Source organism: Buteo buteo, chromosome 1 (assembly GCF_964188355.1).
Source record: "Buteo buteo chromosome 1, bButBut1.hap1.1, whole genome shotgun sequence".
In the NCBI taxonomy this organism is placed as follows: Eukaryota; Metazoa; Chordata; class Aves; order Accipitriformes; family Accipitridae; genus Buteo; species Buteo buteo.
Genome location: NC_134171.1, coordinates 57,513,409 through 57,640,214, shown reverse-complemented (window position 1 = coordinate 57,640,214; position 126,806 = coordinate 57,513,409). Strand labels below are relative to the sequence as shown.

At 44.6% G+C, this 126,806-nt stretch overlaps 1 protein-coding gene and 1 long non-coding RNA gene across 2 annotated transcripts; one reads left to right on the top strand and one right to left on the bottom strand.

Annotated features, from left to right (window-relative positions):
• Window positions 1-5,540: 5,540 nt before the first annotated feature.
• Window positions 5,541-80,760, bottom strand: TET2 (tet methylcytosine dioxygenase 2). The gene is made up of 10 exons (XM_075032306.1): window positions 80,664-80,760; window positions 27,345-30,735; window positions 25,020-25,110; window positions 21,329-21,422; window positions 19,979-20,187; window positions 18,423-18,573; window positions 16,124-16,213; window positions 13,409-13,546; window positions 11,575-11,935; window positions 5,541-10,274 (listed from the first exon to the last, which is right to left on the bottom strand). Exons 1-10 carry the CDS (start codon window positions 80,691-80,693, stop codon window positions 8,866-8,868), a joined length of 5,964 nt encoding a protein of 1,987 aa, XP_074888407.1. The 5' UTR covers window positions 80,694-80,760; the 3' UTR covers window positions 5,541-8,865.
• LOC142032929 (uncharacterized) lies at window positions 68,882-75,308 on the top strand. The gene is made up of 3 exons (XR_012651037.1): window positions 68,882-68,990; window positions 69,138-69,217; window positions 73,564-75,308. It is a non-coding gene; the product is annotated as an uncharacterized LOC142032929 (long non-coding RNA).
• Window positions 80,761-126,806: the final 46,046 nt, after the last annotated feature.

Here is a 126,806-nt window from a genome sequence, read left to right as displayed (position 1 = left end):
CACATCTGGTTTTCAATTTGATGTAACCTGGAAACCATGCTCTGCCTGCACCGGGGCTAGGAATCTTAAGTTGGAAATCCTTCTGTAAAATGCCAGTGTATTGCTGCTGGGAAAATTACCAAGATAGCTACCTAAAACATTCTCCATGTCCTCTTGGTAGTCCTGTGAGAGAGGCTCACCTTTGTCTTGTCACCTTAACGTGTCTGGGATTTGCACCTGGCTATTTGAATGCTGCAGGAACTGTCAGATGCCCTTTTCCTCCCTGTACTGCTTCAGTTTGGCTGGTATTGCCTGGCATCTCCTCACAGTGTCATTGTCTTGCTACAGATGAGTTTCCTCTGTGCTATGGTTAGATCAGCTGATACTGGTTGCCTGGGGTTTTGGACAGGAGGAGCCCAGGGTGTCCTGGCAAGGAGTGTGTGTCGTGCCATGGCTTTGGTCCCCATCTTCCCTGGAGCAGCTGAACTGAAGGCTAAGGGTGCCGCAGGAACCTGGGTCAAGATGGAAATAGGCTGCTCTTGTTTGCAGCGTGTGCCAGAGACATTGGAGTGCTTTGGTGCAAATGAGCCGTCGTTTTCATCTTAAGAGCTGGAAGAATAAATGCCTGCAAACTGCAGCGCTCTGACAAAATGCATGCTTGCTTGTGGTATGGAGAGTGTTAACAGCAGAGAGACAAACAGAGGGGATATTTGCCAGGGTTACTGATTACAAGATTGTATAAATTCTTGAAGAGCAGGCAAGCCTGAGGTTTTAAAATTCTGCCTTATACAGTCCCTTCCGGTATCCTGTACTGCCTTAGGAAGGCTGTGCAGATGCTGCAAAGGTTCAAATACAGATCCAATATGTGGAGTCTGGATGTTTTAATCCAGGGCCTGAACTGAAGGCCTGTCATGTAAAACAAACGTGCTGGGGGTGGTGGTGGAGGAGGGAATGGCTAATAGATGTTTTCCCCTAGCTTGACATCTGTCATCTACCCCCACGCCAACCCTTCCTCTGTTTATAGCAAACCATTTGCTCCCATTAATTACAACTGGATTCCTGCCATCTGACCAGCTTTATGCCTGTACAAATGTCAACAGAGCCAGGACTACACAGGTGGGGAGAAGGGCTAGTCAGAGGAGATCTGTTGCATCTGTTTGGGGAGGGATAGATGGGGGAAAATGCCCCCCCCCCCCTTCTAAATCAAGGGCACATTAGCTACAACAATAACTGAAATGCAGACTGGGAGCCCCAGGATGCCACTTTCCCTATCCGTTTTCAGAGCAGGCTGCACTTTAAGCCGTCCCCTCCAGTTAAATCTCTTTACCAAAGTGGTCTGTATGAAGGCTTACATACAAGAAGATAATGGTGCTGTCATTTCTACAAATAATCACAACAGGAGCAGAAAAATAAGAGGAAGATGATTACGCCTGAAAATCCAATGAGGTTCCAGTTGCTAATGCAGTAGAAGCTGAAAGGAAGCTGAACCACAATCCCAAGCTGTTCCTGCCAGGCACCGGGCTGGCTTTTCTGCCATGATTTAGGAGTGTACAGCTGTGTTGCCATGACATTAGAAGGAAACGTGCTTACCCTCGGATGGTTTTCCTTGTGTAAAATACTATGAAGATGAAGTATTTAATGTGCTAGTTGAAGCAAATCCTGAGTGGGAGAAATGGGTTAACCTTGATTAGCTTGGCTGGATTGTAAAAGAAAAAAACGTGCAAACCCTCTCGTGGCCTCCTCCAGCAGCGAGTGCTGTGTTTCTGCTGGGATTATGAGTCAAGATAGTCGCACTGTTTTTAGACTGAGGATTAAACCCCATCTTAAAAGAAAGTGGAACAGCAGGCTCCGTCCCCCCACTCCTTCATACAATGATTTGAAATATTTTTTTATTGTGACATGGGAAGGAGGGGTATGATATGATGTGCCTGTGTGTACCTCAGAGTATTTTAAGCCTTTTATATCCTGTAAGATAGTGCTCTGAATCTGTTTAGGCAAGGAGGACCTGACTGTCAAGGTTGTGAGTACTCAAACCACTGGACTAATGGCAAAATGGTGTGGGGGAGAAGGAGTGGTGCCTTGTTCCTGCATCTGAAAGAAACAGGTGCAGGCTCCAAACCTGGAAGGAAGGCAACCCTTTGAAGTCAAGAATGAGGAGATTTCTAAGCTGAAAGGTCTTGGGTATGTTTTTATACCATGTTGTAGGAAGTATGTAATTCCCTTCCCCATGACCTGGCATCTCGGGATACCTCCCTTGTGTTTGCATCTGTGGACAGGGGCCACTGGCACCCTGCTCTGCTGCAGGGTGGCTACAGTGAGTGTGGTGTTCATCTGGGGCTCAAGTGCCTCATGTTGCAACGTGCAAGTCAAGTACACAGCCTCAAGCCCCAGTTTTCTCTGTTGATCGGAAAGAGTAGAAGGGACAGCAGTAGATCTTTAACAGACCTTTTCCTTCTTCTTTCTCACTTTCTTACCCCAGTGCAAGGTTTTTCTTCCCTCTAAACAGCAGGATTTTTTTTTTCTTTAAATCAGCAACACTTTCTGTGCCAACTTTGTGCGTATCAGTGATTCCTTTTGCTGGTTGGAGGCGAGGCAAGTAAAACATGGAACTGACTGACTTATTTGTAAGTTCTGCAAGAATCTCTCCTAGTACAGTATTTGCCCTAGTTAAACTAACCTAGGGAATCATTTACAGGTCAAAGTAAAGGGACCCACTTAATAAGTAAACTTAGGTGAAAACCAAAATGTCTCACACAGAGTGATAGAGGGAGTGCTGTCATTGTAGCTCATGGGGTGGTGGGGTAAAATTGTCAGTCCTCTGAGACAAAATGGTAATTTACTGAGTGCCTCAAAATTATTAGTTGTGTCTGCATTAGGTAGACATAGTTGAGTGTAACAGAAACTTGACAGATGCATGTTTTTCAGAATGAAAAAATGTTACTGTGTCAGTTAAATAGCAGAGTATTAATTTATTGCTGAGATGGTGATATCTACCAATTCTAATCTCAGTGCTGCTGGACTATCAGCAAGCTTCAGTGAGTTCTGCGTGATGCTTGTCAAGCAGATGTAGAAGTAACAGAGAGCCCTGCCTTGCAGCTCTGCTAGTAGGCACGGTGCTTTGCTCTTCTGAACAGCCTATGGGCAAGAGAATGTGCATTTCTATAAGCTCTGTTTTGCAGGTAGGTGTAAACCACAGCGTTCACATTTAAATCCAAGGTCTTGTTCCCCTGCTTAGTCTTTTACTTGAGTGAAGAGATTTGAGGTTTTTAAAATACTTCCTAATTTGTATTTGAAAGTAGTGGTGAAAATGCACATATGGAGAAACCACCATTACCCGCCACTTCTTAATCCCTGCCTTCTTCTGTCAGGTGCTTTACTTCACCAAAAGAAGTCCTTTGAAGTATTTTTCCTTTTCCCCACTCTTCCATGCTCCATACTTTTCTGTATCTTTGAGCATATCACCTGTTGCTCTTAAACTTTTCCTGAGATTTGTTCACCCTGGCTTGGCTTGTCATTACAGGCTTTTCAGTCATTCCCATTAAAAAAGCTGTATTGTCCTCTGTGTGAGATGCCAAAAGGCAGAAAATGACAGAACAGATGGGTAAGAGAAGAGGAAAGGCAAGACAGAAGCTACCTCGGGGAGCTGGATGCTCAGCAGGGCCCCCCCCAGTTGTAACTAATTTATCAGGGCGAGCAGCCTGCGGTTTGGGTGGTGATGGTGAGTGGTGCCTTGGTCACAGCCACCTGAGGCACATGAGCAAACTGCCCTTGTCTCGGGGAGAGCCCGTGTTTGTGGGAGAAGTGCTGTTGGCAGGTATGGTTTGACTTCCCAGTGGCCTCGGCTGGGAGCACCTTGTGCCAATGTTACCAGTGCCTCTGAAGTGAGATCTGTCGAAGTGCACTGAAGAGAAAGCAGCTTATGTTAAAAGGTGGCTGGTGGGAATGTTCATTCATGGCAGGATTTTTTTCTGGGAAAGGCTAAAGGGGTGATAGACCTTTGTTAAAGTGAGTGCATCTGTCAGTTCCAGCTGTCTAATGCATTAAAGTGCACCTGTGCACAGAAAAGAGCAACGCTTGGCTGCTGCAGTGTGCTAGCCTGCCTTAAGACATTCCCATCTGGGAATATGCTGAGAGCCAGGGGTGAACATTACAGATTTTTCGAGTTTTAAATCACTGCTTCCCCAAGACACTTAGCTATATGAATGTTCAGAGTAGGGGGGCTTTCCCAAGGTGCATGGCATTGATGGATGGGGTAACCAGGGCTGACAACAAACTCTGGGTCTTAAAAAAGAAACCTTGAAAAGCTTTCATGTACAATTGTTGCGGAAACATTTTGCAGCTGCGGAGAGAGAACAATTTCTGTCTCTTCCCAAAGAAGAGAATATTTCAGGATTCAGTCCTGATATCCCTTGAAGGCAAAAGCAGGGACCATGAAAACAAGCTTTTTTTCTGGTGTCTGCAAGAATGTATGTCCTGGTATTGATTCAGACACTTTCTTAGTGCTTCTGCTTTTCTCTAGATTACATGTGATTTAGATTATACATGAGGTTTTAGGCTTTTATAATCTTGTTTTTTCTTAATCATAGAATAATTTAGGTTGGAAAAGACTTTTAAGGTCATCAAGTCCAACCGTAAACATAACACTGTCAAGTCCACCACTAAACCATGTCACTAAGTGCCACATCTACACATCTTCAAAATAGCTCCAGGGATGGTGACTCGACCACTTCCCTGGGCAGCCTGTTCCACTGCTTGACAACCCTTTCAGTGAAGAAATTTTTCCTGATATCCAATCTAAGCCTCCCCTGGCGCAATAATACTATCTGTTGGAGCATCCCACGATTTGGGAGTAATTTGAAATCAACTGAAAAATGGATAAACAGGTAGAGATAAATACCCCAAACAAACCAATGAATCCTAGAGTGCCCCTTGTCCTGCCTCTGCCAGGTGTGGATTTGTGGCTGTTACTCGAGCAGTGAGGAAATTCCAACACTGAATATGCCATGTTTATCTGTGTCCATAAACACCAGTAGGAAACCAGCCATGATGCTCTACACTCTCTTCCTGCCCATAAAATGCCTCCCTCCTTCACTGTAAACATGGATTTTATTGAGCAGTAGCCTGGGCTAGGTACCTAGTGTCCCAACCCATTAGAGGCAAGACTCAAAGCAGAGCTAGGAATATATGTGATGTCTAGATCTCCTGTTTTGAAGTCCCTAGTGATGCACTTCATTTGAGCGTGATGCTTGAGTCACAGAAGATGGAGGTGGGCTAAACCTGTGTGGGTGTGTGGGCCTGCTTCATTGAAAAGTTTGGGTTCTCCTGGTATGTCAGTCCATGCGTATTTCAGCAGCTTAGAAATTCAATGCAACTTCCTCTGTTTCTCATAACACAGTTTTAGATTTAAGTTCCTCAGGCTAGCAGTTTCCCTAGCCCTGTAACGGTTGTCTGGTTCCCCTGAGGCTCTTGACCTGTGGCTAGTGCCACGGGACACGTTTCACTGTGCTGGCTTTGTTGTTAGTGACAGGGAAAGACAAGTTTCTGCCAAGACAGACTTAGAGTGCATTAAATAAATATAAATTTTATTAAAAACACCCACATCTCAGCGTTATCAGGAATGATATAATAATAAACAGCTTTCAAATAACCTGCATTACATTACAATACTTACAGTATTTATAACCATCCTCAGATTCTTTTTATAGACATACCAAACATTTCATGAAAATGAATGAAACTAAAGTTAAAAAAAAAAAAATGTAGAACATAAGCATAGAAAATGCACACAGAAGTTCATTATCTTAGTGTCAAACTGCTAAAGTTTCCTACACAAGTTAACCACTAGCTTTAGAAGTGAACTTTATACCACTGTGCGTCAATCAAGATGAAAAATTCATTCAAGTAAAGTTGACACCACTCAGAAGCATCTTCAAGTATGGCTATAGTCAACCTGATAATCCTATACAAGCAATTTTATGTCTGCTTTGTCATTCGTTCCAACTGAGGCAGGGTTCTGTACACCAAAAATTACAGTTTGGGTATTTACAATACAAAACTGATTCACCAACTAAGCTTCCTGCTCCTGCTGCCAGCAGTTTGGCAAATGACGGTGCACGGCATTTTAACCAAACATCTACTATGGATTACATGAATAATATAGGACTTAAAAAAAAAAATCACCAAAAGATGAAGATTTATAATGATTTAATTAATCTGACATATAACCATATTTTATTTTTTTTTTAAAAGGCGAAACTTTTGTTTCAATGCAGTGGGTAAAGTCACAGACTGAGAATTAAAAAACAAAATTGCCATAATAAATATTTGACCATTAAACCCAAAGGCCTCCTTTGATTTTCTCAAGTTAGGTTGTGATTCTGTTAGATAAAATTTCTTCCGACCAAACTTAATCTTACAGTATATTGCACAAGATATATCTGGGACATGGAGGTTTGCATGTTTAGGGAAGCCCTTGTACAGACTGTACCTTTCTATATTTTATTTTATTCATTACAGTATCCAAGAAGCCTTGTTTAGAGAGTGACTTGAACAACTCTAGCAAACAGTCACTTGCCAAACCCCTGCCTTACATTTTTCCCTTTAATCAGCTCAGTGCATTCTACTTTCTTTTTGTTTATTCGTTTGAAACAGGCAAAACATTCTAAATCTCTTAAACACTTTCATTACAATAAAAAGAGCTAACAAATTTACAAAATTAGTTTTAGTTACATCAATACATGTACAAGAAAAATTAGAGAAGGGATTCAAAAGAAAAGCATTAAATCCCTGAAAAAAAAACCAAAACAAAACAAAAAACCCAAGAATAATATATTTAACCTACAACAGCTTTACATACACACAGGTGACACGTTGGCATAGGAGAACATGAGCTGAAATATCCCTGAATTTTTAGAACCAAAAAAAAAAAAAAAGTTGAAGTTCAAGTTATACTTGCTAAAATGTCAAGTATTGAGAGTTTTTTTTTTGTTTTGTTTTTTTTTTTTTGTTTGTTTTTTTCAAAGGCTATTGGGGGAAAAAGATGGTATACAATATATAAACTTTCACACTCAGTTCAATATCCTATTGCCAAACTAGTGTTGAGGTATATGACAAGTAGGAACATCACTCAAACCTTTTAATGTATTTTTAGCTCACATTATGATATATTTGTAGCAGGCTGAGTAGCACCATGATGTGAATTCAGCTCAAAACCCAAATATATATAGATTTAATATTTTTACAGTACTAAAATACTAAAGCATTGCGTTTAAAAAAAGTTTTGTTTACAATTTAATTTACTATACAACTCTCCTGCTTTTTTTTTAATAGAAATTAATGATTTAAAACCACCACAGCAAGCCAGCTGCCTATTTTTTTTTTTCTATTTAATCAACGGAATCACACAGAACTAACCCTGTTTCATTCATCTTGTGTAGGCATCGGTCTGCTCAATCTTCCTGGAAAAGAGGACACTTGCACCGAGAAATGACTTACACCACAATGTACATAATTATCAACACAAAAGCAATCTGCCATTCAATGTTTGAAGAGCATACAGATCTTTAAAAACAGCAGAAGCCCAAGCTAACTAGTTGTAGTCTGTCGCATGCTGCTAATTATTACCTGTGGTTAATATAAAATTCTTTCCTTAAAACTGTACATATTTGAGCAATGAACTTGTCATAATAATTGTAGAAAACAGTTTACAGTATAGCTGTGTGAGATGAGCACCAGAAAAACATGTGTTTTGTGTACTAAATTATTCCCTTATATCCAGTAAGTCCCATTATTACCATAACTGACTGTATTAAAAATGGATATGTAGCCCACTAGCAGATGCATGGCTAAAACAAAAGTATTTAAAAGCTTTTTTAGTTTAAAAAAATTATCTTTGCATTTTAAAATCAAAGTAAACTCTTTTTTTTTTTTTAATGTCTTAGTACCTTAGCATTGTTCAAGTTGCCAAGCTTAGGTAGACAAAGTGCTTTTGAAACACTATTTAAAAAAAAATATCTCTATATATATTTTATTGTCCTTTTCTAGGACTTGACTGGATGAGCAAAATCCAGAGGTCTTTGTAATTCCCATATGTTAAAAAGTAAGCTTATTTTAACACCAGGTAAATTCAATACATACATGAATGAAAAGGTCCTCCCTGTTGTTGAAGAACACTTGACTACATCATTGACATTTTGTTATAAAGGCATTAACTGTTCGACTGTTAAAATAAAGACACCATTCTCTTAGATAGCACCATGGTTTTAGAATATCCAAACAAATTCAGTGTTTTGCTGTCTATTCATTATGTTTTATACTTATCTACTTTGTTAAATAAAATCAATAGACTAATAAGATTACAGTAAAAACTGCATGTTAAAAAGCCATAATTCCAGTATTTCAGTACATCATAGATTCAGCACCAGATGTTATTTTAAGATTCCTGCAGTTGTAATACTACAGTATTATTTTTTAGGGTTTTTTTTTTGCTCCTGTTCCATGACTATGCAAACTTGATGACATTAAAAGTGGCCACAGATGTGCAAAACTGTAAGAAAAAAAAAAATCCATTTGCAGATTATCTCTTTCAGTAATGGAGCCAGTGTTTTCAAATGTAAATTGTGAAACGCTTCTTTGTTTTGTTTTTGTTTTTGCATAGGATGCTTTGGTCTTGTTTCCTACGTGCCATCTGTGACCACTTAAAAATCAGTGGAAAATAAGTGCGCTAGTGAGATTACCTCTTTTTGCTGGTGTGCTGAGGTTTTTTCCACTGATGAATTTCCTAAAAACACTGTTTCTTCTCCACCCTTGCCTTCCCCAAAACCTAAAGAAGAACTACCCTACTGACAAGGTGTTTTTTCAAATGAGGTAACCAACAAAGATGTGAAGTTAGATATATCGGTTGTAAGGCCCTGTAACCCGTGTAAAGGCATATGGAGATGTAGTTACTGTGGAGTCTGTGGTGACCGACAGTGTCCTTTGTGCAAGAGACTTGATGAAGCGCACGTACGTTGGCTCAGAGGGTTCGTGTGGCTCAGCAGGCTCCCGCTTTGCTTTTTTGCCGTAAGATTTCTGAGGCACATAGTCTGGACCGTACTTTTCACATTCCTCTTCTTTCTCTCTTGCCTTCTCAGCCATCTTTGCCTCCCACAGAGCCAGACCATGTTTTGGCTCATTCATACTCTTGTGCTGGTAAAAGACAAGGGATATTCTGGTGGGATGGTTCCTGTTGGGATTTTTTAAGGGAGTCGTTGCGTGGAGCTCACGTTTTGCGCACTCTATGAGAATTGACCCATGAGATGGAGCAACTGCCACTCCTCCAATTTCTGGATCCAGAAAGCTCTGCTCACTATCTGACCAGACTTCATCGGGATCCTCTGCTTTTTCTGGATTCAGCACATCAGTTTTATCTAAACCACCCTGGGGAGTAGTCCTATCATGGTTTTGACCTGGAAGCATGTTAGACAAACCATTAACTGCATGTGAAATAATTTCACTATCCTTATTTTGGAGATGCAATGAATTAGAAGGACCACTAAACATACTCGGAGCAGAATGGTAGTCATGTGCTAAATGTGGAGGAGGTTGCATGTGATGATGTTCACTGTTTTTACTTATGGAGGCATAATCCATGCTTGGATTACTCAGATTAGATTTTAACCTTGAGGCAACCTCCATAAAATGGCCATCAGCCTCATGGGTGGAGTAAGAGGAAAAAGACCCTACGTGGTGTACATTTGGTCTAATGGTGCAATTACTGAAGGAGTCTACCTGCATATTTTGGTTTCCATAATTCAAGTACTTGGGACCAAAACTCTGGCTATTCCCAAACCTATGCTGGTATAATGTTTGAATGGGTGGTAGACTTAGTTTAGACATATGGTCTTGGCTCTGGCAACTATACAAGTCCATGTGCTGATGCTGGGAAGGGTAAGAGCCCAAGTAAGAGGAGCAGTTGTCCATAGGTATGTTTCCATTGCATTGGTAGGGTGGATACTGGTTATTTTGACTTAATGATCCTGAATAAGGGTTCATGGGACTGGAAGAATTCAAATAAGACCCCACAGGCTGTGATGAGGTTGTATAGAGGTTCATGGGACTGGACCCTCCATAGGGATCTGAAGTGTATGAAGAGCTTGGATAAGCATTGGCTGGATTAGGCAACCTTACATAGAGATTTGCAGAACCTGAACCCGAGTAAGAGTTAATAGGATTTGACTGAGCGTTGTTAGGGAGAGTGCGCTGTGGATGTTGCTGCTGATGTTGTTGTGTGGCTGGTCCTGAAAGACGTAAAAGATCTGTAGATGTGAAAATAAAAAAAAACATACAACAAACAAGCTTTTTTTTTTAAAGAAAAAACCAACAAACTACATACTTTATAGACTTTTCATGATACACTTTTCTTAGAAATTTCATAGATATTTATCATATGATATGTTAACAGAGGCTCCCTTTCTCATATCTCAAATACCATCCTTTAAGAAGCTGAATAAATACTAAGGCTACTCATCCTTTTTGGCGTGTAGCCAGTGAGATCAGATGCTAGTGGCAATGGGGAAAAAGAGGACAGTGCAATCTGTTCAGAGTCACATGCACAAAATCCAAAGAGTTGAATCATCATTTAAGTAGCCCATGAAATGGAGCATCAAAGTGCTCCCAAACAGCCGTGCACAAGGTGACCTTCTTCTCCCCAAGAATAAATAATTCTTTTCATCTATATTAATATGACTGTCTCAAAAAAATATCCCTAGCTTTATGTAAAAAACTAACAGTGACATTCACTGAGAGAACAGTTCAGTAACAAGTGAGATTAACTGAAGACATAAGAGCAAAAATATTATTCATTAAAGTGAAATAGCATCATTTAATGGTTACAACCCTAGCCTGGGTCATGGGATAGCTGACTTCTATTCATAGGTATTTCAGTGACCTTCTGAGTGGCCTTGGACATATTGCTTTTTTTCCTCTCTGAGAAAGTTGCTGTAACAATAAAATAGTCATGATGAACTGCTTTGCTCAGGACTCTCAAATCTACTGATGAAGACTGCCAGGGATCGTTAAGTGGATTTTTAAACTCATACTCCACCATGGAAAAACCTGCTCTGCTTTTGGTCTTGAAGCAGAGAGTATAAATAGTGGTAAAGAGGTTAGGCTTGAATCCCCTCAAATTAGGAGGTTCTCTGTAACAGTGGCAGACAGTGAGTGATGTGTAGGTCATTCTTTCTTTGGCAGCAGCATCGCACACTTCTCTTCAAGGCTTCTGGCATTACTAGTCTTTTAAAGGTACTTTACAATACACTAGATGGCAAGCAGAGTTTGCAAAAGTACCAGATTTCTACAGGTGTTAACTATCCAACAATAAAGGATTTCTCATACACCTTTTTTTTTTTTGGCTTCTCCACAGTTGACCACAATTTGGAACTCTAGTATTTATAAATACACAATATTGATATTTACTTTCAACAGTTCTCTTTCCTTTTTACTTTAAATGTTCTTGGGCTGAGAATAATGGTTTTCTTGAGACTCATTATAAATAGCCCTGATTTCTAGGAAGCTTACCACTGTTGATAAAGATCCCTATCAGATTCATGTGTTTACCTGCTAGCTGCTTTGCATGACCTGCCGCCTCAGCGTTGCCTTGCTTGTTGCGTGCTGCAGCAGACTTATCTCTTTCAGCTTTGCTAGACCCATTCTCCAAGGAGGAAAGCTTTTCTGCAGCTGCCTTCTTTGCTTCTAGCTTCCTTTGCCGACACGTCTTAACGGGCTCTGCTAACATCCTTACTTTTCGGCGAAAGGAGGTAAGGACCTGGATGCTGCCATTCCTCTTCTTCTCCTCCTGGCCTTCAGTGCTTCCGAACTCATCCACATCAGAGACTTTGTATAACGGGAGCACGTGGAGCTGCTCATCTTCTGGTGTTTGGCCAATTTCACGATTGTCTTCTCTAGTTAGTGTGCAAACCTGTCGGAAAGGTGTGTTAGAGTAACTCTCTCAAACCAGTCTGAGAAGAGGAGATCTGGAATACTAGCCTCTGCATTTTACCTTGCCCTGCCACTGTTGGCTTTGGCATCTGGCAAGCTATTTGTAAGTTTCTGTGCGATTTATGCATATCACAACAAGTCTGCAATTTCATTTCTTCCACTGCTCTGTTGGACAGTGTTAATAGAAACAGAAGGTATATATATCTATTTCTTGTACTTGTGCTGAAATGAACAGCATAGTTAGGGATTACCCTAATGTGAAATAAACTGTGTGATCCATTGTACCGTGGCCAGAGAGCTAAAACAGTAGAACCTGGGACTTTGTACTCACCTGAAGATTTTTTCAGTGTAATACATTAGCCAGCTACCTATTAGAAATAGTGTGCAATATAACATACTGCCATTGTATTTCACACCCCCTTACAATGGCAACTTCCAGGACTTTGCAAAGGAGCAAGTCACTGTAACGTTAATAACAAGATTTAAGGAAGTTACTGTTGTGTCACGCAGCATGCTCATTGTGTTAGCTCCAGCTAAAACAGGTATTGCAAGCATCTCAGTGGAAAAAAGATGCTGATACAGACATAGTCTGTAGCAAAATCATTGCATCAGCCAGTTTTAGGAAGAAAGCTGAGCTAGAAATATATATTGTACTGGTGGTGGTTGACTCGTCAATTAAGTCAGACCCTGGGAACAGGAAAAATTTAGTTGGTATTAAAAAAGTAGATACTGTCTTTAGTCATACTAAGAGAGGCACTGTGAATCCAGGTAGTTGCTTCAAATTACAACCATGATGATTATTCAAGACGGAAGATTATTCTTTCTCATGTTTACCCCAACTGTATTGTCACAGAGAGAGTAGGCAGGAGACAGAAATAATCCAATACACATTGAAAACCAGCTTGCTTTTCTGGTATCTTCTACAGAACCTTCGCTGTACATGCTAGAGATCAGAACTGAAGAGAGTAAAGGGTGCATATACAATACAAAGGATGTCAAGGATTGCAGACTTTCTGCTCATCCCACGCAGGAATGAAATCCACAACTTCCAAAACTCTATCCCAGAAAGAAGTGCTTTGTTTCCATTTTTACTTTATTAGAAGATATAATCCAAAATTGTTAGAAAAAAAAGTGTTTCAAGAGGAATATATAAACCATTTTGTTCCAGGAACACTGAAACAGGCATTTCAGCCCTGCTGGGACCTTCCTTCCTTTGCCTCCATGCTTTCTCTTTTACCAGTTCTATACTAAACCTTTCTTTAATACACCATAAGTCTCATTCATTTGAATGAAAAATTGTGTAGGGGGTAATAAGTTAGCTCAATTACTGCTTAATGTTTCTTTTTTTAGCAATGTGCATTATGCAAGTACAAATTTAAACAGTCAGGAGATAATGAGTTAAATATATGAAATTAGTGCTGGAGTAAGGCGGCTAGATGGATCACAGACTTACCAGTGTACTCCCATTCTGCATATTGTGCAAGTCTCTGTGAGCATGAGCGCAAAAATCCAGGCAGGCAGTGACCCCTGAGAATGGGCGACCTTCTTTTAAACCCAGACGACACTCAGGTGCTCTGTGTTCATACTCGATCTGGAAAGAGATGACAGGTATCACTGCAACTGAGCTGGATGCTCCAGTACACAGGATTAGCACTGAATGCTCCACTGTGACAACATGCAAGCCTCCTAACATCTTGGAGGTGGCAACATACAGATCTTGAAGGCAAATAAAATCAAGCAATTTGATGGCAATTTCATACCCATACTTTGTTCCTTGCTGCTTTGTTCCCTGTTACTTTCTGTCTCTGGCATGATTGTGAAATTGGCCAATAATACTTTTCCTTGCGTATTACTTTTGATTCTCTGCCAGTGGTTGGTGTTTTTATGTGACAAATGCAGTGCATGGTTTCAACATCTGGCACTGTAAGAGTGATATGTTTGTGTAGACTGGAAATACACCAAGCTATTGAGGGAAAATGGCTTTAGAAAACTGACTTCAGAATGACTTTATGAAAAATAATAATTTGCTTTTTGATTTGTAATATTTTGGCACTCTCAATGTGTATTTCATTAGTTTAAGTACAACTCTGACCCCTGACCAAAAAGAGAGATAATTCAGTCAAGACACTACTTTCTACCTGTGCACTCATTATTAACGAGCTTTACAAAGAGTTGATAATGCAACAATAAACCTTACACAAGAAGAAAGGATTTTGCAGTGGAAGATCAAGCCTTAGACAAATGACAGTTTCATATTTTATTTAGAAAATTAAAAATGAAACCATGTTTGTAAAATACTTTGCTGAAATTCCTGAACCTTTCAAGTGAATGCAAAAAAAATCTACACTTAATGGAACTTAGTGGATTCCATTTTAAGTTGAGCTGAAATTAGAAGTTTTGCTAAGTCTTGATCCAAGGTCACTAAAAAGATGTCTAGTTTGCTCGCAGACCTTTATTTTTAAAATTTGGAATATTTACTTCCCTGGAATCTGAAAATAAAAGCAGAACAAAACTTGAAACATGTAAACTTCTTTGGAATTAAATGAGAGTGGTCTGAAACGTTAGCCAGACTATAATCGTCTGTTTAAAGTACACTGGTGCAACTGTTCTCCGAGATGATCTGTTGGGTCCAGTTAGAAAAACAGACCATTTCCAATTCTAGATTTTAATCCAGTAGCAATCCAGACTTGGATTAGAATAAATCTGGGAATTTGGAATTTCTTTTCAGGATTCAAAGGTGGATTGATTTTAGGGCTTTTTGCTTTTAGAAGCTTTTACAATACCATACAAATTAGGCCTCGATCATGTCTCTTTAAAGCCACTGACAGTAACTTGATCAGGGTTTCCCCACAAATACAAGGATTGCATGAAACTCCTGAAACCGGCCAAGCTATACACACGCCTTATTACGCAAGGTAAAAAATGAAACTTGTAAAAGCATGTATTTTCAACAAGTGTCAGGCAGGACCACGGCTTACATGGAGAAAAGTTCTTTTGTGAATTTTTGTGGGAAAAGAAAAGCAGCCCAAGCAAAGAACAATTTTATTGTTCGCCACCCTCTCACTTTTTCTTCCTCCTCTTCCTTTCTTCTCTTGCAGAATGTCTCTCAGATATTTGGACAGATAACCACAGCTAGTGGGCACACGGCCACAGTTTCTTCCATAATAAGCCTCCAAACATTATCTGATCAGGTAAGTGAAATTGGGTAAGTCTGTACTGAATCTGCTTACCCTGTCTGGTTTTTACTAAATATGCAGTAAAGGAGCGAGTGTTACAGCAAATAAAAATGGACAGTTTTGTGTTTGTTTACTGTTTCCATTACAGTTGAAAATCTGCTTTGCGCTGGTTGCTACAGCATAATGCTGTCAACAGGAAAGAAAGAAGATGTCATAGTTTGCACTGATGCTGATAGTTTGGAGACTGTAAGTTCTGTGAATGTTTGTAATGGTAGCGAACCTGAGCAACAAAAATGAAGGCCAACAGTTACGCATTTGCAAGGGGTATGTTGTCAAATTTTGATGCAAATATCTGAAAGACGTTTGGTAAAGGAATGCAGGTGAGAGACAGCCACACTGGTAACCCCATAAAAGCTTCAAATGTGCTAGTATCTGTGAACACTGCTTCATAGAAAATGCGTGCACATGATCCCCTCATGCAAGAGGGCTGGTGCAGGCATTTGTGTGCATATTTTGCTTTAAAAGCATGTTTGTAATGGCTACTTTGGTGAAAACTAAATTCATCTGCCACTTGAGAGAGCAGAACTGAAACTGTGGCTTCAGGACTCGAGTGCAATATGATACACTGCCTTCTAGCACTGTTGCCAATCTCACACCATCTTCATGGCTGTTCTGCTAGTTGGGCTGGTGAATCATGCTAAATCTAGAAATTTGTGTGTAGAGCTGAAGAGTTCTGCTCAAGTGTGAAGTAATTTTACTGCGTTGATGTAAGAGAAAAGATCAGTTCTATTTAGTGGACCAAATTCTGCTAGCTTTAATTTTCAAAGCATTTTAAGTGGAATTGTTCATTTCCATTCATCTTTACCGTGATGTAAAAGGAATGCTGGCACAAAATGTACATAATGGTTTGGTGCAAGGTTGAAGCATTGGGAAGTGTGGTAAAAATCAGGTTATTTGGATGACTGCTCCAGTTCCTTTTTTCTCCAGCATACCTGGTTGTTATATGCATCAGGTGCAAGCTTCTTGTAGGTAGGTGCCATCAGGGTTGACAGATTCTGCAAATTGGATTCTAGTTTTTCTTCCTGTTAGGAGATGAAATAGAGTTCAATGACATTTCCATACTGTATGTATGGGATCTAAGAAGTTAGGGTCTTTACACAGTTACGTTTACACTGATAGTTGTGTAAAGGCCTAGACCGTTATCATTCTTGTTTAGACAGTAACTGTTGTGAATCTCCTTTTAATTTTATTGTTTCACAGACTTTAAAGTAATGAAGTAGTAAAGTAATGTAGTGTGAGGCTTGCAAGAGGACATCACATACTAGAATCTTAATTTGGTTTATATTAAGAAGAGTCACATTCTTCAACATGGAGATGTTTTAGATCCAAGTGTGGTGATCCTCATTATTTTCCCCATTAGAGTTTTGGGAAAATAACACTCTTCAGAAAGCATGAGAGCAGTATTATCAGAATGGTCCATCAAGTAAATCTGGCTAATTCAAGGGTTTTGCACATTGCAATGGCAGCACTTCAACACACTGAAATATCTTTTCATGCAGCAATTTAAAATTATTTAAATACTTCAGACTTCAAAAAGTTCCCAGTTCTTAAGCAATGAAGAATTGTGGATGTGTCTAGTAGTTGGTGATACAGAGGTAGGAATGACCACGCTTCTTTTTTTCTATAAGAAGAGGTACATACTCTCAAAATGAAGGGCGCTCTAAAAACGAAGTACTCTAATAACATACTCCTAAGTTGTTCCCCCATCCTCTCAGGATGAGAATCCCAAATTCAAAACCTTCTTTATATGAGGCCCTTATTTTTAATTTGAAGTGCATAAGAACAGTGGCATACTGGAGTGGTATACTTGTTTTGAGGAGTTTGTATATTTTAGGAATGTGTGAAATGCTGTGAAAAACCTGTTTGAGACAGACACGTGTTTGGTGCATTAAGGATTTGTATCCTCTGCTATGGGACTATATCCTAATTTGGGACTCCAAAATGATATTATGAAATTGTCAAAAATACTTTGCTGTGATGTTGTGGCTGCTGCCAGAACTTGGAGCTTTTGTATGGCCCATAGGTTACCATTTGTAAGTGTTACTTCTAGTTTTTATTGGTGAGGATCCTATTTGTGTTGTCTATAAACTATCTATGCTATGGGACCCAGCCCCTGCTCTGCACGTATGATTTGGCTGCCTCCGACTTTGTGTGGGAACAAGACTGGACGGTAACACCATCTTCCCTGCCTAGCTCTGGCTTCCATGGGAAGTAAACCCAAAAATGCAAGTTGGAAGAGTGCCCTGGTGGGCTCTGGCCAGGTATCCATCTTAGAAAATTAAAGGGGTTTAGGATTGCAGGCTATGATAAAGAAGACTTGGTGCCACAGAATGATCGAAGGAGAGCTATTCTGTAATTCTTGGGGCTGTAGAAGAGCAGTGGGAAGGAAAAACTGTGTGTTAATTATGATGATATTCTAAATAGTGTGCTATTCTCAGCACAGGCCATAGGATGCAGAAGTACCTGGCTCTCTGATCATGTGAAAGAAATGCTTGGATTTGTTGCAAGATACCAGAATACAGTGAAAGCTGTGGACCTATGCGTCAGCATGCAAGCAAGGGACTAAATTTGCATGTGCTTGCCACAAAACAGACTGGGCCATTGGAGCCTCCCAGACACATGACTAGCTGGAGGTGTCCAGCAGTCACTGCAGTCATAACTTCAGAGGTATCTTGTGCCCAGGCTAAGGTCAATGGGTTTTTTATTACTCTGACTTGTTTTAAACAGTTGCCAGTTTGCTGTAACACAGAGCCCAGTCTGGAAACATTCAGTGGGGCAGGACTGTATATAGAATGAGTCTTCCTATCCTCGTCTTCCTATTGTCATCTCAGAGTTTCATCAAGTTTGTCTCCATGCAGTCTGCTCTGGTTTCCAGTTACAATGTTACGTGCCTTCAGTTGGTAAACCTTCCACTCTGCCACTGGGGAATGCCCACTTGCAGGCCTAATACAGCAACAATTATTCAGGCCATGCCCTCTCCTCTAATTGTGAAAGCCTGCAAATGTGGCTTCAAGTCTCAAGGCTTTTACCAGCTGTCAGAATTTGGATAGTCAATTCAGCTGGCTCAGTGACTGGAATCAATCAGTTTTGACTGGCAGTTATTTAATTACCCTACATGTATGCCATTCAGGCAGGGCTTTTGTCCCTGGTCTCTTGTACTGTATCTCTATTTGCAGAGTGACAGAAAACACTTCCTTGCAAATAAGGCTCATTTTATAAATGGACACCAACCTCTTTTGGGTCATCCCCCATCAGCTTAAACTTTCTTGGAATCTTGCTTCTGGCAAACTTACAACCATTGTAGTACATGCTCCAGGAGCAACCAAAGGAAAATGAAGCACCACAAGTTTCAGGGTCCAGCCCTTGACACGCGCAAGTCCGTCTGAAAAATAAGAGAATATGGCTGTTAGCAGCAGGTGGGTCACCTCGGGGCACTCCCACAGTAGGCATCGGCATTCTGCCACCGCTCTGGGGAATCACTGGTCTTGGATCGTCTTCCATCAGTAAATAATAAAGAAATGAAAGAGGGAGGCATACACGTTATAACAGAAGAATTTATCGGACTGAATGATTTCATGGTTGCAAAACAAGGACTGTGGGGTTTCTACGCTTCTGTAAGAAACCTGGCTTTGCTTGAAAGAGGGTATGTTTGCGTGGTGCCTTATTAAGTAGTGATATTCATGGTGCCTGGAAGGGGCATATGCTGACGGCACTGCAAGAATGTGGGAGCCCTCTGACAGGGGCTAAGCAATAATTCCTGAAATATGACTCTACTCATGAAGCCAAAGTAACATACAGTGATAGCTATGTTAATTTTGGTCTAAATGTTCTTTGCTATGAGAAAGACATGGGAAAACGGTGTAGTGCAATTTCTTTAGATTCAGGCTAGCTTCTGTAGGCTTACAGTATGATTTAGTGCATCTAGTTTTTATTTCAAGGTTGAGGTATCTGCTGTCCCAGGCCCTACCGAGATCCCTTCCTTTAAATATACTGAGATGCTTCACAACTCTGGGAAGATGTTTTTCCCTGATTTATCATTTACTTTGCTTTTCTCATGAGGTTTGTTGGTTTTCACATGGCCTGAAATAGCTGGAAAGGTGTCCTGGTTTCAGCTGGGATAGAGTTAATTGTCTTCCTAGTAGCTGGTATAGTGCTGTGTTTTTGAGTTAGGTATGAGAAGAATGTTGATAACACACTGATGTTTTCAGTTGTTGCTAAGTAATGTTTAATCTAAAGTCAAAGATTTTTCAGCTTCTGGTGCCCAGCCAACAAGAAGGCTGGAGGGGCACAAGAAGTTGGGAGGGGACACAGTCAGGGCACCTGATCCAAACTGGCCAAAGGGATATTCCATACCATGTGATGTCATGCCTAGTATATAAACTGGGGGGAGTGGGAGTGGGGGGCTCGCCACTCAGGGACTAACTGGGCATCAGTCAGCAGGTGGCGAGCAATTGCATTGTGCATCACTTGTATATTCCAATCCTTTTATTATTACTGTTGTCATTTTATTAGTGTTATCATTATCATTATTAGTTTCTTCTTTTCTGTTCTATTAAACCGTTCTTATCTCAACCCAGGAGTTTTACTTCTTTTCCCGATTCTCTCCCCCATCCCACTGGATGGGGGGGGAAGTGAGTGAGCGGCTGCGTGGTGCTTAGTTGCTGGCTTGGGTTAAACCACGACAAAAGGTTACGCATATTTCAGGGTAATAGCACAAGTGGAGGTGCCAGCTCCAAGGCTGAAGGTGGGGTTGCAAGTTTGGCAAGCATATCCTTTGTTCCACTTACTCTTCGTTCAGGGCGCACCGCCGGTTCGTGAGCGTGCCGTACTTCCTTAGGGTGTCGGTGAGTTCGGAGTAGAGCTTGTCGGCTAGGCTTGTTGGGATTCCCTCCCAGACCAGGATGAGAATCACAATCACGGCCGTCTCACATGTGTGGCCTGCTCGCTCGCGCACCAAGCAGAGTAGCTTTTCCTCCTGACTGCTTCTGCGGACTACCTGCATCCACAGCAACACACACCCCCGGAGCCCCAACACAAACAATGCGTTTCTTAATGTAAAGAGCAAGAGAAGAGGAAACCTCAGCATTTGTGCATGTGTGTGTATGTTACATCTACTTCTGTCTCTTCCTCTCTGTTTGTGGCAACTCAGTCCATTTTTCTCATTTAGTGACAAGGGCCAGGGCTAACCTTTCTGTTTAATGAAGCTGACTCTAAGAGGCTAAGCTTGACTGATGTCATGGAAAGCAATGGTGGTGGAAACCAGCTTTGTAAAGGTATCCCCCATGCTCTGATTCAGCAGGAATCTTCTGAATTCGCGCTATGGTACAAGTGGCCCAGTTTTATTAGTGGGCAAAAGGAAGTGAGCAGTGAGATGCCTCCCTGCACAGAGCTGGATGGTGGACACGTGTGCTTAGGGCAGGAGCCACGTGGGGAAAGGCAGCAGCTAAGGGACCAAATAACTGGACATGGGAGCTCTCTCCCTTTCCCTCCCAAACTTAAGCAGCTAAACTTTTTATCAGCCTCTCAGTTTTGTGACCTGCCTTTACTACATACAGACATTACAGTGATGAGAGGAAAGCAATAGATGTTCTTGCTTCTCAGTGCTTGTGCTCCTGTGGGTATTTCTGAAAGAAAGGTGCAGTCTGGCATGCATAAGGACTATAATCATATATCAGTTTTTCCTCATCCTGTCTTTCCCCAGCCTACCCAAACCACTCAGTAATTTGTGCCCAAGTATGACAGTGTTTGCTAAGAGGGTGTCCTAATGCCTCTCTTGAACTGGGAGTGCAATTTAAAAGCATCACAGTGGTGTACTTACTGGACTTACTTGTAAGCTAAAATTAAACAGTAGTGAGAATGTCTGGTGGTGTGAATCTTAAATGCAAGTGAAACTGCCTTCTTTCTCAGGTTTTCATACCTTCAAAACAAATTTTATCCTTGCTAGTCTCTGTGCAACAAGTAAATGGAGTGTGAGAGACAGCGGTGGGAGCAGGCTACAGGCATCCTATGGTACTGCTGCCTTTGAGCTATTTTAAGTTTCAGAGTGTCAACTAACAGAAGGACATGTCACTGCTGCCTGCTTATATGAACCATCATACTGAACTAGATTAGTCTTAACATTTCTGTACATCACTTACCCATTTAGCAATTGGACATCCTTGAGAACTTTTGCCTTCTTTCCCAGTGTAGACAACCCTCTCAATCCTTATAGCTTTACCCTTCTGTCCAAATCTTAAACAAACAAAAATATGTACAATAAGCAGATTAATTTGGTTCTGCATGAACACTGAAAAGATGGAGCACGTTTGCCAGTCTTATCTTAAAAAATAAACACTATGAATTAGAGGGAGGGATGGGCAATGCAGTTTATCTTGCTGATTCTACTATAGTGGTGGATTGATATGTTAAGAGAGGCAAATGTCTCTAATACATCACGGATGAGTAAAAGTTATCCATATCACATTAATATTCCCAAACCTTTTAACTGTTTCTGTAGAGAACTTGTTATAGATGACATTTTGAAAAGTGGACTTGAAGTCTCTCTATTTTGGGGAGGAATTTTATATTTTTCTTTCATTTCTGGGTTAAACTTAAAGTTATTACTCTGAAATGTATATAATTAAGTTGTCATGGAACAGCTGGCATGCAGTAGTCTATTAATTTTCTGTGCTTGTTTCTGGCTTAGATACAGTGTGAATCAGTTAAGTCATGATTAATTTGCATCATATCTATTTCCTTTACTTTATTATCTGCTCATAAATTGTTACTTATTGACTTCTGCCTGACTTCTATACTGAATTAGGATGACAAGATGCCCTCAAATGATGCTGTCTGTCTGTGTCTTTTTGCGACCAAGGAGGGCAAGCTCAGCTCTTGCTGAAGCATTTAATCAAGGTGATTATGCCATCAAGGTAGAATCTAGCCCCACATACAAGTAGTGCTGTTACTGAGAGCAAATGGGGATCCACTTTCCATGTCGTCTGATGGACCAGGTGGAAATGTGCGGCAAATGCTAAGGGAAGCAAATCTTGAATCAATAAAAAAGCATCAGACCTGTTAAGCCATTTCCAGGTGTGTTTTCTGGCCAGGCCTCTCACTGGGCTGCTGCAGCTAGGGTGTGCCCACCTGCTGAGCCCTAGAGCACACCACGTCTCTGGTGAAGCCGCGCGTTAGAAACCTCAGTGTCTGCAACGTTACAGATCCAGCTACCATGTTGACTTGGCTGCATTTCGGGGACTGGGCAAATTGTGCTTCCATCACCCGTTTCTTGAATTCTGCCACTCTCATTGGCGTTACTTTTTTTTTCTTTTAAAATAACCAAGTGTGAGGACTAAATCACAGTCTCCTTGTTCTTTGCCTGTTACCTATAGAGCAATCAAGATAGTTCCTTCCTGTTATGCAGCCATTTAATGATGCCTTGAGAACTTTTGACCTTTCATCCCTCTTGTTTTTGTACTAAAATCTTGGGGACATATTTAAGAGCAAATATTTGTATTTAAACTTCTGTCCTGTAAAGGAAATGATTTTAGATATGATCTCATTGTGAAATTTCAGTGTCACAGGAAATTATACAAGTAAAATCACTTGTACTACACATGTTCTGCAGGCAACTGTTAGGTCACTTTTTCCTACTTAGGCTTGGATGTTAGTAGACATTTGTTTCTTTAATTAACTACATTAAAAAAAAATTAAATCTTAACTTTTTATATTAATTTGCTAATCTGGATTGCAGGACAACTGTGCGGATGCTGCTATAGAAATATGTTGTACATTGCACACTGGAAATGAAATGGACTTTGTCTCAAATCTTTTCAACTGTCACAAAGGAATTTGTGCCTGATGTTTGTCATGCTTGCTTTCAGGGCAAAGCTGATTGGCTTTAAAACCGGAGCAAAACTCACTGAGCATGAAGTAGGGACTGGGAGAAGGAAGAGGTAAAATATATGTATCCACCATGGATTCTGCACAAAATTTGTTATGGTATAGCTAAAATATTAACTGCAAGTCTAAGTCTAAATCCAAATCCTGCTTTGTCTGGCAGTGCTGCTACCTTAAAAGTCAATGCATATTCATGGAAAGCCAGTTTAAAAGTGCTTCAGTTGTGCTTAGTGTCACCAACTGCACACATGTGCTTGAGAGTATCTTTATAGTTAAGTGGTTTTTTTTTACTTAGGGCTACAAAATTAACTAACGAGGAGGAGTTCCGGAGTTCTTCAGTCAGGGAATTGCTCAGTGCATACCATATGAACAGTTGAAAACTAGCCATTGTTCAAGTGGCTGCTGCTATACTCTGCTGAACCTGGCTGAGTAGATGCATGTTATCTATAATCTCTCAGGATTTCCTTCTGCCAACATGAAATGAAATTAAATGCAAAAAAAAAAAACAAAAAAAGAAAAAAGATGACGTCAATATTAAGGATGAAAAATTACATTCCAAGGTAAAGAAATGAAAAAAGTTTCATCTCTAATAATTGACATCATGACATGACCTTCCTCCTTTATTTACTATTTGTAAATACTATGAGTCAATGAGAGCTCTGGAGATAAATTGTAAGAAGCTTCTCAGGAGGGTCAGTGTTTACTCCCCCTTTGCAGGAAGCAGCTGATTTATGTAGCTTACATACATTTGAGCTCCTCACAAAGCTGAAAACAAGTATTGGGGCAAGCCCTGCACAGGACTCACAGGGAAGGAGGTGCTAAGAAAGAGAAAGGACCTTAGGACTTAGAGGTAATCTGAAGGGTTTAATATGCCCTAAGTGGCCCATGGTCATGCAGTGATGAGTACAAGCTAACAGACCTTGCTAAGAAACAGCACTCCTTACCTCAGACACAGCACTGTAATAATGCCCATTTGCTTTTGATTCTGCAACTACCTGGAGCTGCTTTGCAGTTCTGGACTCCAGATTTTTAAGGTATTAACAAACCAAATTCCCATCTGTCTCTGACTTACTGGGGAGCTTTTTGTTTGCTTGTTTGTTCAGAGGGAACTGAATTCCCAGTTACCTCTAAAAATCCGGTCAGTAATGCCTATGCACGCCAAAAGCTACAAGTAATGCAGAATTCACAGTGCAGAAGTCACTTTTGTGACAATTTTAAATTTAAATACCTTAGAAAGGCTGGTGGGTTTTGCACTTACACATATTTTTAAATAGCACTGATCATGTCACCATTCTGTGCCATTCGAAATTCCTGGTTTGGTTGGCTTTGATGTAATGAATATATATCATGGGATGCAACATGATACAGGGATTGTCAACAATCAAGATAAGGCTGGGTTTGTGCAATACGCCGAGGAAGGGAGATGTTTTTTCACAAAACTAATTATTGATTCTTGGGCTGAAATCCTATCCAACAACTTTGTGGCACTCCTCTGGACGTGACCGAGTTAGATTTAGCCCTTTAGGGTTGTACTATACACTTAGTAATTTGGGAGGGGGGAGCTAATTTTGGAGTTTGGTATTCTGCTCTTCATCTTCCTTCTACCTAGCATACTCCTACCCAGAGGGAACACCAGGTCCATGCCTGCTTTTGCAGCCATTGCCAACCATCTTGCTTGGCAGGCTGGTGAATACTTGTTCCTGCTTGGGTTTGCTGGCATCTGTCTCAAAGTGTGCAGCCTGTGCCAGGCAGCAGACTATTAGCCCTGTCAAATATTGTGACTCTCTGGTGAATAGCACAGTGCGTAATGTTGGCAACACTGGAGTAGCTAAGCCTACAAGTAATTACTTGATTTGCAATTGTTTATTTCTTTATGTGCAAAAGCTGGAAAAATTCTGACATCCACAAAAGGATAAATGTTAATCTGCCCTGTGCCTTTGTACTAATTACCTTTCTTCCATGATTTCTCTAATAGCTGCCACATTAGGACCGGCTCCTAGATGGGTATAGAAAGGACCTTCATCTTTTTCAATAATTTGCTCTGTTTAAAACAAAATAAAGGTTATTACTTCGAAGCTTAATTCTTTAATGTAAAAAGTCATATTGCAAAGGTTACATCTAGCTTGTTAGAATACTGCTGTATGGGTCTGGGGTCAGAGTTTTCGAACACTTATGTCTAAAGCATGCCCACGCAATTTGTACGAAACATGCAAAGCACGTGGCTAATCCTGTAAATAGCTGTGATACAGACTGTGTGCCTTTTGCTAGCACAAACAGTTGTTTCACAGCTCAGGCTCTACACTGAAATTCAAAAGGCATTTTCCTGTTATCACCGAACAATTGTTTCTCCTTCTCCCACTTCCTCCTCTCCCAGTATCTAGGAGGATAAATGGGATAACAACAGTAAATACTGACGTTAGTGAGCTGTAGAGTACTTGTTTTTCAGCAGACATGTTACAGTGTAGGAACCTACAGCTTGAGAAGGTGGCCAGTAATGTTACATACAGAATTTCTACTACCCACAGACTCTGTGAAATGAAAAAAAAGCAAGTTTGCTGAAAGAAATCCTGCACAAGGCTTAGTCAAAATGCTTGTATGCTAAGAATGTGGCCTCAGTTTTCTGTGTGTAGGTAGGACCATGTCGGCATTCACAATATATGCTATATGTTTGGTTTGATACTAGGAGGCAGGCTCCAGCAGTGAGAAAGAACCTGCTTGGGTTCAGGAGATGGTGGAGCTGTGCTGACTTGTCTGAGGGCTGACTTTATGCTTTCTGCCATGCTGACTCCAAAGGCTGGATGAGGTGATGCTGCTCTTGACGTACAGCCTCCAGATTATCAAGGCGTGCTATAAACCTGAACGTGTCAATGGGGGAATGGCTTAATTTAATCTTCCTAAGGACAAGTATTGGTAGGAAAGAGCAATAAACCTTGTCGATTACACTGTGGCACTGGGTTCTTCAAAGAGGACAGGAACTAAGTTTCATGCTCCTTTACTTCCTAGGGGGTCTGCTAAGACTGAAGAATTAAAATGCAAGTGGAGAATAAGCTCTTTTGCTTAGTTAGCGGTCGCAGTACTGGCTGAAAAAATAGTGAGAATAATGAAATGATTGCCAGAAAAACTTGTGCCAACTACATTGAAGAAACTGTCTCAAGAAAAAAAAACCCAAACAACTTCAGTGTTTTCAAAAAACCTACATTTTGTAGGTTGTTTCTTATAAAACAACAAGGCACAGCAAGGAACTGTCTTCCAGTTTTCTTCCTAGGAGCTTTGGAAACCCACTACCTCCTCTTTTTGTTTCCATGAATCAACTTTGAGACATAGCCCCATGCATTCGAAAAGGCAAAAAGGTCCATTTTGCAGTTTTGGAGAAACATTGGTTCAACTTTCCTCTTTTACAGATGGTGTGAAATCCCAGTAAGTGAAACTATAACAAGGATTCTTATTTTATTCCAACATTCCCCCCCCTCCCCCATTTTTGGTGCTGAACCTTTTGTCTCAGCCTGAATCCAGTAGAGTCTGAAAATGCCTGTTAGACCTGGCCATGTACAGTGTCAGTGCTGTGTGGAAACTCAGGCTACGAGGCCATGCCTGTCACTCTGCTTTGCTTCCCTCTGCTCTATTCTTCCAGCTTTTGGAGATCAGGTATGCCATGAAGAAACACTGAAGGTCCCCCTCACTGCTTTTTTGGTGCCGCTTGTGTAGCTTCTCTAAGAAACTGCCGATCTCTTTAGCCTTGCAGGAGACAAGTGTGTGAAAGGGAGGATAAACTCTTGCAACAAGTAAGGAATAGTCTATCATTCCTTCTTTACTGAGGGAAACTTTAGCAATTTCATGTTAGAGCAAAAAAGGGCATAAGGATCTCAAGTTTTGGACCCAGGACATATTTTATAAATGCTATATCTAACCTTGATGAATAAATTAGATTATAAAGTTATGACCTACTTTTTATCAGCATGTTGTCATTACATGTCTGCTGCTCAAGGAGAATGGATGTGAGGGAATACATTACTGGCCATAAGCTTTCTGACTGAAAAAGCAAATAGGTAATTCCTTTATGAAATATTGAGAAAGGGCCTGTGTGTAGGGTTGGATAAGTGGAGTAGGCATAAGTGTATAAAATTGTAATTTTGTAAGTCTTTACTAATTACTGTTCTAAAAAAAACAACCCAAAAAATCTTCCAACACAAACATCCAACTAACCCCGCAATCCCAACTTGAAGGCTCATTTCCTTCCTGTGAACTAGTACGGTTTTAGTACATCCCAGCACTTACCAACACAGCTGCAAGATGGGAAATCATACTGGGTTTTGGCAGGTGTGTCCAATAAATTTTTTACAGGAGTATCCAATAACTTGGAAGGTGAGTCTAAAAAATTATTGAGAACAGTTCCAGCTGTTCTTTTGGTCGGGGTTTTTTCAGCAGACGAGTTTGCTTGCTGATCTAAGATTGGGGTCTGAGTGTCAAAATCTGCAGCACTGGTATTTCTTGATAGGATGGTAATAGGGCCTGCTGTTTCAACCTTCACATGTTTAGGTGATTTGATAGTAAAAGTCTTGTGATCAAACAGTGATTTGACCTGTATCTGTTTTAGCTGCTGTTCCATTGTCTCGATGATGCTCTTTTGTTGCATGTTCTCACAGCCAAAGTGCTGATTCTCTTGTTTAATTGTTTTTTTCCACATTTTGTTTTCCAGCTGTCCAGCTGATGGACGCATGCAGACATTAGACTTTGTGCCAGCCTCAATTTTTATAGGCTTGCGTGCTGCATTGGGACCAATCTCGGTTTTGGGTTGCTGGTATGCTTGTTGCTCCTGTTTTTGCAAGAGATGCCACCTTAGAGCAGCGTGCTTTTGAAAATCCTTAGGGGTTTGGGACTGCAAATGACAGCCTCTCTGGTCTTGTGAGTGTGGGGCAGTTTGCTGGCTGTGTGGTAAGTACCGCTGAGGAATCTGCGTAGCTTGTTGGCTCGGGAGATCTTGGTTCAGACTACCACCATAGCATTGTGTTTGCTGGAGTGGTGGTAGCTGTATAACTGAAGTTTGTTGTGTCTGTTGCTCTTGTTCTTGAAAAGAGTGATTCACATCTTGCTTTGCGGTCAAGTTATTTGAAAAATACTGCACATGTTGCAAGTCCTGCATTTTGTTGGCTCCAAAGCATTCAATATTTGTGGCATTTTCTTTCTTCTCAGAAATCAAGTGCATGTTGTTTGGGCAGGGATGCTGCAGACTAGCATTTGCTTTCTGAGTGTAAAGGGGAGCTTTGTTGTTCATGTTCTGTACCTGCTCTAGGCCTAACTGAGGGTTATGCAGTGGGAATGCTGTTGATTTCATGTACTTATTCCCAGTTTGAAAACATTCTTCTACTTTAAGCTGATTGAAGGATGTCCTGTCTAGCGACTGCTCAGCATTGCTTTGGGAGTGGGAAATGGTTTGGGGCAGGTCTTTATTTTTCATCTGCAGAGCCTGTTGCTGGTTTGGGGTTAGCTGCGGACTGCACGGCAGTTGCACCTGCTGTGCCTGGTTTTGAAGCATCTGTTGCAAAATGTGTGAATGCAAGAATTGGTTGTTTTCCCCTGGCTGGAGATTCAAGTGCTGCTGTTTCAAGGGGGCCCCTAAAGGCTGTTCGGCTTGTTGTTCTGGTCTTTGCTGGAACTGGAGCTGCTGCGGAGGGTGTTGCTGCACTTGGGACTTGAGTAGGGAATCCATCTTCGTGAGCTGTGGCTGCGGTGAGTGTTTCTGGAACGGCAGCTGCTTGTCAGCTGTGGGATGCGGCTGCAGCTGGGAGGTCTCACTTTTGTACAATGGCGGAATTTGTGCCTGTTGCATTATCTTCTGGCTCTGGGGCTGTCCTGAAGGCCCCTTTAATGCATCAGGACTTCCAGCATACTGTTTCGTGTAGGCTGTTTCAGCTGTGTTTACCTGGAACTGAAGAATTGATCGCAATAATGCTTCGCTGGGCTTTTGGGAAGGCTGTCCCTGGCGGAACTGGGTGGAAACCAGTTCTATCCAGGCTGGTTTTGAATAATATTGAGCCTGTTGCACAGGCTCTTTCACTTGGTCCTTTTCTTTGTCCGGAGGAATCTCAGGTTCTCTCTGTCCTGGGAAATGCTGATAGTGTTGCTGCAACTCACCCTCACTTCCGCACACTTGCAGGTTTTGGAGGGGGGGCTCCGACGCCGGCGTCATTTCTTCTGGGTGCTGCTGAATTGAGGCGGCCACAGCAGCTTGCGGGTTGCTTTCACTGACATCTTGTTGTGATGTTCGTGCCTGCTGCGGAAGTCTCTGCTGAGGGTGAAGCTGTTGTTGGCTGAGGCTGGGACTTTCTGACATTGGTCCCTGCTGTTGCCCTTCATTCTTTATCTCCCCAGGAAGAGCTTCATCACATCTGTTGTCATAGGAATGATGTCCTTCTCGCACCACAACGGACAGTGCACTGCTCTTTTCTGGAGCAGGAGGAGTGGAGGAATCTTTGTAAAACGTTGAGTTCTGTTTAAAGAAAGCACCATTTTTTTCTGCTTGCTCAGAAAACCTTTCCAGAGCGGCGCTCTGAGCTTGCAGGTTACTGCTGGAACTTAGAGAGAGGTCTTGGTTGGGAACCTGCCCTATGCTTCCATGAACAGTACTGTTTCCTATGGGTAACTGGTGTGGATCATAGCCTGGAATCTGTTGCTGTAGCTGTAGTTCTGGTTTCTGAAGCGAACAGCTACCTGGCAATACAGGTGGTTTACTGGAGTCTTCTGTGTTGTAGACCTCAGTAACCACTACAGCTGGCACTTGAGGCAGCTCAGAGTTTGAGGTCTGTGGGGAAGTGATCTGCCCTGAGGTATGGGATGAATGCGTTGTCTCATAGGACAACTCATTAGTAGCCTGACCGGTAATGGCATTGATATGAGATGTGTTCTTCTGCATTGCTATGGAAACATGTTCTGGATAATATTGAGACAGTGTTTTCTCCAGGAGTTCACCACGCATGCTTTCCATGGAAGAGGCAGAAACTGTAGCACCATTAGGCATTGGCACTGCCTTGTTCTTAAGTAGTAAGACAATGTCCCCGTTGTGGCAACGAACATTCTCCTGCTCCTGCTTATCCTGAATCAGGAGGTCATGAGGGTTTTCTGAACCACCACTGTTGTATCTTGTAGACTGTATCAAATCTGAAGCTTCATTTTCTTGTCCTGTAAAACTCTCGGGTTTCTTCTCACTGTAACAATTGGAGATGCTTGGTTTTTCATTATTATTCTCTGGCTCAGCTTTTTCTCCATTTACCTCTTTGTCTTGTTTCACTTTCTTGTTTTCATGAAGTCCATACAGAGAGGGCTCACTAAAAGTGCGTTTTATCCCACCATTTTGCATATATTTGGAATATACTTTCTTTTCTTGTAAAAGGTCGGGGCTAACGCGGTTGTTTGGACTTCCCTTCAGGTAGGGCACTCCATAGTTGCTTTTAATGAATAGCCGCTTGTGGTCTCCATTTACTTCAACTTCAGGCCTCTCTGTTGCTGGACTTCCATTCTGTAGCTTCACTGCAGAAGGCTCTGTCTGGCAAATGTGAGAAGATTGCGGTATTAGAAATGGACTCAATCTATTGCCGTCAACATGGTTGGTTCTGTCCTGTTCCATCTGGCCTGCTCCGGGGCCATCCACAAGGCTACCCTCCGAACGTATCTGGAAGAGAAAAGAAATGGGAGAGAATCCAAGTAAATTTTAGTTTCCCTTGACGGACAGCCAATTACCGACAATTCCTGCAGCATTCAAGCACCCATTGTCCTGACCAACTCCCACACACATGAGCTTGCAGGGATACCTGAGGGGTGTTTCACTACCATACCACATTTTGCAGCCCCATGTCTCCCTTTTTCTTGAAGGTTTGTTCTTCAAGATGAAAAGAGAGTGAAAATAGAGTGGTACCTTACCCCCATTTAACACACAAGCAGATATTTTACCAAAAAAATCTCTCCTAATGGTGCCAACAATATTCTCTGCTTTTGAATGATTTGCATGGACTCCTCTGGCATCACTTCTTCTCCTTGGTAAGGCAGAAAGTCATGCCAAAACCATGGTTCCCAGACTTGGTGCTAATCCCATTATTTGATTAAGTGTGCCAAACCCTTTTGTGTGACTTGAAGGATTATTGCCACCAAGCTTGCCAATCAGAGGGGAAAAGCTCCTTTTTTCCTGTCTTCAGTTGCCTGACAAGGTCTTTTAAAACTGTCATTCCTAAAGACCACGCAAGTGGCACAATACACAAGTGAGACAAAGCCACACTTGATTGCTGTCCATAGGAACTCTTACAGTTCATCAGCACCTTGGTAATGTTGACAGAAACAAATCAAGAGATTTCTGAAAGTTTTGATGGAAGTGGTATTTTTTCAGGTATTAATATCCTTTCAAATTTACATATAGACATCATGCATGGCTTAAACTATGCATCTGGGTTTTGAACTGAGCACCACAGCTGTGGAGCTGGGAATTTTTTTCTTCTTTGTTTGGATGGAAAATCCCGTTTTCTCATATACTTTTTGTATTTTATTTATAAAATGTTTTTCATTGGATGAAAGTACTGACAATGTGCAGTGAACAAATTCCATATAATGACAAGCTAATCCTGTTCACATGGATCTTCCCAGGATTCACAATCCCAGTTAACATAGATAAAGCCCTGGTTTGACTCTGCTTGTAATTCATTCTTTGTTTGCTTTATAGTTCTCAACCAGTCACAAATGACAGAAGACAGACTGACAGAGGGTCTTACAGATGTGAGATTGCACAGAGAAAATTTGGACTCATCCATGTCTTTGTCCTGAAGCTTTTATTTTTAGTTTGCATAAAGGGGAATCTGAAGGGTTGTCCATCGCCAGGTCATCCTTGGTTGGACTGCAAAGTCAGGAGAAGCACTACACATGGCTGGTATTACCACTACATAGGAAGAACTATTATACTGAAAAATTTCTCCCATCATGGTTGCTCTGCTTATGTATTTATCCTACAGGAATCTTTTTTTTTTTTTTAAATGGTAAGGAACATCTAATTTATACATTTTTCAGTGCAGTATTGCCTTACTCAGTTGAGTAATATGATTCTAAAATGCTTTTAAAAGTAATATTAATTCATGAGATTCATTACATCCAGCAAGAATCCCCTCTGCTTGCAGCTCTGATTTCAGTATCAGGACAATTCAAACCTATATTTTGACTGGCAAGCACTTATATGATGACTTGTATCCACTCCTTCCTTATCCCAAACTTGGTTTTAGATTTACTTTTGACCTCCTTAAGTTTTTTCTTTTCTTTCTGTACTCAATTTATGTTTTGTATGATAGAAGTAGAGAAGTTCTCTCTGCAAGTAACAGTACTTAAAAAAAGAGGTTTTGAAGGCAAAGCTAAGAATAGGGAGATGGAAAAGAACATTTGTCCATCTTCCCTATTTTCTTGGCAAGGTAAGGTAGGCTTCTTTCCTTCTAGATATATTTCAGTATATTTCCCAACCTAGCTTTAAAGTACCTCAAGACATGAGCCTTTGCAGCTTTCCCAGGGAGACGATATTCCACACTTAACAGAAAGCGGCATGAAAAGAATTCCTCTGGTGTGTCATTCTAGGCCGGGTGGTGGAATGATGCTCCAAGAGTGTCTCAAAAATTAAATGTCAGCCTAATTTGGAAGCCATTCTTTGCCTTCACACCTTTCATACCTAGAAATCGCAGCTGAACCACAACTCAGACATGAGTGTGTGGGCTGCTGTATTTCGCAAGTATGAAATGAAATAAAAGGCACCGTAGTAATTAATACTGTGCTGTCAAGCTGCTTCTAAAATATTTATTTCTTTAAAGAAAGTTTTAGTCTGTGTGATTGAGCTGTGAGAAACTTCCTCTGGCCATCAAAGTCTGCCTTGCTGCTTGTGTTCTGGTGTACCGTGTGGGTTGCAAATAAATTCCTTCTGAGAGTTCCCAGACAATCTTTCTTCTCAACTCCCTACTGATAGGTAAAAACACCTTTTTGTTTAGAATTGCGGGCTGCCTGACTTCTCTAAACTTGGCTTGCAAACCCCTCAAAGGAGCATATCCGTGCTTCAGAAAAGAGTCATGGGTTCATGCCGTCCTCAAAAACTGCAAGTTTATCTTCACTGTGTGACATAGGTTATTATTCATGGTATTCTCAAAGACTTCATGGTATGAGTCAACCAGTTCCCCCAAATTCTGATCACCTCCAGTGTAAAAGCCACTGGTGTTACACATTGCAAAGGACATGGAAATAATCTGGCTCTCTAAAATACAAAGTTAATTCATCGATTAAAAGTGCCAGATTTGCATTCTTTGAAATGCATCTAGGATGTAGTGCCTTTGTGTTATACTTCTTTCTCTCTCTGTCTACACTCAGTTATTCACAATCCTCAAGTCACACCTGAGAACAAATCTTGCTCAAGCAGCTACAAATCAGAGCAATTATTTGTAATTTAAAACTGGCGAAAGACAAATGGCAGGGATACCTTTATTACTGGTTTTAACTGGGACACCATGAACATATCCTTGATGCTACTACTAAGCAGAGCTGGTTGCACCTTACAAAGTCTCTGCGCTCTTCTTTACAATTGTTGTGGATGAACTGTCTGCCTCTCAAAGTAAATCTACCTTTCCCTAAGTGTAGCAGTTAGCCTTTTTTCTCTTTCCCATAACTGTATTTTATCCAGACTGTTTAGAAGCTCTACATATTTTTCTTCAGCTATAATTCATTAGAAATTCAAGTCACATCAGCAGCATCTGTGAAACAATTACTGCATCTAGGACTGACTCTGCAGTCTAATCCATCATAATTATGACTGGCCTCTTTGAAGATGCCATGATGCGTGACTTAAATATAGCACATTACTGTGCAAATGGATCAGCATCTCATCCCACCAATATGCATTCAAGTTATAATTCAGTCCACCACCATTTGACTTTTTCAGATGCAATCAATGTATGTACATTTATTTCTTGCCACATATGGGGCACAAATTGGAAATCAGGTACTGAAAGAGTTTTTGAGATTTTTTTTGTTTGTTTGTTTTATGGGCAAGTTTGGCATATTCTTGCCACCTCTATCAATACGGGAATACCAAAAGACTGTGGAAGGTGTTGTTATGAGTGCGACAAACATTTCCGCGGCAACAGAAGTACTCTTTAATTATGTCATTTTCTTTCACGGAAAATCTTTCTTTACTTTTAGCCAGTTCTGGAGGGTCATACCTTATTTTATATAGCACCCGTAGCTGGGGAGTTTGTGAATGAAGAGCAGCTCAGATGAATGAATGGACAAATACACCCACTGCAGGGGAGTACAATCTTCTGCAAAGCTGGGCAAGATTCCCAGTACAAAAAGTAGGTGGGAGGATGCTGTGTTAGAGTACTCCTGGCCCTAAAAGGACCAAAAGGTGGGATGTCAGATGGGTTGTTTCCCCTTCTGGGGTTAGCTGGGATAGAAATATATCTCCTCAGAGGTTTTTCTCCCCGCCAGAAATATACCTCCTCAGATCATGACCTCAGCTGACTTGTGCTCAAGCGATTATAAGCATGAGACTCAAGAAAGCAGAAGTCAGATACTCAGGAACTTGTTGATGGCTCACACAGCCTCCATCCTGCTGGCACCCTTCTGCCACCGCCAGATGACACAGAGGTCTAAATTGCTCCCAGACAAGAAACCCCTGTAGTACTTTCTAGACAGGTGAATTTACCTATATGTCTTGCCAAACTCCAGTTTGGTAAGTTGTACTTTCTGCTTACACTCTCCTGCTCCTATCACCTGGGTACAGTAGTTGGCTTCACTTCTGGCTTAATTTGCTGTGTATTATTATGTGCTGTTGTGCAGTTACTTCTCTACTCTGAAGCTTATGCTGCTGGCAAAGTGGCCTAAATCCTGAACTTCCAACAAGTGAAAAAGCTCCTGAAGTGAAGGGTTTTTTCTTTTTTCCTATTTCAAGAATGAATGAAAATTTGAGAAAAGGCATGAGTAGGCTTATTCCTAAGTAAGGACACTCATACATGGCATTATCAGAAAGCTCAATTTCTGCACTAAAACCTTAAATGTTCTGGACCTGCATACATGCAAAATTGTTTCTGATTAACTCTGTATCAAAGTTTTCTCTTTTTTAACTTTGGAACAAGACATGTAAGCAATTATAATGATGCTCAACACTGTGATTCATAGCTGTGTGGTTATCATGGGATGTCATTTTACTGTGGCCTATCTAAGTAGCAGTTGTTTCAGCTGTGCCTTGGGTTAACACCTGTAAGCAAGCTGCAAATGCCACTAGAGGAGAAAAGATGTGCAGTTAACTCAGATGGCTAATGGGCGATGTAACACATCAAAGCTCCTTATTAGTGAGACATTTCCATTATTGCTGGGATAAAATGTTGCACACATGAAAACTGTGGTATAGTTTAAGGATTTCCTATATGTTTTGCACTTAAGGTGCACTGTGTTTATACCCTGAGAAACCAAACAAGCTTCCACATGGAAACTAATGGGAGAGGCAAGACCAGGACTACGCCTGCCCAGACTCTGGGTGGTTTGCCATTCATGGAACAGCTTCTTCCCAAGCCAGGGTTGCTGGTAGTTTGTAATAAATACAATACCATCAGAAATCAAACCCTGTGTGGGCCTGTTGTTTAAATATGGGTTTAACATGTTTTTCTGAAGCCAAGGCACCCATGAGAGAGAATTTTAACCCTGTTGTCCAAAGAAGATTTGAAAGAGAGACTGCATTCATGCCCAACATGAACTGAGGCTCTGAACCCCACAACAAGCCCTAAGGATTTGCTCTGCTATCTACCAGCATCACTGCTGCCCTGATGCAACTGTGGTAGCTGAGGAAAACACAGTGAAACTTCAAGGCAGATGTAAAGGAGGCCCCAGAAGGACAAGGACACTCTGTTGTTAGCTGGGCTCTACGGCTTACAATGGGGTCCTTTTGCACAGCATTCAGCTGTCTCTTCATTTGGATAGTATATTTATTCAGTGCATTAGCAATGCTTTGGAAAAAACTCACGTAAGGATGCCGTGCCTTCTCTGTCCCTTGAAATTTTTAAGTTAAGGCTATATTTCTTTCAAAAATATAGGTATTGCTTTCTCATTGTAGCTTTAAATAGTAGTTAAGGGTTAATCTAGAAACTACTGGATGAGACTCTGTGACTGTGTTCTGCAGGAGGTCATATTACATGAATATAATTGTCTTTGGCATTTAGATCTACGAATAATCTGTGTCAAACAAAAGAAAATGTGGGATGGCTAAATTTTGTTACCTAATTTATAGCTAATTTATCCTTAATTTACAGGGAGAATGGTGACTAGCGAATATAGATATAAGCAGACATAAGGGAATGAAGAGCATGGGATTTGTGAAATATGAGGATTAATAATTCATTAAACCTTATCCAAGCCAGAAGCCTCATAATTCATGCATTTTTAAATCAACTAGTGCTAAACCCCCCTCAATTTATTGACACCAGTTCTTGCATTTCAGTGATGCAGTGATCTAATTGCAAAAGCACTTGAATAAGTTTGATTTTTGACCTTAATACAGAGGGCAAGAGAGTAAAGCTAAACTGGTCTGCACAGTGATTTCCCCTTGCTACATTATATAACCATCAACAAGACTGGATACTGCATAGTATCTACCCAGACATGAAAAACTACACTATTTTAACAATTGCATAAAATCAAGGGGAGCGAAAATTAAATGCCTCTACAATATGGGTGGAAAAAACCAATTACGTGAAGGAAATGAATTCAGGAATATAAAATGCGAGTAAATAGTGTCACATCACACAGCTCTCCAGTTCCTATTTTTTTGTGATTTATGTTCTATACAAACTTTGCACCTAATTGTACCATGTAGCACTTCTAACAGAAGAACACAACTTTTCAAGTCACTCGTAATGCCACAATCGTATGACTAGATTAGAAATCTTTCCCAAAAGGTCAAACTTTCAAACCAAGTTGGATTTAAGAGACAAAAGGACCTTCGCCCTGTAACAACCAGAACATTCAAGATGAGGTTGGCACCTATGCTTGTTCTTGCCGGTTGTAAGCTCGTTTCTGTGGTTTAGATTTGGAGTATGGTATTTCCAGGTGGTTTATACCGACAGGCCACTGCATAGAGCTATATTACTTCCCAAGTTAGCCTGTTTGACATTACCTTTGGTGTTGGTATGTTGACATACTTTAAGACAAGTATTGCTCAATTTCTCAAACACCACTTTGGCTATTATACATCTCTCACAAATACAGGGAAGCTGAACTAAAACACCTTTTTGTCTTTGCTGGTTTTGAGAGTCATTGCAGTTGACAATTGTAATAGGAAGGCTGTGGGGATGGGAGTTACAGTGTTTAGCACTGGGGATGCTCAAATAAGTGTGCACTGAGTGAGATGCTTCTATGCCTGGTTATAATGAGAAACTTCTTTTGTGTGCCTGTGAAGTTTGGACAGGCAAAATTGTCTCAAATTGTGACCCACACAGCGTATCATTTGGGTAATCCACCAATGCCTGTGGATTCAACATCGTGAAACATGTTGGGGTAGGAAAACAGAAGCAACTCTCTTTTTTTCTTCATCTCAGCTAGTTACCATGCTAGGTTAGGTGCGTTCAGCAAAGGCTGGCAAGGTAGGGTGGGTGGTGTTATCAGGTGCACAACTGGTGCTTAGACCTGCTTTTGATTTCTGGAGAAATGGTGTAATTTGAGGGATGATTTTCCTCTCAGTACTTCAGCTACCCCATGCGTCAAATGGTAATGACGATACTGGCCGCTGATTAAAATCAGCTATCTGAGAGCAATAGCTAGCTGCTCATGCTATTCTGACTGAGCTCTCTAGTGCAGTGTGCCTCTGTGTGAACACGCCAGAATAAGCAAGCGTTGGTGGCTGAACTGTTCAAGACACACTTGATGTTATCAACCTGCTGTTTAGGGAAGGTTACCAAGAGGTCAGTGTCATCATTATCTTCCAGTTTCTATGATCTTTGTCCATCTGGCTTCAGACCTGGATATAGCACAGATTTCTTGGGTTGATGACTTCCTGACACCGGTTGAAGGTCGGTTATCCATGATGATTTCATCACAGCTGTCGGCAGAGTTAAGTAATTCGCTATTAAGTAGTACATCCTCCTTGAGAACTAGAAGCAGTGGAAGAGATTCTCTTGGCCCTCTTCACCCCATACTATAAAGAAGAAAGGGAGGACCCAAAGGAAGAACCACTGGCAAGCTACAGATTTCAGGGTTTTATCATGTTGGGACAGTAACTTTAGAAAATAGGAACAAAAATGGTCCTGTTTGGCACGTGGATGGAAGAACTGATAGAAGAGAGTAAAATATTGTGGGCTGCAGCGTCCTCAGAAAGCCTATTTACACAGCTCTGTTTTCCATTATCCTTTGAACTCCAAATAGGAAATCCTGTTGGCCGTCCAGTTCTGATGAACACAGAATTTTGGATGAAGTGGTTTTTTTACATTTCTCCAAAAGTTGAAGGTGAGGTTATACTGAGGGGAGAGTGGGGAGAATGCAGAGACAAGGGTTGATGACTCCAAGGATTACTCTGACTGTTGCTCTCACATGCCCAGATGATAAAGCACAGCCTTCAGCCCCTTCACTGGCCTCACTATGGTAGCCTTTACACCCCTATACACATTCCTCCTCCGTTTTTCTCATGCCTCTGCCACACCTAGGCTGGGATGCTGTAGTGAACTCAATTTTCAGCTACTATTCTTGGCCGATGAGAAATGAGAGGCAGCACAGAGACAGCTCCCACGCTACACAGCGTGCGCTGTGCACGCCGGCGTACTGGGGGGCAGGTGCTGGGGATCCCTGCCAGGGGCGGTGAGCCATGAGATAGCCGTGTGTCTGTACGCAAAATGCTGCGTGCCACTGCAGCTTTTGCGTGGTTTCCTACATCCTTCTGGGGATTTACTTCCAGATGGTGAAGTTGGAGGAGTTGAGCCAAAACAAGGGTACTTGCTTTGGAAAGATCTTGTGCTGTTTTAATTGTTGCGTGATTTGATTTAAAAATGTGTTTTTCATGCCCACTTGTGATTTTTTTTTTCTTCCTTCCAGTTTGTGCCTTCCACGACTTACAAACCAAACCAATAGCTCATAAACACCTGGGAAAAATGGGTTTGTCAGGGGCCTGAGGAGGTGAGTGCCCTGTTCCTCTGCTCCAGGTCAGCACCAGCCAGACCTGTGCCAGTCCGCTCCAACCTGTTTTCAAAGGTCTCTAATGATGAGGGTTGCATAATAACCCACAGTTACATGCAGTGCTTCATTAACCTTACTTATTAGAAAGCTTCTACCATTTAAAACATAACCCTAGATCGTCTCTTCCCATCTACCACAGACTCGCAGAGCAGTTTTTTTCTTCTGTGCTATGGGTTCTTTCTCTCCATGTAACTGAAGACTGTTATTAATGCTCCCCTCTTAGACAGAATAAACAACCCAGTTCATGACATCTGATCTCCTCCCTGGGTGGATCTATATCCATACCATTTGTTCCCTGACCAGATGCACGGAGGTCACAAAGCAAATGCAACAGTCTGTTCTTTGGAGACCGTATGCACATACAACATTCTGCTGGATTTTCCATGAGTTCAGATGTTTGATATACAAGCAGCTATACTATCTGCCTAGATAATATTTCAAATACCTGTATGAATTAACTTGGCTTTCTCCCCAGTAACTAAAATCAGTTTTATTCCCTCAGCGCAAGAGGGACTGAATAAATCGCATTGAAATCAACAGAACAGGCTCATTACTTCTAGCAGAGCTTTATAGAGGAGGTTGTTTCCTTAAAACCTGACTTCAGTATGTTTAAGTCTGTAAGCTACTGGCACAAACATCTCTTCTGACTTCCACTGTTGCTGAGGCACCACAGAAGATAAGAATCTAATGCATTTTTAGAGGTCTATTAGAAGATGCTCCCTAGAGCTACGGTTGCCATTCAGCTTCTTTCTGCATTCGTGTGTGGTCTTCAGGAGCAGTTTTCATGTGGGTTATTGCAATCTACATGCAACAATGGCATGGATTATCGTACTGAAATCTACGTCTGAGAAAATAGTTACAACTGACTCTCCAGATGTACAAGAGATGAAAGACAAGGTGGTTTTGATGACCAGAGCCAGCTGACGACCTAAGAGCAGTCGAGATCTAACCTTGATAAAAGCACAACTCTGGGAGACAAACAAAAAGTGGGAGCCGGCACTGCCTTGCCACAGTTCTGAGCACACAAGAGAGCTTGGCATAGGTACTCTTGCCATCCCCTTCAGTTTTAGGTTGGAGTTGAAGATGTGGGACTACGTTTTCATTTCGAATACTCAACGTACGAGCTTGGAAAGAACTTGGTCATTGACTAATCATAGATAAAATGGCCCAGGGCCCAAACGAATTGTAAATCAAGAGACACCCACTTCACATCATGCCAGCGTTTATCAGAGAGTTACAGCCTAGCTTCTTAAGGTTCTTAAGCTTCTTAAGATATTCTGTAGTTACCATCTTGGCTACAGACATTTTCCCCCCTTTCTAATTTTACTTTTTTATTACTTGGCAAGAGAGATTTTAGCTTTTTCTTCAGAAGGCCACTATTAATCCTGTTCTGAAGATCAATGGATGGGCTGCAGTTCATGCTTCCACACAACTGAGGCCATTTCTGAGTTCCTTCTTGTTACATCCTCGCTTACACAGAACACGGGTTTTATCTATAGCCATTTAAAACTTAACATTTAAGCATAAATGGGCAGTATATGGGGAATTTTATATATTTTGTGGCAAGAAACATTTAGTTAGAGAGCTGCTAGAGAAAAAAGCTTATTACAGGGAGACAGGCGTTTGACTTTCTGTGGAATCTCCCTCTGGTGTTTCAGGGAAAGTGGAAACCAGTAAAAAGTCTAGATTTTGTGAACAGGATGTTTGTTTTAAAACACAGCTCGAACATGGATGTTTCTCCCTTTAACCAAATTACAAGACTGGATAAAAACTTGGGATTGCTGTGCTGAGAAAGGGTTGGGATTCCAGAACGAGCTGGCATTCCTGCTTTCCTTTCATTTCCAATAATTCAAAGCACATTCTTTCTCCTGTTTAAATTTTCCTCTTTATGGCGAGATGCAACATGAAGAGACAGAAAATTCACTGCCGCCAAGCTAAAAGAGGGGGAAAAAACTGGCAGATTGTGTTTTAACTCTCGCTAAGACTTTCAGACTCCCGCAGCTGACACTTGGAAGAGCGGTATTTGAGCAGTCCTGAAAGGAACTGCAACACTCCTCTCTCTGTCCTTCCTTTTCAAATATTTTCAAAGCTTTGAAAACAGTCGGTTGTTCTTCGTTCTGGCAACTCGCCATTTGCTGCCGGCTCACATCAGTTCATAGTCTTCCGAGGTATCCAGTAGCCCGCATGGATTTGTGAGAGTTTGCAGCTCTAATGAAAGACCTTTGATATTTTGGGATATTTAAGAGACATACAGAAATGGGTGAGTTAAAAGAGCTGTTGTCAGTTCCCGCAAAGCCCACTTCATATTCTCAGTCACGAGATACCATTTCACTAATTGATTACTGTTTGTCCATAACACAGTCATGCTCTTAGTGCACAAAGAAGCAGTGTGGATGAAAAGCTCACCATTGTAAAGTACACACTCAACTGGACTTAAAAAGCTGGGAACTATAGACAAATCTAAGATATAGGACTACTTTGAATGAAACTCATAAATCATAGCTGAGGCTTTTTTCAGCTTAAGTAAATAACTTTACTACAGATGGTGAAAATTAATGGAAGCATTTTAAATGCCTCTCTTCACTCTTCCTTGGAAGGGTGGCAGGTGAGCTCTCCTTGAAAAGGGTCAGGTGACTTTTTGTTATTTAAATCCACACCTCCAGCAATGAGGACCTGATCCTGCAAGTCCTGCAGAACTGCTCCTAGCTGGCAAGGTTATGCGAAGTGTTTGCCAGGCTAGTCCTTTAGCCAGAAGTCTAATAGCTGTGGTGGTCTTGAGCTCAGGAATGCAGGTGAAGGGATGAACGCCTTGCATTGTGCTGGTTGAATTCCCGTAAGCTTATGTGCATCCTTGTACCTGAAGTGTGATTGCGCAGTACAGTCACTGCTTTTCTTGCCAACACAAACCTTTGCTCCCTCCCTCTTCCACCGCCCCTCCCCCAAAACACATCAGGGAGAGAACAAGGTTGGGGGCAAATCAAGGATGACAGGCATTAAGCTCTGACATGTGCGACTGGTTTTGCTCAGAAGAAAACGCAACACGGTCTGCACTTGGTGGTATTACTTCTATACAGCCTTTGGGGGCAATGAACCAATGTATGACTGCTTTTCCTTTAAAAAACAAAGGGGGGGGGCAGGTAGGGAGAAGAGAGGAGACAGCTATCAGGATACTAAATGTCTAATGCAGTCATTTAAGCTAACATGCATGCCACTGTGGAATGCATATAAGGACACTTTATTTTTGGTTTGTTAACAATTTGAGGGTCAGCCAGGTTGATTATGAGAAAATGAGCTAATAATTTTACTGTGGGAAAGGTGGGCGACAATGATGAATGGCAAAGTTTATCTGCTCATTATACTCCACAGCGAAAGCAACCCTTCCTAACAGCCTCATCTAGCTCACAAAAGCTTGCATGTAATTGATGTGTAATAAATCAGAAGCATGCCTCAGCTCCCCAAACCAAAATGATCTTAAAAGTTTATATTAGGTATTGGTGATTAAGCAAACATCCTGAAAAGTAAGTTGCACCTAAAATTAGAACTAAAAATGAGATGGGCAGAAAAAAATATTCTGGAGTACCTGCAGTTAACCTTTAAAAAAGCGTGTGGAGGACTAAAGCAAATCAGGTGAGCACTAGAGACTGGATATGTGTTCCCATACTGCTGTACATCAACTCTGCAGCATGCCATGTCCTTCAGAGTCTATGTTCAGGGTGCTGATGCTTCCCAGCCCATCCTGTTTCCTACCTTCTCCCTTTGGTACCATTAAGGTCCTTTCGCTGGCTGGTCCCAACAAAACCATGCTCCTCTCTTCAAGCGGAGAGGCCAGCCTGGCATGTGGGCCCGGGGCATGCAAGTGATACAGAATATGTGTCTGTATCACCCTGCAGGGCCCTAGTCCCATCCTGGAAACCAATGGGTATCCCAGCAGCTCCCGACCTCTCCCCCGCCTGAGCTCCCTGCCCCAACCCTTGTTCCCAGAGGCGTGGAGGCAGGGATGCCTTCAGAGCTGTCAGAAGTTTACGACAGATGACTTGTATGATCAGGACGCTGGCTACTCTGATGTTAAATATTTAGTTGCTCTTTTTCCTCCTGTCCCACTTCCTCATAGACGGCAATACAACCAGGCAGCACAAAGTCTTAGTCTATCCTTCAGTTTTTCTGGCTTCATTGAAAAACTTCAATGTCTTAAAAACAGCTGCTACTACTTAATAATCTTTTGGTAACTACGGCTGATTTCTTTTGTTATGCTCTCTGAAGATTAAATTTTGCTCTGGACTCTATTGCCTGAAGGATGCTATTGTAAAACAAGATACTCAGAAATCAGCAAAAAGATGTTAAAGCTAAAACAGAAAACCCAAATGCTTAACTCTAGCAGTGCTGCTGCCAATGAGTTTGAGAAAATATCCTGAGATTATGCTAAAACCAGTCTGGTATTGTGGGCTGATGGCTGAGGAACTGCTTTCTAACAATGTACACAGCCTTGCAAAAGAATAAAACCTCCATGATATAAGAGATGCTTCTTTGATGTTAGGTTTTAAATCCTGATTTGATCAAACAGGCTATCATGCAAATAACTAGATGCTAGTAAGCATTGCTATTGCTTTAGATTGTGAGGAGGGAAATACAAAGCTCAAGGATTTACAGTCCCTTTTACAAGAGACCCATTGGGGAGAGCCTGCATGTCCCGAATACTGAAAAGCTCAATCAGGATTACAAAGGAAATTGCTATAAAAGATTAAAATATGCAGTCAGCAGTAATAACTCTCCCTCTGTTTGTTGTCTCAGATTGTATTTGTGTTGGAGGAAAGATTGGTGTACTTCAGATAGCAGCAAGGAAGAGAGAGAGAGGTTTCAAGAGAGATTTTTCCATGACAAGGTTAACAAGAGGAAGTAGATAGGCATGGGGGAATGTGCTCCACAGAGCTGCAGGAAGCTGAAGTTGGAGGAAGGCAGCACAGCAACTAGAGACCAGAGCTGAAGACTTTGATGAGTAGAAACACTGACAGTAGTTTTTGGAGATGAAATTACCTAGGATTGCCAACTGACCCAGTCTTCAAGTCTCCCCTTCCTGGGATGTTCCTGCGGCACCCGCCAGGGTTTGCCTGTTCCCCCAGGGACTGGCAGGCAGTGACCTTCGTTGGGTGTTTATTACAGAAGGCGAATTATCATAGTGATTCAAGGGCCCAAAAAGGCAGGAGAATCAAGCTAATTCCTCCAGATATGGCTGATGAGAAAAGCCTTCCTTCTTAATTGAAAGTTTAAGCTCATGTTTTGCAACTATGGCACTCGTTTCCAAGTAACTAAAATAACTTTGATTCAAATCTGTCTATAGGAACTTGCTCACATGACCCTTTTTATCTCCCAGTGCAGAGCAACTCTGTATGTTTCCCTGATCCTGCCAACTTCCTCTGAAATCCTCTCCTCCCATCTAGCCTGATACCAGGAGACATGCTCATTTGACCCGAGCTACCAACTGTGGGATTTAAGCAGCCACTTCTTTGAGGCTAACTGTCTCTGGAGAGCCATCCTACTCACGCAGCAAGCAGTGGGTTACTGAACGATACTGGGGCTTGCACGTGACACCACTTAGCCTTCCTTTGATGTTCCAGCTGAAACAGGGCATCAGCCTTCGCCAGTTATTCTGCTCATATAGGTCACAACTGCAGATACAGATTCACAGGGAATTACAGTAACCAATACGTAACAATGTACAAAATTTAGGAAATATATTTTGTAAGCACTTCTTTAAGTACTCTCTGTTACCTCTTTCTGTTAAAGGTATAGATACATATTTATAGTATACAGAACCAGATTATTTAAGGCAAGTACTGCCAACATTATCTTTTAAGAACAGATTTGCGTTTCACACACAAAGACGTGAGGATGGTAACTAGTGCATGTGTTATGCTGAACAGTAACTCTCCCTGAAGGTTTCAGGGTGGCCAGACTGCCACCGCATCCCAGACTGACATGGCTGGGAAACCCCAGCACCTTTTCCATCCCTGGGGAATGAAGCTTGCAAAATGCTATTCCCACCTTTGGCTCCCCATTGGGCACCTGGCAGGCACTGTGTATCTATGCACAGTTCTTTGTTTGAATACTTAGGAGACTTAGGACCTAACGTGAGAAGTGGGAGGCTGTGCATCTGCCTGTTCAAATCACAGCTTGTGAGTCTGTAAAACAGTGGCCACAGGCCATGCGCCATGTACAGCTTGGCATGGCAAAGTGTAGAGCACATAGTACAGGATATAGGGTGTGTTTTTCTGACCAGAAGTTCAAGGATGAACTATTCATAGACATTGTAAAAGAAATAGCTATGCTTTTAAGTTTTAAATGAAGTTTGTTGACTTGAGATGTAGTGGGTTTTCAATAAGCAGACTGAAAAGAGGAGCAGCCATAACATCTGTTGTTAATGTTTGTACTCATTTGTGGCCTTATCATCATTTAGATTCAGTTTTAGGTACAACTACTTAAACAAGTGCAAAGTGATTTGTTACTTTATTTACACTTTCATTTACATGTACTATACATGGAAAACAGGACCATAAACTTTTGCATCCATTGCAATGGACAGGAAAACTGGCATTGACTGGACCAGAGACCAGATTTTACACAGAAACATTAGGGACTCTAGTAACTTATAGGTGCTACTTTCAATAACAGGAAAAGTAGTCAGTGGTGGTATTTTTTATATTGGTCATGCCCCAGTAACTCCCACAGTGCTCTTCTTTTGTAATACTGAGTCTTTTATTGCTTGACAATGTTTATTTGCATTCTTTGTATTTTTTGCTTGAAGGGAAACTCTTCTGTGAGTCTTTAAAAAAAACCCACAACACCCCCCCCCCCACAAAACCCCAACCACTTTAATTTCTGTATTTCTCATCTTCTCAAAGGGAAAAAATAGATTTATAATATCTGAATGAAGAAAAGAAGACGGATAATATTAAGTACCTGACACCTCCAGAGAGCAAAGATCATCAGCTTTCTCTTTCAGTGTTACAGTTAGAAAGTGTATTTGACAAAGTTATGCTGTCAAATAGATCATCTGCTGGGAAGATTTACACAGTTCTCTCACTTGTTATCTTTTAGTCATGACACAAAGCTTAGTTAAAGTCAAGTCACTACAGATGACAAATGAGAAACTGTGTTTCTTCACTTAAAATCTTAAAATGCACAACGTAGTTGCATTAGAGTTTCCTGCCCCATACAGCGGTGCTCCTGAATGCATATTCCAAGATCCCATCAACTGTGTTTCTGCATTTCTGCTCAGGACAATTTAGCATCTGAGCATTTGAGTCAAAGCCCAGGGAAGTCAAAATGACACTGCAAGGTCTTAGATAAGAGAGATATTCCTAAAAGACAGCCAATACCCAGAAAGGTTTGTATTTTCATATCCCATATGACTTTGGTCCGTGGTCAGTGTCTGTCTTACAAGCGGAATTGCAAAATGCTTTCTGGCGGGAAACTGAATCAGTAATGGATGGGCATAAATCTCTTTCCTTCCTCAGAAAGAAAGTCCTCAGAGTTGGTTGTTTTTATTGTTTTCATTTCAACATTGGCTGTATTTGAGAGCTGCTGAGGAAGGAAGAAAATCTAGGCAAATCTCATGCTTATACTTTTTGTCCTACAGAAAAAGTTCTACATTCCTTTTTCTTTTATTCTTCCCAATTTTAAAACAGCTAAGATTTTTCTTGGCTATCTTTAGGTGTGAGGGAAAGGGATTACTTCTTAGCTTTAAATGGCATTTTAGCAATCCAGAAAAACAAACCTCTGTCATAATGAAGAGCAGTATCTTCACCTTTGTAGCAGGTGATACAAGTGGTGTAGCAAGATTACTGTTTTTGCAAGGGTAAACTCTAGTTCTGCAGTTCAGACATAAAATAGGAATCTTTCTAGATTAGGAGAAAAAGGAGTTACAGATGTGCATAATCCTTGTCACAGTTGACTTTTTCTCTCCTTGAGCTTATGGGTGTTTTCTCAAGAAGTAGAAATTCTTGTTCTTGCTGTGCGCGGAGGCGATAAGGACAGTATCACAGGGGGAGGCAGTTGTGTTTTCCTAAAAGGTAAGTTACTGTTTAAGGAGGGAGGGAAAGAACAGGCAGAAACTGCTTGGGGGGGGATGTTTTGCCCAGGGTAAGGAGAAAATATATAGTATCACAGCTGAGATCAGTTACACTGAAAAGACTGTAAAAAAATGAGATGGAGAGAGAGTTGGGGGGGATCCAAAGTTTGTAGAAGAAAAATGCACCCACCAGAGATCAGCATTCAGATTTGAAACTCCTGGTTTTTTAGAGAAAGAAAGAATGGGATGAGGGTTTTTTAATCATCATCTGATGAAATGTTTATTTAACAGAGAAGAAAAATGCAAATACAGGAAATCTTCTATGCCTGGGTTAAGAAAACCCTTAGAGTCACTAACGCATTGAATAAATCCTGTTTTAGGCAGGTAATGACTTGAAACTCCCTGCTGAAAACAAAGGTGGTTCACAATGATGCGTGACAGATGCAGAAGCAATGTGACTGTGAGATGGCACAGTTATTCCAGTTTCAGGGACGATGGGAGTTTATCTAAGGATAAAGGAGGGAGGGATTCCCTGTGCAAGGTCAGTGTCAGGGAGAGATCTAGGGGGAGACCAGCTGTCTGTACTTACTAACCTCTAATCCAGGAGGATGGCTTTGTTGTGCTGCTCCCATACAGAACAGGTTAGATTGAATGCCGAGGAGGTACTGGCCATCTAGGAAGTAATCTTCTGTTTCACTGATGTTGGTTCTTGTTGTTTTGTTTTGTTTTCCCCTCTCTTTGTATGTAAAACAAGTGTTCAAGGAGTTCCTGACCAGAGGTCACCCTGCCCCTCTCTAATAGTGGCATTGCGAGCAATGTGGCTGCTGCTGGCCAAAGGGCTTGCCAGCACTTCACAAAAAGCCCTGATAGTACATAAATTCAGATCTTCACCAGATAGATAATTTTATGTGGTCTGCAGAAGAATAGGCCTTTGTCAGAATGAGATGATAGCTGACTTTGTTTGGGAGGGGGAAGGGAGGGAGGAGGGAGTTTTCTCAATTTCTGTGTATTTCTATTCAGCTGCTGCAGAAACATCCCCATCTGCTTTGAATCTACATTCTAATTCCAAACCCTAGCAAGAAATGAAGCAAGCTGGCTTGGTCTGCCTGGCAAAGTACACACACAGCAAGTTGCTAAGCTGAAAGGTGTTCCAAAATCCAGGAATGTAACAAACTTAAAAGCCAAGTTACCTGGCTTTGGGCTCTGTTTAACTGTATGATGATGATAATCAGAAAATTAATTTCATCAGTCTGTCCTTTAAATGTTGTCACTTACTCAAGAGTATGTGCTTTCTTTGCTATCTGCTCTGTCGGGACAATTTGGTTTAAGAAAGTGACATGGTAAATAAGAAAACCCAAACCCACTGCATTTCTCTGGTGAAAGCAGACAATGAAGCTTTCCCTGCTCTCCTGCCTGATTAATGGATAATGAAACAGAGGGTGCAAATTAAATTGTTGATTACCCTCATTTATAACACCTATATCTGATTTCATGTAGTATGACATGATTTTTGCCACTAACAGTACAATCTTGCATATTTTAGATAGATATATATATATGTATATGAATGCTCAAGGGCTTATTTTAGCTTTATGACCTGCACAGTTTGAGTTTTTGCTTGCCTTTCCTAGTGAAGGAAATTTTATCCCTAACTGTCAACAGGTGTCAGAAACAGAAGCAGCTGGAGCCAGAGCTGAACAACATTTCTGTTCTGATCTGATAAACTTGCAAATTAACCACATGTAACTTCTGTTATGGACACCCAGCAAAAGCTAATCGTGATGCAGACCCTAAGTTAATTTCTGTGCCTGTTTCACAAGCTGTAACAGGGGATAGTGAGTGATATACAAACTAACTCGTAGACTGATAAGAAGCAGAATTGCCTCTTAAGTTGCTCCTGGCTGAAAAGAATCATAGAACTGCAAGTTACTTGCATCACATTCTAGAAAGAGTATAATTTAAGGGAATTTTTTCTGTGATGGAAAGAAAATGGACAAGCAAAACTGTTGAAGCAAACTTAAGCTGCTGTGAGAAAAGGCAGAAAAGGAGAAGAGGGTTTACTGTGAGCTGAAAGGGAAAAGAATTGAAAGATGCCCATTCAAATGCTTCATCTGCCTGCTAATTTTAATTAAGACTCCTCCTTTGTAACTATGCCACAGAGCCAGAATCTTTAAAAAAAAAAAAAAAGTTGTCACTAGGCGGATTTCTGAGAGTCTCCTGATTGAATCATCATTTTAATCTCTTCATTGCTACCCCCCTCTCCTGAGCAGAAGCTACCAGCTGCATTATCTGACAATTAACATGCTGAGAAATGCTACTGTACTGCTCAGGAGTTTCAGCGATGCAAAACACTGTTTTGCTGTGTGACAAAAATGCCAAACCCTTTAAAATATCCTGTGTGGTAAAATATCCTGTGTTTTCTGAAGCCTGGATGCACACCATGTTTTCACCAGGAAAAAATATTCTTTATGAACTTTTTCTGAAGAAAAAAATTTTCCTCTCCTGCATTCTTCTCTCCCCTCCCCTCCCCCCATATACCCTCCAAGTTTGGAGAACTTGATAAATACAGTGGTCTTTGCAAAGAAATACCTATCAGTGACAAAAAACGCTGGCTGGCTTTGCATGTCTTTGCCCAGTGTCCTTGTACTTGCTCAGATCCTTCCCTGTCTTACTGCTTTGCATTTCACCTCTCTTCCCTAACAAAGCACTAGAAACACCTTCTTGCTCCGTGCCTGGTAGGGTCCCAGCCTGCTCTTCTGCACCGCCCTGCCCCAATCCCACGGGAGCCAAGCCAGGTTTATTGAACTGGGTCACTGCTCCCAGTTAGACACCACCCACTGTACCAGTGTCCTCTCCTAGCAACACAAAAAGGGGGGTGGGGAGGGTGGGGTGTGGAGTGGATTAAAAAAGCGAACAAATCCTGTCTGCATCTTCTCCCTCTGCCACCTTTGTAAGCCACAGATCAGCCCAAGCAAGGTCTTCCCACAGGGACATGCTAATTGAGATGCTGTTTGGCAGCAGACTCTGTCCTTGCACAAATGTTCACAAAATGACTAATTAAAAACAAGCCTCTTGCCCTGCTTCCTTCCCTCGACAAGTTAACATAGGCATGTTTTTCCTTTCATTATTTTATGGACAACAATAACAAACACACTAAGGAAAGAGCACTTCAGGAACAGTTTTGTCTGAAGAAAATACCAAGGATGGTTGTCCCTTTCTTCCCCCACACCCTGATGGCTGCCTGCATTGCTGGGAAGGTAACAAATCAGGAGGAAGTCATGCAAGGGGGGGGGACATATGGGGAAAGGTGGGTCATTCCAAGCAACTTTTAATTATAGTGAAAATGGAGGAACTATGCTTAAGCATGAGAGTTCTGTTTCTGTTGTCCCAAAAGTACTTTGGGTATTCGATAGGAGAATAAACAGATTTTCTGTGAAGCCAGGAAGGTTAGGTCTTGGTGAGGAAACCCTTCAGGTTCTGCTGCTCAGCTGAGCGTCTGTCCTCCCATGGCCTTGTTGGAAACCAAAAGGCACCAAGTAGGAGTGCAGAGTGCTGCTGCATTACTCCAGAAAGCACACAATGCCAAATGGGCAGAGCTCTTAATTACATCATAGATAATCATGGTGTAATCACAGAAACATGCAAGGAATGAGAGGAGCTTTAATTCAGGAAAAATAGCTAGCCAGGTTGTGTAATGGGGAAAACCAGCAAATGCAGGAGAAGAACACAATGGTGAGGTGACTGCTGCAGAGCGGGCAACAGAACGATTTCCACATTGATTGGAGATCGTGAAGCAACAGGCTGGATTTTTATCTAGCTGTTGTACGTGACTAACACGAGCTCTGTGCGCACATGAAACACTGAGGAACTGCTTTCACTGTTACTCTGTTGCTTGTGTGTTCATTGTTGTCTAAACTTGGGAATAATTGCTGTGAAACTTTCAAGCTCATAAGAGTTTTCCTGTAGGCAGAGTGGACAAATCCCCAAGGGAGAAAGGAGTTGGCTCCTTGTGAGGACCTTGATCTCTAGAGTTGGAGAAGAACAGCTTTGCTGTGCTGGAAAAAGCTGCATGCGCATCCACGTGCTTTGGAGGCGGCCTCCTTGCTGGGTCTGAGCCAGCTGCCCGATAGGAACATGCTGAGGAAGCAGCTCTCGGCTCCACGTGCAGCCAGGCTGCTGGTCGAGCGCCTGCAATGCACAGGAGCACGGAAGGGAAGCCGTGTTTATTCCTGCCGAGGCTAGGAAGGGACAACAGTGTGGCACAGGGCCCACCCTCCAGGTGGCTGGGGGGCATTGTTCGTCCCAGCAACTGCTCGGGAAACCTTAACAAAACTTGAGTACGAGACTGAAGAAATGAGCAAAAGATGGGCTAAAACATGCAGTGGTGTTGAAGCACATAGACATGCAGATGGGCACCTCGCAGGGATTTATAAAATCATTTTGGTAGTTAACATAATTAGAAACTTCATGGCAATTACAGAAGTACCTATCTGACTCTCTGGACATCTAAATGCCTCTGGAGAGATGGTCCTTAGGGCTTGTTTTACCATAAGTCAGGTATGCAGGCTTGGTGACCACAGTATGCATGGATCAGATGCTTGCGAACGCAGCTCTCCTGCAAGGTACCAGAGCTCTGCTGTGTACTGCTGGTGTTTTGGTAGCCAGCTCTCCGAAATGCCCGCCTCTGGCATTTGATCAGCAGTCCTGAACGTAGTTTGTGGAACTGCTGCTGACCTCCGCGAGATCCTGTCAATATGTGGACAGTCGCCAGGACCAGCCTTATGAAGCTGAGGTCAAAGTGTTATGCAAAAAAAGAAAAGTGCAGTAGCAGTTCCATCTTGTGCCATGATACTGGACCTCCTTTGCTAAGCAGGTAAATTAGTTACAAGGAAAAGCCAAATGCTGCAGGAAGTAAGGCTTGTATTTCCATATGTAAAACCCATATCCCCCTTATGTTAGCACCAAACCCTCCACACAGAAAGACGAAGTAGCTTGATTTACAGGCACAAAATTCTGTCTTCCTCTGAAATAGTTAACTACATTTTTGTTCAGAGTAAGGAGAGGGCAGGGAGTGAAAGGGAGTGATATTTATGTGTTGGGTTTTTATTTATATAAACTACACAGAACACCTTGACAATCTTTGGGATACACAGAGCTATATATAGAAATGTGAGTAACTGTATTAGTGAGCGTGATGCTGTGTGCAAGCCAGAATATTCCCCAGTGTTTTCAGCCATGTGCTCTCCTTCCCCCTCCAGCCTTGCACAGGTTATTCTAAATCACTTCAGCTTTTATCTAAAATAATTTTTTCTTGCCTTTTATGGTAGTTATTTCTGTATGAATACTATGTAGTCTGAGACCTCAAAACCTCCCAGTTTGTTTTGCAGTTTCTACTGAATAAATACCTTTATTAGGATCTTGTAAAGCTCTACCTCTAATCCCACTGGAGTAGGTTATTCTGCAGTAAGCAGGTTATACAAAAAACTCATCACTGGAGAAGTAGAAGTGCTATGACATGAGTCAGTAGATCAATAACCCCAACAGCCTGATGATTCCTCCAGGATTGATACATACCTATCATTATTCTGAATTACTTACAGAGCTTTTTAGACCTGAACACTAACCTAAGCAATAATGTCTTTCCATGCAATCACACAAGGGGTTTCAGTACTGTTACTTGTATTTTGAGGTTTAAGAACACAATGCTGCAAACTAGTGTTTGTTACTTCTGAGCTGTAATGCAAATGCTAAATGATTCTGACTGGAGTGGGAACTATTCCTGGTTTGGGACCCTTGTCATGCTTTCCAAGCAGGTAGTTCTGGGAGCAGCAAGCCTCAGGAAGCCTGTGAGTCCCATGGGTTTTCTTTTCTTGGGCGACTGTGAACATGTGTAAGTGCTCTCTCCCATGAGGGCTCTCTGGCATTTAACAACATGTGAAGTTATGCACTTGTTGTTCCCTCACTTGGGATGTTTACAGGGGTTTTCTCCTTCACCCAGCTTCTGATCTTCACAACAGTTGGATCACTAAATCTATCACACATGGCTGAAACCAGCCAGTTGACTCAGACTCTCTTTGTGGGGGATGGACAGGTGCATATGCAGGGTATCATCCCATATTATTCATTTTGCTGGGTAACTAGTTTAATATATATTTTTCTAGTCACAGGAAGGATATATGACAGCAGTAGCTTGTGGTAGTGAGCAGAATGGTCACTGGTATTAATGGGTAAGGGAAATATGTTCAGACCAAAGAGCAGAAAGCTGTCAGACATACCACCTTAACCACGAGTCAGAGGACACCAGGGAATGCTATTTGTAGAACTGGAAGTGGAGAGGAGACAACAGAGAAGGGTAATTTTTAAACAAGCATGGACAGTAGTTGACTCTGGACCCTGCAAGGTCAGTGGGGATTATGTGAGGAGCTCCTCTGGCGGCAAGTGGAACACGTTCATGAAAGACACTCACTGTTCAGGTTCACGGGGAGAGGTGAGAAGATAAGAAGTAAAACCAAGCAAGCCTTTTTCAAGCAATGGACTCACTGTAATTTGGGGCTGGCTAGAGGACAGTACTTTGGATTGATAGCTTTCTTGTCTTCTATGGAGAGAAACTTGGTATCTGATGTTTTGGGGAAAGCAAATCAGAAGTGTTTGACAGTGCACCCAGAGCAGTGTTTCATAAAGGGGCAGGGCAGAGAGGTGGTGCAATTTAGAAAAATTCTGGGTTGTTTTAATGCATGTTAAGTCATGCAGCTGCAGGGTAGGAATTTTGTGCCAGTCAACAAGTTTTCCCAGAGAACAATTTCACACACATTAAAGTGACACACACGTGAAAGGCTGGAGAGCCTCAGAACCAAAAGGGACAGGAAGCCGTGAGTGTGTTAGAAGTCCCTTCCTAATTTTTGATTTAGGAAGGGAACTGTTTTGGCAAAGCTGAAAGTAGTTGCAAAGTTTGGTGGCGGGAACTGAAGAGAGAAGTTTGAAGGATGTGAAGGGAAGCAGGGTAGTCACGCAAGCAGAAAATGTGTAGGTGCTTTGGGAGCAAGCAGGCTGCAAAGAAGTAAGGAGAGTGCTGTATGTACCCAGATACAGATTCAGACCTTGGTTAGATTAGAGAAATCAGATGTCTGTCCTTCTTTGGGAAAAAAAGCAGCAAGATAAAAGGAAGGATCTTAAAGGAGGGCAAGAATAGATGAGTGAGAATGTGAAATGAGGAACGCTAGACATGAATAAAGAGGTTCTGGATACAGTGGAAGAAAAGGCTTAGGAAAGCAAGTTTTGAAAGAAAGCATTGATGCTTTTCAGCTTGTAGAAAGTGAACAGAGCAAGTGAGAGGTGAAACAAAGTTTATATAGCCAAGAAAGGAGATGATAAAGAAATAAGACTTTCTGTTTTCTTCCTTTTAAAGCCATGCCACTAACAAAATTGTGAGGTTCAGCTTTCTGTGAATGACAATTGTTGCTCTTACCTATTTCTAGACCTAGCATGGTGTGACCAAATGGTAATAGTGATGGACTTGATGAGAGAAAGGTCTCTAGTGACTACACAGGCAAAAATATAGGTGAGGATGAATTTACCCATCTAGCTAGTTCGTAATAGCTGCTATGAACATCCCATTCAAAATGATCAAATGGCTTATACGATATCTTTCCTCTGACCCATGGAACCGAATCTGTGTCACGGAGTAAGGTCACTACACTGTCAGCTGGGTGACAAACCTAGTTTGAGCATTGACTCAGTATTGCAGGCCATGGGCCTCAGGCCAAGGGATGTCAAGCGTGCCACAGAGGTGACGCGTATACTCCCGGCGGAAGGCTTCCAGCCGATCGGCACGCCGCCACGCCATCCCCGCGCCAATTCATGGAAAGGCAACCAGGCTGCCTCCGAAGGGAGCGACTCGTCTGGCTGTCCAGATGGATGTGGCACTGTGCTGGCAGCAGTGAAAACCTGGCGGAGAAGAGGAAGGGAGTCTGTTGGGTAGTCATTAGCCGTTTGTGACCAGCCTTCTAAGGAGACCAAACACTTCCCGAAGATGCCCTGTTTGCTTTGGCCAAAAAAATCCGGTAATTTTGCAAGAAATGGAGGAGACAAGGGCAGATGTCACGCTGCTGTAGATCACGGTAGCTCCACTGATTTCAGCAGAGCCATACTGGTTGAGCTTTGGCTCAAGGTCTGAACAATAAGACTGTATTAGCTATGCTGCTGTAAAACGGTACCATTCCAGATATTTCTGGTATAACACAGATGTAAGGTTGTCTTCTTGTGTGTTACTGCTAAGATACATTGGTGCTGAGAGTTTGTTTGGCGTTTCTGCATTGGTTTGAACAGGTAGCAACCTTGCTGCTGCAGTTTAATCCTTCAAACAATGCCATGACAACTATACCACATGGTGCCTGCCAGGTTCAAGCAAGGACATAGTGGAGCACAAGTCAACAGCAGAGCTACAAATGAGGTAATGTGTTATCAGCAGACAGGTCAGGCCTCTATGTATCAACTGCTGGAGCACAGAGTGACTAAAAATAACTTTCTATTGCAAGTACCCATTTCCCGAAGAAGGAAATGCCCTTGTTTAACACCTTCCACCCCAAACAAACCAGGAATGACTTATCGCAGTTCCTCCATCCCTTGATATCTCAGTGGTCTAGCTGGATGACTGGCTCAAGTGCTCTGCTTTCGCCTCCAGAAGGTGACCAGAAGTCAAGGGTAATATGAAGACCTGAGCAATCCCAGCCACATCCCCATCACCTGACCATCACCATGGGTAATATTACAGTTATGCACCAGCCTCTCTCTCTCAGGAATGTGTCTGGAGCAAGTGTGGGACTGAACTACTCCTTGTGCCTTTTGAGGCACACATCAGATCAGGATCTAGACTACTAAATAACCTCATACATCAACTTCCCACTTGGGTCTGAACTGTGAACAGAGAAGCCTTTGCCTTCTGTTGTTAAGCCAGACTTTATACCTGTACACAGACACCAGAGAGATCCCAGGCAAATAATATTTCTATTCTTAAAAAATAATAATAAAAAGATAAAATTAAAAATCACTATTCATCTGTAGCTTATAGTGTGCTCTAAGAGGTTTATACTAAACTGCAGTGGATGTTTTGGGCCTCACCGTGTATGAAGAGGTCTTCAGCCCAACACTTCAGCGTGAAGGGTGTGAGTCTGTTCTCCCTGGCACTGTGGACCAGTATGGGTTCAAGTGAGGGGGAGAACTGAGTGAGGTCCAGTTTCTCATGAAGATGGGGCAAAAAAAGTTTCAAACTTAGGTACTCTAATTGTACTTATGCATCTTCACGAAAAATGTTTATCTGATTTCTATTGACAGCATGTTTCACTACCTTGTCCAACAGCTCTGATGCTTTTACTACTGGCCAGGCAACTTCTATTCCCCCTGCCCTCCTAATTAGTACTTTTCCAGATGTTTACATTAGTAAGTCATGGAGTATGCTAATCCTATCTAATGAGAGTGGCAGATTTACAGTTGTGCCGCTACAGGCCAATGCAATCTTGTCCTGAAGACATTACTGCTTTGAGAACCTGCAATAGAGAGCAAAATCCACAATAAATAAATAAAGGAAGCCTCAACTGCTACTTGCATTAATACAAGGAGAGGGTTCCTCTTCAACGAAAAAGCAGAAGCATTTTGAAAAGGCACATACTAATAGATACACCAGAAACAAGCTTTCTCTGAAGCAAATAATCCATGGCACATCTCCTAGTGACCAAAACCACAGGTGTTTTATTAGCACACATAAGGAATACGCTTAAGCGGAGCCATTGGATCAGGCAGGCCAAAACTCCTCTGCGTTTGCATTACTTGACTCAGGACTGGGCTTTTTTTTTGCCTGACTACAGACAGTGCAGCAAGTATAAAAAGGACAATTAGGCACCACTGCTGAGCATGTCTCTTCCTCCCATGTTGCACACCCTGGCAACAAATCAATTTTGTCTTTTGCTGTGAGACTTTCTCTCTCCACGGGCCCAGAATTACTCTCCCAGAATCCTCTAGAGCAACCTTTTTTCCCCCCTCTACAGTTCATCCTGCCAGTTGCCACTTCAGTAAATAGCATATAGTAAGCAATAACTTTATTTTTTCCATTCTCTCTAAAGGTTAACTATAGGTGAATGTTTTATTCTTTATAACAAGTAATTGGCGTGCATGAGCCAACTTTCTGTTCAGAACATAATTTGTATTCTTGAGAGATCTGTGCGTATTCTTGTTCATATTGCTTCTTCCCTGAAGGGATCTGGGAGGGGGAGGAGAAGGAGAAGCTTTTAAAGTTTGGCTCACAAAAGTTACAGAGAAAGATCTAGGCTTTCAGCTCGATCAGATAAATGGTAATGTAACTGCACAACGTACAGTAAAGTGGCACATACTGATAGGAAAAGAACAGCGTAAATACGGGGGAGGGAGAAGGGGGAGAAGGGAAGTCAGCAGGCAGAGAAAAGAGAATACTCAGTGTCCAGGCAAGCTTGCTGCTAAAATATAAGCCATCAGAAACTTTGATCCCAAAGGTTGGTGGGCTGATTAGAAACACAATTCAGGTGGGATTTTAATGGGAGCTTTCTAATGTAAAGTCAATGCAGTTCTTCATATCCTTACACTTGGGCAGCATTTGCTTAATCAAATTTAATTAATTGATCCCAAGATCACTGAAATCAGATTTGTTTCAGTCACTTCAGTGGGTTTAGGATTAAGTTTGAAAAAGCACCATTTTTATGGGAGTTTAAGGAGCTTTTTTTTTTTTTTAAATAAATCAAGAGTCTACTTATGTGGTTACATCTTCTTATGAGAAGGTCTTTTCAGAATTTACGTATAAAAAGAGTGTCAGCACATATGCAACGCCTGTAATTTAGAACATAGCTCGCAGCTTGTGGTCTCCTCGGTCAGGCTCGTAGGTGTGGTGGGTACAGCTGCATAATCCTTGCGATGCCATAATCTGTCAGCTGCCACTTCAGGCCTTTAATTTTACCCCACAACGGTGAATTTTTATCTTGTAGTAAGGATCTTCAGCCTCCTTGCATATAGTTTTTTCAAAATTAACCAAACTTAAGACCTCCTTTAGCAAACACAGAATGTATTGTAAAGTTAATGTGAAATTGCATTTAAAGACTTGATATTCACACTTTCACCTATGAGGGTAGGTCCCACCTATCAGAAGTAATCCCCTTAGCTTGTAACATTCAAATTTGTGGTTTTAGAAGAGTGAACAGTGTATTTTTTTACTCAAGGAAATATAATTTACAGACAGAACTGGGACAGGATTATATATTAGTTGCATATTATTGTGGCAACTTATGAGACTTGCTAGTGGAGAGTCTTCACTCTACTTAGGTTACAGTATCCTCTTGTAGCTCCTTACTTGCAGTTACCTGCTGCACCCACTAACAAGCATTCTCCACACACAGATCCCAGTTGTCTAGTAAAAAAATTACTCTAAACACTAAGTAACTAAGCTTACCCAGACACAGCCACCTATCTTGTACAATGAAAGCCTCAAAGAGCACCACGAGGTTATTCTTTCCACTCACACTTTATTTCAAGCAGGTGTGCAAAGGGAACATAGCAGAGATTTAAATAGAAGGTTGAGCAGACTGCAAATTTCCATCTATGCTTGGTCTAATTAAAGCTATGAACATGCTTGAGACTGAGAATTTTGTTTAGAGTAATCCCCTTATCAAAACTGTCATATGCCAGGAAATGTTAGAAGCAGAGTTTCTTATTCCCCATGTTCTTGAGCTACTGTGTCTGCCATTTAAATATCAACATTTCTCAACAGCTTTCAGTTTAACCCACAGAGGTTTCCCACAGTAACTACTGCCTGACTTATGAGCCCCTTACTCATACCAGTGATTAGTTAATTCCACAAATAGCTCCACTGACTGCAATGGGATCACATTTAATTATGACTGCATCAATGTAAAAGATTTCCAGCCCTTTAGGACTAACGCAGATAGTGCTCTGAGATAATCGCAACAGCAGTACTCCCAGAGGTTGTGATCATCAGACTTTTTTGCTGCTTCTGCTCATGTGAACAATAAGCCACTACACCACAGACAAGTGGCAAAATGTTACTATTGCAAGCTGTGCTAAGTCTGCATTTGGTTTTTTCCATTGTTATCTTCCTACAAAGAGCTCTCTGCCTCTTCTGATGCTTGTATTCTACCATAAAAGCAGTATTTTAAGCTCTAGGGTGCAAGGATTTTCTCAATTTTACACTGTCTCACTTGGTGGGGTTCCAAGTTTTGTACCTCTACCCACTATTTGCACTTACAAATAATTAACAGATTATACAGAAAAAGTATTTATGTGCTATTTATGTACCACAGCAATGTCTTCAGGCCTCAGCTGAGCTAGCAGCCTCCTTCCATTAGACACTGTAAGGATATATAATGTACTTTTGATTCCCCTCACTGTTACCTGTTTCTTCCCAAAGGGCTATATTGTGAGTTTCTTACATGGATGCAGTTAAAACCACATGTGATCTCACTGCAGTCAATGACATTATTTGTGAGATTAACTAATCATCGCTGTGGAAAAGCGCTCATTTTCAGGTCTACAGATAATGAAGAGAAAAGGGGAAAAAAGCATTTCAGTGCAGGGACTACAGTCCTACGCAGAGCAGCAGTCATAGGCCAGGACTGGAAACAGGTGCTCATGCATCGAGCAAGCCCTCCTGAGGCCACCAAGTGGGTCTAGGGCTAAATCTATATATAGACCACAGGGTTACCCATTTCCCTAGGGCTCCTTATGCTAGTGTCCCAGGGACAGATTTCCCTGGTAAGTCTTTGTCTGCGTGCTACAAAGCTTTCTTTTTTGAGAACTGCTATGTAATAACCTAAAATAGCCTGCTCCATCCATCCTGTGTGCAGCTGGGCAGAGTTCCTTCATAATATCTGTCATGCCTAAAAATATTCCTGTTATGAAAATAGAGACAGAGATACTATGTCTGTTTTTGTGTGCTATGCCTGGGTGTTTAATGTACGTGTAAGTGCATGTGGAGTAAGTCTGAAGGTAAGCTTCCTTATCCATGGAACGCGAGTGCTGTACTGAAGAATTATCTAAACCAGTGCATTTCATGAGTAAGGGCTTGATATTTATTTCAGAGTATTTGTCTATAGCTCTACTGCTGCGCTACAAATACATCTAAACCAAAGCAAACAATACGTATAGCAGGGCAGGGAATACCTCTGACTTCTCGACTTCCTCAACTTGCAAATTTGTGGGTAGTGCTGCTCACAGTAATACTTTGCAGGGGTGAGAGAGAGAAAAATACAACCAGGAATGAGGCAGGCTAAGCCTCACAAGTGAGATGAGGTATAGTATTTGAATGTTTCCAAGGAAAGAAACTAAAGGACAGTGCAAAGTAGGCAAGATGTGCTTTGACTTGTTTGTAGAGGATGATAGTGATGAGGACCATAGTGACAAAGCAGAAAGGTGGGAGGTGTTTTAGATCATATGTGGTTTTCCTCCTTTGAAAGTTTTAAGTCATAGAAAAAGCCCGTAGAGGAATCAGATATGACCATACAGAAACAGGAACTGATGAAACAAATTAAGTCTCGGGGTAGAGGAAAACCCTATTAGTTGAGTGTTTCTCACAGCTTTTTTCCCTTCTTTCTTTCTATTTGAATGGTGATGTGTTCAGCTTCATAAAAGCAGCAAACCCTGCAACTGGGTCTGCCTAGCTTAGGTGTTTTAAAGTGCAAGGGGAAGCAAAAACATGCAAGTGCAAACACCTGCTGAGTTTAGAACAGAAAGAAATAAGAGAAAGGATGAAGAAAAGAAAATGCGCAGGTTGTCTCTAGTTCCCTCTGAACCTCGTTCAGGTCAGCACTCTTGCTAGCTATACCACAAGATACGAGTTCCAGCAGGATGCCCAGACTCTATGAAAGGACAGATATTTCTCACAAGTGCTATCTTTACATCAGGTTACTGTTGCTTTGAAACCTTCTTTGCTTCATAGTTTCTACAGTTCTACAACCGGTATCTCTGTGTACTCGTCCTCTGTGACTGCTGAAAACTACTTCTTAATTCCCTGGAGGGAGAGACATAGGCAGATGAGGCAGCACTTTCCTGCCCAGTTCTGCACAGCAGAACCAGTAACCCTTCCAAAAAGACTGCCATTTACCCCCCTGAATTTCCTGATTTAGTGCAAACTCGTATTCATATATATAATTAACATTTTAAAAGGATTTCTAAAGTCTGTGTCATAGCCTATAAAATTCTTTGGCACATGCAGAGGAATTTAGGTACTTTCAGGTTAAAACAGTTTAAAACAGTTTTGGCAAAATACAGAAAACTAGAAGCAGTAACAAAAAGCCCAAATCCCTGAGAGTACACAATATGTCCTTCCCCATGCAGGAGGCTGCAACAAGTGTGTTGATAGGCAACATTAGATATGCAAGGATGAAGTAAAAAAAAAAAACCTGAGGGTTGCAAAGTAAATATTTGGGTGTATTAGCTAACTGTTTGTGGGTGTTTTGTGCTTTTAAATTTGTTTGTATTAATGCTTGAGTCCAACTCACCTTCCAAAAAAAGATAACTGAAATGATGTCTCCTGCCCACAGTCATCTCCTCCATCAATATTTTTGCTTATCTCTCTTCTCACGTTTCATGTTGTTTCAAGCAGCTCTTTAGCAAGCCACAAAAATGTTAGCTATCCAGCTAGGTTTAAGTAGACCCCAGCTGAACTAAATACTCCACACAGGCATACTATCTTTCTTTTCCATTTCTTGGTTAGTCCTCTTTGGGTCTGCTACATGTAGATCAAGTCTTTAAAATGTTTAGTGAGGAGACCATGCATTACAGAAACTATTGCTTTCACAGTGCTGTGTTTCTATAGTAACCATCTTATTAAAGCACTGCAGCCATCTGCTTTAAATATTAACTTCACAAGACCATCAGGACTAGCTTAAAACAATATCACATGTTCATTAAATATTAAAACTAGAAACAAAAGGAGGGAACTACAGGAGAGAGCTTTTTCCTGTTCCTTCAATCTAATCTTTAAAAAAACCCCCAACACTGGTTTGCTCTTTTTAGATAATTTAACAGTTCATGCCACTGCTTTAGAAAGAACTGTTAAAGTGACCACACTAGCTGCTGGTGGCATAAACTACAACTGGGTGTTGCAAAAACAAACAAATGAAGAAAATAGCCTCTTGGGGTAGGTGGTCATTTTGTATATGTTCCTCCTAATAACATATTTTCTTGACCTTGTTTTTGTAGCAGTACTCTCAGATGTACTGTGGCAAAGTCTTTAGAGGGAGCAGACAGGGAAACAGCCAGCAGCAGCTGAGAAGTGCCACACTGGAGCAAACAACTGTCTGTTTTTATCATAGTCTGCTAAAGGGCAGATGCCTCAGAGAAAGGTATAAACACTCAGTAATGCATTCAGCCAACCTCCAGCTTACAGCCAAACCCATGAGACTTAAAACCCCCTACAGATTCTATCCTAAGGAGCAAGAGCCTAGACGTTGTGCTAATTCACAGAAATGCCTGCTACTTACAGAAGAACCTGCATCAGCAACAGGTTGTAACAGCAAGGTCCTTAGATTAAGCACACCCAATCATATTTGTTTCCTTTCAGCAGTTTGAAATACGTTGCCTGTTACTTCTTCAAATACTCTCTTTCTTCAAACTGTGCTAGAGAGCCAAAGGTAAGCTCCTGAGAGCCCGTCTCTGCCTTTAACGTATGGTATCTAGCTGACCCTCCAATGTTATTTTCACTGTGCTGTACTTCCTGTTCCCTCTTTCTGTGCTGCCTGTTTTGAGGCCCTGACCCAGCACAGGCTGTTGTATTTGGAGTCAGAATACATGGGAACACTCATAATTTGCAAATTTCATCTGAAAACTTCACTGGAACAAGAGGAGGAGAATTCAGATCTTCCCATGGCAAAACCACACACCTCTGGCACTGTAGCTCAAGACACATCTTTTCTAGTGTTTTTCATTCTCTCAAACACACTTCTATCTCCATCCACTACAGCTTACAAAACCGTACATACTACTAAGATTACATACAGTATTGCATCTGTTTTTCCCACTCCTCTTTACTGCCACATTGAGCAAGTGCCTACACTAAGCTGTTCATGATATTGTCCAGATCTTCTTCTGCGGGAGAGAACTCTTTGCATTATGCATGGAATAGCAGCAGTGTGCCCAGGTAACACAGACACGGTCCTCATCCAAGAAATTCACAGTCTAGTGGATCACCAGACCCTCACAAAAATGTGTGATTACTTATTTTAAGATTCCCCCAGTATGCATTTCCTCCTCCCTGATGACACTAACTTCTCTGTTTTCACACACTAGCTTTTTTTTCTGAAGTTCTTCTGGGGTTTCTTATATTGCTAACCCAAGGGCAATGTCTCAGAAGGCAGGACCAATTGTGAGCACAAACACTGAATGAGGAACAGCAGTTCCCAGAGTTACGGTGAATATCAAGCTGAAGAGTTGATGTTAATCCTTTTGAGAAAAAGGCAAGTTTTGCACAGGCTATAGTCCTGTTTGTGTGGCTTTGTCAGACATTAAGTTACCCTTCTTCTCAGCCTTGGCAAGGCCTCAGCTGGAATGCTGTATCTGTCCAAAAAGAAGAAAGTTGGTCAAAATGAGAAGACTTGGAAGAATACAGAATTTCCACTAGCACAGGTCTTCTAGAGCAGATTGTCCAAGTATTTGTCAAAAGTGACAGTTATGATTTATCTGGCTTGGAAGAAGAAGATGGATTAAATGGTCTCTTCCATGGTTATTTCATACAACTTTGAGGAATAACTTGTCCATCTTTCTCACTGCTGTGCACTGGTACAGGGAAACTCCATTTAGAATATCCTGATGAGAATTTTCCTGGGCAAGGGTGCAAGCAAACCTGCACAGGCCATAAGGGGCTCACAAAGGGAAGACACTGACCGCTCTTTCCCCCCAAATTAAACAAACCCCAGTTTTCCACATCAAAACTTTACACCAGAGCACGACATTCTTTTTCATAGAGTTTCACGGTATTTGCCATGCTTGAGACACCCATTCTCTCCACACTCGTGGACCTACGGCAAGGAAAAATAATTAGGAAAAAAAAAAAGCTGCCAGGATAGTGGAACATAAGTAGAAGAGAAGGACTGATTTCTGCTGCTTCTAGTGTATCTCTATTGAATTCATAAATCAGGGTTTCTGCTGTTTGCCTGTTCCATAATAAAGGCTGTTTTCTTCACTGATGTATAATTTGGCTTCTAGAAATGGGGGTTTCATCGTATTTTGAAGGTTTGGAGGTTGGCCATGGCCAAAGGCAGGCTGGTGGGCAAAGCACAGTAGTGTTTCTTGTAGTACTGAAAGACATGGGAAGAAACATCAGCACCTCACTGGTTTAATCCTGTGAACATGAAGAAAAGCCATTGCTGGCATGGCTCAGCCAACTTTTATTTTTTGACCTTTATAACGTGGGATTTTCTTGCTTTCCTAAGAACATCTCTGGGCATTTTTCCCCGTACATTCCCCAGTACTGTAAAAATCTAAAATACTCCTTGTTCCTTTCATTGTTTTTGTTCTCTTTTGCACAAATTGTAGTTCTTGTGACTCTCGAATTAACAGGACTTGTTTTGTTTTTAAGTAGGGTGATGGGAAGCATTTTCTGCCTGTGGTTTGTGCTGAGCAGGTATTCTGCAGGCCTGTTGCATGTTCCTACCTTGCCTTTGAGTTCTGTGGGCAGTTGTTAACGTAACTTAATGTATTGTCCAGCAGGTGTTCTGTATGTTTTCTTCTCTGTGCACAAAAAGAATAAGCAGTTGGTCTGTTAAGGAACTGTGTTCTGCTGAGAAAGCAATGAGTAAGAGAGACAGAGGAACAATGTGGTCCCTGTCTGTCTACCTCCTGAGCCAGGGAGTCCTCCTGCTGCCTCGTTCAGTGCTGCAAATTTTGGTAGTGCAATTCAGATCCCATCCAAGATTCCCAGCTCCAAGAGACTTCAATGAAAAGTCCCTCAGGTAAATACCACAGGCGCTGTTTCATTTCTTCTCCATTTCCCCCTGCTTTTTTGGTAGAGCGGCTTTTGAAGGGGCAGGGGGGAGAAGGGGATTGGCAGAAAATGATAAATTGGTGAGTAATCTCTCGTGCGCTCTCACACACACATGTGGCAGAGAAAGCTATGGCTGGGGATAGTTGTTTATTATGCCAAGGGATTCTTTTCCCCATGCACTGACATGATTATTGATTGACATACGTTCTAAGTATAAGAAAAATCAAAAGTTCCAAGTCTGTTCTCTGACAGTTGGGTAAAACTCTTTAGTAAGAATTGCACCCATGCATCTGAAGACATAATTAAACTTTAGGTGTGCCTTTCACTGAACTTGTTAAACAAGATTTCCATTACTTTTTTACCTAGAGGACAAACCCACGACAGAGTCTGTATTTATTTTGAGATACTCATCTAAACTGACACAATGGTGGTATTCACCCTGTAGCATACAATGGTAATCTTACACTATTTGCTTCCATCTTGCCCCAACTAAAAGCACTGAATAAAATAATCTTCATCATAAGCAGCATTTCTTTCCTTATATTCTCTTCATTGGGTGTCTAAAAGAAGCTCTTTGTGTAATGTAAGAAAATATCATAAATGGTAACAATAAGAAGATTCTCCGAGTCAAAGATACACAAATTCTGTGTCTGGTGCATCTGTATAGATCTTACGCTGGTTAAGTTAAATGTACTGGTAAAGCCTACAGACATCATAAATACTAATAAACCAGTCCTTGTAAACCTCAGTACTTTCTGATTCAGAACATTTTAAAAAGCACTTCAGGGTTTCTGGAGAAAGACTCCAGAAGATGTACAATGATGTATCCAGGAAAAAAGCTATACACATTTAGAGAAGATTTCATAGTAAGACTCTAGTTCTCCTTTCTCCAAGTCTGCCCATACTTGTACAGTTTCACAGTAAGGTGGATTTGCTTTCCTCAGGCAGGAGAAATGCCACAAAGAACTCTTAAAATAGGAACACAGCAGTGACCTATTTTCAGTACTTCCATTCTTATTTCTAAGTCTATTATATACAGTGTAATGAACATCGTAATGAACATTCAGCAGTGAAAAGACATCAATAACCGACACAAGCACATTTGCTCACGTTCCGAATGCAACATTAAAAATCAGCTAGGAGACTGGACAAAACCAGCGATGGGTCAGAGGCTGACCTGCAGAGCACTTCGCCTGCTCAGGTTAGAGCTATCTGACCACATGAAATGAGTTGGTGACCAGGCCAGAGTGGACACATGTCAGCCTCTCTTGTTTTATTTTGTTTACATAGTGAAAAAACACTGCAGGAGCTTTGACAACTTTAATGCACGGCTGCCATGGGTATGGATGGAAAAGGCAAAGACTATGGACTTTTTGAAAAGTTTTATTCAGTAATGGGATTGAATCATATTGGAGAAGAGGCACGGAGAAGCTTGCAGTGTATCTTTTCTAAGGGTGTTGTCATTATGATATTTACAAACACTGAGATGTGTCATAGTAACTAATATAAAATAGAACTACCATCTTTCTACCATCTCATCTGCTTCTGAAAGGTCAATCTTTCTATTTGGGAGGGGAAAAAAAATCCTTCACCATTTAGTAGGCTTTTGCAAAGCTGGGATTAAACTCTTTGATTCCAAAAGTAAAAACTGGAAGTGATTTATTAACAAGCATGGCTTATTTTTGCTAGTTTAGCAGCTTTTTCAAGAAAGCTCTGTTTATCTTTGGCAGCCACTCGCAGTTATGTAGCCTGTGTTCCTCCACATACGTGTATTTTTGAGAAAACTTCAAGAATGCTAGAATCTGTCAAAAACTAATCATCTGACCACGTACTTCCATTTTACAATAAAGTACTAACTTCTAGGAAGGAACTGCTTTAGAGTAATTTGGTGTACAATACAAACTTCTTTGAAGAACTTCAAAGGTAAGGAAGGGACACTTCATTTTTTTTTTTTTTGAAGTAGACATCTACTGTGTCCAAAAGTGATTTTTAAAAAAAATATATATATGAAGACAGAATGTGGACATTTGACAGTTGAGCATACAATGCCTGGTTTGCTAAAGGGGTGTTTGAGCTATGCATTTTTTCTCTTAAGGCCCATGTCAAAAAAACAAGTCAGCTGTACAGTGGTATTAATGTTTTGTAGATGGAGGTGTGTCATTTGAAACTGCTAAGGCATCTTTTTCCTAAATGGATGGTCACAACCTGACTACAAAGCATTCATTAGTGCCCAAGTGCAAGTGTTAGTAAAGGAATAAAAAAGGAACTGTCAATCAGGAACCACACGATCATGCAGTGTTCTTTTCTTTTAGCCAAAGTAAGCCAGCTTTGCAGTTCCTTCCTGCTTTGAAAATTTTGTGTACTTTCTGAGTCAGTTCAACACAGAAACAGCCTTATGGTGCCGAAGAACAGTCACTTCTATCCCTGAGTTGCTGAATCACTTACCCACTGCTCCTGCTAGTTAATAGTAGCTATTTTTAGTTTACGGTGGAAAACTCTCATGGTGGCAATGATATTTCAAAACAGTTTGGGAGCAAAATCATCTGCCTCCAACGTCTGATGTGCTCTCGGAGCCTGTGTTCGGTACGAGCGCCTCACTATTCACTTCCAGCACTGGCAATCTAGGTCACCCTTGCGCGCGGGATGCGGCATTCGCTGGCTCTTTCATAACTGCCCGTAAGAGTTCTGGGGTCATGTTTGTAAACACTGCTGCCATGTGCGCGTAAGCACGTGGCGAGACACCAGCATGACCTGGAGTGCCAAGCGGCGAAGGTAAACCTTGGCGCCAGCGTCGATGTCACTAAGCCAACTAGCACCAACTCTCTCGCTGGCGCGCACCCCTCACAGCCCCATGAAATGCTGTGGCAGGTTATTTGAAGGGCAAAAGGGAACCTTTTTCCTGTACGTGGCACACATGGATGTGTGCTAATGTTGACGGCGTCGAGGCCGGTTCTTTCTCTCAGCCGTAAGCAAATGACAGCGCTGAATTTTTCTCAAAAAAATAAAACCCTCATTTCTGCCCTAAGTCACTGAAATTGGAACCAGCGTGGTCCCACAACACAATGCAAAACTATGGCTATTAGGAAAAAGAATTGTATAAGGGCACGTTGCCAAAGTTTCCAAAATGACTTCAAAGACAGATAACCGAGACTTCGTGTCTGTAATAGCTTTTTGCTGGCTTTGCACTGATGAAATTAAGACCACGTTTCGGGCGTTTGAGGAAGTAACTCCTAAATTATTTCTGTTTATCGGTAGAGGTTGCACAAAGCTAGATATGGCCAGTACAAACAAAAGTCACAAGTCTTTCATTTCCTCTTAACAAGAAACTAGCAGATACAGCCACCCAAAGCCTATGGAAAGTTTCATCTCACCCTGGCCACGCACTTTATATGCCTCAAGGAAAAAAAAAAACAAGTGGGAGAGGGGAACAGTCTGTGGTCACCATCCCTCCCTCCTATACCAGTTCTGTTTCAAGCGCAGCTGTAAGTCTCATTTGCTTTGACCTTTGCTGGGAAAGCTGAGAATAGGACAAAGAGTTAAAGTGTTACCAGTCCCTGCTGAGTCTGCACTTCTTGGACAGGCAAGCCAGAGAGGCGGCTGGAAGAGGGTGTGCGTACAGCAGAGGGTAAGCGGGAGGGGGCACCGGGAGGGAGAGTAAAACAACAGGGAAAAAATAAATAGTGCACACCCCAAAACAAAACAGGGGAACAAGTACAGAAAAATGCTTGTCTTTGAAGAACACGAACTTTTCTGTTTGTTTCCCTCCATGTAGTTATATCTTGTTATCTGAACTCAAGGTACAGTAGATATATGAGTCCTTGAACTCTGAACTCGTGAGGAGAGCAGCAAAAAGTAAGTCAATACAATTTTAGCTGAGTGGCTGGAAAGAAGCATGCTTTGTCTTTTTGTGCCTCAGCTATGGGAGGCCATTTAATGGAGCAACACACAGCTGTTCAAAGCTCCTTGCTGTATGCCAATGGCCTGCTAAAACAAAGCAAACCAAGGCAGTCTTCTCCCAGTGATAATGCAGCTGTGGTTTCAAATACTAGCTGGTCCAAGCTACTTGTGTTTCGTTGAGACCCGTCTCTTAAACCTGGAGAAAAAGTGGTCCTGGTTTGTTAGCGGGAAATTAAAAAAACGTGCCCATTCATTTCCACAGGCTTTCTGAAATCCTGCCCTACTGTAAATGTTACCCAATTCCCTAACAGCGTCTCTGGAAAGCAGAAAAATACCTTCCTTGCTGTTGTGTGTATGTCTAGCTAGCGCTCTCCAGAGCTACTATTCTATCGAGCAATAAAGTTTCTATTTTTGACTCACCATGGACGACCTTGCTCTAAACCCTTGGCCTGAATATTGCTTAAATGTGAAATGAGCAAACCCGAACGAGCTGGCAGACTCCGCCAGCCCGTCGCAGCCCTGCCTTTGGCCACGACTGCTACGAGCAGCCAGAAACACGGGTGAAAAACAGGGGCTCTCACAAGCTGTGCGAGGGGAGCTCGGCCCCGCAGCGTGGCATCCTCTCGCCTTGGGGAAGCCCGGCAGGGTGTTTGTAAACAGCACGGCCACGTGCACGCGAGCCACGTGGGAACTCGGCCGGCCGAACCTCCAAACTGCCATGGGGAGAGGAGCAACTGGGGGAAGCAAGCCCGAATGCTCCCGCTCCATCGTTTTCCACAGCAGTTTGCAGCGCTATCAGATCTCTAAACATGGCAGAGAAAAATCCATCTGTCCTTCATGGTCAACTGCCTCTGTCAGCATCCAGAGACGCTGCATGAGCTAAATTACCCATCAGATTTTATTTCCAAATGCATTTCATCATGGATTGTATCACGAGTCTGTGAATGTGCTGAAGTTACTTAGGGTAGGCTCTCGGTTAAATGCACTATGTACCAAACCAGGCAGGCTGAGCTATGACTACCCCCAGCAAAGGAACTCCCAAAGACCGGAGAGAGACATTAAAATTTACCGTCTACAATTCAGGTCTAGGAAATAACAGCTGACTGTTGCACAGAAAGCTATGAATGCTGCTAAGGTTGTGTCGCCTGCACAGGTTTGTGCATCCCATCCTCAGCAAAGAGATTTCTGACAACAAATTAAAGTTGGTTTGGGTTTTGGTTTTTTTGTTTTTCCCCTTTGAGGTCTGCTACCAAGTATGATGTCAGCATGAGGGTTCATGAATCCAGACAAACCTTTAATTGATAAAACAGATCAAAATGGGAGCAGCGTGGTAGGTTGGAGCTGATGTACGGGAACAGTTTGCAGACTGTGGGAAATCTTGCCTGAATGAAGGGGAGGATCAAGGGTATTAAAGGTTAATAGGAGTTATTGGAGTACCTACTTATTGAAATGACATTACACAACTCTGTTTCACACACTGCAATTAACTGACACAACATACTATTTTAATTATAATTATCTCATTGTGAGATTTTGCTTATTTGTTTGGAGGTACACGGAGACATCTGCAGTGCCAGTAAAACTGAGATAACATCCTTTCCTGCACCCTTTCTCACTTGGAGCGGAGGGTTTCAACAGTGCTGCAGTCAAAGCAGTGCACAAAAAGCCGTCCTCTTCCCTGAGGAGATAAACAACAGTATTTAATTTGCTGGTTGTTTTGGATGAGCACTGCTGGTTTAAAGGTCCAAAGGCTTGTGCAGAAAAAAAAAAAAAAAGAAGAATATGTTGTCAATCAACAGAAAATGCTACTGAAAACCAACTTCTGAAAAAAAGTGAAAAGCTACTTGTTTCTGAGTCTAGTTTCTGTTTCTTAAAATTGATACTTCTGTTATCTTAGTAAGCAGAGAAAACTATCTGTAAACCTCTGAATGAGCAGGAAGGAGGGTATCATGGGTAAAGCACTGGGGCTTAGGAGATATGGGTTCAGTTCCCAGCTATACCACAGCTTTCCTGTATGTCTTTTAGGGTTAAAAAAAAAAAAGGCACTGAAATGAATGGCTCCAGCAGGGTTTGTACCACATTGCGTGATCTGTGTGTGCTTTGGCTCTCAGTTGTTGCTTATTAATTTTGTACCCTTTCTCTTACTCTTTGCATGTTTTGCCTGCTTATTCATATAAGCACCCTAAGGAAAAGACTGCAGCAATGCTGGTTAGAAACTCCTCTTAACGCGCACACGCACACACACACACACAGAGACACACAGACAGAGCAGGTAGCAATAGCAGCTTTGCTTTATTTACTGCAAATATTTATTTTTTTGGAAGGGAGCTGCCTGCCTCTGCTTTGCGTTATAAACAAGAGTTACTAACACTCTGGCCCCTTGTGTGCTGCCAGACCCCTTTTCACTGTCTCCTTTACTGAATTAAATAGCAAAAGGGAACAAAATGGCTTATGTTTGCACAGCCCCAAGCACAGTGGGATTCTGTTTCGTGGCTGGGATATGAGGTGCCTCCTAACGTGCAATAATTAATTTCACTCTATCCACTCTCCTTATATTTAGAAGCATCAGCGTTGCCATCCTGAATTAGACTCATGCTCCAGCTTGTCCAACAAAATATCTCCAACCAGCTAGTAGCAGTTGTTTCCACAAAAAGCAGCTATTCAGTAGGTAGTTACAGACTCACACTTCCAGAGGCAAAACTTCTCTCCAATCCATCAGCTAGAGTTTATATTTTATAGCAAAAAACATGTTAACTTGCAACTGCTTTGAAAAGTTGGGTTTTTTTTTTTTAAAGTAAAAATTAGGTTTTAGCTTCTATACCTGCCTCTAAGTCTTTCCATCCATTTCCTCTCCCTCCCTGCTCAAAGAAGAAAAAACACCCCCAAAACTACTTTTCTTTTTTTCGGTTGCTACAAAGTATGTGACTGACTAGATGCCTCACTCTTGCTAGTGTCTCTACATAGGCAGACTTGTTACAGCTCTGAGAGGAAGGAAAATGAATAGGGCTTTGTGAAAATGGCAAGGGCTGCCACCAGTTTGCAGGATCACAAGTCAGCTGACAGCACTGGGGAAAAAAAAAGCCAGCTATACCTAACGTATTGTCAACTGCACAACATAGGCAGAGTGGAAAAATACATAGAAATCTGTGTTTTCCTACCTGGTCTTTCACTTCTTAGGCACTACACGTAGCAACAGAGCGAAAGAAAATAGATCAGCACATTTCTTATTTTTCCTACTACTTTCTCACACCTACAAAAGCTTCTTCTCTGCATTAAGGATTACAGGGAAGCAGAAAATTACAGGTCCAAACTTATTTAAAGAGAACAAATGTTCTGTGGAAGATATGGAGAACACTACAGAAACAACAGAGAACTAAAAGGCTGTATTTTTCTTTTTTGTGCATTTTTCATGTTTATAAACATCAAAAGTGCCTTTCCCTATTTGGTCAGTATTTTCACTTGCTGCTGGGTATGTGACATGTACACATACATCAGACCTTTTGGGGCAGACAAACTTGAAAGCAAAAAGACAAACAAGCGAAGGAGTGCAGTGGGAACAAAAAGTTGGTCATTTGAAAAGAAAATATGTTAAGGTCTGTAATATATACACAAAGACGCACCCCCACTTCTCCAAATCCTAGGGAGAGGCGAGTCCAATGTATTTCCAGCTTTCATATGTTCTCTTTCAGGCATAAATTGCATTCCTTTTATTAAGCTATACATGCACTTTAAGCTTCAAGGAAACATCTCACTTCTGTGAACTTTAGTAACTTTGGGGGAAGGCAAGCAACTCCTGCTTTACTACAACAATTCATTTTCCTCATTTTACCGTAAGCAGGACAGTAATGCTACTTGCAGACAAGAGGAAATATGCAATCATTCTTTTCTCTTTTTTGCTTACATAAGAGCTGAAAGAGTTTTGTGTCCTTTGGCAAGTACAAAAATTGTATAACTTCAAAGTATGTGACTTCAAACACAAGTGAAGTAGCACGGAAAGAACAAACAGATTAAACAAAGATGAAAAAAAGTATCAGGGGCATGAAATGGGGGTGAGTGCTGCACGAACAGTTGTTGTCTCTCATGCTAAGGGACAAATATGGAAAGTTATTAAAAGACACTCCAGTTGAGGGCAAAACTCTCCTGTCAGCATCAGGCCGGGGGTTAATGTTTACCCTTGATCTCTTTAACAGCATTAAAAGTGGCAAGAGAAGGAACAAATAGTCAGTGCAAACTCAGAAATGCCTTTGTCACATATTCTGTCATATATTCTTTATTCTTGCTTGCTACCTTCTGCTACCCAGCTGCTGCAAGAGTAATAGGAACTTCAAGTCAAAAAGAAGTCAGAGAAGAAAACGAAAGGAGGTGAAGAGCTTAGTGAAACAGAAGCAGGTTCTGGACGTGACCCAAATAATTGTCTTGCAAATGAGAAGAAAGGCGAGAAAGAAACCACTGGAGTGTAATAACAAAAATACAGTGATTGTAATCGACATTAACATAAAATGGAAGCAACCAATGTGTACATACAACTAACAGCAGAAGTCACGTATAACAAGATCTGCGTACTGGCCTTCATATTCTGTTGGATGATGGTGAATACCATGACTCATCTAGACAAACGCAGAATATAGAAGAGACACTTGTACCAACTGCTTCCTCCGAACAAGGAAAAACTAGTTCTTAGCATTCATTTTGTAAAGCAAGCAATGTGCTTTGCACACCATCCCAAGCGCTTGCTGCAAAACTGCATGAGAAAGTCTGAAAAATGTGCATGGGACTGGAAAATAATGTTTCTGGATGAGGAGCAGAACCTCTGCTAATAAGGTCCCACAGTACACACAGGGCATAGGCTTCAAGTATCCTGGGAAACCAGAACCTGTCTGACAGCTTTGGTTTAGGTCCACAGGGGAGGGTACGAAACACATTGTCACTTGGGTGCTTCTGACCAGCTACGAAGTATTTTCATCTGTGCTTCCTGAAACCATCTTGGCCAGACAACCCCAATAATTGCCACCACCTCTTCCTCCTCCTTTTTTTTTTTTTAAACAACAGATTGGTGGCATTATTCGTTTGGTTGAGTAAATGCAGAAATCTCCACCAAGCTTCTTATGTCTAATGGAGATCCAAAACTTGCCTTGCAGTGGTATTAGCTTTTGTAACAGCAATACCTCTTTGTGTCAACATGTCTCATTAAGTAATAAAGACTTTCAGCTATTTGATTTTACTTATAAAGTTAGTACGATTCATGATTTCTTTTTTGTTCTTTTAAAAGAGAATTGTTCTAGTATTCTAACAAGCAGTGAGTCATGCCTAATTAAGGAAAAAATATATAACCATTTACAGTGGGATTCTTGTATTGCAAAGAGCTGTTTTGTCATGAAAGCTTTCAGGATTGAATTCCTTATGAATTTTTTAAAAGGGGAGGGGGGGCAGGCAAATCATTTGAAACGAAACCTTTGCAACAATTCCCTTAAGCCCCGTCTCATACTTGGGGTCAGTCCGTTCCAAGCAAGTGCGTCGACACAGCCCAGATTGCGCTCGAGTGGGGGGAAAAAACAGTGGCATCTGACAAAGGAACCAACAATCTAGAATGCAACACAGATGCAGAAAGCTCAGCCAAAACCCAAACTACAATATGTTTTCTTAAACTCTGCACTTTTTATTTCTTTCCCCCTCCTCCACCACCCGTGAGGACCAGGGACATTCCTAGAACTCTGTCCTCACTGTCTGCGTCAAGGCAGCTGCCGAGGATGCTGGGACACTGTTTGTAAACACTCTAACCACGTGTGTGCAACCACATGGAGAGTCATCATCCTGACCTAAACATCTACCCACTTGGTAAGCTAGGGTATTACTGCAGTGGAGCCAAATCCTTTTCCAACATGATGTGACTTAAAGCAGTTCACGCCAGGACATTGGAAGACAAAGCTTGGAGTGTTTATGCATTATTTAGAAAGGAGATTAAGCAGAGAAGTTGTTTAAATTTTAGTCACTGAAATGTAAGTTTAAGGATAAGGTAGCTCATGTAGAGAATGCAGAAGTCATTATCTTCTTTATACGTCTGCAAAAAATTCAACTTAAACCTGGAAACTTCTCCCCCATGCATACACCTGGTGAAACCAATATTCATATGCTGGGAACCCATGTGGAATATATTTGAGGTTAGATGTAATGCTGTAGAACACATTAAGATACTTCGCATTGTCTAAATTGCATCATAGTAATTAATCAGAAAGTGCTGAGGCTACTGCCATGTACCCACAGAAGACACTTCCAAGAGGCACTTGGTTATTTAGCTATTCCTGGTTATCTCACCTGCTCACTTCTTTGCTACTTCTTTGAAACTGTCTTAAAAGATATGCTGTACTTGATCAGGATTAAAATGCTGAATTTTCCCTTCTTGCTGAACTTGAGCATAGAACAAGCCTATTCCTTTGCACACTGCAATAGAAATGCTGCCTTTATTTTTTTTTTTCAATAAGAGGGAAAAAAACACACACACCAAGAATTAAGTCAAACTGAAGCCTCAATACTGCAAGCCTTTATTTAGTTGTAAGAATAATCCTATTGGGGTTTCTTGCCATATGTATGCTACAAGGCAACAACACTCCAATTTGGAATCCACACCTCCACAGAAAACTTTGTTTTTGAAGGACAGCATAAATTTTGTTCAGGTTGCTAAGATGATTCAGCTTTCTGGAAGGTGTTTAACAGAGATGAACAAGCCTGCTTGAAAAGATAGACAGGAATCTAAATCTTTATGGCTTTTAATTGTTAAAGTGTTTTTCAAAGCATAGAAACTTTCTTTAAATTGCTCCCAGATTCAAGTCTTTTACTATGAACTAGTGGAACACTCTTTCTGATCCTTTTATAAGGTAGGGCATTTTTTTTTCTTCAGTTCAAGAACAGCGTGAGATACATCAGAAGTTAAAAACAGTTAGCTGTTCTTCTTATTTCTCAAATCTTGTTTTTCTCTACCTTCCTTCTGTTATTCCCTGCTACGTAATGTGAGGCATATTCCCAATATTTTAATCCAAACAACTTTTTTGGGTCGGTCATCAGCTGTCCTTGGGATTAGTCCAGCTGATGCTGGAGGTTCAGAATTTTATTCCTTAACCCCACCACCTCTGTCTCCACCCACTGAGCAATTCTTGGGAAAATGGGTGATTTTTTATTTTATTTTATTTCTTTTTAAGAGACTTGTATACCTTAAGGGAAGGCAGAAGTGACTTCTTTTCAATGGGTGACTGAGAAGATGATTGCTCATGGTACTTTCCATTTGTAACATTTTATTATCTAGGATATTGGGACGATCTATGCAAATTGAACATGCAAGCAGTGAGGATCTGAAAGTGTAGCAACCAGAACTATGGCAACTTGTTACTAGTTACTTGTTCAGTGTTCAAAAGGATAGTTTTTCTGCAGAATATCATTAAATGAGTAAGAACGTATTCACTGCCTTATGGAGTATGGGATCGGAATAATGCTACAAGTGTGACTGATTCATATAATTCCCTTTTTGGCTTTCAGCCATGATGCAGTCATATGCTTTATCTCTGTTCAGACTACAGCCTTTTTTTTTTTTTTTTTTTTTTTTTAAATAATGAATCATAGTACATCCCACTCCATTTCAGAACCAGCACATTGCCTTTCAAAATGATGTCACAACACTCACTGCTGCTGGCTGACTGCCTTAACAGCAATCAGAGAGCTGGACTAAATAAATACTGTATATTATTTGGCAAAATCATTTGTGGTTGTGTTCTCCAGCACAGTTTCCAAGATAACCACCAACTCTATTTGAAACTTGGCAACTTTGTTCTACCACTTTCAGGCTCCAGTTGTGAAGCTGGCTTACAGATGCTGCTACCATGCTTAGAGCTACTGTGTGGCAGTCAAGTGAGAGAGGTAGAATGTTCACTCTCTGTGACAAGCCAAATTTGACAGCTCATCTGAAATTCCACCTTGAAAAATGGACAATTTTTTAAAAAGAACCTTATTTGGCTCCTGTAGAAACACGAGACACATCTTCCACTCAGAACAAAATGGAGCAAGGGATTTAAAGTCACTGCTTAGGCACCACACTGAGAAAACCACTCTACTGCCCATGCAAGTAACTTAGAAGTGAAGCATTCCCTGTAATCCCAAACAGTCAGTAACATTAGTCCAACACAAACTTCATGTTTTTCAACATGTGAGCAGCAGATTTGTTCCAAAACATGGTGAGTTGTTTGGGGGGGGAGGTGGGGTGGGGTGGTGGTGGTGGTGGTGGAGTGTTTGTTTGTTTGTTTGTTCTTTAGGGCCATCTGGCTGTTGCTAGTATTTAAAGGAACTGTATGGGAGATGGAGTCCCAGCAGCATCTGAAGTGCTTGGAGCAAGAGAGAATGGTCCCTTCCAACTCCAGCAGCTGAAGCCCCTGTTCCAGCAGCAACTGCAGGGTCTCCCGATTCTGCATGCAGAAACCAAATCCTTTACAACCTCCTATTTCTGTTACCCAGTGCAGCACTAGTGCCAACAAGAGACCTTGGAAATCTGTCCGTCATAATAACTCCTCAGCGGGAACACGTTTCTTGTTCTTTAAACAATGTTGACATGCCAAAGTCTAGGACCACGCGCACTATATCAAAACAATACCAGTTTCCCTGGCTAAAGGCCAGGAATCAGCACAATGCCAAAGTCCTCATTAAAAGCCTTACTACAAGCAGTGATAGTTCGGCAAATTCGGGAGCCTCAGTGTCTCCCATTCAACCTTTTCTTCTTTTGAAGATTTGTTAATAATTAGTTCTGAAATGGGCAATACAAAACCGCTCTCTGAGGTTCCCTGGATGCATTCGCAAAGCTTTTTGATGTTGCTTCCCAAAGTGAAACAACTATTTTCACTGAAAGATGACTTTTGAGTTCTTCATTTCATGTCAACAGCAGTTTAGTCCTACCACCCAAGCACTGTTATTTTTCACATCTTTGCCCTCTCTTTTTTAGCTCCTCCCTACACCCTGGTTGCTAGATTTAAATGTTTTCTGACTTCACTGGCAGGGTTCATACTATGCTTTCCATGACACTGAGCAAGAGAGACAAAATATTGCCCAACAGTGATTTATTTACATTGGTTCCAAATTGTTGTTTTTCTGCAGGATAAAATCCAAGATGTGTACATTCTTTCAAAGTGTTAACAGCAGCAGATCTGGCAGACCAAAAATTCTTGACTTGCTAGATTTACCAATGTTGTCAAGACACAACGGACTTAAATATAATAGAAATAATATTATTTGGGAGCAGGAAAAGAAATACATAAAACTGTCTTAATGCAGATGAAGCAAAACAGTATCAGTGTTTGTATCCAGTTTTATCTGAGTCTTTTGAAAAAAAGTCATATTTAGCAGCTGAGAACTGAAGTGTCAGAGGACAGCAGCAACCGAAGTACCATGTGTTTGAGAGAGAAGGAGCAGAAAGAAGTAGTGTTTCTGTATGACAGTCTATTATAAACTGTTACCTGACCATTGCTACTCACGGACCTTTAGCAATGATATACAAATGGTAATCTATATAGAAACTGCAGAGGCTTACCTTTACTTGGAGGAGTGCAAGAAATTAATTGTGAGGTGACCAGGAAAAGAAAAAAACCACCAAGAACGAAAGAAGTTTTGGGAAATGCAACAGTAGTTGAGGGGCAAGCAGCCCTAAGGGCTCAGAGAAACGTGCTCATTTTCTGTAGCTACTGGTAAAAGGAACCAATACGTTTATCACACACCACTTAAGGAAATTTGTCTAACTCCCAAAAGATAAGAGAAGGAATGATTTATAATCTACAGTCAGCCTGCCACGCCAAGGTTGTCTCTTAGAAGGACACTGCATGTACCACGGTGTTGGTTTTGCCAATTTTTATTCAGTCAGATCCCCCTCTAACTCGAGTTTATACATTACTCTTGACCATTAACATCTCCCTGTTGAATATCTTCGACAACCAACCACGTCCTGTTTTGCACTTTACAACCTCCAGAGAAAGTGCCATAGTGGAATACACATGCAGATACACAAGTGAATATACATGTTACTACACTCACCCCCTGCTGCAGTAAGTCAACCTTCCATTAACATGCAAATAGAATGGCCTCATTAGCCAACAAACAACACCCACTGACCTGCTTTCACTAGGGACAGTATCTCCTCATCTCTGAAACTCTTAAACTTCACATTCAAAAAAGAAAAAAAACACAACTATGCTGAACTGATATTCAGAGCTGCTGATCACTGCTCAAAGCCTGAACATTTGCATGCCGCTCATCATGGAAAACAAATCTTGTGACGAGATCTTTGGTTGCAACATTTCGATGGAAGCACGCTAGACCACATCACTTCTCCCTTCACCTCACTCTCCGAGAAGGAAAATTACTTAGCAGAAAAGGGTCTGCTAAATTTCCAAGGTTCAAACCGCGACCCGAAAAGCGTCCTTTCAACTAAGGGCACGAAAGTGACTGCTAGTGTCCAAGGGGGTGATTTAACGCCAATAAATGCCACGATGCGAGCATACAGTGCCGCGCGTCCGATTTACAAATCTAGTAAGGTTGTTGCTCTTGTCTGTCATCTGGCGGGGAACAAGTCCGACCTCGCCGAAAGCGTCATTTTAGGGGAACATGCACGAGAAAGTAATTTTTTTTTTTTTTCCCCTTCCCGTGGCCACATTGTGCAAGTAGCCCCGACGGCAGGATTTAGCAACGCGGACAAAACGCGCGTGTAGATTGCACAGAAAAAGGAAGGCCTGGCAACGAGCGCACCCCCCCCCACCCGCACACACTTCTCCCTCGCCCCCCAGGACCGGGTTTCGCTCCTGCCCGCCCGCCCCAAACTCCGCAAGCCAAGCCGCTCCACCACCCACCCACCCCCCCCCCCCCCCTCCCCGTTTCCCCGGGGCTGCGCCCGCCTTTGTGTCCGCCCGGGGCCGGGGAGCGGCACAAAGCCGGGGCCCGCCGCCGCCCCGGTCCCCCGGCCGCGCTCTGCGCGGGGGCGGCCCGGGAAGCCGGGGGGGGTGGCGGTGAAGGCCGGTCCCCGCGGGGCGCAGCGCCGCCCGGGGCGCGGCGGAGGGGCGAGCGGGGCAGCCCCGCGGCGGGGGGGGCTCAGAGGCGGCGGGGCGCCTCCCGCCGCCGTCCGCGTCCCCGTCCCCCCCGCCGCCGCCGCCGCCGCGCAGACAAAGGCGCGGGGAGGGGCGGCGAGGCAAAGTTGGGGGCCGGCCCCGCGGGGAGGGGGCGGCGGGGGCCCGCGGCGCCCCCCGCCGCCTCTGTCAGTCAGCCATGTTGGGGGAGCCGCGGCGGCGCCCACCCCCCGCCGGCACCCAGCGGCGCGGCGCGGCCCCGCGACACCCCCGGGGGGCCGTGGGGAAGGCGGCCGACGCGGGGGACCCGCTCTGACCTCTGCCGCGTCCCTCAGCCTTGCCGACATCCAGCACGCACAGCCGGGCGCCGCGCTCCCCGCTCCTACAGGGCCGCCATCTTGCTTCCTTCTGCTCCTTGACGAAAGCGGCCGGGCCCCCGCATCAATATGCACGCGGCGCCCTGACGTCGGCGCCCGCCCCGCGCGCCGCACCGCCCCGCGCGCGCAGCAGCACCCCCCCCACCAGCACCCCCCCGTCCCCCCTCCTCCACGCGGCGCGGCGCCGTGCGCCCCCCTGCAGCGGGTGCGGGGGCGCCCCCGTCCCGACCGCGGGGCCGCGGCCCCGCCTGGGGCTTTTTTTTTCCGGCTGCTGCCGCTTTTTGGCCTTTGGAGGGGTTTCCCCCCCCCCCCCCCCTTTTACCCTCCGTCCCCCGTCCCCTTTTCGGCTTTCGCCTCTCGCTGCGCACCGTTTTGCGCCCCGCGCTGCGCGGGAGCGGGTGGGTCCGTGGGGCGCCGCGGGGTGCAGGGGGCCGCCCGACAGCGGCAGCCCCCGCCGCCCGCCGCACCCCCCTTCCCGCGTGTCGCCCCCGCCTTCCCTCCCCGGGGGCCGGCGGCGCTTTCCCACGGCCGCGGGAGCCCGTCTGCCCTCCCCGCGGGACGGGCGGCTGCGGGGGCCGCCACTTCTTCCTCGGGCTGCGGCCGGGGGCCGGTAACGCCGCTCGGTAGCCGGCTGGCAACGTTAAAGGAAAGCGCCCCCCATGCCAAAAAAAAAATAAAAATTAAATCTTCAAAATCTCCCCAGGTTTCCCCAAAAGGAAGTCCTGCGCCCGCAGGCGCCCGGGCCCACGTAGCGCGCCGCGGCTGCGAGCGGGGACTGCTCAGCGCGGGGCCAGCGGGACGCCCCGCGGGGCGAACGCCCGCTTCCAGGTGTGTCTGCCGAGCCCACGGCCCCGCGGGCGGGCTGGGCTGCGTGGCTCCGAGCGCGGCCGTGGCGGCGCGGGGCCCGTTACAGCCCTCCCGAGCTCCGGGGCTACCGCTCTCCGCGGGAGAAACGGCAGAAGGAGGTCTGGCTGCCGGTCTCAGCCCCGCGGCTCCCGGGAGCCGGGTTCGGTGCCTCCCCGGCCCGCCGGCCCTCGCCAGCGGGTGACAGGTTGCCGCTGCCGTCCCCTCCGTACGCCGTCCCGCTCCCCCGCCGCAGGAGCCAGAGCCTTTCCAGCCTGGCGGCTGCGGGGAGCAGAAGTAAGAGTATGCAAAAACCGCCTCTGTGGGAACCGGCGCTGGGGTTTCACACCGCCGAAACACCAGCCCCGAGTCCTCAGGGCCGGACCGACCCGGTGGCCTCCCCGCTACCGTGTCATCCCCGCTGCACAAACTAGAGCAGCCTCCGGGCTGCTCTACTCCGGCCTGCCCGGGAGGTGTTGCGGGACCGGGGAGGGGGGCATTTTAGGAGAGCGTTAGCTTCCCAGCCAGACCCTCTCCTACCCACGGATGTGTCGTTCACCTCAGGGGCGGCGGGGGGGGTCTGCAGGCGCTGTGCTCATCAGCGGTGCCTGGGAGAAGCCGAAGCCCCAGCTGTCCCCGGCCGCGGGAAGGCGGGCTGGTGAGAAAGGGCTTTAGCAAGATGCCAAATCCGGTGCGCTTGATGCAGATGAGAGTGATTTCTAGGAAGTTCAGGTCATCACTGAGTAATTTGTTTTTCACATCACAGGTTGTTCTCTGGGTTTTGGTTTTACTTTAATTTCTGTAAAACGTTTGAGAAGCAGACTGGAGATAAAAGGTTGCCCTTACAACTTGCAAAAACAGCTCTGTGCTGACGGCAGTGTCGCTCCTGTAGCCGTGCCGGGCAGCTCGCTCTCCCCAGCCCTCGGAAAGGTGCTGGCCTGGCTAGCTCTATCCTGTAGGGAAATACATGGGGTTTTCTAGACAAAGGTCTTTGTGTTTGCTTCTGCAGAACTGACTTCAGCAGCACCTCGTGCAGCCTAAACCTGTGCAAATAGGCTCAGTCTCTGTCTCTTTTTGGAAGAGTAAATGACGCAAAGAACGGTCAAGGTCTGTCTCAGTTGTGCCAGATTTTTTGTGCTTTCACAGCGCTTGCTTGATTTCCAGCAGGCTTTAATCAGGATTTCAAACTCTTTTAAGTCTGCATATTTGCTAAAGCCTAGGGCTGTTTTTTCCCCTGGTGTGGCACATCCAGCTGACATTACCAGGAACAAGCACGCTCGACCTCTTAGCGGGTGCAAAGTGGTGTCTCGTCCCCGAGCCTCTCTTACAGCACCTGCAGAGACACCTCCGTCCTCTGCACCATCTTGGTCTGCCTAACCAGGCAGGGTTCGGCCGGGCCTCTCTCTCCGGGCTTTTTTCCAGTATTTGCATTGTGCTGGGTGAGGTGACCCTCCTTTGCGTGGCTCAGATCCCTCCCGTGCCCGTGCGCCCTTCGCGGCTGGAAAAAGCAGGTGGCTGGTTTTGGCAGGACCCTGCCGCGCCAGCTCCGGAGTTCGGCAGGAGCGCAGCCCTCTCTTCCCTTTGCACGAGCAAGCAGCTGCAAACCTGGCTAAACTGGGTGGGTAAAATGAAAAAAGAAAGAAAAAAAAACCCCAACCCCAAAGCCACAAGCAGGAGTTTTACACTGAGCTGGGATTCTTTTCTTTTCTTTTCAGACTGGGTTCCTGTGCTGAAGATAAGACAACTTGTGCATATCTGACCTGCACGTATGAATGTGAGAGAAGTGTGCATTTCTGAAATGCTTCCTGTCATAGGTGTGGTTTGCTTCTCTATTCTTTTCTTTCACTCTTTTTTTTTTTTTTTTTTAATTTTACTGCCCTAATGACAGCCTGCTGTAATCACCCGGTGCAATAAACCCAGGAGCAGTCCTGCTGAACCAGCAGTACTCTCTTCCCTCCCGGAGCACAAGGCGCATCTACCGGAGCCTCCCCTGCTCGGCTGGGTTGCGCTCAGCTATCTTGACCTACAAGCCTCCTAATTGACCTGGTGCCCTCCAGTAGTCCTGCCACATTTTGACAGACCGCAGGATCTTTTGGCTTCCAAATCAACAGCTTTCTGTTACGCATGCCTCTGTCAAATGCAGCTTGCTCTACAATGCACGTTTCTTGGTATCTGTTAGCAGCCTTATGAGAGGGACGTGGATCTAATTTCTCTCTTGGAATAGCTCTGTTGGCCTCAAGGTATTTATTGAATGAAAAAATTTGACCCGTTTTGCTTTGCTTTATCTCTACCTATCACACGGGGGACAAAAAATGCCTGAGCTTGACTATAGTCAGGAGTGACTTAAAAAAACCCCCACCCTCTCACCTTTAAAGACTTGGGGGAAAAAAGCCTTTTACCTCTTGAACACACCGTTCCCAGCCTGAGGTTGCATGCATTTTATGAAAGAGGTATCTGCTGTAAAGAACGGATATGCAGCTTCCTTGGAAATGCACTGAAATGCACTTAGCCCAAGTGGTATTTTGGAGCTGTTTCTAGGGCTATCCCAGCCTCACCGTTTTTCTTCTCAGTCTGTCTTTGCATCTGTAAGCAATGAAAAGAAAAAAAAAAGAAGGACATTTCAACCGATTAAACGCTTCAGGAATCCTACCAAAGAAACCTCTCTAGACTACATGTGTCCGCTGCTCTCCTTGTCAGGAATGGCTTTTGCTCCTTTTGAGATCCGCTGGGAACAGAATAATGTGCTTCAATCTAACTTTCCGAGCTGAGGGTTAGTAGCAACAGAGTCCGGAGGTCTGATGGCCACACGGTGCGACTGCAGGACAGGCGCTTGGGGCAGTCACTGCAGGTTGTGGCTGGAGCGGTGTTTCTTATTTCCCCAACGGGCACTGCAGCGAGGCAGATGTTTCATGGGCAAAATGTCAGGTAAAAAGCACCCTGTCACTTGGCAATTAGAGCATTTGTGCGTACAATGTGTAATTGCACACAATTACATCAACGGTTTAAAAGAGCATGGGCCTTATCCCTCTGCTAGAGGGAAAGCTCATTGCCTGTGAAGGACATCAGAGTGGCCTGACGGATGGCCAAGGCATAAGCTGCAGCCAAAATTTTCTCCTAACTCTAAAGCTGCAATGAACAAACCTGATTCTGACTATCTGAAGGAATATAATGTACTTGGCCTCCTCAAACCCCTGCACAAAACATTCAGAAAGATATATAGTGCAAATAATTTTTCATCCTTTACCCTGCACTAAAGAATAAGGGGGTTTATATGAACTACCTGCTTCACTGGATGGGCCAAATTCAACTCTGACTTAAAATTTCTGTGCAAAAATGAGTTCAGAGCTGTAATTAAATTGTTTCTACTGAGCCTGCAACTCTTCATGTTCTTTTATTCATGTTTTCTCCCCCCTGTGATAAAGTGTGAACAGCTACATGAGGTCGGGGAAAACAAATTTGCTAGATAGCCCATTTCACCACCTAGAGCAAACCCCAGGGGTCCAGAGACCCGTCAGCTGTGACACAATAGGCCTACGGAAAATTTCTCATGTCCTTTTTCCATGTAGACATTTATCTCTGTCTTGCACCGAAGGACACTGATTTCTCATGGGGCCACATCCAGATCACAGCAGCATCCACCAGAAGCCCTACAGGGACAAGGTGTTACACTGCTGGTGGAAAAGGCAACAGGACCAGTTCAGAGAGCCATCATTTTGCTTTGGTTTATACTTTCACTGGGGCTTTTTTGGGTCCCAAGACATCCGTTTGTCTCTGTGCTTGTGAGCCCAGCCTCAGAGCTGGGGGATCGGACTGATACTGGGGCTGCAGCCGCGCCGGTGGGGGTGGGAGGGTGGCTCTGCCAGCAGGGCTTGGAGGTGGACCAGGACTCCAACACAACAGGACGCCGCTTTATTTTTTCCTTGAATTCGGCAAAGGTCACTATTCATCATTTCTTGGCGTTCCTTCCCTGGACAGGAGGGGGCTTTTCCAGGACCGTGCAGATGAGGTGGTGGAGAAGAAACACGGTAGCTCAGTGTAGATTTTGGGGAGCAAGGTGCCCAATGGCTGGGATGTCTGCTGGGGCATCGAAGCTGCGGTGTATTATCCGCCCAGCGCTGTCGTTCTGCTGGTGGGAGGCGTGTGTGACTCGGTGATGGAGAAGAGCTGCAGATGGCTCAACTTTTCAGCCCTTGGCTTTTTGCCAACGGTTGTAGATGTCTTTATGCTGCTCTGCGGTGTTTATGGCTCTTGAAGGTGACCGTAGCCTTGTGATGGCTCGGATATTTGCAGCTGGAAAGCCTGGATCCGGGTGCCCGCTGGGCAGCGCCCGCCCCCAGGACCATGGCCGGGATGCGTGCCCTGCCGTGAGGAAGTCCCTGGCCCAGAAGCAGGGATAGAGGTGGCCTAAGGAGAGGTGAAGCGGGAAGACCCTCCGTGGGTCCGAAGGTACAGCTCGTCCTTTTGGGGCCCCAGGCTTGCTTTTCCACGGCTGTCGGAGTAAAATCCCAAATCCTTCGTGCAAGGGAAGCAGAGACTCCTCTCACAGGCCTGTAGGGGAAGGTGCGGGCTGAGGGATGGAGACCTGGTCTCTGTTTTCTCCTGAGGAGTGGCACTTTACTTTGTCAACTTCCAGGAATAATCTTCCATAAAAAGGCAAAGAGCTGACCCGCAAAGAAAGGCCTCTCAGCAGCATGTATAGATCCTGGACACAACTGAGTTGGTGACATTCAGGACCAAAGTCAACTCTCCCTGCTTTTCTCATCCCACTACCCAGCCTGCCGGCATCCCTCAGACGTCTCCGCTCCCAGACTGCAGGGCCTTTGAGAGGGCAGCAAAGCCAAGAAAGCAAATGAATCAACCCAGTACCACAGACCAACATATGCAGGGGGACAAGAGCAGAGTGCGTGGGAACCCTTCCCCAAAATATCTGCCTCCGGGAGCAGAGGTGTTGCCCAGTCTTGCTCTATCAGCCTTGCTTGCTGTGGCTGAATGCACTCCCACACACAAACGTCTGCCATAGCAAAGCACAGTGAGCTGTGCGCGCTTCTGTCAAGTACATTAGGCAGCCATCAGGAGTCTCGAAACTCCACTGTCACCGTCAATCCAGCTGTGGGGAGGAGAGCCACGTCAGTGCAAAGCTGCGCCATTAGCCCTCCACGGTGTTGTTAAAGCAATGGCGTGAGACCAGGAGTGCTCCTGCCCGGTGCCCGGTGCCACCAGCCCACCAGTGTCAGGCTCTGTACGTAACAGCGTGCATCTCTCACTACCTTTCTAGGCTAGAGCAACATCGGGCAGCAGCAACCATCAATTCTCTGATTGTTGGAGGAATTAAAATCCTGTGATAACCCCCGAGCTGTGAGCATTTTACTGCTGCGTGAATAGCTAAGGGCTCGGGTGGACTGAGCAGAAGAGGCAGCCAAAATCCATTTACTGAATTTTTTCCCTGCCTTCCCTGCTGATGTTTGGTTTTCTCCTCATCTTCAAAGCCCTCCACAACCTTGCGGTTGGCATCCTGGTGTGCACCCTCACGTACTGCCCAAGGGTCTGCTGCACTGCCCGGTGTCACCGCTCTGGCTGGCAGCCCTCGCCCTGCGGCTCCGCAGCGGTGTTATGGGAGCAGGCAGGCGGACGAGGCCACGGAGTCTCCTACGTGCTCTCTCTCGTCTCTGCCGGTGGGGATGACGGAGGAGGATCCCTTGCGTACGAGCCCTTGGTAGCTGCACGAGCAGAGCCCGTGTGAAGCGGGGATGGGTGAGGGAGACTTCAGCACTTCTGTTTCCAATATGGACATAGGTAGCATTGGCTCCAGCCAACATAATGTTGTCCCAGGCCCTGCCTTCTCAGCTTTACTGAAAAGTGTCCCAGTTTGAATGGTGGTTTGTTTTCAGAGGCCACTCTGTCCTGTGTCCCTGGATGTGACTTTTGGTCGACTACAAATTGAAGAGGAATGATGAAGGGCTAAATTCCTATGGATGCTGGTCCCTGAGAGGTGCTCAGTGTCTTTTCTCCTTGGAAACCAACTCCAACTTCCTTGGAAAATTGGGGTAGAAGATGAAGGATTGACCGAACACTTACCTCGTGCAACTACATTTTCAAATTAGGTGTCTGAAGATAGGCTCCCTGTGTCTATAGCTGGGCACCGAGAAAAGGTGGCTTTATTTCAAGTGAGCTTGATGTCTGCTGGTGTCACTAGTGACAGTCTCAGAGAATCAGTACCGGTCACTTTTAGTTAGATATTTTCCAATATATAAACATACAACTTTGGATTTCAGGAATTTGGTAATTTTATATGGTTCATCTCACAAGTAGAAGGGAAAAGGTCTTGCCATTGACTTGGACAAGCCAAGGAGATGTGCCACTTTTTGCAGAGCAGCCTGTGATTTCCTGGCAGATATGAAAGCTGGCTCCTAAGAAAGTCCTGCAAAGGGAAAAGTGCTGAGGGAAAACCAGCACGGGCTCATGTAACTGCTAAACCAGGTGACACACAGAGACCTGGGCTGCGATACAGCAAATGCCGGGACTTGGAAGGAGCCTTAACTCTGTGGCCAGGCAGGAGCTGGGAAAGGCACGGACTGCATGGTTGTGCGTCTCATAAAGAATTTTACCTTTTAATTTTTAATCATCATTTGCCTTTCTAACAAGCTCAGTGGGATTTGGCCTGTTGGTTTCCCTTCTCCCAGTGCATCCAGATGTGAAGCCCAAACCTAGTCATGGGGTTGCCATCGCCCCTGTAATTCAGAAACTCTCAGTCCCTGAGCAGAAGTGACTGTGTCACATTTGTTCATACCCTTAGTGCAGGCACAATTACATTGAGCTAAATTCTGCTTAAATCAATTTTGCCCTATAAATAAAAGCTACGTGCAAAGCTAACTGCTTTGCAGCGTGCATTTAAGCAGCTAAATGGTGTTCAAAAGCAATGTCAATGCTTGTGTACCCATGATCTCGTTAGTGCAGGTTTTCTAATCTAGAAGCAATGTATAAAGAAGATAAATGTTATAGCTATCTTTGTCTCTTTTGATTTCCTTCTCTGGCAGAGCAGTTTGTCTGTGGTCCTAGCTGAGCTGTCAGCTTGCTTTAATTTTTTCTTGCATGCCTGCTACTGTTTTAGGCAGGGAGTCAGCACTGTAGCTCCTCGGGGGCAAGAGGTCTGGGTTTGGACACGACCTGGCAATAGCCTGGGGTTTTGCAGCTTGGGGAAGGAGGTATCCATTCCATCCTTTTTTTTTTTTCTTTTTTTGTGAGTATGGGGATGTTATTATATACGGTCTTCCTTCCTCCCTCCTTCAAAAAGCTGTAGAAAAGCTCTACTGAAAGATGCAGACATACATCAGACACACACTCACCACATTATATATATTAAAAGGTACGTTTTTGTCTGATGATTTGAAGAACAAGAGAAATAGCCTGGCAGGGCTCTGCAGCTATGAGGCACCAGCAGAAGTCCTTGCCACCCTGAGCAACTTAACCCCCTCCCAAATTCTCTCTTCTTTCTGGGGGTTTGGACAGTGGGGAAGAGCTGGCTGCCTTTCACGGCTCATTGGCACAGCTTTCACTCTTACCAGCCTTTCTCTGTGGGCAAGATGTACCATCCTGCGCCCCTTTTTGGCGGGCGGTGGGGCGATGCGGCAGCAGGTGGGACTCGCTTTTAGTCAGTGACATCGGTGGGTGCCTTGGGGCAGGGCTGGGGGCTGGTGGGCAAAGCATGGCCGGTGGTCAGCCTTAAACCGGCGTCGTGCACCTTTCCATGCAGCCGATGCCTCCAACGTAATATGCCACTGGCTGTCAAAATGAAAAATAACTGCGGTGCTGCTCGGCAGTGACAACCTGCCCTGTCTTTTCCTTCCCTTAATGGGGTGTTGAGAGACAAGGAAAAAATGATTTTATGAAGCTGGTAAGAAGTAAAAAAGAAAAAAAAAATGTAGCTGCTGGGACAATCTCTGCCTTGCTAGTTCCATCTCTGAAAAATTAGAAGATGTATTAAAAAGTGATTGCTGTAAGAAAAAGAGATTGTCTGTGGCCACAGACTCTCATTACCACATGGTCTGCAATGTATTTAGTTTATTTCCATCCAGGAAAAAGCTGTGGATGACCTCCCTGCCTGCATCCTCAGTTTTCTGCAGTGCCAAGGAAGTGGGGGTGCCACCGATTGGAGGTCCCTAAACTGAAGCAGCTTAAGCGGCACGAGTTTTAGAGAATATTTATTTGGCATTTTCAGAAAATTCAGCTGCTGGATGCTTTTAGGGCATCTCAAATTGGGGACCTGCTTTATGAGACTTTTACTTCCAGTCCCACTTTGCCTTGCTTTTCTGTTTGTAAATAATACCCTTATCAGCAGAGGGATTTAGCAAAGATAAACAGATTTGTTTTTAATTCCTTCAGAAATCATGCCAGAAGTACAGAAAATAAACAGGAAGTATTTGGACACTCAGCACAGAAGCAAACCAGGATTTAACAGGCACCGCAGAGACTCTGGGGGACAGATCACAGCTTGGAAAGACAGATAGGGAAGGGCACGGCTGATTTAGAAAAACTAAGCAGAGAAAACAGGGGTTAAATTTTGCAGCAAATACCAAGAAAGGCTGTTCTTCGTCTGACGTTCGGAAGGAAGCAAGAGGAAAATTAATTGAATGAGTTGGAGATAAAGAGGGAAAAGAGGAGGGTGTCAAGAGGAAGGTTGTTACAGTCCACTTGGTTGGAAGGGAGATGTTTGGGAAGGTACCATGTAAGCAGCTGCTAAGCAGTCACCCATTGGCAACGAAGGACTTCACTTACCCCCTGGCTGCAGGGGGACAGTCCCTGAGAGGGGCACAGGCTCGGTGTGCCTGGGGACACCGGGGACGTACAGCAGAAAAGGATCCAAAGGCACCGGTGGGTGCTGCTCTGGGGCCAGCAGCCGGACGGTGCTGTCCAAGGGTGAACTGCACCCCGCGGTGTATTTGCCATGGGGAGGTATCCTCTGTTGTTCACAGCCTGATGAAGCTTCAGATGGAGAAGGCTGCTTGAGAGCTATGCTTTCAGTAATACAATAGATGAGGGAGTTAAATGATGCTCTGCACGAGTGACAGCTTATACAACGAGGCTCTGCCCTGAGCAGAAGGGTTTGGGACTGCTGAATCTGGATTTTGGCAGACATGAGGCCATGGTAAGTCATCTGCTCCGTGTTAAATTCTGTTAAAACACTGAGCATTGACTGCCCTTCACATCTGCTGGAAATAAAGGAAGAAAAACCTGGGGTAACTGGCAGCAAGGCACTTTCCCAGCTACTATGCCAAGACAATAATTTCTGACTGTAAAGATAGTTCTGTGCTGAAACAATTTGCCTAGAGAAGATATTGCACCGGAGCAGGGCAGAGCCTGTCAGGATACGTCCACCCACGCAGGCCAAGGGTGGACCAGGAAACCACCTGCAGTCCTTCTCAGACCCACGTTTCCATCACGCTGTGAAAATTATGGACGTTTTTAAGAGTCTCAGGAAGAACTGTCAGCCTCACAACAGCACACCAGTTGGAGAACATACAGAAAATAAGATCTGGGTGCTGAGAGTAAGAGAAATAGTGGAGATGTGCCATTTGCTGGGTTACCCACTCTCATAGAGTTACAGGCCACATCGTCAAAGGTGAAGGAGAGGGCACAATTTATGTTACTTTTTTCTGGGGTGCTAGTGAGTGGACTGAACGTGGAATATTAAAATACACGTTGAAAAAATTTGGCTAGTTGTAAACTGAGGAGTGACTTGGACAGAAAACATTCTTTGATTTATAAAGATGGCAGTCCAGCAAAGCCCAGCTTCAGCTTCATGACTTAAATATGATAAAAATACATAAACGTGAAGTCAAATTAAGAAAAATAAAATTCTGATGGGAAATACATAGGGAAGCAGGGACATTCAAAGTAATCACTGGAAGGCTATACCCATTTGGGGGCGGGAGGGACATAGCCAAATGATGCTAACAGGTTGGAAAGGATTTGGAGAGGACCCGCCAGCTTGCCATCAGTTCCTGACCTTTTTTCTGAGGTCAGAAAAACTTGTCTCCCTCTGAGAGATATAAAGAAATTCAACTTACTTATTTTAAGAAAGGCAAGGTTAAGATCACAGTCCTCAAAGATCTACAAAGGGAAATGTTCTTGGTAGCTGCAAGTTCTTTAATCGGGCCGACAAAGACAAACCAAAACGCAGTGGGCAGGGGCTACAGCTAGACAAATGCAGTCCAAAAGGCTCTCGTTTTTAAGAGTAAGTGGCATTTTTTTCCTAAGCTGTGGAACAATTTAGCGGGGGAAGTGGCAGAGCCTTTCCATCAAGGGTTTGTCTGAAAGATGCCTTGCGGTGCTTTAGCTGGTTACCTAAAGGCTGTTCTGTATGAGAGGTCAGGCAAGACGATTGTGTGGTCCAATCTAGTCCGTGGATCACGATTTTATGTCATTTGTGCTGTTAGTGTGATTAAAGCGCAATGCAAGCAGTTAACCTGAAGATGTCTGCCCTGTTGCTGGATGTCTGTCCAGTGAGCAGATGTCTGGCATTCGAGAGCGAAGAGGTAAAATGCGAGACGCCCCATGCAAAAGAATTGTAATGGTGTTAATTGCACAGTCCTTCCAGGGTTTTTGAAGCCAGGGATTGCCAAAGGAGTCAAGAGAGGTGGCTGCTAGCTCACTAGTGAGCCTGTGAAGCTCCCACCCATGTCTTGCTTGGTAAAAGAAACTTTGTGAGCTATTGCCACAGGGTTCCTGTGGCTTTGACCGTTTCGGCTGGCTGTCCCTCCCTGCCAGAGCTCTTCTTAATTTTCAAGCAACAAAGAAAAGGGTGCTCCTTCTGAGGGAGGTCAGGAGAGCAACAAGTTAATGAAAAGGGCAGGACTCAAATTAATAAATGTGGGTGGGACAGAGATGGTGAGGTGCATTTGTCTTTCACATCTAGTCACCCATGTTAATCTGTTCTAATTGCATTAGAGGGAATGAACAGGCAACAGAGCTGATGTTTGCTGAGGCTGGTGCTTGTAGCAGCTCCGGGCATCTACTGGGAGATTTCACTGGGTCAGCTGCACTGAACGCAAAGACACCTATCTCTAGTGAAGGTAGACACCATATATGTACATATGTGTCAATATTAGAACAGTGACAGGATATGTACATATACATATGTACACATAAATGCTCTCAGGAAAGACATCTTAGCTTAAAAGGTTGCAGCTGATGAACATAACACCCCTTCACTCCAAGCTTGGGTGAGACCCACACTTTCCACATTGAAAAACAAGCTCTTAATTTCTCTTTTGCTCCTCTTGCATTTTGAATGCAATGTTTTCCCAGCAGATAACATTCAACACGTCCCCCATGATGTGCTGTCTCTTTCATACTGATCTTCTCCAGCAAAGCTCTTGAGCAAAAAACTGTGTCTTGTCAATGGGGGCTTCAATACAGGTCAGAGTCTGTGAGTCTCACTGAAGGCAAGCTTTGCCAAGGCGAGGAGAGCAGGATCTGGTCTTAGAGCTGAACATCATCTAGAACTGACATTTTTTGCATTTCAGCCCATTTAAACTTGTTGATATTTTTCTCCCAACTCCATGGTTTTGCTACATGCAAATCAGCAGCAATGGGGAGGTAAAAATCCCTGTCTGAAGCCTCCTCATGCCATCACTGTACCTACATGCATCACCCGGTGTCCAGAGGGGACAGTCTGTTTTAACGTGGTCTCCAACCCCTTTTGGCTCATGCACATCTGCAGCAGTATCTGTGGGGTGGGCAGGGAGGAGCGGAGAAGAAAAACATGGGAGCGCAGAGACCTTGTGTGCATATCCTCTTGATCCAACAGCCACAAGGAGTTTGCATTTTTTAACTGATTCCCTCCTTACCTCCCATCTTGCTTCCCTGGCTTGTGTTCAGTTCTTAGGTATAGCGGCAGCGAAGGTAGCGAGCTGCCTGTCGGCAGAGCACCGAGGCGTGGGCAGAGGGGGTGATGCCGCGCTCGGGGATGCAGCCCCAGCTCCCGGCTGGTACCCTTCGGGGGCCAGGGCTGGCTCCGGGTGCAAGGCATCACCCAACAGAAAGCCAAACAGCAAACACTCGCCTGCCAGACTAAGGGGGGTGGGCCACCGTAGGAACCCGCGCTGGCACAGCTTGCTTCTCTTTAGTGTTTGCAGACAATTTGAAGGGCAGCATCGGCAGTCTCCTCATCCCTGTGGGCCTGGCAGAAGTGTTTTCCTGCTCCAGGGGGAGATTTCCCTGTCCTCTCCACGGACTGTCTGGTGCCCCGTGGGCTGGTCTCCCGCGTGCTCCTGGTGGGACCGCCGGTGGCTGAGGCCACCAGGGAGAGAGCCCGGTGGCTGCCTGGGGCATGATGTATCTGCTCTGGGAGGGTTTCGTGTAGGCATGTTGAATAAAGTGTTGTTTCCTCCCGGCCGTGACAGACTGCAGTGGGGGAATATGCAAGTGTACCGCCAGGTATTAAAAAAAATACAAAAATCCCATGATCTGGTCAGCAAAGGCCTGTGAGATTGGTTTAAAAAGTGTGGCTTTTTTCCTTTTGTGGTAACTTTTGTGGTTTTTGCGTTGAACCACCTGGGGTTTGAGCGGGTAGCGATTGCTTGAAGTTTCTCCAAAACTGGCACCTTGAGCTGCAGCTTTCTGGGTCCCCCTTCAAAGGAGAAGATGCTGGGAAACCAGGTGACTCCAAAGCCTTGGCTCTTGGGGTGAGTGTGGGTGACGGGTGGGTCAGGGTTGGTCCCAGGTTGGTCCAGGCACGCTGACCTGGGTACAAAGTGTGAGGTTTAATGAAACCTGCTGGGTGAAGGGCTTGCCCTGGCCTTGTCTTCCTCCGGTCCTCCCTCCCTCCCGCCCATCCCCTGCGCCCTGTCCCAGTCACCTTTCCAGTCCGCACTCTGGTCCCACAGAAAAGCAACAGCCTTTTCTTTCGGGGAGGGGAGCTGCTTGGCAGCCCCATCACCACGGCCATAGCAGTATCTGCAGACTGCAGCTGTGGAAAGCTTCTTTTTAAGGCCCTCCCAGGGCAGTTGGGGAAGCAGGGGGGCCTGCATCCATCTCCTTTTCTCCATGCTCTAAACCCAGCCCTGTTTTAAGGGCTCCCAAATTTTGGCTGGCCCGAGCATGGGGCAAGCAGGATGCTGTTGGCACTACTGCCCAGTGAGGGGAGGAGAAGCAAACTAGGTGGCCTGGGCGGGATGCTGCAGGCTCCCAAAAGGCTGGGACTGTCCCTCCTAATAGATTTATTCATTGTCACGTAGTTTTTCAGGTTGTTGGGTTTTTTTAAGTTTATTTTTTTCCACTTTTCCCCCCTTAACTTTTGGGCTTTCCTTCTGCCAGTGGATTTTGAAAATAGACTCACAGTATGCCAGGCCTCATCCCAAGGGAAGCGCTAAATGGGAATTAACAATTAACATCTATTTCCGAGCCCCCGACAAAAAAGTGTTGACACTCTTCCTGCTGTTAGGCGCCAAACAATAGGCGCTGAGCTGTCATTACTTACCTCACGCACGCTAATTAGTCTCATACGTGTGGCTGGAAGTGTACACACACGGGGTGTCCGTCCCCACGTGCCTGCTCTGTTTGGTGCTGCTTTTCCCGAGGTGAGGGTCGGGGACCTCTTTCCAAAGTGCCTCTCTGCTGGCAAAGGATGAACCGTCAGGGCAGAGCATCCTTCAGGGCGGGCGTCCTGAGGAAGGACAGGCACCGACTGGCGCAGCTCAGCGAGCAGCAAAACTCACATCCCAAGCATGGAGAAATGCTTTAAATTTAAATACATGGGCTCTTTAAAGTCAGAAGATAAATCTCAGAGAGCAATAGCATGGCCCATCCTGCCTGGGCTTTAACCTGCCTAATTTAAGAGGGCAGCGCAGCTCGCCATTGCAAGAGGGGGAATTTAGAGAGGGATTTCCCTGCAGAGGGAGGTAGCCCTGCGCAACAGAAACCTCTTCTCTCCTTTTGGTGCTTTTTGCTGGATTTCAATGGCACTAAATCGTACTGACTCCTGCAGGTGTGTTTTGTCTCCCCGAGGTAATGCTGCCTGGTAGGAAACTGCCTATAAAATGCCCATCTTTCGAGCGTGCAATCTGGGACCTTGACTTTTGTGGGGGGTCTGGGGGGAGTTTGCTCATTTCCTCAACATATTTATTTAACATTAAGGTGTTGCAAATATATATTTATGAGAAAGCAGCCATCAGATAGTCAGTAAAATCCCCAATGGTCTCCCAGTTTTAAACAGAAAGTGTTGCTCTCTGCCTATCGAAGCCAACACAAATCAGTGCAAACAATCGTTAAGTCATTAGCAAAGGCTGCGAATGCCAGTAGTCCTAATATTAAGCCTTCTGGTGCTCTCCCTGGAATCGTCTGACTCGACTGCATCCTGTTACACTTGCAATCTGCTTTCTGCTATCTGCAGATAGGCTGGCAGCTGTTTAAATTCTCATTTAGAAAAATCCAAGAGCCCTTGGGTTGGGGCTTTTTTCCCCCCCCCTGGTTTTTTTCTTGCTCTGACAAGAATTTTGTGGTTCCCAGAGGGCAGCTGGGGGAAGGGCTCGATCTCCTGCTGGGCTGAGCACCAGCAGCCTGATTTTGGGATGGGGTAGCCCACAGCAAGGGCAGCCGGGAGGGAGGCTGAGCCTTGCTCTGTGTGGGGGACATCAGCCTGCTGCTCCCACCTGCCTCCTCATCCTCTGTCCCTGTCCCTGTTGGGTGTGTTTTCCAAGGGGACATGGGAGAAGGTGATGCCAGCATTCCTGCAGCCTGGGGGGGCACAAGCCTTTGGCGGGGGGGCTCCTGGCCCAAGGGGGAAGCATGAGGGACACAGGTGAATCTCACTCTCGTGGAGCTGGGATTTGGGTCAGGCACAAGGATAAATTTAATCTTTCTGGGGAAAGAGAGGTGAAGGGATGGTGTTGTTCTAACATGAACAGGGAGGTTGTTCCTCCTCAAACTCTTCCGCTCCTCCTCTCGACACAAAACAAGGGGGAGCGGGGAGAGCCCCCTCTTCCCGGCAGCCCCTCCTGCAGCCCTTCTGCAACCCTGGCCCTCGGTGGCACATCCCAGCGCTGCGGTGAGTCGCTAGCCGAGCGGAGGACGGAGTTCCTCCCGAGCCACCCACCCTCATCCCCATCCCAGGGCAGCCCGAACGAAACACTGTTTGCTGGAGCTGCCTGGCAGTGCTGGCCCCCGGAGCCGCCGTTCAGCCTCATGAAAGGTTTCCCTTTGCAAACCTCCCCTGGCCACCCGAGGTGTGAAGCCGCTGGCTGCTGCCAGCGCTGCTTGGCGCCTGCCATTTCGGCATCCACAGGCGTGAAACGCCGCCGGGGGTGCCAGCTACTGACTCAGCCTGTGGTAGCATTAAGCATTAATTCAGTTACGACATTTAACTATAGGCAAGGCAGTTTAAAAGGTTTTAAAATGCGCAGGGACATAAATTCCCCCCTCCCCGATGCTTATGTATAAGTCTCTCTCTCATTTGCACAGCTATGAAGATGTCAGGAGGTTTCCTGTAGGATTTGGCTGGGGTGCCGGCCCTGAGGCCAGCTTTTGCATCCCTAGGTCTGCTTTGCAGGAGGGATCTGCAGATGTGGGTAACCTTCATACAAACACCATCTGCCTGGGTCCTGGTTTTGGGAAACCTTGTCCCGACAGAATAAGTTCTGATTTTTGGTCACGGCTCCATGATGTGGCGAACTGTAACCCCATCCTCTGAAAATATCATGTCAGCATGGAAATCCTGGCATAACTATCTGTATACAAATCATTAACCTAGTGCAAGGAAAACAATTTGCCCAGCAAAGTTTAGGTCGTTGGTGTAACTTTACACAATAAAATCTATATAAGCAAATAAAACGTGACAACCCCGCTTTTGTCTGTAACGAACCACAGTAATCCTATTGACTGCCTCCTGAGAGAGGCTGCACACATCCTTAGTGGAGGAGAGCCATTGGATGTACCTAACTCCTGCCCCAGGACTTGAGGCATGCTTCAGTCAGCACATTTCCTCCAGGGAAGACACTTATTTTCGAGGGGTCTGAGAAGCCACGAGAGGCAGATACACCGCCCGGGTGGCGGCACATCCTTTGGCCAGCTTCCCACCAAGGCGCGTAAACCATCTTTCCTCACTCCTTCAGCTCTGTGCACCAGGGGTGGACCTGGCCTGGGGGCTGGTCCCTGCATGCATGGTGGGACGGAGAACTGCTCGGCGGTTTGGGGGTGGTTTGGTTTAATCTCATCTGCCAAAAATGGTCTCAAGGGAGGCTGAGGGAACAAATGAACTCTGGGCTTGCCTAATGGCTGTACTCCCAGGAAGACACCCACTAAAGATCCTCAGACAGATGTAGGAATCGTAGGAGGAATGAAGGGCATTTCGGTGGATGCTCTGAGATGCTCCAGGAGCAAAGTCAGTACCAGCAGTTGAACACCAGGCTGATGACTTCAAAATACAGCCTCAACATGCTCTTCCTTGATCAGCTCACAAATCTCCTGCGGGGTAAGCCTCTTCATCCCTCTGTTAAATGGAAACATGAAAAGTAGGTTTGATCTTTCAGCTCGTGAAAAATCAGTCAGGGTGGCAGCGGGCAGGGATGTTGGTCCCCACTGGAAGCAGCAGAGACCCTCCCCCACCTTTGCACGGGTGGGACTATGTGGCTTTTGCCCAAAGAAGGAGCTGGCATGAGGTGTGGGCATCCCCTGCCCCATGTGCTCTTATACAACAAGCCTAGCTGTTGGTGACAATGAGGAAGAAACGCCTGCTATTTTTAGGAAGGCTGTTATTTGCAGCGTAGGGAGAGGAAACTGGAAAGGAAAAGGAAAAGCTGCAGAAGTTAGATGACTTTCCTCCAGGAAAGCAGCAGAGAACAACACAACCTGGGAAGGAGGCAGCAAAACCCCCTTTGCTGTCAGGACCGCAGCATCCCAGTGCCAGCAGGAGAGGTGTGGGCCTGGGGATGTGGTCCAGGGATGGGCTCCCTTTCCTTGCTCCCCCCCTTCCCGGTTTTGCACCCCCTTGCTCAAGGACACCAGCAGTGACATCAGTGCCTGCTTGTGGTCCTCCCTGCAGCAGCTGTTTTGGCAGGCGAAGAAGGTGATGGAGCCGTTGGGAGGAAAGGGTTGCGTGCTTGCGGCCTTGGCAAGGGGGAATCTGAAGGTAGCTCAAGCAAGACCCGTGTATATATAGATGTATATAGAAATACGCTTGTATGTACGTGCATGATTTTAGCTGGAACAATGAGTCTGGGGGCTTGCCACCCGGAGCCCCCCTCAGCGTTTCCCTTTCCCTGCTCCCTGGGCTTCCTCCCCCTGCCCTGTGGGGGACCGGACTGAAACGGCTGGTCCCGCACCCCTCTCTCCCCTCTCCTTTCCCATCGCCTCGCGCTTTTGCTGGGGGGACAGGGGTGCCGGCGGTGCCCTCCCCGCCGTAGCTGAGCCTCCGGCTGTGCGGGCAGGTGTGGGGGCTTCACACCTGCGGCTGTTCCTAGAGGTTGGGTTTGTTCCTCACAGCATCTGTTTGGGGAGGAAACGGCTCCTGCTGCAAAAAGGGGCCTGCCCCCCGGAGGGAAGGGGCTTTACCCCGCTGCTGGCTCCCCTCCGAGGAAGCGAGACCTCCAGAGAACCGCAAAATGCTGCCGAGGAAATGAATCCCCTGCACGGAGACAGGGCAGGGGAGGGCGGCCGGACCAAGCCCTCCCGGGAAGGCATGGGATGGAGAGGGGGTGGTATGGGCATGGGGGGTGGGCAGCCCTTCGCCCAGGGCCTGCTGATGACGACACGTGGGTTTGGATCATTTTGTGGTACCCTTTTTTGGTAAAGATGTTAATTTTACTGGAGAAAAATTATTTCCCGGAGAAAAATTATTTCCAGGGCAAGTATCCTGTTGCCACCGTTGCCACCACAGGCAGTTAAGGTCTAGTCCTGTACTTCTGCTGACAGCTGCCAGATCTGTGTCCGAGCTTGGAGAGCAGCGTAAAGCCGCTTACCTGCCCTGAGGGGAAGCCCCTCTCCCTCCTCCGGGTGACAGGTTTGTGACATGTGCCTTCAGGACGTTCAATTTCTCGGAAGTCACAAACGGCACTCAGTGCCAATAGCTGCCAAATCATGCGCGCTTTCTGAGGGTACACGTATGACTATATAGGCAGTCACACAAACACATACATACATGCGTATATGTAGATATATATACACACACATATGCATGTATACAGCACGTGCACCCAAAACATTTATCGGCAAGCCGGGTCTGACTCAGTGACACAGTGATGAAGCAGGCCACGTCCCCCGCTGTCTCCGGCTCCCTCCCTCCCTCCCTGGGGGTTTTAGGGGGGTCTCCTCTGGTGTGCAGGCGCAGGGGCTCGGCAGCACTGCCGTTGGCACTGGCTGCTTCCCGTGGTGTGCGGCTGCCACTTCTCTGAGTCAGCGCAGGTGGCAGATGATTCATCTCTGGCGTCAGTAGCGTGCTCATCTGCACAGTCTCAGGTTAGATGTTTTTTTTTTTTCTATTTTTATTTTTTTTTCAATGCCCAGATGATTCATCTCCTCATGCCAGTGCTTCAAAAGCACTTCAGTCCCAGGGGCACTGCCTTCTGTGGTTGGTCTTCTAGGAAAATCGTGCCACCACTTCCCTCCCTCCCTGCTGAGCAGTGCCGTCTGGGCTTTTTGCATTTGTTGCTGTTTGCTTGCTTATTGACTTACGGTTGGGTTTATGTGGCATCTGGATAGCATTAGCTATCTGGGAGTGTCAATTTTCCTTGCCATCGCATCTCTAATATTTTAGGAGGGCAGTGATTACCACAGCATCTTCCAGTCTTACTCCTGCAGGACTTGGCTGAAGGTAGTGAGATGGTTTGGCTGAAAATGTCTCATGCTACCATAAGAGTCTCCCCAAACACCTCTCCCTGGGTCGAGTGGGCACATCCCCTCTGAAGGAAACCAAAACGCTCGCCTGGAGTGACAAAGCACGTACTCAGCTTTTAGGAGCACCAAGGTGAGACCCCTTCGGGTGTCAGCAATAAAGCTAGATAGATATTGGTCCTCTGCTGTACTTGTTGGCCCATAAGGTGGTGAGAAAGAGCTGCTGGAGATAATGGGGGTGGGGAGCATGAGGGCTTTAAACTGGGTGTTTGCAAGCACAGGTGATGATGGGAGATGGGCAGGTGGACATCAAAGAGCCATGAGATTGGTCCAGAGAGTGAGAGGGCTTTGAAGGTGGAGATATATCCAGAGGAAGGAAATATCCTTCCTTCCAGGAAAGAAATATCCCTGTGGATGCAGGAGACAAGGACGGCAAGGGAATGGGAGTAGGGGGAAAGTCTAGCCCCCAGTGTGGATGTGGCAGAGACCACATGGGTTTGTGGCTTAGATTTTGACTTTAGTGTTTCTTGGAAAATAGTAATAGTGTCTCAGAATATGCTGGGAGGTGTGAAACATGTCCTTGCCACGGATACGTTTTCACTGCTTGTGGAGGTCCCCTCTGAAAAGAAGAGGGCTGTAAAAAGTCTGCCTTTCTAATTGAATGTGTGTGTAGACGGAGAAGGTGCAATCTAAGATAATTAATGCTAATTAATTATTACATGGTCAAATGAGCAGGAAATGCACATGGAAACTTGAAAAAAATTAATTATATGAAAATAGGGTAATCACTTGTGTGTTCAGATACATGTTTATCTGAGCAAGTGTATACTCAGCATTTTAAAAAGGTTTACTATAGAAAAAAAAAGCTGTGAAGAGAAAACATTTCCTAAAATACTCCCTACTGCATATTAAAAAAAACAAAGCTAGCAAAAAATAGATTAAGTTAAGAAAAAGAGGCTAGTTTCAGTATCACTCGCCTTCAAAGGAGAAAATATTGACATCGCACAGCCTACTGCACTCTCGCCGTACAAATACACCTGGCCTGTGAATTTAGTCATTGTTAAAAAAAAAAAACAGAAAGGGCTAAATTTTGCTAATTGTCCTCACGGTGTACAGTGTTTTGTTTTGCAAGCCATTGCAGTGAGGCTGGAGAAAGCAAGGTGAGAAGGCTGGCAAGTGAGTGACTGAAACCCACGGGATGGGAGAGTGCAGAGGCAAACTGATGGTTTTTACATCTGCCACAACTTGGCCCAAATAACCATTACAGCTGCACGCAGACAGAAGCTGGTTTCCTTACAAACATAAAAATACTTGCTTAGAAAGTCTCCAGAGCTATCAGGATCCAGGTTTCCTTCCCATATGGCTTTTCCCCTGTCAGCTCCCCAGCCATAGGGCACGATCAAACGCTCTTCCTCAGCAGCTGAGGCAGGGCTTGGCGCTGGTGGAGGCAGGGGGAGACGGCGGCTGCGGCCCGGGAAACCGGGGTTCCTCAAACCCACCTGTGGGGTTCACCTCCCTGGTTCCCATACGCTGTCGCGCATCAGGCGTACGGCGTTGCATTGCTAAGCAGGTGCACCAGCTCCTTCAGGCACCACCTCCAGGGTTCCTGGTGGGATGTGTGGGACAGTCCATGACAGAAAATGCAGAAATATGCCTGTCCAGGGAGCTTGAGATGGGGGAGGCAGCGGCACTGGAGAAACAAATTTCAGCTCTGGTGAGAGAGATTTAAAACACAGAACTTTATAGCCAAAATTTCTCACTTTCTCCCTCCTCATCATCCAAGGGTTCTGATTTTAGATGTTTTAATGAAGAAGCAAGCTTGCCAAATGTTTGCAAAAAAATTGTTTTGTGGAAAACCTAATTTTATCCTAAAACTGTGTTTGATTCCGAAATTCATCCTGACACTTGTCTGAAGACTTGCAGTGCCAAGACAAGGGTGTTTATCTACTTACACCTTTCCTCTGAGGAGCAAGCAGGAGGAAGATGAACAGACCTTGGACCCTTCTCCAAGGAAGAGCACCACAGTTTGCTGTTGATGCTCCTCAGTATAGACTTTCTATCATCTTTGGGGAAAAAGGAAGAAAGACGGAGGAGCTATCCTTGGAAACAGATAATGGTCTCAGTGTTTCCTGGGACCTGCTCTTGCATAGAGGGCTGGAGGACGAGCTCAGCGCTGCGCCTAAAGGCATAATCGAGTCCTTGGAAATATGTAACAGCTAAATTCTCATCTCTGAAAGGCAGCAGCAACACTGGTTTGGGGTTCATTGAATATTTTACCAAGGCACAGGCATCAGGTCGACTTCCACGAAGCAGGTGGATGAAAGTGTGAGGGGGAGTGTGTGATTTGTATTAAATTAGAAATAATCAGTTAAGCCAACAGCGGTTCCACGAAGCCACAGCAGACCATTTCCAGTAATTGATTTTTTGGGAGCCCCGCGGATAGAGCTTTTCTTTTTTTTGTACAATGGATCTGTCCCCCGATGATTAACTAAGTAATTCCTCTAGCAATTACATCCTCTCCAAAATGACAGTTTCGTGGCTTAGAAGTTACCAGTAGCCGCTCTGATCCCTACGCCCGTGTGGTTTATCCCTCCAGGCCAGTCCCACCCCCTCCCTCCAACATCCCCATCCCTCTTAGACCCGGCTGTCCCCCGTGCTCGAGCCCCACGCTCCACCCTCCGAGCTACCCGCTTGCACGTGAGAACCTCCTTGCAACATCTGTAAATGTGATATAAAGGCAAGGCAAACGGCTCACGCCCTGGCCCCGGCACAAGGGCCGTGCCTGGTCTCTCTCCAGCTGCTAAGCCCGCGGGGCAGGGAGGGAGGTGCCGGCAGATGCAGGGGTGGCCACTGGGCACAGGAGTTGGGGCGCAGGCATCTCGTTTCTCACCCGGCACCTCGACGTTTGCTGACACTGAGGATCCAGCAGCGCTGTGCAGTAGCTCGGGCAGGAGCGACCTGTCTTCTCTCCGCAGCTGTAGGGTCGTGCGCCTTTGCAGTTGGAGCTGCAACAGCTGATGGAGGAAGGGTCTCTAACTGCGTGCAGGGGCGAGGTGTGACACAAACGGGTTGTCTGGATGCCGATGATGTACACTGTCCATCCTGCTCTGTTTCAAGATGTATTTTGGGCATACCCAGGCGACGGCAGACAGATTTCTCCTATTCACTTTAAAATCGCCTCCGTAACTCTAATACAGTTAGCAGAGCACGATTAACCACTTTCATCCTTGAGTGGGAGCTGCACAGGCACAGCTTTTCCTAGAAGAAAGCTGTAAACTTGAGGGCGTACGATGGAGACAAGTCCTTATGGCCACTGGCCAATGGCAAATGATTACAAGCGAGCAGGGGCACCCACTTCCCTCGGCTTTGTATAAACTGGATAATTATCCTTTGGCTTTGATGCTGGTATCATCAGTGCAGCGTTGGCTTGTCAAGTTGGCAGGAGCCCGCACAGTCTTAGCAACAGGAAGTTTCTTCTGCGAATGCTTAAAACTTTAATAATTATTTATTGAACAGGTCGGATGAGAGCCAGGACATAGCAGAAACGCGAGGAGTTTCCCAGGAGACCGTCCAAAGTCTTCTAGATATTAGCAGGTCCAGCTGTAAAGTTATTAAAAGGAAAGAAAATCTTCTCTAAAGAGCTTTTGGCTATTTTTCTTGCTCTCTTCCCCTCCCTCATTTACCTGGCCAAATCTCTTCAATCTGCCTTTATTTAGTAAAGTTGAGGAAACCATTTTCTTTTATAAACTGAATCCTTCCTGAGTGATCTTGGTGGAAGAGATAGAAGAAGAGAATACAAATCACATCACCAAATTTATTCCTAACAACGGGAGCTGTTGCTGCTAGTCCGAGACAAACAGATAAGTCCAGTAATTATAGATAAGTGCTTTTGTTTGATCTGTATAACAATTTCTGCATTTTCGGGTAATTTCCCTTAGGCGTTCACAAGCAGGTGGGAAACTCTTCTTATACAGGCTGTATTTTAATCTATTTTCAATTGACTTCTTGACAAGCAAACAAACAACTTTCTTCCATTTTTAGGGCTAAACCTTTTCCTGAGACTTTGTATGAGCTGAAGTTATGACTAGTTTTTAATATTATACTTTCTGACTTCTGCCCTTTCCCCCAAATAAGTCAGCAAATAAAATAAAATACCCCATTGCTTCATTCTTGATTTTCCCCAGTAAAAAGAACTTCAGAATGCCCTAGCATCTTGCAAGGCCTTATTACAACTTAGGGGCCAAAAGCCCTGGCCAAGATTTGTCCTAACTCTGCTAAATGCTATACAAACTTCTCCAGAGAAGTGAGAATAGTGTGCGAATAACTCAAACCCTTCATTTTCCCAGCCTTCAGATTCCTATGAAAGCCCACTGGGACGTTTTCCAGAGGTAATAAACAGAGACACAGATGCATTGCTAAACCCCATGCACCCCATGTGCTTAGCAAGCTAACACGCAACCAGGATTTTAAGGCTGCTCGCAGGAACTTTCCCCTGGCCAGGATGTCCGAAAGTGGACGTGAGCTGAGGCCAGCTCCATAACTATGCAATGAAGTCAAGTGTTTGACATCCCAGCTTCAGCTCCCTGAAACAAAGTCAAAATTGTGGGGCGGGTTGGTAAGCTAGCAGTTTGGTTCATGCAGTTGTTCAGAAAACACTCCTCCAGCCAAAATTTCCCCACTGTATTGGTGTTTCTAGGTGATTGTGAGAAATTTCAGGTGTTCCTGCTAGGGAAGGATATATTTTTTGATGTGCAAAGTGAGTGCAATAGTAGGCTGCTTGTCAGCTTGACTGGAAATTGTTCTTTCAGTGGTGAGAGAGCACGTATTTGAGAAGGCCTAAAGCAAACCAGATATGTTGAGCTTTGCATCTTGCTTTTCTACCTCTTCTCCACTCTTTCTAGCCCCGAGAGCAGTAGCCTCACTCCAGCACATCAGCATTCACCGCTCCTACCTCCAGGCTCAGTCTAGCCCTGACAGCAACCCCAAAAGGGGTGGCTGGTCGGTCTGGCTGAAGATGAGGGTAGGTGGGTCGTTTACCTTTTCTTTCTTTGGGTGTTGATGCTGGGGGTAAGGGTGGACTGAATGGTGGTGCAGAGAGGCAGTGACAGCGTGGCCCAAGAAATTTGCTTGCTCTGAGCAGTCCTTGGTGGCCTTGTGGTAGCTGCCCCTTGATGAGGGGCGGTCACCCTTTGGCAATACAAGACCTCTTGTGGTTGAAGGAAACCTCAATCTCGGCAGCGCTGTGAGTGAAAGCCATGTCTGAATTGGCTGCAGCTCTGCTTCTTGCAATGAAGCTTCAAGGATGTTTCAATGAAGCTTCTAGGGCCTGATGAGCCCTAGAGTTTCTTAAGTACCTCAGCTGGGTTTGGGTCACTGCTACCACCTTCGTGAAAAAGCTGATGTTGAACTGGATGAAGGAAGGCCGGTGTAAGACAAAATTGCTGCATTTGTTGCCATTCTCCTGGTCAGACAGTGAAGGACTAACCAAGAAGAGGTTTCTCAGCTGCTGGGAGGTGGGACAGGAGCAGAGACAGTTTCTCCTGGGGGCACCCCGTGCTGGCTGAGCGCAGGGGGTCTGTGAAGGATAGTCACCGCAGTGTGCAAGGATATATACAGCATATAGTCAAGCGGCACTGCTCCCAGACAACGTCGAACTGTGATGAGTTTCCCGGGTGCAACCCTGGTCCGTGCCCACCTATGCTGCCCAAGATGGCACCTGGGGAGGAGGCAACCGTGCTGTCTGGTGGGAAGGATTGCTCACCTCCCGTGCCCGCAAGCCTGTGCCCTTTGCCATCAGCCCTTCCCTTTACCAGCCCAGACTTCACCTCAACACTTCCTCCAGAACAAGGTGTAGCAGAAACCTCCAACCCAATGAGGGTGATTTCACTCTTTGTCACTTTTGACACTGACGTTTCACTGATGGTTTAGGCTACCTCTGGGTGTACCTAAGCCAGTTTGACCACTTCCCGTCAGACTTCCCCTGGTTTTCTTCTTTCTTGGACAGTTTCTGGGACCAGACAAATGGAGGATGATGCGTCTCCCACTTAGGAGCAGGGAATAGCTAGTGGGGTTGTGTTTGACAGCGTGACTGTGCCTGGCAGTGAGGGAGCACTGGTGTTTAATTGTGGGCCATGTTAGTGTCAGCTAGGTGTAGAGGGAACGAGTGTCTAATAAGTATTTGACACAGTTCATTATCAGTCATGGTAGATTAAATAACAAGAAGTACATTAACTCATTTAATAATTAGCTACCATCATATCAACTTGATAAAAGAGTACTATTAAGTAAGTCTGACATTGTATTAATACAATCTTTAATTTTTAACATGGAAGATTAAGATCAAGCAACTGCCAAGGATTGCACCTTTTCCAGCTATGTTGGGGTAAACATCTTTTTGACAGCGTTAAAGATTCCTGGGAGCAGTTAATGTTAACTCCTGTGTCTGGTATTTTTCTGAAGCCTTGACTATTTGTATTAATTGCTCCCTTGCCTCCCATTCCTTTGGGAAAGAGCAAACCGGGAGTGGACACCTGCCGCAGCAGAGCCGGTTTCAGGGGAGGACAGGCAAGGATGTGGTGAAACCACAGAGAGCAGGGACCATCCCACGCAGGGGAGCACGAGGAGGAAGGACAGATGGAGGAACTGGCTCAGGTCTGTCACAGGCTTCCTGCATGGTGCTCAAGCTCTTCCTTCACCTCTCTCTGCATCACTTTCTTATCTGTGTAAAAACAAGAATATTGATCTTCTTTCTTCCACGTTGTTTCATGTGCTGTGTCATCGCTAACGTTACCGTACCACGTGTAGGGTTAACCACACTTCCCGGGCTGGTTCGGGAGGTACTGAAAGCGTAATAGCTGCTGTGGGTGCTGCCCCATATGCGTTTCTGTTGACCACGTGGAAAGTCCGGATTTACACTAACGTGGCAACAAAAGCGGCGTGTCGTCTGTGAGTGGCTTAAGCTGGTTCCATCTAGCAGATACCCTCCTTGTAGTGAAATACTAGTAGGAAGTGGGATGAGGAACAATCGCTTTGGTTACAATCACCTTGTATAAATTTGCTGTATGTATATTTTGTCTTTTATTTTGCTTCCTTTGTTGCCGGGGTCTTTGTGCTAGCCGTGCTTTTTTCAGCCACTCGGGTACCCTCCAGCAGGATCTTTGATCCTTTGCCTTCACTTCTGGGTTTAAAAACCACGCAGGAGAAGACCTGCTGGTGGGAATCACACCCAGGAGTAGGTGGAGGCTTAGCAGTGGCCATGCTCCGGCCAAGGAACTGGTGGGCACCCAGGGGAAAGCAGAGCTATGGTGGGGTTTCCCAGCAACAGCTTCCCCACCTAAAGTCTCTCTGTAATTGTGCTGCAGGGATTTCTCTTGTAGGAGTTCGTCTGATCCTTTTTCCAACCTCTGTAAGCTTTCAGCACCCACGAGATGTGCTGCCAGGTGTGGCCAGCCGCCATACAGATGAGCATCTTTCCTATTTTCAGCACACTGCCTGCTAGTTCCTTTCCATTCCCAATTTGTTCCTATGTTAAAATGAGCATGAACAGCCCTCGCCTGTTGTGTACCAGCTCGTTGCTTTTCCTATGTCACTGGGCAAGTTTCTGCATATTAATGTGGGGGTTTTAGGGGGGGTTAATTTCAGTTTAACTTCAGAACCTAGATTTAAGTTATTTCTGGAAAGAAAACTGCTAGCAGATGAGTATTTGATTTGCAAATGGGTATTAACTAACATGAATATTAATTTCTGTTATTTATTGCTGTGCTGACATGAAAGACTAAGTGGCCACACCGTAGAGAGACTGCAGAGGTCTTTATGAAAAGAGCTTAAATACTGTTATACTGGTGATTCCTTGTTAAATACTGCAGCAACACCAATGCCCAATATTAAAAAAAATGGTAGGTTCAGAAAAAAAAGAAGTCGGCTTAGAATCAAAAGAATGAACGCAATATATCTATATATCTATATATCTATCTTTGGGGTTCTTATTTACCTTCTGTGTTTTGAGAGTGCTGTTTATGCTTGCAAGGGCTTTTCCTACACTCATATGCTGTATCAACACTTTTTTATTATATTGAAAACCAGGCTCCCACAATATTACTCAGTTGAAGGGCCAAGGCCTTAAGAAAAGCAAATATGACAAGATACTTGATAAAATCATGGAATATGGCAAGCTACTGTGGCTGCTTAAAGCATCTTTTCTGGTGAAACACGTTGACTAGACAGTAGGGGGAGGGAACAGGTAGATTTATTCTGAAAAATCACATTAACAGTGTTCATGCAGGAAAATGAGCTCTTGATGGGAGGTGCTAATTGTTATTAATTAAACAACTTACAGATTATATGATTAGTATTGACCCACAATATTAAAACAATAAATTACTTATAGAGTGGGCAAGACTACAATACGGGAAATTGAATAAGTTAATAAATCAAAATTAATGGGTGTCTGGAACAATTATAGTCATTAGTGGAACAACAGTCACTTTAAATATGTAAAGGGAAGTCCATAAAAGCTAATAATGTTACCATTAGAAAGGGATTTCTTGGGATGAAACAGAGATATAGACTACCCCAGACCCCACATTATGTATTGAATGGCGGCATCAAATGGGGGTGCATCTGTGGACAGGAGAGGCATTTCTTCTCTGTGGCTTTCTTAAGATGGCTGGTAGAAGCTGATTCCAAGCTGTATGAAATATGCACCTCTCCACTGAAGCCAGTGAAAATTAATTACTGTAAATACCTCTCAAGATCAGGTTTTGATGTGATGTCCTCCCAGAGATTCACAAAAAATAACTGGCACTTAATTTAATAAGCCCAAATCCTGCTCCATTCTCATAAGGGCTTTTTAAAGTGCTCTGAAACTCGGAGAATCACTAATGGTTTAGAAGAAAAACCACCACTTGGGGGCTGCTGGTGGGACCCTGGCCTGCTAGTTGCTTCTGTTGCTTTTGCTTTCAGCTGCTTTGCTCCAGCTCAGAGCCCGGGCCTCGATCCATAAGCCTTCCCTCTCCCTCCCTCTGAGCCCAGCGACCATCTGCCTGGACAAACGATCATTTTCCGCAACATGGAAATGTTTCACTACTCATCACAAGAGGGGCCTCTCCTAGCAGACGCGATCTGGGAGAGGGCTGCGATGTGTGCGAAGCCCTTGGCTACAGCTTGAAGACAAGCCCGGGGAGCTGAGGTACCTGCCCACAGTTGGCATCTAGGGATGTCCATGCAGGTTGCGTCATCCCCCACACGAAACAAGCGTGTACATTGGCAAGCTGGTTCCTGCAAACCTCCCTTTTGACAGTACAGTCGCAGTTAGTCGCTGCATCGAATGTCATGCATGGCAGGGCATGTTCCCCAGCCCTTCTCACCACAGCCTGAAACAGAAGGGAAGGAGCCCCGCTAAGTTCAGCGGCGAAGCCTTCGTCGACTTGAGTGGAATGACACGCTTGGTCTCAAACTATGAAATCTCACGTATGCCTGGATGTTTCCACCTGTGGAACGGAGAAGGGCTTGCACTTCTGGGATGAACTATTTCCACCACTAAGGACACAGGACCTTGTGTTCAAAGATGATCTTCTCACTCTTCAACACGAACCTGTGGGTCCTGGTCACCTCTGGAAACCATGGCCGCTGGCTTATGACGTGTGGGGACATGCAGACACTTACATAGGGCTACTTCCGAGGAGAGAGAGGGACAAGAATGCACTCTGAACCCACGACAGGGCAAAGGAGTAGCATTCTATGTATCTGATCTCCCTTATTGTGTTAGCTTATGTGAAAACGCAGTGAAGCCTTAACACCCAATCACCAGGAAACTGAAGATCTCCAGGCATTTTGCATCCAGAGGCAAAGTTGTACTCTGTTACTGAAGCAGATTTAATCAACAGGAACCAGTGCTGGAGGCCAGTAACAGATAAGCAGGGAAATTAGTCCCAGAGTCATTGTAATTAAAAACATCTGGGTGATGTCAGCCTGCCTAAAAGGCCATTTTCACAAAGAGTTTGTGAGCACTCCTAAAATCCTTGTACTAATTGGCAAGAGCAAGCCTTTGCATTACGTGCCACACTTTTTTTCTGTGTGCGTGTGTGCACGTCTGTGCAATATTTATGGGTTTGGATATTCCCACAAATACAGTTTCCCTTTTTTTCAATGTTGGAAACCTAATGCCACTTAGGAATTTACAAGGACAAATTGATGGCCAGACTCCTCAGCAGATGGAAATGTTTAACAAATTTCTATATCCACTGGAGACACTTACCACAGATGTATCTTACCCTAAGACTTCAGCCAAGTCTTTATTTGTACACAGGGAAATGTTCTTTTTTTATATGAGACTTTTCTTTTCATTGACACCAAGCAGAAGCAAAGAAGCTGTACCTCTCATCCCCGCCTCCGGCACAGAAGAGTTGGCTTTGACGAATGCAATTCAGATGGAAAACAGGCAGAGTTCAGCTTTCCTTCCTGAGATGCACGGCCAGACTTTCAACATCAGTACACTTCAACTGGAGAATATGCCCTTCACCTTATTATTAAGTAAGGTGAAGACAAATAGGCTACATCAGGGCCAACAGTGGAGTAGAAGTGAGTTTTCCACTGGGACACTGGGAGGGTTGAGCCAGGTGCTGGGCATGGGAAGGGACGTCGAGCCAGTGCAGATGGGAACTGGGGACCACTCTGCTTTTCTCCAGGATGGGAAAGGAAGGGGTAGCCAAACACCACACCCTCCCTGCCTCTCTCCTGCATCCAAATCCCTGTCTGTCATCCTGAGGGGACGAATGTAACCTGGTCTTCTGCATTTCTTGCTTTGCAACTTTATTCCCCACCTCTGCCCGCACCTTCAGGTGGCACCAAAAATCCCTTCTGTGTGTCCTTGGGTCAGAGGTGCAGATGAGGTGGGGATGCTCTCGTCAAGCTGCCGCAGCGTGCAGGGAGCATGGTTTAGCGCAGGCAGGCGCCCACGCTGCCTTTTCGGGGACAGGCAGCTTAGGGACCTGTGGAGGACTTCCCTACAAGAGGAATCGCCCAGAGCAGGTATAGCCACACAATGTTTTCCACTTCTAAAGGTCAGTAAGACCTTCTGATGAGGAAGGACTAATATCCTTAATAGCTGAAAGGGCTGTTTATTTTTTTTTTTATTATTAAGTTTAATTGACAGCCAACCGTGATTTTTATTGTTCGTAGGACTTGCGTTGCCCCCGCCAATAGCTAAACTTCACAGCTTATTGGTTTGTTTTACAGTCTGAGCGAGAGTCATCCTCATTAATGTTAATGTGAGACTGTCAAATAAAAGAGAGCTCAGGCCTTTTTCAGATGCTCTCCTTGTTATTTTATGGGATTCAATGCAGGGGAATGGATGCTTCAACACAAACTTGCTGCTGCTACAAGGACTGCTATGAGAGGGGGCGGCAAGGGTCACCGGGAATTATTGCATGACATGCTGTACAGTAAAATGTCACCGACATCTCCATTAATGGACTGCTGCAGGAAATTTTAACTGCACTAAAATTAACCTGGGGTATTGTTTAAGCATTTTACCAGACTGATCTAATCTGCTCTTCCAGGTGTTTATAACATAACTGTAGTTGTGGTATTCATGCACGCTATGAAACGCTCTGAAACTCTGCACATGTGTTATGCTAGAGATTGAGTATTCTCTGTGTAAACACCTCTCTGGAATACAGAGGGTTTGCCTCGTCTTTGCTGTACAAGAGAGTATAAGGGTTTTTTTCAGGGTGAGGCCACTATAATACATCCCAAGCTCATTGCAACTGACTTTATGGTTCTCTGCAGCGGAGAACCTCATCCCTTTAGCCCCACGCTTTCAGGAGCAGCCTCTAACACGCGGTGCTGCATGCATCAGGGACGGTTGTTCTGGCACCGGCTCGCAGAGGTGCGGAGCTGCGGCTGCCCCAGGGCCCGGCGGGATCCTCTGCAGCTCTGAAACAAGCCCCCGGGCTGAGCATGCCGCAACCGACGCATGAAAAAAATAGCGGCCACTCTGTAGATGTTTTAAACAAAAGGGAAGAAAAGACCCACATTCTCTGACCTCTTTGCTGCAATGTGCTCACCATATTGTTTCTCCTGGCCCAAAGGAGGCTGTATTTTATAAAGTGCACAAATAGCTCTCCCAGTAGCTGGGGCTATTTTAAAGACACTTTTTTTTTTTTTCTGGCACACAGTGTCTTGAAAATATTTTAAGTTTTTGCTAAATAGAAAATAGGTTTTCTTGAAGAGATCTGTATCGTAGGAATACACACAGAGGGAAACCTTGCCAGGCATTAAAAATACCCAACTGAACAACTTCAGTTCATATCAAAGTGTGTTATCCATACCACGAAAGCAATAGACTGCATTTGGGTGAGGTCAGACACGCTGCCTTTTAACCGAGCTTCAAGACAAGCCACGTGGTGGCAAAGTCCACCTACACAAACCCTTAAAAGCAAAGAAATGGCCATTTGGAGGGAGGCTTGTTGCCAGCCCTGCTGCCTGGTCCTGCTCTTCCCTTCCTTGCAGCCCCCGAAAGCCTCCTCTACGGAGCGGGTGAGGGTATCCTGCCGGCAATGCCCCTGGCTGGGAGGGAGCAGGGTTGCTGTTGACCCTGCCCTCCCAAAGCCAATTCCCACCATGGGTCCCCAGGCTGACCACGATGCATCCCAAAAAACGGAGGAGGCCAAAGCATGCACTTAGGGCAGGCGGGGGGTGGCTCGTCCGGCTGTGTTTGCTGCTTCGCTCCCTCCCGAGGCAGCGGTGGATGAGAGGCACAGGCGCCTAACTTTTGTCCGGCTCCAAAGCCTTGTAAAACATAATAGACCAGATCAAAGGCCTCAGCAGCTTAATAGCTACTTCCCTCCTTCCCTCCTAGCTTTTTGCTAAGGCGGTACCGGGAGCGCAAACCTGAACCAACAGGTTGAGACCAAAATCATGTGTTTTCACAGGGAATCACGTTTGTGCTTCAACAACCGAGAGAAAAAAGCCCGAGACCAACAATTCACTGAGTGCAACAGCTTACTAGTTATTAGGCATGTACAAACCTGAGGAAATGGCTGCTCCCACAGCCTCACGCTTGGCTGGAAGCGGGCAGGGAAGGTAGCGAGGTTTTTGCTGCCCTTTGCATCGCTCCTCGACCTCAACCCTCCCCGCTTTGGTGGTGTAAATCGGTGGTACCCACTCTGGCAGGATCCAGGATCCGCCATTTCTAACAGCAAAGCACCACAGGGGCTGGTGGCGGCGTACTGGGGGAAAAAGAAGTGAAACCACACATTCTGGTCACTGGGATTAATTGGAAGTATCTGTGCTGGTGGATGTGAGGCAGGGGATCTCTAACAGGTGTATTGCTGGATGAAGTGCTGTCGTTACCCCATGGCGTGGCTCCCGGGAGCGATGCCTATCTCATGCCTTACCGTTTTCCCTGCTCCCATGCTCCATAGAGTTATTTCTGAATAACCTGGCCCATTTACTGGGGGGGGGGAGTCGATTGCCAAGCAGCTTGTTGATCATACTGGCTGATGCAGACGCTGTTGAAAATTGAAAGCTTTAAACTTTGAAACATCACCAATGTTTCCAGTTTTCTTGTCAGGCTGGGCTGCATTGGAAACGGTGAGTGAATCTCTTAAAAATTACCCAATTCTCACTGAAAATAAGGGTGTGAGGCAGCTTAGTCCTTGTCACCTGCAGTGCAAGGTGACAAATCACCGTCAGATGAACGAGATCAGGATTTATGCAAAGACTTGCTCTATAGCAAGCGGGTGAATATGGTGTGACACCTCCCATGAATATTAATTCCCATTTTAAAAGTGACTTTACATCAGCCATTCTGGGGTAGTTGGTGTCTCTGGAGAAGATTACCCGCTTATGGATCCTGGCTAGTTCATTGGGCTCAAATTTTCTAAAAGGTTCCCTTGCAGCAACTTTTCCAGTGAGCCATTTTTTTTGACAGAGATGGGAACAGTGAACAGTGCCTGGGCAGCCCATAGAGTAAAAAGCAGGGGAGGATCCCATTGGTTGCAATAGCCCTTGGCTATTTCGGCAACATTGGTCCTGACTCTGGTCGTCGGAAGCACAGCTGGGGTAAACACTGAGGTCACTGCTGTGATCGCACGCCTTCCTCCTACAGCCTCCCCCTGCCCACGTACCTATACATGCACACACCCATGTATGTACCACTATGAGTGCAAGCTCTGGCAGAGTGCAGGTAATTTTGGAGGTACCATTTCATGGCTGGGTCTGCAGGGGAGATTCACACGGGGCCAAGGGGCTGGCAGCTGCAAGCAAGATGTATGAAACCCCTCCAAAAAATGGCTCTGCCAGAAGCATCTCTACCACCAGGTATTGACTTACCATGGCCACCTTCAACCAGAAGACACCACCTATACGAAAGACACCTCCATGGAAACCTGGTCAACTTCGTGCCCCTACAGCTTGCAATAGGGCCAGCGGGAAGGGGATGACGATGTCCTGGTGGCACTGGTGCATCTATGTGCGAATGCCTTGTGCCCCATGTCACCCCACAGGGTCCCCTCTCTCAGCCTGGCATGGCATAAAAGCGAGCCTCCCAAAAGCTGTGGAGTGTGGGAAAGGCTTTTTACCATGTTAGTGAAAGAAACTGAGGGCAAGCCAAATTATGGCTGCTACTATCTTTCTGAATTTGGAAGGAAATTACCTTGATATCAGGTGTTTTATAGCATGCCTCAAACATCCTCTGATTTTTTTTCAAATTTCATGCAACAAGGTTTTTTTTCCAAATACAGACATCAGAGTTTAGATTGGTAACAGTGCTGGGTTAGGGCTCTGCAAATATCGTGCTCAAGCTGAGTAATACCCCTTGGCTAGGCAGTGGTTTTGCTCCTGCTATCCAGGACCATTGCACAAATGGGAACACATGACAGATGAAACAGCTGCCTCCGGAGGAGGCTGGTTGCCAGCGTGCAGATGCCCATGTCCAGCTTGCATGTGTTGTAGGAAAGGCATCTCTGTCACTCCAGAAAAGCTGGAGATCTTTAAAAGCTAGAGGTGCTCACCATCCTCCGGAGGCCCCACCTGGCTCCGCTCCCCCCAGCTGCCTGGCCGGCGGTGACAGCTCTGACAGCCACCGGGAGTACATTGGGTCTAAACATTTCCAAGCTGGGTCTAAACATTTCCAAGCCGGTGTTTAGATCGTTAAGAACCTGTTTGCATTAGGACAGGGGGAAAGGGGCCATGCAGTGAACAAAAGAGCTCCCTCAAAGCTTCCAGTGCTCTCCAGCTCGGCTGCAGGTGGACCAGTTACAGAAATTGCCTCCGATGGTTTCTGAGGTGCCTTCAGGTGTCAGAATTGATGGGCTGTTTCTTTTTCCAGCCCACGAAACAAGGGGCAGCTCACCAGGGAGGCCTGAGCCCACTCCCAGCTAACTCCACTGCAAAGCAGCTATTCCACCCGCCCTTCCTATATGTTATGTGTAGGAACTCTGCGCAGTGGGGTGACCTGCCCCGGACGGGCCCTTGTGCCAGGCCTTCACACTCTCCTGCATCGCACCCGGTGCCAGCGAAAACCGAAAAGCCTGTCCTCCCTGCCTGCAGTTTTGCAGTCGCGCCCCGCTGCCGCATGCTGCGAGGATGCTGCTCCCGGGCTGGTCCCCGGGCTCTGCAGGGGGCAAAGGCGGCTGGAGAGAGGGCAGGCTCAACTGCTGGGGCTGTAGTTGTGCATTTGGGGAGGGAAATGGGTTGCTTAGGTGAGCACGCTGTTATTAACCAGCTTGTTCTAGGTTTTTGCTGCTTTGGCTTGTTCCTGTACAGCGTGCCTACGCACAACCCAGTCAACTAGGACAAAATACAGCACAGCTTACCAGCAACAGGCACACGTCTCTAGAAATAACACCTTATTCCCTTGCTCATGGGGTCAGGGCAGGGACTGGCTGCAGCCACACGTGTTGAACCATGGGTGACTAAAATCACGGGGCAGCCCCTGCTTGAGTGCCTGGGAGACAAAAGGGGTCTGCGGGAGCTGCCAGCCCTGCGAGCACCTCTCCTTGGGCTGGCCCTGCCCCGGGCTGCAGTGAGCCCAAGCGTGGGTCCCAGGGGGAAGCGTGCGTGGAGAGGCACCCCAGGACCCCTCCACCAGTGTGTTTTTCTTGGGGTATCGCTGTTGGTTGGTTATTTGGGTTGTGATTTTTTTTTTTTTTAATGTTTACAACATTAATAAAGAACATTTTGCAGGGCTCAGCTTTTAAAAGAGAACCCAAAGCAACTTTGCAGGGTGTTGCCGGCCCTACCCACTCAACTCCTTTTAGCTTTAAAAGACCTTATCAAGTTGAACACAACTGACAGGTCATATTTCGAGGAAGTGAGCCAAAAATGTTTTCACTATTTAGTTGGGTAAATTCAAGCGCTGAGCAGTTTAACCCCCAAAGCACCCTCCTCATCTGCTCCCTGTGGGCCTTTTAAAATTGGTTTTGTAAAGGACAAAACGTAGCTTGGCTATTTGTGCACTGAAACGTGAGTAAAACACCATGTTTTCCACAGTGTTATAAATAGATGGAAGATCATTTGGTAGAAGGTAACCGGAGGGGAGAGGGGAAGAAAACCCCCAAAGGTGATTTCCATCAGTGTTTCCAGGCTCCGCTTCCACGGTTGTGCAATTAAGTCCAATTCAGTTGATACATTGGTTATCCAAAATGGAAAGACAGAAGGTTTATATTGCTTTCCATTATTATGGGTATGACGAAAGTACTACAGGACCCCATCCATGATAGAGACCTCTATTGTTTGAGACACAAAGCTGAGTAATAAACACAGTCCCCAGGGGAGATTCTCAGCTGGTGTAAATTATCACAGCAATTAATGTGCTATTTTGAAGTATGACAATTTACAACAGATGATAATCTTCCTCCTGGCCTGAAGAATTACTGATTTTAGCACATGATTTGATAAAGCTAGCTACAATTGCAAACTGCCGTGATTTACATGCTCTGTTAAAACCTTCTTCTCTGCCGCGTTCCTCTGAGTTAAGGGGATTAAGTGCAACGTTTAGGTTCTCCCCCTTCCTTACAACAGACACCTGTTGAGCACCCACCTTCCAGGTGCAGCCGGCTGGTTTTTAGGCATTGCTCTTCTGTTGGAGAGCCCTCTCAACCCCCCTGAAGGCAGCCTGGCTGTGCCTTGGAGATCTTACCTTCCCCGTGCTGTCTCACTGCCTGGCGTCATGGGGGTCTGTTGCTCTGGAGGTGCAGGGTTTGCCAGCTGCTGCCTTGAGGAGTCTCTGAAATGATCTTTGGAAATGGGATGGGAACACAGACTTTGTAAACCAGTGGGTAAAGGTGGTGTGTTTCTGCAGCTGAGTCGTGGCCTGAATGATGAGGTTAGTGCGAAACCCTTCCTGAGCCCCCTCCTTGACACGGTAGCTGCCGCCGCTGGCTTCTCCTTGTCTCCCAGCAAGCACCTTACAGCATGTGAGCGTTTATCTGCTATTGCTTCTGTTACTCCATTTGGGCTTTGGCTTATGTAGGACACGAACATAATCTCTGCAATGGCTGAAATACTCCTGTCTCTCCAGAACCAGAAATGAAGGCTCTTGAGGAGCTATGCATTTTTTTAAGGTGATGCATACAGAGCTTCCACAACATCTAAAGTAGGAATTTCAGGATCTGGCTGTGGATTTAGGCACCTAAATTATCTAAATGCTTCTCTAGTAAAGTAGTTTTGTTGTTGTTTTCTTTTCCTTTGGGGGGGTGGGCTGCTATTGTTCTTTCTGTACACGTATATCTTTAAACTTATGAATTACACTGTGAAAACTCACGAGAGTGAGGATCCCTCACATGTACTTTATATCTAGCACAAATACACACTAGGTTGAATCGTGGGTTGGTTGGTTTTTGGTTTTGTTTTTTTTTTATCTTGGAGGTGTTCCAGATGCCACTGCTGTTACACATGTGCAATGGCAACAGGATTTCTTTGGTTAAGCAGTTTTGGATCCTGCAGGATGTAGACGTTACTATTACAATAATGGTTATGGTAATTTTCAAGGTAGACAATAAATCTATCGCTTAATCCATCTCTTCCTTAATTAGACAGCAAGCGTATCATCACTATCTGGAATAGAAGGAGACTCAAGTGAGATCAGTGTTTAAAATCTAAAATTCAAATTATCCTTTCCTTTGTGAAGATGGGGGGCAGTGGCGGGGGGGAAGACTGTTTAAAAATAACAAACTCCAGTGATTTATGTGGTATCCTCTAGTCTTATCAAAAAACCACAGATTCAAATTGCAGAAGCTTTAGTGGACCCACTGGAGAAAAGTCTTAAGTTTAATCCTACCAGGCATTTTAAAACCATGAGACGGTACAGAGCACAGATTTTAAAAGGCAAAATGAAATGCTTAATCTTCATCAGTTAAAAAAAAGGCCACTCCAATAACACGGAAGATTATGTAACTTGGAGGAGAGGGTTTACGTGGCTACTGCTACTTAACTGAACTGGGATGGTAAGAGCTGGAAACGGGAGACGTGAGCGAGGGCTTTGGGTTTGACTCAATGTTGGGGGGGGTCAGTGTATGCGAAATCTAGACCTGAACATGTAAGTTGAGATCCTGGCTCACCCAGGGCCCTCTTACGTGGGAATGGCCCAAAGTGCTTCAATAACTCAAAAGGAGCAGGATGAGCCGTGCGTGTCCCCACCATGCTGAAGCAGGGGCCAGAGTGGTGAGGGGACGTGGCGTGGCCAGTACGGCTCGTATGGCGATGGATTGCTGGTCATGCTCTGTATTTCTGTCATATTGCTTTCATTTTAATTTGCTGAAAAGAATTCTTTTGTAAAGGTTTTGCAGATAATTTTCCTGGTTCAAGAAGCTTTTCAGGTGCTGGCTTAGAGGTCTCCTGCCAGTGAGCTGGGGCCCTTGTAAAGAGCTCTGCAGTCCTGCCTATGGCTTCTGGATTAGTATTATTGTATTATTATTATTACTGTGCACTTGGCATCAAACCCACATGAGCTACTTTCTCAAAAGGGCTTAGAATAGAGAATAAATTACAGTTTTTGCAAGAAAAAAGAGTCAATCAGTTTAAAATTTCACCCAGTGCTAGCTTGCAGATACTCTGCTAGTGCCGCGTAGCTTTTTATTCCATCAACTTTTAACAGGACGTGTTTGAAGCTGGGCTGTGGCTGCAGTTCATCCTTTCCTCTATTATTTTTCACCACTGTAAACTTTTTTTTTCAGTTAAAAAAAAAAAAAAAAAGTGCTTTCTGCACCCAAATCTGAGTGTTAGACTCTGAGTGTCTCTGATGCAACACGTGGTTTTAAGAAGAAAGAGGGTTGCATTTAGGGTATTTTTAGCTGATTTGCAACATAACAAGCGGCTTATGTCTGTGGCCTTAAATGTGAGTGGTGGGGGCTTGTCACTCATAAAGCCTTATCTGATGCAGAAGATTTCCTCCGTCTGGAGCTTCTCTGTTCTGCCAAATTTTATCCTACTGTGGAGAAGCTGTAAGGGTTGGATTGTTAATTAATAATATCCTAAGGATATTGTCTTAGGCCAGTGCAGTAAAACATAGCACTGATTTATTGAGTTGTTTCTTTTTCCTGCCTTAAAAGACTTTAAAAAAAGTTACACACACAAAAAAAAAACCCAAACCCAACCCCACCCCCACCCCCTCCCCCCCGGAAGGTTTGTTGTAGTGGCAAAATCTAGACATAGTGAAACTGCTGCATGTGCTGGAGGGTGGGGGAAGAGAGGGAAAAACCCATCTTGCTTCCCTCTCTGCCAGGAACAGAGTGTATATAAAACAGCTAAGCTATTTTACAGAAAAACCCTGCAAACTAGGCTGAAAGCAGCATGCAGTGCTGCCTCAACAGCAGTCCCTGGGATGTCCTATGTGGCCTTGGTGGGCCTGGCTGGGATGGACACGTCCAGTCAGGGTCAGTCTCTGCAGAAGCATGGATTTTGGAGGAGATGTGCAGGTTAGTACCAGCCATGGACCTTCCCTCCCCCAGCCATCTTTTTTTTTTTTTTTTTTTTTTTTTTAAGGGGTCTACTTTTAATTTATATTGGCTTAACTCAGATCAAAATCGGGACTGGTATGTCAATAAACCCACGGACCACTGTCCTGATGGAGTATGAATTGGTGCCCTTTTACTTAGACCGGCTTGCATTCATTTCATACACCAACATAATCATCTGGCATTAGCATCCAGATGAGGGTATTAAAAGAGGAAAATTAACATGGCATATCAGAGGTGACATTCAAATACAAAGTCCCGATCAATTTCTTGACTCAAATTCTGCAATTACAAAAAAATGAGCCCATTACGTGCTGGAGGTCCTTTCAAACCGCAGGGCAGCCTCGCAGGCAGGGAGCATGGCAATAACGCAAGCCGCACTTTGTGTTCAAACAGTGTTTGACAGCATTAAATATAACATAGGCTCATCTAACCTTCACGTCTCCATTCAGGTGCCTGACAACAGCAGCGGCGTTGTTTTATTATAGATTGAAGTGCATTTTCCTTTTCCTTTGACTGGCTTTTCTTTCCCCTTCAGAGCACACTGGAGAGATCTAGACGTGCTTTTTTTGGTGTATCGAGACAGCTGGGGGTATTTTCTTATCTCTCTTGTCTTTCCCATGGCACGGGCTGTCCCCTGCAGCCAGCCGCAGGGGCTCAGCATCGCTGTAGCCCTGTCAGGGGCCAAGCCCCTTCGTCCCGTTTCGAGGGCAGCGTTGACTAGTTGGTGAGTGGCGAGAGGCTGTTTGGAGGGAATGAGAAATGAAGGTGCAACAGATCTGCCACAGTGGTGATATTTGACTTTTCATGCAACCAGCAGCGGCGCGGAGAGGAGGAAGGAGAGGATCTGGGGGTCGATCTGGCCATGGGTTAATCTATCCTGACAGCAGAGCTGTCAAGGTATCTCTGCTTAATGGGACCCGGAGATAATTGGATTTAGCAGTCGGGGCCAAGCTGTGGACCCTTGGGGCGAAGGGGCTGGTAATTGGGATTTCCCCCTGTGGGGGGGTCGGGCTGTCTGCCTGGCTGGGACGTGGCCCGAGAGAAGTCCTTGCTACAGCCCCGCTGCTTTCTGCAGAGCTTGGCGTAAAGAGCCAGAACCCACAGCTCTCTCTTCAGGGAGAAATTCCTTTCGGCATCACCTTCTTTTGCTCCCCCTCATCTCAGACGGCTTTCCCATCCCACCCCCTCCCTAATGGTTAATCTCAAAGGAACATTTTAAGGGAAAAAAACCCATATTGATATAAAATTGTTTTCTTCTTTTTTAATTGTACTCTTATATAGCATTTTGAACCATCCTTGGGAAATAATAAAAGTTACAGAAGTCAGAGCGACAAGAAAGATGAAACACAATTATACCAAAAAGTAATTTAAAATGCAAATTCGCCAGAGAAACTGCAAGCCCTTAATTGCGGCGTTTTTCTCTTCATCGTGGCTTCAAAAGCTCTGCGTGCTACCTTCCTCCCTCCGGGAAGGGCCTCAGCCGCGGCTGTGCTGCCACACTCTGACCTCTCCAGCGAAATACGGGTGACCCAAAAGAAAACCGGGAGGAGACGGGGGAAAGATGGGGCTGGGGTGCCTTCACCCCCCGAAACTCGGCGGGCTGCGGCTGGTGCTCGGGGAGGGGTGCCTGCCCCACGGACAGGGGTGGGAGCGATGCTTTATAGGGTGAAGGCTGTGAATGTGTAGGTCTGGAGAACGCTAAGCTGCTGCGTGCGCCTTCGGGGCAGTCTTTAATGGTGAAAAAAACCCATAGCGGCACTTTAAAAAAGTTTAAGTGAGAAATTTGAAAATATGCCAGCTATTGAGATGCCTTTGCGCAGAGCCTAGTAAGCAAAGACCTAACAAGGATATATTTAGTTGTTGAGCAAAACGTTTGTAGCTCTGGAAAGTTGCCCTTGGGGGCTGAAATTCCCGGTTGGGCTGTGCAGCAGGCAGAACTGATGCACTGCCTGCACCACCGCGGCCTCCTGGCCAGCACCTCTCCCCTCTGCTCGAGGCGGCAGGGGGCAGAGGGGACTCTCTGGTGTCCTCTCCCCCAGCTTGACACATGGCCACTGTCAAGCGTTATGGTAGAGGTGATAGTCTTTGCCAGGCAGCCTGTGGATGTGTGGCCGCGGTCTGGCCATCAAAGATGTCCTCGAGGACATCACGGAGGCAATTATGCCTCATGGTCTCAGGTAGGCTGGCCTTTCATGAACATGTCGAAGTGCTTTCTGAAGCTGTTTGTACTTTCACCTTTGCAACGACTCTGTGCAATTAGTCCCCACGGTTTTACTCTGATTTTTAGGGCAGCCTTGGAGGGTCCTGGGCCAGGCTTTGGGCTCAGCATCTCACAGTGAATTCAGAGGAACTGGGTATTTCTAACCTGTCCAGCCGTACTGTGACCTTTTCTGGTTGTGGTCTGGGCCACTTTTTATTTAATTATGCTTTATATATGAACTTGAGGCGCCCTGAGGCTTTCTGATTGCCAAAAGGCAGGGGAGTCAGTTTGGAAGCACTGAGCACTATGGGGGGGGCTGACACCTCCATCTTCCCTGCACAGGCTGCCCAGGGTGGTGAGAGCCAGCAGGGTGGCCCGAGTCACCTGGCGTGTCCCCACCTGCCACAGGGCCACGAGGTTTGCTCCAGCATGGGAGGAAACGGCAATCGCAGATCTCCGCTCAAAGGCACCAAGCAGTTGGGGACCTCTGGCCAAAATCACAGAGTCACAGATGGGATTTGCCAGCCTCGTGTTCGCCAGAGTTGCAGGAGCCGTGTTTTTCCCTTTCCAGCCCCCTCTGTGCTGTAGGGTCTTGTATCTTTGCCTGAAATTTTGGCAATGTACTGAGCCAAAGCACTGACTTTGTCTTTTCCCCGGCAAGGTTTGACAGAGGCTGGGGCACATCTGGGATAATGGGTAGGATGTCTCTCTGGTGCTTGCTGGTGTCTCGAGCTGTGGTGGGTCCGAAGGTGCTGGGACAGGAGGTTTTCCTTGTGCCTCTAACCCAGCAGGGCGTTAATGTGAGCAGTGGAAAAGCCATGCCAGGGTATTGCCCTTCTAACGGTCCTAGCCAGGACCCAGAAAGGAGTAGGTGGAAAAGGGAATAAAGGCAGGCATATGACACCGTTTCCACTCGCACAAGGAGCTCAGGAAATAGTCGAATGGGTTGTACTGGTTCAAAACCCACAGAGCCCCGTGCTCTGTTTTGCCTCTTTCCCATCACAACGTGAGCGGTAGAGCCACATCAGCCCATCTGGTGACGCATGGCTTTGTTTAAATCCATCTCCATCAGTAACGCAGGCTCGGATCCTTGCACTGAAGTGCCTGAGCTGCATCCTGCTGTGCTGGCATCCAGGGTGGGAGCTGCAGGACAAGGAGTTGTGGGACCAGCTTCTGGGCACCCATGTGTAGGACCTGCTGCTGCAGTGGCTGCTGATCGCCGCTTAATTTTGCTTATTGTTGCTCTGCCTTTGGGAGGCTCTGGTCTGCTTTTTAGGGTTGTATCCTGCACGGCTGCTCTTCAGCCACATGGGGCTGAGTTCCCTCTGTGAATCCCCACCAAAAGCATACCTGAGCACAATGAGTGCTCATAACCTCTATGCTGGCTCTTCTGGGACAGACTTGTCACTGGAAGGCATTGGGATGCTCTGAAACAGTGAGGAAAGGGGTTCCTCAGGATGGCTGCTGGCATCTCCTCTGGGCTTGCATGAGCTGGGGGACTCCCATGGCACAGCAAGTCCCACACTGCTTCGGTCTGCTGTGGAGAGGGGACAGGGCTTTGCGAGCAGGCTGGCACGTGTGTTGCTATCCAGGCTGCTTTGGGTAAAATGATTATTGCCTGGCACATCCAGCTTCGTTTAACTGTGTGAACAGCTTGCTTGGCAGGTACAGTGCCAGCTGGACGCATGGTCACAAATGTAAGCACAAGGAAGAGGCATTCTCATAATCCAAGAATCAAAACCTGTCTCTTAAAGGCCAGAGTGTGGTGTTTTTCTTGAGCTGAGATATAAATTGGGATCTTGAATTATTAATGCAGCCTTATGCTGGAGATACGTATTAAAAATGGAAATTTTTGGTGTCACCACCTGTTGGTGACCTTTTTGAGTTGGACTTTGCCAATCTTGTTGACTTGATCAGTACTGTATTGAACAGTCTCACATTTTCTCTGGAAATACTTATATAGCACTACTTACCTTGCAACCTAATGACACAGTTTAATTTGGCACATCGTTATTATTGCTACAATTACTGTGCCCCTAAAGCCTGGCAGCGTTGCCTGGAGTCCTCACCAACAAGGGCCAGCCAGGGGGGTGGTAGGAGCAGCACGTTTAAGGAGCTTGAAGCAGCAAATTAAAAGTTTCAGAATGAGCTTCCAAATGTTATTCCTGTCCTGAGCCTGGGTGGGATGTTGTACCTATTCAAACACAAGCATCACACCAGTCCTGAAAGCTTCTAATGGCTTTCATCCAAAGGTCTCAATGCACAAACACTAGTTAAAAAACTGTTTATAAAGCCAAAATGTGGGGCATCCTTAGTTCACGTAGATGGGTGAAGGCAGCAGGCACTCGCTTTCATGCTAGCTGTGATATGACTCTCAAATTTTGGAGCTGGAGGTTGGGTGCTTACACGCAGTTAAGGGAGCTGCAGCCGCCGGTCATGGTTTGACAGCAGCAGAGCTGAGCGAAGATTATTTATTTCCACGTAGCAGACCCATAATGAAAAACTTCTTGCCTCAGACAGGCGTGGTGCTCACCTGGCTCCTTCTGCACTGATGGATGGGCAAGCGAGCGAGGTTTTACTTGCCTGCAGAAAAAAACTCCACAAAGAGAAAGCCAGCCTGAGCTCACCTCGTTGGAAGGACTGCTGGGGGCTTTGAAAGCCATTTTAGGAGATAGGGCAGCAGTGAAGTAATTATTATATGAACGCATGCATACAGTAAAACGGGTATGTTTTCTAAATGGTCTCTTTTAAAGCAAAACTGAGTAGTAAGTAGGAATGCTTCCCTGCAGGCTGGCAGAAGGACACAGTTGGTATCACACGTTTTAGCAGCTGGCATGTTAATGAGGCCATTTTTATTGAAATGAGCTAAATACTATTAACATTTGTGGACTCCCAACTGATTTCTGAAGCATTTATTGAACTTCAAAAAGTGCTTCAAGAATCAATTAAAAATAATTTTTTAGATTTGATAGAGAGAAGACCAAAGAAAATTGTGCCATCACGTTTATGTTTATCTGAACAGATCTTACCTTTGTGTTGCTGACTTTAAACAGTTTCCTCTCTTTTTTTTTTTTTCCTTTCTGTGCTCTAAATAACGCTGAAAAATGTCTCTTTTGAGAAAGCGATAAGGTAGTTTGTAGCCAAGATGACTTTGTTGGTGAGGGTTCTCTCCTGCGTGGGAAGATGGCCTGTGTGTGGTTGAAAGTGAGTATATGGCTTCGTTATACTGTGATTGCACTTGGCCACTTTTGCCAGTGAACTTAAAGTGTACTTAAATTATTCATTAAATTAATAATTAAAATATTAAAAAGTTTTAGAAAGGAAGAAAGCAATGAAGAGCTGTCTGGCTTGGCGTTGCAGGAGGGGTGGATGGCAAACAGTGCTTCCCATTTCTCCTCTCCCCAGGCAGATCTGGGGGAAACCCTTGAGCTTTGATGTGTTTTGGGAAGCCTGAGCAGCCAGGTCTGGGAACAGCGGTGAGGAGCTGCTTGTCACCCCGGCGGGGTGTATGGAGGTTCAGCACACCCAACCCCACCATGGCATGGGAAGGTGAGGCGCTGCCGACTCCTCGGCTGCTTCCCTCGGCTACGTGAGAGCTGCAGCTAGCCCAATATTTAAAGCGTCGTGACAAGCTCTAGTATCTTCAAGGCAGAGTCAATTATTCGGTGCTAAGGTGAGGGGCTTGTTGGTAAAGACAAATGTTTAAAGGAAAAATCAAGCCACGTTCTTGAAAGCGACATTAATCTAAGCAGCGTGTCAGCCTGCAGATGCCGGTGGAGTCATTATCCCAAGCTGAAACAACAACCGATGCAATTTTATTTCCCTCATTTTGTATTTTTTGTCACAGCAGGTATTTGTTGCCTGCAAATACATGTAACGTTCATCAAAGACAGTCAAAGGTTGCCCCGAGCCTTGACGGCGCATTAGGGCGACAGGAGCCCGGCATGCTGCGGCAGCCGAGGGCACCCTCCGAAAAATGGGCTAACGGTGTCCTGTGCAGCCGCTGCAGGCGGGGGCGAAGTCGGAAAAAGGGTTGACTGACTGGTTTGTTGAAATAAATCTGAATAAGGATGGCCGGGCTATCTTCTGGCCTCCCCCAGGGGCTGCAGGGATGTAGGTGCTCGCTGTCAGACGGGCTTTATGGCCAGAGCAGGAAACCTGCTCATCAGCAAGGCTCTGGGGAAAGCAAGTTTGTGCATTGAATGCTGTTGGAGGGACTGACACAAAAAACTGGAGTGGGAATTTTAGTCCTTACCC

Bases quoted from the DNA above. Each gene is read 5' to 3' on its own strand.
- TET2 (XM_075032306.1), bottom strand. From the start codon at position 80,693: ATGTCGGCAAGGCTGAGGGACGCGGCAGAG. The intron at 30,736-80,663 runs GTCAGAGCGGGT...TTTCTCTTCCAG, and splicing joins GGCTGAGGGACGCGGCAGAG to ATACGTTCGGAGGGTAGCCT. The intron at 20,188-21,328 runs GTAAGTGATGTA...CTGTGGATGCAG, and splicing joins GATGTCCAATTGCTAAATGG to GTAGTCCGCAGAAGCAGTCA.